Source organism: Sturnira hondurensis, unplaced genomic scaffold (genome assembly GCF_014824575.4).
Source record: "Sturnira hondurensis isolate 20B ecotype Veracruz unplaced genomic scaffold, ASM1482457v3 Scaffold0005279, whole genome shotgun sequence".
NCBI classification, from domain to species: Eukaryota; Metazoa; Chordata; class Mammalia; order Chiroptera; family Phyllostomidae; genus Sturnira; species Sturnira hondurensis.
Window position 1 is genome coordinate 10,973,562 of NW_028077910.1, and position 144,179 is coordinate 11,117,740.

The 144,179-nt window shown below is 32.9% G+C and overlaps 1 protein-coding gene across 1 annotated transcript; it reads left to right on the plus strand.

The window, feature by feature from the left end:
- The first annotated feature begins 15,506 nt into the window (after window positions 1-15,506).
- SI (sucrase-isomaltase) lies at window positions 15,507-99,433 on the plus strand. Its single transcript, XM_037046709.1, has 48 exons — window positions 15,507-15,621; window positions 16,763-16,896; window positions 21,610-21,727; window positions 22,862-22,971; window positions 23,847-23,998; window positions 25,238-25,409; window positions 27,193-27,292; window positions 28,238-28,350; window positions 30,977-31,102; window positions 31,696-31,827; window positions 32,361-32,480; window positions 34,507-34,620; window positions 37,904-37,988; window positions 41,203-41,320; window positions 43,102-43,273; window positions 45,361-45,477; window positions 48,246-48,400; window positions 49,253-49,337; window positions 50,131-50,187; window positions 51,048-51,172; window positions 52,803-52,891; window positions 54,570-54,619; window positions 55,547-55,717; window positions 56,736-56,891; window positions 61,855-62,058; window positions 64,514-64,668; window positions 65,980-66,148; window positions 68,557-68,653; window positions 68,750-68,862; window positions 68,954-69,079; window positions 70,236-70,364; window positions 71,192-71,302; window positions 73,534-73,596; window positions 74,817-74,933; window positions 77,060-77,147; window positions 78,272-78,410; window positions 83,564-83,697; window positions 84,673-84,707; window positions 84,793-84,858; window positions 84,935-84,985; window positions 87,490-87,638; window positions 89,486-89,570; window positions 89,951-90,007; window positions 90,606-90,730; window positions 93,329-93,417; window positions 97,081-97,130; window positions 97,604-97,771; window positions 99,314-99,433. The coding sequence occupies exons 1-48, from the start codon at window positions 15,507-15,509 to the stop codon at window positions 99,380-99,382; spliced, it is 5,475 nt and encodes a 1,824-aa protein (XP_036902604.1). The 3' UTR covers window positions 99,383-99,433.
- The last annotated feature ends 44,746 nt before the right edge of the window (window positions 99,434-144,179 follow it).

Genomic DNA, 144,179 nt, shown 5'->3' on the forward strand with positions numbered 1-144,179 from the left:
ACACATAACAAACATTGATTATCATGTAATATTTCTATAGTGTTTCCAAAGACACAGAGAAATTGGAGCGAATCTTGGTTATCATGTTCTCTTTTACCCTGAGCAATGGTTCTTTTTTCCCATGTTTTGGAGTCTTCGCTTCGAATAGGAAGGGGCTTGCGATATTATTACTGTCATTTTCTTCTAGCCAATCTCTATTTAAGGCAAAAGAGACTATACTGAATGATCTTCAGCATTCCCTGAGCTTGATAATTTACTAAAATGGTAACATTAATAATAGTATTATAAAATAAGGATTATTCACAAATTAAAATTAATCAACCCTCTTCAATACCTGGTTTTATGTACTTTTTACATGTTGACATTCAGCAACCTGTCTTTTGATTTCAGTTTATTGTTCCGTGCATGCAAACTTAGATTCATTGGGTTTTCATTGTGACATTAAATGACCTGGAGTAAATTTATATATGCACAATAATTTTATTATTCCTCCAAACTGATGTTTATTTATCATCAAATAGAATAGTTTCATTTTTGCTAGTCTAAACTTATGTTTATTAACTTACCAATCAATCAACAGCTATTTATTACGTATCTACTCTGTTTTTAGAGTGGATTTTAAAGTGAAACAAAATGTTTTATGGTATATGGGGAGAAAACCTATGGTGGAAAAAGTTTTACAAATTATAAATTGTAGTATAATTGAACCCACATTTTGCTGGGTGCTTTTGGGGAGATAGTCCTCAGTCTCAATGGAACCATCTGTAAAATGAGAATTATAAATTCTACTTTGCAGGATTTGTTAAGATTTGAAGATTATAGGTACACTATTCAGCATGAAACATTCATGGCTAAATCCTACACACCTGAAACTGTAGGAGGGTACACCCAGGGGGACCCCAAAAGAAGGATTTGTAATGGGGTCTAGAACTCAGGGTGTCCAGGAAATATTAAAAATATGGGATGTCCTCATCCCCACAAGTCTGAGCTGGGGAGGAAGGGATACATGGAGCAGGGCCATTGAGTTGTTTTGCATAGCAACAGTTTCACAGATAACCTCTAGACTGGTCATTTAACATATCTATAACCCTTAACTGGTTTCACAGATACTTTAAATAGCTGTGGCTATGCTTTGAGCTAGGGAGAAGGGAGTGACTTCCACTCAAGATGTAACTGGGAGGTAACTCCCCAGCCCATGTTACAGTGCCTGCATGAGAGCTTGGAGACGATTGGCTCCATGCCATGGGGTAACTCCTGCCCAAACTCAGTATGGCAGCTCAGTAAAGCTGGGAGGATGCAGGAGTCCTGGCAGGTGTAACCGATTGTGGGAGGAGTTGGAAATGGGGCTGCAGAGGAAGACTGGCCAGGGGATTTAAATGCAGATGTGGCAGCAACTGAGGGGAGAACCTTGCGCTTTTGACCAGCATGGGGACTCTCTCGCAGCCATGTGAGAGAGAATTGCCATGTAGCTTTAGCAAAGAGAACCACGCAGCTTTGGCCGGAGTGGGGAGACCCCCTTCCCCGATCTGCAGCCGTGAGAAGAATCATCATGCAGCTTTAGCAGAGAAACACCAAGCTGCTTTGGCAGAGAGTCACCATGCGGCTTTCTATTTCTTTTCCTGAGATACGGTACCTTGGACTGGGCAAAGGGGGAAAAGAAGGACTGTATGTGTTCGTGGGTGTTTTAAGGGACTTTGGGATTTTGATGAAGACATTAAATTATTACTCTTAAGTCTGTATAACTCGAATAAATAATTCCTTTTCTTTTCATCAGTCTCTAACATGGAGAGCTATAATTCTCTGGTGAAGGGAAAGCTGAACCTAGTACATGGGGACCCCAGGAGCAGGGGGGTCAAGTAGGTAACATGTGGAACCCCCTTCCCTGGCAGCCAATCCAGGAAAACCATGGGAGACCACATGTGCAGTAGTTTTACAACCACTTGTCCCAGTAAAAGCCTGCCAAAACAAGTCAGGAAGGATCCGCCCTATAAGAATAGAGTCCCTCCAGCCCATGAGGTCAATTTCTGCTTGGAGGTGGCCTGCTCCCATGTTCTCAGCTATAAACTCTGGGCATTTGTTTCAATTCTTTGTTCTGATCACCAAGAATCAAGTTACCTGTGCCCACCTGTGACAAAACCACTAGAGAACACAATAAGGTTAACATAATTTTAAATAGTTATAGAAATTCTGGTAAGAGGAAGACTCTTAAGAGCTTAGATAATCAATAGAAGATAATCAAAAGAAGATAATCAAATAATCCATGGAAGAGCTAAAACATGAACAATAGCAGGTCGATTTTGAGGATGGTAGCTGCAGAAATAATGCCACTAAAAGATCTTGAATTATTTTAGGAGAAAGTGGACTCTTTTTACTTTTCATGATTGCCAAGGCAGTATTGAAGTGAATCTTAAAAGATAAAAAATTAAAAAAAATTTGACTTTCAAAATAACTTTGTGAATTTCTTCTTTCTCAAAATCCTGTTCTTCAGAGAACTCATCCTTCAGTTGTTGTCTCTATAATAAAATTATTAAATTTGTTTTTCTGGTTTCTCTTCTTAAAATCCTATGTAAAAATAGATGTGCAATTCTATTTTAAATACTATACTGGTTAAATATTTCTTTTATAAATCAGTGAGGTAAAAATTGTTTTTATAACAGAGGGTTTTTCCTTCCAAATACTGTAACCCTTTGGTATAGGATATCTTTAAAGAACAGAACAGTATCTTTATGCTTTAATAATACACACTTTCTTAAAAAGTCCAAGATAAATTTTGGAGAGAATGCATTACTTTTCATGACTCTGAATTATAATGAAAAATAAATTTATTGCTTTTATTGCCACTTTTTATTAAAAAGGTTACATCAAATGCAGATGGTTCCAGCTTCTTGAAAATTTTTATTTAACAGTCAAATGTGATTAGATAAAGCCCTGGTTATGTTCACTGCTTGTTCATTAGGACAAGTTGTGTCTTCAGATGTGGATATTATGAGGATCAATACAATCAAATGCTTCATTTATGCTTTAATTATTGCATTAACTTAAACAAATAATTTCAAAATGAGGGTCTAACATTTTTCCACATTTTCCTGGCTACTAATATCTTTGAATATTTCCTAATTTCACCCAAATTGTCAACATTAGTTTTTCTCATACTAAGGCACTTGACTCAAATCTTTCTCATCTCATGAACTGAATATATACAGTCTAATGAATTTGTTTTCCAGCACCCTTTTCTCACATTCTCTCAATATGTCTGTTTTTTAAAAAGGATGAAAAATTCTATATAGAAAGAAAAGGATACTGGACTCAATTTTGAGAGGTTGCATTCATTTTTAAACACACGTGAAACTTCTTGGGTTATATGGTTGAATTATTGTTACTCAATCTTATCTATTCTTCACTTTGAGAACTTGAAGCAAGAAATGCATGGCTGGGTGAAATTCAGGTATGCTCTTTTCAGGCTTCTTTATTCTTTCAGGAAGTGGTTAAGTATATAATCTATTTAGGTGACTTTCAGTGCATGCAACAGAGAATGATACCTGAGGTATCACTAGGAGAATGTAACCAAAGTCATTGACAATTAATTTCTCCTCATTTACTCATTTTAAATATTATAATTTACCATGTATAGACTTATATAAGCTCTCAATTTTGTTTTTAATCACTGTGGGAGTTATATGTATAGAAACAAATACTTGCTAATGCACTCAGTGATATTGATTAGGTATTTACTATTTATTAGGCCACTAACTAGTATAAAATCATATGATAACATAGTTTCAAACACTGACAGGTTTTCAGTAAGTCAATTGAGAAACATACACACACTTATAAAATACATAGAAAATGAAGACATAACAAAGGATTTAATGTGGAATTATATATATTATAGAAATTTTTAACAGCCATTGTAAGACACGGGTCACAGAGAAGATGAAAATATTCATATAGTCAAGCAGTGGAAACATCAGATTTGAGTCTGAGTATTAGGACTTAAATATCAGTACTGTATTGTGTAAAATATTTTTTTGTAAATATGGTGAGTTAAGTTTACTTCCCAAAACAATTTTTGGTACAGTACTATATTGTGCAAAACATTTTTTGTTAAATTTATTGGGGTGACATTGGTGAATGAAATATGTGTAGGCTTCAAGTGTACAGTTCTATGATACATCATCAGTAGATCATATTGTATGTTTACAACCTAAAGTCAGATCTAAATTTGTCACCCTGTATTTGACCCCACTTAACCTTTTACTATCTTCCCACACTCTTCCTACTGTTAACTACCATACTGTTGTCTATGTCCAAGAGTTTTTGTTCGTTAACTTGTTGCTTTTAGTTTTATATCCCACATGTGAGTGATAGCATATGTTTCTTTACTTTTTTCGGTCTGACTTATTTTATTTAACATGATAGACCCAGATCCATCCATGTTACCACAAATGGCACTATTGCATGTTTTCTTGATGGCTAAGTAATATTCCTTTGTGTGCATGTGTGTGTGTGTTTGTGTGTATCACATCTTCTTTATTAAATCATTTAAGGGTATTTTCGTTAATTTCATAGCTTGGTCACCACAAAAAAATGCTGCAATAAACAAAAAATTGTGAATATCTTTGTGAAAAAATGTTTTCAAGATATTTACCTACATTTCTTGTAGGTACCAGTTTGTTTAAATTTTAAAAGATCACTATGACAAGTAAATGTCTTCCCACAGATTTTTAAGGTATAACTTCCTAACATCAGCAGAGAGAATACATGCTTTTTCTCTGGGATTTTTTATTAGGTTTAGTTTATTAGTTAACTTTGTTTAACATTTATTGACTTTTTTTGTATGCTAAACATAGTGCTTTAAACTATGGATAATATAAATAAAAATAACACAACCAAAAATTACCAAACAGTAAATTGCATAATATTTTATGTTTATGTGTTATAAAAGCATTTAAATTAAAATGATTTAAATAAATTAGACAAAATATCCAATTGGCAAAATCTCCAAATACAGAAATAATGTTATTCCATCATAATTAATATTACAAAACAAACTTACAAAATAAGTGGAAAATAAAAGCAGTCATTTTTTTGATTTTTGATACAGAACATTAGATAACAAAAATTTAAAGGATAGGGTATTAAAAAACAACAACAAGAGCCCTGGCTGGTGTAGCTCAGTGGATTGAGCACGGGCCTGTGAACCAGAGGATCACGGTTCGATTCCCAGTCAGGGCACATGCCTGGGTTGCAGGCCAGTTCCCGGCAGGGGACACACGATACATTGTGTGTCCTTGGCAGAGGCAACCATACATTGATATTTCTCTCCCTCTCTCCTTCCCTTCCCCTCTAAAGATGAATAAAAAATATTTAAAAAAAAACAACAACAAGAAAGCCAACAAAAACCATGTGTAAAATGAAGATTCATCCTTAAAAACTGTAGTACTATGATGGTCAATTATATCGGATCTTATCCTATTCAATTTTCAAGAACTTCACTTTTTAAATTACACTGTCAGTAGCTTTTGCTCTGATTTTTCAAAATCATGATTTATTTTCACTTGGAGTTTTTTATAAATACATTTCTTCCCTTTAATTAACTAGTTAATTAATTAATTTACCAACAGCCTACTCAAATCTGTTACAATAGCCTGGATCATATAATTTTAGCTACTAGAGATTAACTTTGATTAATTTTTGTTTTGTTAGACTGTACAATAAATTTTATTTGGCAATAATTTTTATGGGTGGTCAACATATTTTTACCTTGATAATGTTAAATATATTTTGTTCCTCAAAACAATATTAACCTCATACAAACTGAATCCGGATAATACTTCAGATCATGTCCTGGCTGGTGTGGTTCAGTGGACTGAGCACAGGACTGTGAACCAAAAGGTCACCTGTTAGATTCCCAGTCAGGGCACAGGGTTGCAGGCCAGGTCCCCATTAGGGAGCGCTTGGAAGGCAACCACATCTTAACATTTCTTTTCCTCTCTCTCCCTCACTTCCCCTCTCTAAAAATAAATACAATCTGAAAAAAATAGTTCAGATTACATTTTTATGTTTATGAATGAAAGTGTTTATCCTCATCCTTATATTTTTAAAAATGTTTTAGTCAAAAATTAGTAGAGATCATTCATAAGGTGTTCCTAAAGGCAAATCTTTATACGTGCTTCATATTCTTCAAAGTTCTTATTTTATCAGTGGCCTCCTTATGAATAAATTTGTTTCATTTTTTTAATTTTTGATAGATGTTTGCTTTTTTTCTCATTGTCTTGGTTAAAAATAATTTATGTAAATTTTTAACTCCAATTCATATATGCACAGGCTCACATTTTTCTTATAGAATAACTGCTAGTATTCAAACTTCATAGAATGAACATATTTCTAATTAAATCACTAGAATTTTGATTTCAATATAACACTTGTATCAGTAAATACATAATTAACAGTATATTGATTAAATAGATAAATAGAGAATGCTCATACATTATGTATGCTATAATGCATCTATATTATAAGTATTATTTAAAAAACTAAATAATACCTATATATGGTGTTACATGGGTACTAGAAATGGGGATGATTACTTTGTAAGGTACATAAATATAAAATCACTATGGTGTGCACCTGAAACTAATGTTATATTGTATGTCAACAGTAATTGAAAAGTAAACTTAAAAAATGTATATCTAACACTAAAAGTCAACTGGGATATCTCTTTGTTGGAGAGTAGAGACTAAGATAAATAGTATTTAAGCCTGGAAATGAGTATGTCTTGGCCCCTGCTAGTCCTTGATTGTGGAGGGTTATGTCAGTTAAGTCAGGAGCTAAACTAATTTTGGATTTTGTTGTTGCTATGACTACCCTAATTGCACTACAAGCTTCAAATTTCTCTGGAGATACTTACCTTTGAAGAGTCCTCACTTCCTAACAAGACAGGGAAAGCATAGGATTACAGAGTGTATTTTTCTCAGTGCTTTAGGTCTTTTCTTTGTCTTTGTGGCTTAGAGTCTCCATTCTCCGCAACTCAACAGTAGATCTGTTTCCTGTTTCTCAATGTGCTTTAGTTAGTTTGGTGAGAGCAAATGTCATTTGTTCTAGTTCGGACTCGATTTTAGACAGCTGCTATAACCCTGGGTTGAAACCTGGCCATTTCAGTGATTCTATCAATATCCAACTGGAGGGAGCTCCTTCCCATTGTCTGGATGCAAGACATACTTTTGCCACATGTCCAGGCATCATTAGGTGTTCATCTATGCCCCAAAGGCACCAGGGCTTACTGCCTTTTCCCAGGCTCTGGAGGCCTTTCTCTGTGGGAGATTTGAGGGAAAAGGTGGAATATTACGCTTTTCTTGCACTGGCCATTATCTACTTCTCTGCCTGAATCACCAGGAAGGATTCCTCAAGACTCCATCCAGTCCCCAGTCCTATGCCTAAGAAGTGTTTGTGAGAAGGTGAAAATTTCCATGGTGTGTGGTTCCCAGGGTTACTGTCATGATAGCCCACACTCAGCTTTAGTAATTTATTATAAAATGTAGGAACATTCTTATTGGCTTGTAGCCATTGGTGATGATTGAATCCATGTAAGGACAGGGTGTTGCTGTCCTTTGTCCTCTTGCATTCTTCCAATTTAACTCAGATAACAAGGTAACTGGTTTACCTTGAGAAGGACTAATACCAAGAGAGTTATGAGTGGCTGACCTTGAACTCCTAACGAGTTCAAGAAAACATGTGGGTTTCTTTCCCTAAAAATTTGTGTTTAGCCTTGTTGTTGTTGTTGTAAAAGTGGTAGCATTGTGGTGTTTTCAGATTTCTATCTTGCAGGCAGCAGACAGAATCTCCACACTTTCAAGTGTGAGTAAAACAAAGTACTTTGTAATGTTGCCAAAATTGACAAAATGTAGACATTCTTAACAATACAGTGTTTGTGGAAAGCTGGTATGTCACTCCCTCCAAAACATGCTTTACTACAAATTTTCAGTTTTGTGCTGTCAATGAGGAGGTTATCCACAGCCTTGGATTAGAATTTTTCAGGGCTGTTTTCCTAGGTTCACAGGAACAAGCAGAGCAGTTAATGAGATAAGTGCCTTATAAATGACATGCAACTCCTGGATTTTTCCTGGATTAGAATATTTAAAAAATATAATTCAAATAGCGTAGTCCAACATAAAAGTAACTATTAGTCTGACTTTATATTGTAGCTATGGATTCTCCAACTTTTTTTACTCTTTTTTTGTATACTCTGCAAAATTCATGAAAGTTTGTTGATAACATGGTATCACTGTAGCCTGTGTTCTCATTGTATTGTACAATTTTTCTACTGTGTTGTAAGAAGATAATGACTTAAGACTTTTGCACCCAGTACAAGGTCTCACATACTTTAAGGGAAAGTGATTGCACAAATGAGAATACCATTCATCTCTTTATCCTCCTTGATTCAGAGTCAGCATTGATAATAGGCAAGAGTGGTCATAAAAATCTCAGATGTAGTGAATATGATAACCGGAAATAGTTTTTTAGTTCACTGGTTCTGCATTGCCTTGTAAAACTTATGATTTAAATGTGCTTTTAGCCTATATGTTATTCCTAAAAATAAAATGTTTTATGAAATGAATTCTGATATGGGTGAATACTAAAATAAATATTGGAAAATTCTGATGTAATATTTTTTTCTTTAAAAAAATTAAATCTATTGGGGTGACATTGTTAAAAGATTCTGTAAGTTTCAAATGTACATCTCTATGATACATGATGTGCACATTGCATTGTGTGACTGTCCCCCAAAGTTAAATCCTCTCTGTCACCATATATTTGACCTATTTTACTCTTGACTAACCGCCCCCACCCCTCCTGTTTGTGTCTAAGAGTTTTTGTTTGTTTTTCTTATTTATTTGTTCATGTGTTGTTTTCAGCCTTATATCCTATGTATGAGTCAAATCATATGGTTCTTTAATTTTTTTCTCTGACTTATTTCTCTTTGCCTGATATTCTCAAGGTCCATCCCTGCTGTTGCTCTCTACTTCTTGAGGTTAATGAATGGGAGCAGAATAGTGTGGGAGAAAGTAAAGACCAAAGAAGCAAAAGAAACTACTCAAGGCAAAGCCTAACTCATGGCACCAGACAGGGAACAATGGATTTATAGAGAAGATATGAAAGTTTCAGATCATGTAAGGATTTTTCAGTAGAGAGGACAAAAACTACTACTTAAATATATCTCTATATGAAAGGAAATCTTAAAAATGACTGAAACTTGACAGAGGTTTATAGTTTCAGTTCAATAAGGTGAGGGGCTACAAAGAGTTCACTCTTACCCTTAAAAGAAGGAAAAACTGGGTAAACTAGTAATAAATTGCTTTATTTTGAACCAATCAGAAAATGAAATTGTAGGGATAACAAACAACCTACCTGAATTTCAAGGTTGATATATGTTGTTGCCTGAATATTCTTACTTTTAATGAGTATTCATATTTTTATGAATATTTCTAACTTTTTGCTGCTGAGTAATATGTCATTGTATGCATATGCCTGGTGTTAAGGGGCACCTGAGTTGTTTCCAGTTTGAAGAAGTTATAAATAAAGTTGCTATAAACACTGATTCATAAAATTTATAGTCAGATTGCCTATAACTACTTGCTGGAATTTTTATTGGAATTATATTTAATATATCAGTCTAGTTAGAAACAATAGCAGTGAAATATTACATTATATAAACTATGAATACAGTTTATCTCCCCATTTACTTATTTTTTTAAATTGATTTTAGAGAGAGATGAATGGAAGGATGGTTGGAGGGAATGAGAGAGAGACTGATCTGTTATTCTAATTATTGATGCACTCATTGGTTAATTCTTGTGTGGGCCCCGGTGGGGGCTGGAACCCGTGGCCTTGTCATGTTGGCGTGATGCTCTTACACACTCAGCTCCCTGGCCAAGGCGTCCATTAGTTTAGATCTTGATTTCTTTTTCACTAGCATTTTATTGTTTTTGAAATAGAAGTTCTGCATTTTTTTTAGATTATACTCAGGTACTCATTTTTAGGCTATCATAAATTATCTATCCATTTATATCTACAGGTATATATGCTAGATACATAGGTACATATATTTAGCTTCAGTTTCCAATTATTATATAGGAAAATGATTGACTTTGTATCCTGACATTCTATTCTGTAACTTTGCTACATTCTCACCCTGGTTCTAAGGGATTTGGGTAGATTTGATAACATTTTCCATATGTGTATGTATATATATATATAAATTTTATGCTCTGTGAATAGAGAGTAAATCACTCATAATTTTTATTACGTAGTACTTAGTTCTACCCATTGAGACCATTCTATAATGATTCAAATCAAATTTCCGTATCACTGTTCTTAATATACTAGAAGTTCTCTTTTATATCCCCCCCCAAAGCTTACAGTAATCCAAGCATACACTTCTATTATTTCTTTTTAAACTCAAAAAACTAGTTACTCTGCTCTGTGTAAGCATATTTTGAAAAGTCATATTCCTTTAAAAATATAGTAGCCAGATTGTGTGCAGAACTCATATACTAATCTTTTAAGAGTCAGATTGTACTTTCTTCATGATAGTAGAGCTGTAATAATGATAATAGATTGTTTTACCTCATATAATCCTCACAGTGACCTTTTGAGTAGGTATCTTTATGTTTACTTTAGATAAAGAGACTTAAGCTTACAGAAATGAACAAAGTTGCCCACGGTTCCTCAGGCAAATGTAGCCTAGCTGGGGTTTTATTTCAGGTCTCTAATATTGAATACTTGGCTCTTAAATATTTTAATACTTTAAACCAGTAGCATATTTGATACCATAATTTTTACTGTATGAAATGCTATTTCCAATAAAATTTTGATAATCAACAGTGTTTTAATTAAAATAGATAAATAAATTGTTAGTTTTGATTTTGGATCACTTGTTTATCTCTACTTTTACATTTTATTTGTATGTATTTGGTTGGTTCTTTAGACTTAATACAAGGAGTCACAGGAGATAATTTTTAGTTAATCATTGCTTTATATGATTTATTATATTTTAATTGTTAGTTTCTGCAAATATTTTTTAAATCCCAGCTTACCAATATGTTCCTACTTTCCAGTATAAGTTTAAATATCACACAATGGGATAAAAGATTTATTTAGAAAACACCGAAATAATGAACAAAATAAAAATTTGAAAGGAGAAAAAACAATGTAAATAAATACTTTTATCATCTTAGACTAACTCATAACTTACAGAAAACAAAGACTATTTGAGAGCACAGTTATTAATTCCCAGAGAGAAATATTGACTCAAACAGTTTTCAGGTTTAAGGTTTCTTACAATTGCTTGTCACACATGTTTTTAAGTGCTGATAGGCTGGTTGAGGATGCAATAAAACTTTATGAGTAGCTCCATATATACCTGAGCAGAGTTCCTTGATCATTACTCTGGCAGCCTTACCCAGCTCCTGTATCAAACAGCAAAAAGAACAGGCTATGAAACAAGGTAAGTTTATGAATAATATTTCTTTGTTATTTTCATGTTTTCTGGTAATTACATGCTCCCTTAATTCATGTTAGCAATCTTCCTGTCCATCTGCACTTGTTTAATATAGCAAAAATGACATATTTCCAGTTGTCATTTTAAATATATAGCCTCTTGAACTAAATAGGAGAAAATATTTATTTTTTAGGATCTAAGAATTTTATTTTCTTTGCCTAGCTCTTTCTTAAGCTTTTTTAAAAGACATTATTTATTTATTTTCAGACAGAATGGGAGGGAGGGAGGAAGAGAGGGAGAGAAACATCAATGTGTGATTGCCCCTGGCGTGGCTCCTATTGGGGACCTGGCCCACAACCCAGGCAATGTGCTCTGATTGGGAATCCTATCAGCAACCCTTTGGTTCACAAGGCCGGCACTCAATCCACTGATCCACACCAGCCAGAGCTTTATTAAGCTTTTTGTCAGACTTAAGTGTAATCCTACCAGGTTTAGTTCAATTGCTTTATGTAGAGGAAAATAAGGATAAAAATATTTTATAATTTAGAAAAATGCTCTAAGAATGATTAAATATATTTTACCTTAGAAAAATATGTAGGCAGAGTAGAATGCTACATTTTAAAAACATTTAATCTGCCCTGGCTGGTGTAGCTCAGTGGATTGAGCATGGGACTGTGAAGCAAAGGGTCACTGGTTGGATTCCCAGTCAGGGCACATGCCTGAGTTGCAGGCCAGGTCCCCAGTAGGGGACACATGAGAGGTAAACACTCATTGATGTTATTCTCCCACTCCTTCTCCTTCCCTTCCTTCCTCTCTAAAAATAAGTAAATAAAATATTAAAAAATAAAAACATTTAATCTTTTCAAGAAAATCTTCTAAAGATCAGTCATCAAGCTATCATCTAAAAATGTATTATTCATTTTGAAACTAGTATACAGAGAAAGGAGATCAATATATAATTTCCCCTCAAATATATTGCTTAAAATTACTGTGATTCAAAATATTATCACTTTCATTATCATCTTAAGTGTAATATCATACACTTTCATGTATGCTCATACAGCATACAATTTTAATACTTATTGTTTATGAGTACTGACATGAGTAATTTAATTTTAGATCATTAATTTTGTTCTCATTTTCTCAGAGGACAAGAGGGTTTGCTTCATGACAATATGTATTTTTTAGACTTCCCTTCACAAAAGAAAAGACAGTCATTTTTACTGACTTCTTGACACAAAAGTAGGATATTACTTTGAATGAGACTTAAACTTCTTTAAAGTTAAACATTAAATGTAACTATGTCATTTCTCACATAACACTGAGCAACTGGGTTTCATTTTCTAAACAGCTGCACGTATCACCTGTCGAGTTCAGTTAATATTTCGGTTGTCTGAAGGTTACCAATGCAATGAATACTGTACATATGTGTTAATTATGAAATCTCATTCTTTAAACATTTATTCATGAGGTATGTTTTAAAAATTGAGATGGTGCTTACTCAATGTCAGGCTCTGAACTACTTTCATGATTTTTGCTACAAATCTACAACAATTCAATAGAGGAAATTCACATATGCACAGAAGATTTGCTACCTGCTGTGGTAAAATGGAAAAAGTGTACATTCACTCTGCCTCTGAGAGTAGGACAAGGCTCACAGAGAAAAGGTCATTTAAACTGGGCGTAAACTGGAACTAACCTGGAAGGACAGATATGGAAACATCAGAGAAAGATTGAATTACATGAACTAAGAAGACATATCACCCAAAAAAGATGTTGCAGTTGTGGGGATAGGACATGGGTTTAATTCTGAAAATACATTGGAGGTGGAATCAACAGGATTTGTGGGATGATAGAATGTGGTAGAAAGATCTAGAAGAGGGAAAAGAAGGTTTTTGGTTGGGATGCCTTGGTACATGCACTGACATAGAGAGGTTCAGAAAGGTTGAGAAGACTCTTTTAAAAACTTTGATTTTTGAAACCAAAAATGTATTGAAGCATTTACTGTGGATATTCTAAATTCTCATCTCCTCTGGGTATATGCTATTGAATTAAGATTTATATAAAAATCATAGACTACTCAAAAGCCATAGAAACTTGAAGACTAAACAAGATAAAAGACACATGGTCAAAATTAAATTAGACGAATAGCTCCAAGGTGATTACCAGAGAAGAGCCCTCGCCATGCTGTTTTGATGCCCTCTGAACTTTACTTCAAATAAATAATGTTGTCTTCAATATATGTTTTTGATTTGATACACTTTATTTGCTCTTTGAGGAAAGAACTTGAAGATCATATAGTTTGAATCTTTTTTAAAGGTTTTATTTATTTCTAGAGAGGGGAAGGGAGGGAGAAAGAGGGAAACAAACACCAATGTGTAGTTGCCCCCGAGCGCCCCCCACTGAGAATGTCGCCCACAACCCAGGCATGTGGCCTAACCAGGAATCAAACTGGCGACCCTTTGATTTGCAGTCTGGGGCTCAATTCACTGAATCTCTTTTTTTTTAAGAACTCCCAAATATATTCGTTCTCTCTCTCTATCATATATATTTTGTTTTACATTTTATATTTATACTTATACCTCTTATATATTTTATATTAACATTTATTTATATTGTATAATTATTCTTTCATATTTTCTTTTATATTTATGATTATAAATATGTTTATATTTATATAAATTCCAATTGTTTTCTTATAACCACATTGTGGAATGATTACAAATATGTTTATATTTATACTACAATCTTGGGTAAATATGTTTATATTTATAATCATTCCACAATGTGGTTATAAGAAAACAATTGGAATTTGAGAGACAGTAGTTCGAGTGGGAAGAGAGAGACCTCAGTCAAGAAGCTCTCCTCCCCCACCTAGGTTCTTCTTTCTCCACAGAGATGAATTCGATTGAGAGACAACATGTAAAGTGGAAATGAGACAGGAAGTTTATTACGACACACAGGACTATAAAGCTGCAGGCAGGCACCCAGCTAGTCTAAATGTCCCGTGTATAGAGAAAATAAAGTTGTCAGTAAGTTTGTTCTATACACTTGAGCCAAGGCTATAAATGGGTATTTAGCTAATCTAAGTACACTGACTGTTGGGATTCAGGGGTTATATACCTCAAAACCCCAACTTCTTGGGGTTCTCCCTCCCTCCCCTGCCTTGGGGATGATGTAAAGCTACAAAGGCTTTCCTTCTCAGTTAGTAAAGACTCTTTCTTAGTGAAATTGTTAAAGAAGGTCCCTTTCCTGCCATAGAATCTCAAGGACTACCTCCTTCCTTGTACTATTCCTGCTTGTGATATATTAGGGCACCTGGTAATCTTAGTGAGATTATTAGAAAAGCTTGCACAAACCCCTCTTTCTCAGCACAGTCTCAAGTACTCCCCTCCTATGCCATTTTTTTTTGTGTAATGCTTGGACACCTGGAAAACCAGGCTCAGGACTTGTAAGTGCATTGGTCAGCCATGTCTTGTTTTCGCTTCCAGCCTCCCGTATTAAGTTCTTTGTTAGATTGTCATGGCAAGGGTCCTCCTGCCTGTACTTCCCCTCTGGCTGCTCATTCCTAGCTGCTACCTGAATGGTTAGAGTAGGAAGAACGAGATTTTTGTCTTTTACATTAAAGTTCATAAGTAAAATGTGAAAAACAGTGTCTCCTTGATAAAGTGTACCTTTGTGAGCATCAATGAACATAGTACAAATGTGAGGTTTGTTCAATTTGAAAAATGCTCTAAAATGAGAAAGCTAGGGCATACCTCCTTGGTTATCTTTTCATCTTAGTGTACTACTGTAACTCCATCATAAAGTCATTCTTTTTACTTAAAATTAAATATGTTGCTTACATTTTTCCAATGTATATTCTTTCATGTTATAAATGTATGTAGCTATGTCTAGCTTTGTTTCTGTCATGCTTAGTTTTTAAAGTATATATCATTTTACTGATAATAACAGTGGCTTTTGTGCTTACATATTTTACATTTTAAACATACATTTATTCTTTCAGATGGCAAAGAAGTTTAGTCGTTTAGAAATCATTCTGATTGCCCTCTTTGCAATAGTTACAATAATAGCTGTTGCCCTAATTGCTGTCTTAGCAACCAACACTCCTGCTGCTGAAGGTAAGTAGTGTTAAAAATAATTACACAGTATAGTGAAGTTAAGATAAAGTTTACTCCGTAATAGTTATGGATTTTGAAAAGTAATTTATATGAGATGGAAATTGTAAAGTACGATCTTGGGTACGTTACATAACTACCCCAACTTTTTCTATTGATTATATTTCAGTTATTTCAATGATGAGCCATTGTAATTTAGAATGTATGTGCCTTTACATTAATGGCCTTCCCTTATGGGGTAGCTTGAGAAATAACAAAGAGGCAAAGGAATCAAGGTGTTAATAGAAGGTGGAATAATTGTCTACAGTTACCAGTGAGACCCTTCTAATTAGTGGAAAGGCTGGGTTTATACTTCAGCTTTTACAGAGAGAGGTTGTATAAGTAGGAGGAAAAAGGGAAGGGGAAATGAGGTTTGGATTGTTTATCTTCTTTGTAAATTATTCTATTCTAACTTAGAGTTGATGCATACCTCTCTGGTAGACCTAATCTATTTTCTCTTTTCATCATTCCACCTTAACCAAATCAAAGCTATAAAGGATCTTAAAAAATGATCTCCAAGGTAACTATGGTTAGCATTTTGTACTGTTGTCAGTCTTTTGTCTTACCTTCTTCCAGTAAACCGAAATTTCTTTTTCTCTTACCAATATCTAATGTCTAGAAAGTTCCTCTTTATTAGGTAGAGTTGGAATTTATTTTTTTCCTTGCTATTCCCTGCTTTCTCTTCTATTTACTTCAAAGTTTCCTCTTTCTCCAACTTTTTATTTTCTTCTTTAATTCTTCTCATTCTCTACATTCTTTTCCTATCCACACATCATCTTCTTTCTTGATCTACACAACACAAATTGTAAATGTGGCATTGTACACTTTGTTTCCTTTTGAACCTACTTCAAATTCTTCTGTGAATATATTTTGTTTTTCTGAAGAAAGAGTCCAGAGGGCTCCACATAGTCAATTTTTAAATATCACTTGAATCTTTTCTTTTTAAGGACTAGGATTTGAATTGGTGTATTCTGTTTTAACATCAAGTTTATTTTTACTATATACAAATTCACGTGTTCTTTCGATGTAAACATTCATTACTTAAGAATAGGAAAACAAGTAACTTAATACCACATTTTATTTTATTGACCCTTTTCTGGTCCAGACAATAGACCCACCTCAACTCCAGGGACCGCGCGCACAACCACTGTGAACCCTGGCTTAGGGAAGTGCCCCAGTGAGCCAAATGATCCTGTCAATGAGAGAATAAACTGCATTCCAGAACAATTTCCAACACAGGTCTGCAACAAGTCTTTAATATTTTTATGAATAGATACATTATAATGCTTATTATCAGATAATTATTTAATATCAGGTTGATGCTATATTTTTAAAGGTGTAGCTGTGAATTAAGTTGCATTTATGGTTTTATTATAGTTCTGTGTAAACCAAAGAGAGATTATAGAAATAATTGAGCTTATTTTTCTGTATCTCTGTTCAATTCAAATTACAAAGTTAATATTTTCCATGCTTAACAAGCTTTTGCTATTTTATAAATCTTCCTAAAATTTTATTCTCTCAAATTGACTTCTTATTTAACCTTTGACGATATATAACACCTGAGAGAGAATATTTACTCTCCATCAGAGTATTTGTAATGATGGCATTAAAAAGTATCAGTGGAAAACAAATAATACTGATGTTTAAAGTATTATTAATATTTTTATTATTTGGTAATTCAGAAGATGAATCTGAAACAGAGATAATTCAGATTAACCAAATGGATTCATATAAACTTAAGTTGACTCTTCTCTGGTCTCCATAACCTGCATGGGAATAAAGTTCAATGTGTGTGTGTCTTTCTGTATTTACAGTTTGCAGTATTATAATGCATTGTAGTATCTATATAATGTAAATATCACATTTAATCATTATAACACATTATATACCATATACATTATATATTAAAATTATATCATACTTTTCATGATATCATATGCATATTATATATGTCCAATATATTATGTATCTCTATTATATGCATATCTATTCTGTTATATCCACAACATATATCTATTATATGCATATCTGAGTCTCACATAATTTTATGTTTAATTTTTCCATGAAAACTTGAAAATAGATAAGATTTTTTCCTTAGGACAACATTAGGAATAGTGGGTTTTACTGCTCACCAGCTAATAAAACAGCTAAATAACAGTGTTTACTGTGACGTGCTGAGAAAATTGGACAGATAATCTCTTAAATTAATATTCTCCTTAGCAAATGATTAATGCTAAACATAAAATTCTCTTCAGAAAAAATATGTGTTGTAAGAATTTTAAAGAGAAACCACATTCAAAAGCAATGGTTTAAGGTTTTGATGCTTATGATTATTCTTTAATGTCAGCCTTCTAGGCTGCTGAAGAGCGTTTTCAATGTGAAACAAATTAAACTTATGAATTTAACAAATTCTAGCTAATGTATCATATCTATAAGGAAAAGGGTGAATTTAAAAGAACTTAAAAGGTATTTTAAGAAGCAGCTGTAACTTTACCTAGAGTGTATTTAGTAATTAGCTCAAGTATCTCTAATAAAATACCACTGACTGGGTGGCTTAAAACAACAGACATTTATTTTCTCATGACTGTGGGAGCTAGAAGTCAAGGTGCCGTCTGGGTTGCTTTCTGGTAAGGCTTCTCTCCCTGGTGGTTAAGACAACTGTATCATCTTGTTTTCACATGGACCTTTGTTCCTTTGCTCTGCGAATGCAGAGGGCCAGGGAGAGGGGGAGGCAGAAAGAGAGAGAGGGGAGAGAGAGACAGAGAGAACGTCAGTGTCTCTTGTTTTTCCTGTGAGGGCAACCATCCTGTCCGATGAGAGCCTCACTTAATGACTTCGTTTAACGTTAATTATCTCCTTAAAGGCCTGTCTCCAAACACGGTCACAGGAAAGGTTAAGGCTTCCTGCAACAGAAGTGTGAGGGACACATTTCAATTCGAAACACAGAGGCAACCTGCTGTATGTAATTACCTGCAATTCAATATATACACTGATGTACACATAAAATAAAAATAAGAACATAAATTTATTTTATATTTATCTACTGAAATGTGTGCCTATTGGTAAATATTTAATGTTTCATTTTTTTGTTTTTTCAAATGAAGCAGAAATAAAAGTGACGTTAGATTAGGAATTAAAAGTAATAGGAGAAACTGCCTGAAGTCCTGAAAAATAGCAGACCCATAAATATAAATAACAAGTACCAAGATCTATACAAAAATACTCAAAATTTAATATATTAAGAGCCATGAGGGGTACATACACTTCTAAATTAATATTTTGCTGTATGTATGTAGTATGCTGAGTGATGTCCTACAAAAATTTATATCTAGTTGGAGCCTCACATGTGACCTTATTTGGAAATAAGGTATTTGCATATGTACTTAGTTAAATGAGGTCACACTGGATTAAGGTGGTCCCTAAATCCAATGACTGGAGTCTGTAAAAGAGAAGAGGTGACACACAGAAAACCACAGGGAAGAAAGCCATGTGAAGACAGAAGTAGAGCTTGGAATAATGTATCTTCAAACCAAGGGATGCTGAGGGTGGCCAGGAGAAATCAGAAGCTAGGAACAGACAAGGAAGAATTACTGCCTATGGCCTTGGCAGGAGCCTGGTTCTGCTAACACTTTGTATTAGGACTTCTCAACTCCAAAACTCTGAGAGAGGACATTTCTGACTCCTAACACCCTGCTCCTGGGTGTCACAACAGCTGGAGGAAACTCATACAATATGTTTTGAGGAACTCCATGTAATTTCATTTTACTAAGTACTTTTTAAAAAATTTTAGCAAAGCACAATTATAATTTGTTTATTTATTATTTTTGATTTTTAAAACTTTACATTTTTCCAAATTAGTATATCTGTGTCTAGTTCTACCTCTCATTTTGTACCAACATTTAAAAAAACATGTTATACAAACTACTGCAAATGACAATTTCTTTAAAATATTTAATTTATTTTTTGAGAAAGAGGATGGTAGGGAGAAAGGGAAAGAAATATCAATGTGCAGTTGCCTCTTGTGTGCCCTATACTGGGGACCTGGGCCACAACCAAAGCTTGTGCCCTGACTGAGAATCCAACCAGTGGTCCATTGGTTCACAGGTTTGCACCCAATCCACTGAGCCATACCAGCCAGGGCTACAAATGACCATTATTATACAATTATCTTTTTTCATTGTCTGGAGTATTTCTGTAAGTTAGATAATTATAGATAAAATTACCAGATCAAAAGTTACATGTAGAGTCCTGGTTGTGTGGCTCAGTGGATTGAGGACTGGCCTGCGAACCAAAGGGTCACTGGTGCGATTCCCAGTCAGGGAACATGCCTGGGTTGTAGTTCAGGTCCCCAGTAGGGGGTGCTCAAGAGGCAATGGTATGTTGATGTTTCTTTTGCTCTCTTTCTCCCTCCCTCCCATCTCTAAAAAATAGCCCATTTCTAAAAAAACAAAAGTTACATGTACATTAGAGTCTGATAAGTAATTACCCTAAATATGGTCACATTTAGCCCTGGTTGGTTTGGCTCAGTCAGTGGATTGAGCTTGGGCCTGTGAACCAATGGGTTGTTGGTTTGATTTCCAGTCAAGGCACATGCCTGAGTTGCAGGCCGGGTCCATAGTTGAGGATGTGCTAGAGGCAACCGCACATTGATGTTTCCCCCCCTCTCTTTCTCCCTCCCTTTTCCTCTGTCTAAAATAAATAAATAAAATATTTTTAAAGACAGTCACATTTAATTGTATTCTCATCTGCAATGTACATGCATGTATGTTTGTGTTTGTTGGTGGGTGCACATGTATATGTTTCTGATGCCATTTTAATTTGATGCTAGAAAAAGGAGAGAAGTTAGCATGTGTTACTTCAGCTACTAAAAGTAGAGGTTTTAACTTTTTTCAAGAGAAACAGCCAAGAAGGCAAAAATCACAGGTGTTCAAATTATGAAAGTGTACAACACTATTATATTTAAATGTTAAGTAGATTTTAATTACACTAATGTTCACATGTATACAACATCACTATGTGGCTCAACTTTTTATATAGCTGTATGTCATTTTTTCCTCTAGCCCACACATTTCTTTTCATATAGGTAATAAAATCACTGATAATACAGTATTTTGCTTTAATTGTTGAATGTAATAGTGGTAGCAACATTTGCAACACCTGGCACATAAACTAGTTTAAAAGGTTTAAGTAAATTTCAAACTAACAATTGACTGAAAATAAATACCTTACACGTATGCAGTCTTGCATTCAGGGCCATATCTTCATTTTATAGCCTTGCTTGCATCTTGATACATAATTAGTACACACAATAAATATCTTAGTTCTTCTGTATTGACTGTACAACAGCAGAATAGATTGTAATTACCCAGAGGTCAGCAACTTTCAAAATATATAAGCTTACAATAATGTGCACTGGTATGTAAATTAAGCACAACTCAGAGCATTAATCTCTGATACTGTGTAATTAATTGAATTGATAGAATATTTATATTTCTTCCAAGTGGAAGAAACAAAAAAAGTGATATTTTAACATATATACAAATAAATACAATTATTTTTAAACTGCATTTCTACTGTTGGAATGATGCCCCCATTCTAGATGTCCCCATTTTCCCTGTTTTTGCCCACCTCCACCCAGCCCCCACCCTGCTTCCTTCTGGCCTTCACAACCCTGTTGTGTCTATGGGTTATGTATGTTATGTTTTCTGGCTAATCCCTTCACCTTCTTTCATCCAGTCCCCGCCCCCACCCTCTGACATCTGTCCGTCTGTTCCTTTTGTCCATGCCTCTCTTTCTATTTTGTATGTCAGTTTATTTGGTTCATTAGACTCCACAAGTTTTTCAAACATTTATTCAAACATTTAGCTGAGTGAATGAGTGAGTAAAAAATAGAGGCTGACAAAAATGCTAACAATACTGGTCATATAATTCCTTTCATAAATGTTTTATCAGGCCACTTGTGCACTGCGAGGTTGCTGCTGGAGACCATGGAATAACTCAATTGTACCTTGGTGCTTCTTTGTGAATAACCATGGCTATAATGCAGAGGGGATTAAAACAACAAATGCTGGTGAGAATTGTTCTGTCGTGGTGATCCAATGTAATATATTTGCGGAGGAATAAACATATACTTTGAAATTTTCTTTGGAAAATATCTTCAATATAATCAAATGGAAAGGATGTATACAAAAATGTTTACATGGTTATATTTAATTGGGGCAACTGTAATATAATAAGAAAATATTAAAAGTATTAGCTAATCAAAAATGAGACATATTACATTTTACTATGCTTTCCAGAATAAGTTTTTCTATTTTTCAAAAATGTGAGTATTTTTGGTTCTAAATTTTAAGGACTCATAAAGTGTATTGCGGTCTGGAAGTAATGAGCAAAATTTTGTTTTTAAAATGTTATTTTTTTTATCCTTAACCTGAAGACATGCCTGGTAATTTTAGAGAGAGAAGAAAGGAAGGAGAGAGGGAGAGGGACAGACATGTCATGTGAGAGAGACATATCCATTGGTTGCCTCTAGGGATGCACCTCAACTGGGACTGAACCCTCAGCCCAGGCCTGTGCCTGACCAGAAATCAAACCCGCCACCCTTCTGTCCATGGGGCGATGCTCCAACCAACTGAGCCACCCTGGCCAGGGCAAATTTCGGTGTTCTCAAAGAGTCAGTCCATGTTATCACTATTAGGTAGGGATGGTGAGGTTGATACTGATTTATTGTGTTTTGAAGTAGTTAAAAATAGTTGGATATGGTTATGCCTGAGCTGTATTCATACTATCTCAAGCAAAATAATTAATATATTAAAAATAAATTGAAATAAATTAATTATTTAAAGAATTTATTTTTATTTTTTATATTTTATTTATTTATCTTCAGAGGGGAAGGGAAGGAGAGAAGGAGAGAAATATCAATGTATGGTTGCCTCTCGTGCATCCCCTGCTGGGAACTGGCCTGCAACCCAGGCATGTGCCCTGACTGGGAATCGAACCGCGATCGTGTGGTTCGAAGGCCCGTGCTCAATCCACTGGGCTACACCAGCCAGGGCTAAAGAATTTATTTTTATGTACCTTCTATATTGAAAAGGGGGTATGTGTGATCAAGTCAATAACTTTATAAAAATAAGAAAACATTTAATAATTATTAATCTTTACAAATAAAGGCATGACTCATAACATGTTTTTATGTTTCTTTAAGGACTTGAAGCCAGACTAAACAGGATATCTTCCCCTACACTGTTTGGAAATGACATTAACAGTGTTCTCCTCACAACTCAAAGTCAGACACCCAATCGTTTCCGGTTCAAGGTTTGTTTTTTGAGATTTCTAAAACAAAGTTAATAATGAAAGGCATGTTATAAGCATACCCCTTAACCTACCAAGACATTTGCTCTCTCAAGAAATATGTGTTCTATAGTGAAGGGCTAATTGGCATACTGGACTTCTCTGAGCTTGTTTATTCAAACATGACATAAATAATTTCTCAGGAAGTTATTTTTTGAAAATGTAATAATGTAGTCAATGAAAAATATTTGATAAAGTTATTTTAACTACAGACTGTGACTAGGGATTCATTTGAAATTTAACTTGAGAGAAGGTTTAAATGTACCATAAATGTGATTCACACATTCTTAACTTTTTTATTTGTATCATTTTATTTGTGATTTTAAAGAAACTAAATTTTGTGGTATTTTTTAAGCAAGTAGTTTACCAGTATGTTTTTTTAATTTAGAAGTGAAAATAGCACCCTATTCTTTACCTTTCTAGCAAAAATTTCACAGGAATTAAGAAATTTTTTAAACAGAATTTAAAATACCCATAGGATTTCTAAGGGATAAACATTGAAAAGCAGCAAGGATAACTGAGTTCACAAAAATCCAGTATTCAAAAATAAATATTTTATAATGTTATCATTACTTTTTATTCATCAATAAAAATATTTGTTTTGTATATACTACTTTTGTAACCAACAAATTCAGTTTATTTCTTACCAATCTATACAATTAGTTTTCTATGTAGCTATTCAACAATGTTGAAATTAAGTTTGTGACTAGATTAATAGCTCATCTATAAATTATTAAATTAAGCGCTTTCTATTTGGAACTTGCTTTTAATATTTAATTACGGATTACAAAATTAAGTGTTTTGAGTCAAATAATACTAATTTGTTTAAATCTTTGTAGATCACCGATCCAAATAATAAAAGATACGAAGTTCCTCATCAGTTCACAAAAGAATTTACTGGAAATGCAGCTTCTAATACATTGTATGATGTGCAGGTTACAGAAAATCCTTTTAGCATCAAAGTTATTAGAAAAAGCAATAGGAGAACTTTGTAAGTAATTACTTTATATTTATATAACTTTAAACAGCTTTTCAATTTTATCCTGTTTTAGAATTAGAAAAATATTAAATCATTTTCAGGAAAAACAGTTTTTTCTTCCAAAAAGAATGGGTGTATATCTTTGTAAAGATATAATGATACAGGGGGTTTATTTCCTGTGGATGGAAGGTGCAAGAATGGGCCAACAAAGCCAAAGGTGGAGAGCATCAGTCACTCAGTGTTAGCCTTGCTATATTTGCCCATACCTCGGGACCCTATTGTGACCTTTCCCTATTATTTGCCATACCCTGTTGTCACTTTGTGGGATCAAATAGTTTTTACTCAGAGAAGGGCTAATTTTCATAGTACTGTTAAAAGATTTTAATATACATTACATTAAATATAGTATTTATTGTCTAAATGATGAATGTAGTGTGAGGGATATAAGTGACAAAGAAGTTAGTAGTTTTCAAGATGAATTATCTTGCATTTCCAAGAGAGCTTCATTAAGCAATCAAGATCAAATCTTTGCATTTATTTTTCTTAAATATATTTTAATAGTTTGCAATTATTTTATGTAAATTCACAAAAACACTAAATGTTCTTTCACATGTCTCATAGTATATATTTGATGTGCAAAAAAACCCAATCTTTATTCTTTTCTAAAAATGATTTTGAGGTTAATTTTAGTATATAGGTCAGACGTGGGACGTCAGAACAAGACTTCATTTTAAAACTATGTCCCTGCAGAAAGGCAGAAGTAGGCTTGAAATCTGACTCTGCTGCCTACCAGTTCGTCACCTGGGAAAACATGAATTAATTTCCCAAATTTCTGACATTTGTGAAATGGTATTGATAAAGGTGCTGTGTTTTAGTGTTATGATGAAGATTAAAGGAGAGAATGCATGTGAAGGAGTTACATTGGTGATGATGAAGCACACTGTATTGATGGAATTGACAAGTTCTGGTCATGGTGTAATGCACGCGTTCTTGAGAAATGGTCACAGCTAAAGAGTGACATATTTATAATGAAATAATATGGACTCATATTTCATAGAATTATTTTATTTTATTTTTAGTTTATACTCATAGATGTCCCCATTTCTCCCCCCTTTGCCTACCCCCTCCCAGGCCCCATCCTTCTTCCCTCTGACCATCACCACGCTGTTGACTGTGTCTATGGGTTATGTATATGTATTATTTGGATAATCCCTTCACTTTAACATTTTTTATACTTCTTTTATGGTACAGGTTTGACACCAGCATTGGTCCCTTGGTATACTCTGATCAGTATTTACAGATCTCAACCAAACTTCCTAGTGAATACATTTATGGTTTTGGAGAACACATTCATAAGACATTTCGTCATGATTTATATTGGAAAACATGGCCAATTTTTAGCCGAGATCAAATTCCTGCTGATGTAAGGAACGATCTTTCTTGTTATAAATAAAATCATTATACTGGAGCAGATGGTATTTTTAGCGTATTAGAAATTCTTCAGTGTTACTTAATTCAGAAGCTTTTTTACTGTAAGGATAAGGATTGATAACAAAGACACAAATTACATCAATAAGTGAGCAGTAGATTTTATGCATGCTTAGTTGTTTCTAGTTATGAGTGTTTTATTTTGATTTTCATATTTTATCATTTCCTTTTCAGTCACTCTTGTATTTATTTATTTTGTTCATTACAGCAATTTATTATAATAATTATCTCAAGTTTTATGTGTTTTGCAGTTATTTTAGCTAATTGAGTATTTAAATTTTAGGTATGTTATTTTAATTAATTTTCTAATTTTGTTTCTTTTTTTTAACATTTTTAAAAATTTATTTAATTATTTTTCATGTACAGTTTTCTATCTATTACTCCCATCCCATCCCACCCCCCATGCTTGTATTTAAAACTACCCGTGGCTAGTCATTTCATTAGAATAATTCCAAACTCTTATGTTATACTGGGTTTGTGTAATATAGGCTCTGCTTTTCTACTGGGTATCTTCATATGCCTACTTCTTCCCCTCCTATAATCTACGATAATCTTCTATCAATTCACATATTTGCACAGAAAAGTTTTTCTGTTTATAAGTACTGAAATTTGAAGTTTTTTATAATATATACAATGCCAGTGAGAACTCATTTGAAGTTTCACTGCAGAAGAATTTCTCACAAATTCTTTTATGCAGAATTAATATTTACTTTCTAACCTTTTATTTATATTTTAGTATAGAAATAATCACAGTGTATTATTTGTGTATATATTTTCTCTTTTTAAAATATTTTATTTATTTACTTTTAGACAGAGGGAAAGAAAGGGAGAAAGAGGGAGAGAGAAACATCAATATGCGGTTTCCTCTCACTCATCCCTTACCCGGGATCTGACCCGCAACCCAGGCATGTGCCCTGACTGGAAATCCAACCAGTGATCCTTGGGTTTGCAGGCTGGCGCTTGATACCCTGAACCATACCAGCCAGGACCATTTAAACATTTATTAATTTATGATTGCTATGAGTCAAATTGTAGGAACTTTTAAAATGCTGATGCTGATATTTTATTCCCCAAAATGAATAAGTACATTTGTTTTAAAAAATCTCTTTTGGTATAGAACCACGAATGAATTCTACCAATAAATTCTAGAGTGTCACTATCAGTAATAAACACCTAATAAACTCCTGGCTGATGACCTTGTAGCTATGCTAAATACACTCAAGCAGTCTTATTTCTTTCAGCTTACGTTACCAATTTTCCTCCTTCATTTCATCCACTCATTACCTCTCATCAAATGTACTGCAAAGTTCTGTGAGGGTGGACATAATCTGGTCATTCATTGCGGTTCCTTAGGAATACATGGACATAATGAATAGATGTGTCAACACCCTGTCATGAATAGCTTCTTAAAGCTCATTGATCATAATAAAACATAAAAGAAAGTTAATTAATCTATTACTAATGTAATATATATGTTATGCACTTTATCTTAATATATTAATAATTAAAATCAGTTTGATGTTTTTTGTGCTGTAAAGTTTTAGTCATATGAGAGATACACTGTCTGCCATATGAACAAAACTAGGTTAATAAAATTAACCTAGAGATGTGAGGGGTAAGTTATAGAAACAACTTGGAATTTGTAAAAGCCATTTTGAATAAATAATCTTTGTATAGTACGTATACTCAAAATGTAATTTCCAACTTTTGTCTTATAGAATAACAACAATTTATATGGCCACCACACATTCTTCATGTGCATTGAAGATACTTCTGGAAAGTCATTTGGCGTTTTCTTAATGAACAGCAATGCAATGGGTAAGAGCACTCTATCTGTTAATATATTTAAATGAAATTTAACTTGAAATATTTTAGCTATGTTCTTTATTCCAATCATAGATGTTATATATCAGAGCAAACTCTATTGTTAGTGGTTTAGTGTGTGAAATTATAAGTAGGTTTTATAGTTAGTGAGACACTGAAGTTTTGCATGTCAGTGCTCTATTTTGCTATATTGTGAGTTTCAGGTACTTTCCTTCCCGTTCAGAGTCGCATCGAAATACTGGCATCTCAGTATTTCGATAGGAACACTCCCATTTCCGCAGCCTCATTTGTTAAGATGTTAGCATCTTAACAAAGTAAAAAAGAGAAAGGTCTATGGGAAGAGAAAGAAAAAAGACTATTTTTTAGTTTATCATAATTCATGTAAATGTAGGATCTTTTGATTTTTAATGTTATAAGTACAATATCTGTATATAAGAGGTGAATTGGTAAAATAAGAAGCCAAAAAATGAATAATTGTTCAGTAAGAACAGTGATGTTATATGGTTTTCCAGGCATTTGTTCTGTTTTACATATAGAAATGTGTAATCTTACATGTTTTTTTCTTAGAAATTAGCCTGTAATAACATGACCTTTCAGAGAATCTTCATTTTAAAATAACTAATTGATACACAACTTCAGAAATAAATATTTTCTTTTGTAAAATGACTGGTCCTCTATCCCTTGCTATGCAATTCCCAAGAAAGCTTTTTCCAGCATTTTCCGGGGAAACACCTGGCATATCCTATCGTAAACCTCACACTTGTTGGCATTCTACTTTTCCTCTGTATTCTTTCTATCTTCAATATCTTATTTCCTCATAATTATTTAACAACAGTGTAAAATTATGTGATTATTATAAAGTAAGTAAATACTATAATTATTTATCACCATATACCTTTTTCACTATTTACACATGCTTTTTCAATGTTTGTTTTGCAGAGATTTTCATCCAGCCTACTCCTATCGTAACTTACAGAGTTATTGGTGGCATTCTGGACTTTTACATCTTTCTAGGTGACACACCAGAACAAGTAGTTCAACAGTATCAGGAGGTATGTTCATGTCCATATTACAGAATTGTTTTCTTCCACGTATTGTCTCTAACATGTTTACATATTTAGGTGATGCTATTCAAGGTATCTGGGGCCTGGCAGATAAATATGTTTTTAAAGTTTATACATTTTCATGTCTGAGTTGGTGGTTTATGTTTTTGTTTTTGTTTTCAATACAGTGAAGCTTATGCATATTTAAATGTTTGAATTTCTGATATAAAATTATTAGATCATTGAGTATAGGAGTTGAATTTCTCCATAAGGAAGTGTCTTCAAGCTTCAGGATAGGCAATGGATGTATGGGTTGAGCATCCTTGTAATAAAAATCCTAGAGGCAGCCTAGTTATGAGGAAGGCAAATGGAACTTGCTGTTGATGGACAGTAGGTAAACTCCACGAAAATTGACTCTGATATTTAGAGTTACTTACAAGGGCAGATTTTAAATCACAGTCTGAAGTTTTACATCTGAAGATTATTATCTAAGTAACTCTCACTTACCTATTAAATAATATCCTAGTTTACCTGAGCCTAAAACGGACCTTAGGGAGATTAAAAATCAGGGCTTATCTTGAGCCTGATTTTTAAAGTGTCTTCCATATCATTGTTCTCCTAAATTTCTGGCGTAATCATGAAAAAAGAAATCATTTTATTGGTATTAGCTGTAAGGATCATGCCTGTTTTAAAGATCTTTTTTACTGATTATATTTTGACATATAATTCCCATTTCCTAAAATAATCTTAGAGGAAATAATTACTGTCAAAAACTGCCTTCAGTTATGGTCCAAAAGCCTAAAATGAGAGTACCTATGATTATACACAATTGGGTAGTTTACAATGTCTACCAATTTCCAAATTGCTGTTGAGAAATGTGGATTTCAGAAAGAACACGAAAGTTGCAGTCTCTGTTATATGAAGTCATAATGACAGTGCCAGGCCCACCTACATACAGATTTGTGTATAGATAGCACATCATCAAAGCAGGAGGCAGCATGTTTTTAAAGGAATTTCACATTTCATTTTTGAAATATTGATGGGGAGAGTTGACTATTACATGTGGATCCGAGCAGTGGTTGAGGTTGAGTCACGCTTCACGTGTGAGTGCAGCGTACAGGTGACAGGGCAGCGGCTCGCACGGTTTTGTGGATCGAGTTGCAGAGCCTTGAACTTAGGCAGTAACATAAAAGAATGGTGTATCATGGAGTGCTGTTAAACATGGCTGCATTTAAACGAGGCCCAAATTATGTGGAGAGGAAACAATAGAAATTTTGCTTCTTGTTTGAAAGAGAACTAAGATTCCTCTCTGTGCAACCTAACCTATTGTTCTATAATATATACTAATAAATATTCTATGTACTCTTATGAAATATGTTATATCACATAAATAATACATACAATTCACAAAGAAAATGTAATCATGTGTCCAAATCTTTACATACATTTTGCAGAACATGGAGATATTTATAATAGAGTTTTAAAATACTGAGTTCTTAAAAGCTTTATTTGATAAGTTATTTCAAAAAATAAATTTAATGCTTACATTGGGTAGAATATAATATCCCAATATTAATGTTTACTTTTAATTTTTACACAGTGATATTTAGACATACATAATAGAGAAATCGTGGATAAACATACAAGCAAATCTAAACCATGCCAAATAAGATTTTATCTGTCTTAAAGTAAACTAATAGTTACTTTTCCGTGAAAAAGTAATATTGGCTCACCCATATGTCCACTTGCAAAACCATGCTCTCTGTTACTGTGATGAGACACTGATACTCTGTTTTAGCCGTACACTGGGCCTACTTGGGCCACAGAGACAATGGAAGGAGAGAATCTATTTGGTCCTCAGGGGAAAAGAAGCCATGGCCTACATGTTAATGAGATGAGACAAGTATCTTATAAAATAACTGAGTGGGAGCCTTGTATGACATGTATTTTATTAATATTTTTGAAAATGTAAGGGAATAGAAATTGTATACATTTTTAAAGATTTTATTTAATTTATTTTTAGAGAGAGGGGAAGGAAGGGAGAAAATGAGGCAGATAAAATCAATGTGTGAGGGAAACATTGACTGGTTGCTTCTTACGTCCCCCAACTGGGCACCTGACCCACCACCCAGGGCATGTGCCCTGATTGGGAACTAGTGATCTTTGTGTTTACGTGACAACACCCAACCCTCTGAGCCACACCAAGCCAAAGCAAAATTGTATACTTTTAAACACCTTCTCATTTTACAAGATCACTCATTCATTCATTCATTTTGTTGTTAGGGAAGTGGAAGTAAGGTCGATTTCCTTTTTCTCTGATCTTTGATACTATTTATTTATTCTCTTCTTTCATTTTACATGTTGTTCATCGTATGCCTTTGCAAAGTTACTTAAGTGCTAACTTTCTAATTTTTCAACCAGATACAAACCAAAAAATGACAAAACATAAATGTTTTAAGTTTTTAAGAACAGAATTCTAACAAACTATCTTGGACTCATTGAAAATGCAGTGACACTAAATATTATTTGAAATATGTAGTTAGATGAATGCTAGAAATATAATAGAATCGGAAGCATATTAATACTAAGCTGTGATGCTGCTTATTGAAACTAATTATAATCCATTTACTTTAAGCTCATTGGACTACCAACAATGCCAGCTTATTGGAACCTTGGATTCCAACTGAGTCGCTGGAATTATAAATCAATTGATACACTGAGAGAAGTGGTGAAAAGAAACCGCGAAGCTGGCATACCATTTGTAAGTGGGATGAAGGGTTTGTGAGAAGGGGTACCATGTTAAATATTGTCACGTAACAATAAATGTAGGGAACTGTTCGAATTAATGTATAGATTATTTCTAATGATATTTAAGCTGCCTTTAAATGATAAAGTACATTTATTATCGTACATAATGTCCAGATCTATGTGAGATTTTGAGAACTTATTATGAGTTACACTTTGACATAATACATGTTTAACTGTGTGCAGTATCATAGTTTTTAGTAAACTCTATCATTAAAGCCTATATACTCTGTAATAAACATTTAACATTTTATTTTCTGTGTAGGTTTTATTTTGTATACAATTAATCAGATTATATCATAATACATATCCAGTTATCCTCACTGAAACAAATGTGAAGAACCATAATGCTTTTGTACTTTAGAATTAGAAAAACTAGTTTTATAAAACATAAAAATCAGCACTCTTTAGTGAAATAAAAGTGATCTAAGTTCATTTACTTTTTAATAATTATATGTAGAACAAAAAATCTTGGGACTGAAAGTTGAAGTGATTAGAGAGTTATTTCAGTAGTATTTGTTAATATACACACACTCTGCTTGCTTTTAGGACACACAGGTCACTGATATTGACTATATGGAAGAGAGGAAAGACTTTACTTATGATAAAGTTAATTTCAGTGGCCTCCCTGAATTTGTTCAGGATTTGCATGATCATGGACAGAAATATGTCATCATCTTGGTAATAACAGATTTTATATTAATATAATTTTAATAATTACACTTCTGTCAGTTCGTAGATTTTCTATAGTTTTTATTTTTTCTATTGTGTCTCTAATGTGCTGTTGAGTCAGCTCTGATTACTAGCTACCATGCCTGTGGCTTCTTCTGTGGAGTCAAGCCATTTCACATTTGGTCTTCCTTTTTCCCTTCTGTCTTCTAATTTTCCCAACACTATTGTCTTTCACAGAGAACTCTGCCTTCTCATGATGTTCTGGCAGTGAGCCAGCTTTGGTCTTGCCATTTTTGTCATCAATGACATTTCAGTCTTAATTTGTTCTACGACCGACTTGTTTGTATTTCTGGTGACCTGGGGCATCCACAGAGCTCTCCTCCAACATCATATTTCAGATAATTTTTTCCCCTATTAGTCTTCTTCATTGTCCAATTTTTATATACATATGTAGTAATTGGGAAAATGAGGGTATAAATGATCTTAGCCTTGGTTTCTAATGACACATTTTCACTTTTGGTGATTTTTTTAATTCTTATTAGGACCCTGGCATTTCCATAAGTAATCGTGCAAATGGAGCCCGATATGAAACCTACGAGAGGGGAAAAGCACAGAATGTGTGGGTAAATGAGTCAGATGGGACTACAGCAATTGTTGGAGAGGTACGTTATAATAATTGCTAAAGTTTTGTTGCTCAGCTATTCTATTGTGCAGTGACAAAATTTTGTGTGAGTGTATTCACATTCAAAACTAGGTTTGGTATTTGTGTAGAGAATTTTAGGCAGAGGAAATTGTTCAGTTATCTCTAAAACAGTTTTTATAACAAGACAGATCATTTTTAGTGTGATGCACCACTAAAAGTAAAGATAACAAAATGTAATTAATTTAGATTACTATACAATTCTGATAATTTCATATAAAATAATGTATTATAGTTTGAGTATTTGTTTGCTGTGTCATAAGTTTTACAGTTTATATTTAATCCTCACAATAAATAACATGATGGTTATGATTAAAGTTCTTAATTTATAGGTGAAAAGGTGAATTTGAGAGGGCTGAAGTAGCTCTCCTAATATCAAGCGCTAATAACAGCAGAGTCAGGAAAGTGCTTAGCTCTAAAATGCAAAATCTTAACCAGGATAAACACTCCTTTGGAGACAACTGTATAAGACCTATCACAACCCATAATGTCTAGATACATTGACTTTGTGATTCCACTTCTGTATTTTAGTTAAAAGAATAAAACAGGAGAAAATAGAAATTTATAAAAACATGTTTATTATAGCATTATTTAAAATACTGATGAATATCCTATCACTTTTTATCTCATTTATCAAAGTTAAAATTTCTGTTGAAAGTCTTCTTCAATTATGAGTGCCACTGGAAAATAAAGCAGAATTTCCTCCCTATAAAATAGAGCCTGTGAAAATTGAGTACTGATATGCTGTGCATTGTTTTATGCTTTATATTTAATCTTCACAATAAAATAATGTGATAGCCATGATTCAAATTCTTAATTTACAGGCAAAAAAGTGATTTTGAGAGAGGTGAATTCCTACTTATAAAACCTAATGAGCCCTGGCTGGTGTAGCTCAGTGGATTGAGCATGGGCCTGTGAACCACACAATCGTGGTTCGATTCCCAGTCAGGGCACATGCCTGGGTTGCAGGCCAGTTCCCAGCAGGGGACTCACAAGAAGCAACCATACATTGATATTTCTGTCCTTCTCTCCTTCCCTTCTTCTCTAAAAATAAATAAATAAAATCTTTAAAAAAAAACCTAGTGAGAACTCACAGAATACATTTTTTTAGGATCTGCTCTGTTGGATATGGACAGGTCAGATAACCAATGTGAATGATTTGGATATAAAACAATATTATCTCTCCTAATTTATCTGAAATTGAATTTACCTTGTCTGATGTTATTTTAAGTGTTGAGTAAAATAATTTAAAGAAACACCAATTGTAAAGAGGCAGCATAATTTGTGTAGAGTTGAATAGCGTGGCCTATGATTAGAGAGTACCTGGTGTTCAATTTCTTCTTTGCCATTTATTAGCATTTGACCTTGAACAACTTACTTAACTCCTCTGTTCATCCTTTTCTTTACCTGTAAAAAGGGTTTAATTTTAGTGCCAACATCATCTGTAAAATGATGATAAAAATAGTACCTTATTTCTTAAATTTCTAGTAAAGAATAAATAGGTTATTGGTAATTAAAATGCTTGAAACATTGCCCAGCATGTAAGTATCATACCTTCATTTGTTATACAATATATACATTTTTTTTTCATTTGAATTATTAGGAAGCAGTTGTCTTTGAAAATGAACTAATAATGTATTTTCTATTACCAGACAATTAATTTATTATATATATTTTTATTAACCGAACCTTCTAGGATGCTAATAATTAAATTAATTTATAGTCAAAGTAACAATCTCACCCCCTGTATTTCTATTTTTTCCCTTCATAAATGCTTAATGTTCTCCTTCTACTTCTTCACTTTAACTGCCCTCTTTTAAATGCATTTTAAAGGGGATTATTATAAGCAAGAATGGTGCATGGATCCCATAGAGCTTAAAAAAGTACAACATTATAACTCTAACAATTCTCCTCCACTCAATTATTTTGAATTATACTATATTTGTTTTTAAAACCTATGTAAATATGTGAATGGTCTATTCTTCTAGGTGTGGCCGGGATTATCAGTATTCCCTGATTTCACCAACCCAAACACTATAGAGTGGTGGACAAATGAATGCAGCATTTTCCATCAAGAAATAAATTATGATGGACTTTGGATTGTAAGTAGCTATTCTAAACCAGTGATTTGGGACAGTAAAACTGAAATGTTTTCCATTAAATAATTATTCAGTTGACAAGATATATTTTGTATTTTACCAACATAAAATTAAAGTATTTTATATTATTTTTCTAGAGTGTACAAATACCATACCTGTCACTTTCATGGGTTAGGCAAGAGTAAAAACTAAAAGCTGCAAATTGATATTTTTCTTTTTTAATAATACCCTTTATAGAATAATTTTATTTCTGTTACTAAAGTGTTATATCTTTATGATTAATAATTTATAGTTGAAAGTCAGTTAACAAGGTTTATGGATAATCTTATAATAGTAAAATTCTAAAAACATTTATTAAGTCTACAGTAGTCAAGCAATTGCATTACTGTTAACCTGAATAACACCTCACCATTTAGAAACACTTGTGGTAAGTTATGAAAAGAACAAATCAAAACTGGCAATAGTTTAAGTGTTATATCTCAAAGTCAACAACAACAAATAAAATCCTGGATAAATGTTCTATTTATTAAATGGATATACTAATGTTTAAAAGTTTCCTTGGATGAAGTTTTATGTCTGTAGTTATTGATAACCTGCTGCTAGGTTTATTGTATAGAATAATACTTGATTATAGTTAATGGTTTAGTGTCTGTTGTCATGGAAATTATAACTGCATTTGGGAATGAAACTACTTGATGAGCCTGGAATTCCATTTTTCAGAAAAATGTAGTCTAATAAACCTGGAAACAGAGGAAACATCAGGGATTTTGTTCATAGTTATTACAATGGTTCAGAATTTTGAAAGGAGAGATAATGAGTATCCTAGGGCTAGCCAGATTCTCTTTGTCTGTTTAGGCCCATGGTATCCCTGTTTTCTTTCAGGGCTCAGTATTAACTTGGTCATTATTTTAGTTACTAACATATTTATTAATTCAAACCATTGTTTAGTTAACAAGTCTTTATCTTGACTTGTTAAGATAGACCATCAATATATGAGGTATGTTCTGGGGAATTACATTTTCTGTGGACAACATGAGATTGAGTGAAAGATTAAGTATAACCATCGGGATTCTCCTAATAGTAGTAGAATGAGGTAAAGAAACTTTACTTATTTAACAAAAAAAATCAGTGAAATGATGATGATAATACCTAGAAGCAGGTAGAATTAAAAAAAAAAACATACTTAATCTTGAGTTTTGTTTTTTATTCTAGTTCTAATTTCAGTTGTATTATTTAATTTAAATGAAAAGTTTCTTCATTTCTTTTTATTCTCTTATTTAGGAAACCATTTGAGTCCATTAGAATGGAGTTAGGAATATAAATGACACTTAAATAGCAGCAAAAGAGAGGCTGGCTGGTCTGTAGAGAGAATCCTCCAGTCCCCAAATCCTTTCAAGACTGGAACACCTGATTCTTCCCCAGGGAAGGAGGGGAAGGGAGGAGGAAGAGCATCTGAGAAAGCAAGAGTGGTTTGGATGCTGATGTAGGAATACTTTGGTCAGCGCTTAATAAAACAAAACACATCATGATAATTAGTATGACTTCAAACCTTGCTAAGTGTCCCTGGATTCATTATATTATGTATACACAGTGGAAAGCACTTCCTGGAATGATTGCCAAATCCTACTACAAAGTTATTTCCTTAATTCTTAGTTTCCTCCGATTATTTTTTTTCTGATAAAATGAATACACAGTAAAATAATTGTCATTTAACAGATGAAATTTTGTTTTTAAGTGAAATTAATAAGTAGTTTTATAATTTACTAGGTACCTAATTTAGATCTCATGCTAAACTTTTTTTTTTAATTTTCAGTTTTAATATTAAAATCACTTTGAAAAATTATGTGAACTAAATTATCAGAGAAAAATATTGAACATAATAATAGTCTAGGTTATTTTAATGGAACAACTTCAATATATACTTTAAAAGAACTACATAATTTTCCTTATGTGGCTGTTAAAATAATATTTGGAAAATGGAAACATTTACTTTGTAAAATCTATACCAAAATGAGAAATGTGTTCTGTGAAACACACTTTTTCTCATTTTAATTCACCTGGGAATGATGTGGACCAGAAAAGGGAAGAGTAATGAAGAGAACATACTCTCTGAAGAAAAAAACATTCATAAGACTCACTAGACTGAGCCTGATGCCTTTGTGAGAACAGACACGACAGAGATATGAGAAGTAAGGCTGAAAAAGGCATAGGGTGGGGCAAAAGTAGGTTTGGGGCAACAGTTACAAATAATATAATAATTAATAAATACTATTAATAATGCAAGGAAAAACTCTGTTTTGTGCACTCACAGCTATGAACTCACTTTCGCCCTACTCTGTGCAGAAGTCAATGCAATTGAATTCTACCCTTCAATGCAATGATCAGAAAAGGAAAAATCAATACGTAGTTCTTGAGCTTGTGTAGTGTGGTATATGATTTTAGATCTTTTATCTTTTTAGTACAAAAAATTAACTGGTTATGGACACAGAACTAATAAGTGGCAAGACAAGTCTGGGGCCTAGGTTTATATGGCAAGAGAATCAGCAAGCGTACTACCTCACCACTGTCTCGGACAGATGTTTAGGTCACTGGTTCTCTCATTGTGGTTGTCCTGCCCTGTGGTCCCCAGAGACTCCTCAGGGGGTGGAGTCAAGTCCTACTGTTTTTATTAGGATACTAAAATGCTATTTGGTTTTTTCACTTTTATTCTCTCATGGGAGTGTAGAAGTTGTGGGCTAGACAAAGAATGCTGTGCCTCGTTGTTGACAATGCATATACATCTTAGAAATCAGATAAATGCCAGCTGCAATGAACACACTATAACAATGCACATCTTATAGACTAAATATATGTCAGCTGAAATGAACAAACTGTTGAATAAATAAATGTACTGAAATATGTGCAGTGATAGACTCACATTAGAAAGAGTGATACAGTTTTTAGAAAGACAGTTGTATAGTACTTGTATCTAATGTTTTACATGTATAATTAAAACCAGATAAATGAAATGCATTTGCTTGTATATAATTCCTGAATCTGAAATACCTGTTACCTATTTTCTATATCCATGTAAAAGCAAATAATATTATTTTTCCTAGTATAATGGCTTGTTCATAAGGTAGAATCAAGTAGTACGTATAGATAAGCAAGTTTGTTTTTAGATTGGTGCTTATAGCTGTCTTCCAGGAGTAAAACAATTTCATGTTTGTCTTAGACAAAAAAAAATTGCAAACAAGTAGAATATAATTACTTCAAATCTGTTATTGTTTATTTTATATCCATTCAGGACATGAATGAAGTTTCGAGTTTCATTGAAGGTTCACGGAAAGGTTGCCAGGAGAACAAACTAAATTATCCACCTTTTACTCCTGGTAAATTTCACTTGGTTATTTACTTACCTCTAACTGCTGATGGGTAAATTCTAGCATATATTTCTAAATTGCAAAGTGTGATACATTTTGCGCCCCTGAAATCAATATTTCTGCTTTTACTTTTGGCCAAAATATTTATGATGAAGGAAAGGAGATATTAAATTTTGATATTGCATACCATATTGATTTAGTTTTAATTTTTGGTGATAGTATAATTAATGAAAAAAGACAAATTTATTTGAAATAATAATTTAAGTGACTGATTTTTTTCATGAGCACTTTAATCTGTGTAGTTGTTAGAATGTACCTGGTAAAAATAGTTCATTACACATATTCTAAAAACATCTTTTGTATCATTAAATGTGAGTAAAATGAAAACAAACACACAAAGAAAATGATATGCTTTTAGGGGAATACATAGCTATAAGGCCATCTGAAGAAAAATGACAATAATTATTGCAGCATCATATATGCCTATAAATTAAAACACAATAAGAAAACTGAAAAGCAAAGATTTGAATGACTCGTAATTGTATGACAGGTCTACATGTATAGCGTTAGGTCATAGTTTTTATATTGTTTAAAAATGTTGTATTGGTTATGCTATTACAATTGTTCTTATTCGTCCCCTTTTGCCCCCCTTCAGCTTACTATGCCCCTCCCTCCAGCAATGCCCCCATTAGTTCATGTCCATGAGTTACAGATAGGTTCTTTGGCTATTCCATTTCCTACACTATTCTTAACCCCCCCTGTCTAATTTGTACCTACCAATTATGCCTCTTAACCCCTGCACCTTTCCCTCCATTTTCCCCCTTCCCCATCCCTTCTAATACCTCTCCAAATTATTTCCATTTCTATGATTCTGTTCCTGTTCTGCTTGTTTGCCTAGGTTTTTTATTTGTTTATTTGTTTTTTAAATTCACTTGTTGATAGTTGCTGAGTTAGTAGTCATTTTAATGTTTGCAGTTTGATCTTCTTTTTCTTAAATAAGTCCCTTTAACATTTCACATAATGAGGGCTCGGTGAGGATGAACTCCTTTAGCTTTGCCTTGTCTGGGAAGCACTTTATCTGCCCTTCCATTCTAAATGATAGCTTTGCTGGATAGAGTAATCTAGGTTGTAGGTTCTTGTTTTCACCACTTTGAATGCTTCTTGACAGTCCCTTCTTGCCAGCAAAGTTTCTTTTGGCAAATCACCTAATAGTCTATGGGAATCCTTTGTAGATAATTTTTTGCTTTCCTCATGCTGCTTGTAGGATTCTCTCTTTATCTTTAACCTTTAGCATTTTAATTATCATGTGTCTTGGTGTGGTTCTCTTTGGATCCAACTTGTTTGGGATTCTTTCTTCTTCCAGGACATGTATGTCCATTTCCTTCACCAAATTAGGAAAGTTTACTTTCATTATTTTTTCAAATAAGTTTTCAGTTCTTGTTGTTCCTCTTCTCCTATGGCATCACTATGATTCAGGTGTTGGCACTTTTGGAGATGTCCCAGAGTCTTCTTATACTTTTCTTGGTTTTGTTGTTGTTTGTTTGTTTTTGTGGGTTTTTTTTTAATTCTTGTTCTTTTTGTTCTGATTGAATGTTTATTTTTTCCTTGTGTTCCAAATTATTGATTTAAATTAAAGCCTGGCTTCCTTCCCTTCACTATTGGTTCCTTGTGGGTTTTTCTTTATTTCACTTAGTGTAATGTAACCTTCATTTCTTCCTCTATGTTGTTGCCCTACTTAGTGGATTCTCTGAGCATCCTGTTCACCAGTGTTTTGAACTCTGCAACTGATAGGTTGGCTCTCTATGCTTCATTTAGTTTAGTTTTGTTTTGTTGTTTTTTTCCTGGGGTTTTGCTCTTTTGTTTTATTTGGGCCATATTTCTTTGTCTCCTCAATTTGGCAGCTTTCTTGTGTCTGTTTCTGTGTATCAGGTACAGCTCCTCTGCGTCCTTGCTTTAGCACACCTGTTAAGTTGTATAGAGTGAAGACTTAGTTATTTGCCAGAGCTGGGTAACCCCCTTAAATGCTCTGTGTCTCAGTGTTGGGGAAGGGCTTGGAGAAAGGACCATATCACTGCCTGGTTTCTGAAGGTGTGTCCGGCGCTCACTCTATTTCCAACCATTTCACCCACTCTCCTATGGGACTGACACCCTTTCAGATGTTGCCCTGATGCTGAATGCCAGACTGGGTGGGTTTTCATGCATTCTGAGTCCATGTGGGCCCTTTAAATGAACTCTCCCGAGAAACCAGCAGTTTCTTCTACCACTAAAAACCCCTCTGGTTTTTATAGCCAGAGGTTATGGAGCTTTTTCTTTTCTGTGCTGAAACCCTGGGCTATGCAATCTGTCCTCGGGCTGGGATCACTGGCTCCCAAGGTGTCCCTTCCACTTTTTATCTACCACACTTTTATGTAGGAGGACCCACCCCACCGCCACTGCTGCCTCTCCATGCCAAACTGTGTGTTCTCATCTCTTACTCTCCCAACCTCCTAGATGACTGTGGCCTCTTTAAATCTTTGGTTGTTGGATTTCCATGCGGTTTCTTTTTCTTTTTTTTTTTTTTTTGAAGTTTAGGGTATTATTTATTTTGAGGTTAGTTAGAATTCTTCTTGTGGTTGTGTGAGAAGGCAAAGTGTATCTACCTACTCCTCCATCTGGAGTGGGAGTCAGAATTAGGTCGTATTTAAGGAAACTATTCTACTATAAAGCTTTAAAATGGATCTATAATTACTTGATGTATAATACAAATCTGTGTATGTATGTATGTGTATATGCAAGTGTCTGTGTTATTTTTTCCTTTGGACTTAGGGAGCAGAGTATTTATTAATGAAAATGCAAATCTGATAATTAATCAATAGGAGTGGAGTGTGAATACCTACTTGGAACTTAGCTTAAGTCATTATTTTTTATTGTTTTTTTAACTGAGTATGATATTATATAACATGCCATTTAAGGATTATACAGTTCCACACAGCAAAAATCTCTTATTATAAACTCTAATATTTTAATTTATTGATTTGAAAGAGAGAGAGAGAGAGACACTGACTTGTTGTTCTACCTATTTATACATCATTGGTTGCTTTTTGTATCTATCCTGACAGAGGATAGATCCTGTAGTTTTGGTAGACCAGGACAAAAAGCTTTAACCAACTGAGCAACTTAGGGCTGTAGAGTTTAAAATAGCAAAGAATTTCTTTAAAAACATCTCTTACGTATTTTCTCCAAGATATCCTTGACAAACTCCTGTACTCCAAGACAATTTGCATGGATGCCGTGCAGCACTGGGGAAAGCAGTATGATGTTCACAGCCTCTATGGGTACAGCATGTCTATAGCCACAGAGAAGTAAGTGCAGTTTTATACTGAACATTCTTTTATATTTATTTCCTAAAATATCTTTGATAATTTACTAACAGAGTTGAAAGATGGCCAGCAGAAGAAAGGTAAAATGTTCATGGTAAAATTTAAGATATTAAAAACATCAGCTGTTTTAGTATTACTTATGAATTAGGAACTTAGTTATCAAAAAGAACATAGTCTGTGTATTTAACTGTGCTCTTTTTGAAATTATAGATTTAAATTCCTCTTAAAATTTTTGACTGGGTTTTCCATCTCTGAACATAATCATGTTCCTTTTTATTTTTTATTTTTAATTAAATTTTTGTTCAAGTACAGTTTTCTGTCTTATATTCCCACGTCCTAAGCATAAACTTTACAATTGGAAGAATGGTGCTTCTAAGATAAGTCATTAATTATTTTTCAGAAAGAGGGGATTCAGTTAAAATGTAATTTTGATATTGTATCTCCCATATAATTTTCTAATGCAAGGCGTTACCTGCATATAAAAAAAGAACACAATGCATTTGGCTTACTTGTTTGTTTTGTTGATTAAGTTCCACATACAGCTGAGATCATATGGTATTTGTTATTCATAAGTAAGCAAAATATAACCAGAGACACTGAAATTAAGAACAAACTGACAGTAACCAGAGAGGAGGTGGAAGAGGATAATGGGGGGAAAAGGGTTGTCAAGGAACGTGTATGTAGAAAGGACACATGGACAAAGCCAAAGGGGGTAAGATTGAGGGTGGGAGGTGGGGATGGCTGGGGTGGGGGGCACTCATGGGGGGGAGATGAAGACAATTGTACTTGAACAATAAAAAAAGAACAAAATACAAAACAAAGAAGGTGACAATATCGTGTTTATTGCCTACTATTTTCCAAGCTTTGTGTAAAGATTTACAAAGTAATCATCTATAAAACCAGACCCTAGTTTCAATATTGTTTTTATGTTTATACAATTAAGCAACTACAATTTAGTTTTAATTCAGACCCATGTTTTATTTGCACCCATGTTTGTTTCTTTCAGTTTTTAAACTCGGTGAAACATTACATATTACATTATACAAATGAGTGAATTATTAAAAAAACACTATAAATCAGTGTTACAAGGTACTAATAGAAAAAACCAGCTGAAAATACTATTATATACTAAGTTAGTCTGGATAATTGTATATACTGAATTAAAGTTTTGTATCTTTTCCTGATTATTTCTCATTTACGGAAAAAAGGTGAATAATTCTCAGGTACCAGTACAAGTGAGATGAATAATCTTAGTAGTTGTGAGGAATGAATTTCTAGAAACAAAATAAAATATTTCTTAAATATGTACATTTTATCCCAACATTACTTATGGATACTTGAGAATGCAGACATTAATAAATAATTAGAATAATCGTTCCACAAAAAAAATGTGTACTGCATTAATGTTCAGATTCCTACATTTCACATTAAAAATTCTCAATGAATAAAATCATGTATTTTAAAAACAAATATGGAATGGATAAAAAGACTACATATTTATTTAATTTTATAAAGGAAGTCGTTTATATTCTGAATCATTTTTAAAAGATTTCCTTTGTCAGTATTTGATCTGAACATATTTAAATAAGTATATTGATAGCTAAATATAAATTTTGCATAAAACATTGATAAAATAGCTGCCAATACTATGGCTTGGCTCTAGGAAATGTAATATAAGCATTTGAAATTAAGATTTTTGGAGTTTCTAAATATCAATATTATTTTAAAATAAATCTTACATATTAATTTGATTTTACCTTTAGAGCTTTAGAAAAAGTTTTTCCCAACAAGAGAAGCTTTATGCTCACTCGGTCAACTTTTGCTGGGTCCGGAAGGCATACTGCACATTGGTTGGGAGACAACACTGCTTCATGGGATCAAATGAAATGGTCCATCCCAGGCATGCTGGAGTTCGGTTTGTTTGGGATACCTTTGGTAAGCAGTTTCCGGCAATGTTTTTCCTAAAAGCTGTTAATTACACTTAATGTTGTGATATCTTAACGATTAGTAGTAAAATGATTAAAAGTATGTTACATAAAATTCACCATTTACTCTTAGGGAGTTTATGAGAAAAATAAGACTAAGTAATGTCTAGAACATCAAGAAAATTGAATAAACAAAGTTTAATCAAATCAAAATAATTCACGAAACAAATATCAATATAAATAAAATGTAGAAAAGGCATAAAAATAAAAGGCACCAAATAAAACAGTCGGAAGAAAACCCAAATATATTAGTAATTAAAGACTAAATATATTAAAGTACTTTATTAGTCTATGTTAAAAAATAAAGCCTTTTTTCTCTATTTGAAAAAAATAAGGACAGAGATCATTTAAAATTTTTAAAAGCAGAGAAAATTTATACTTGGTAATTCTAAACATAAAACATTTTGTAAGTCCCTTTATATCAAGTAAAAAAAGTATGCAATGTTCATATTAGGCACTATGAAATGAACAGTAATATAAAACAATGATGCTTGACTATAGATTTTTAAGTAGATTAATATGGATAAAAGACATAGGCCTATGCATTAATGAAATTTTGTTAAATGATAACACTATCAGTGTAGATCAGAAAGTAAAGTATCAATTATTCCTATGGGTTATTGATTATCCACTGGCAAAATAAAATAAAATGGGTTTGTGTTTCAGACCATATACAAAAATCAATCCCAGAGTGATTTAAGACCTGTGTGTAAAACTTCAAATATTTTAGAAGAAAATATAGGTGGGTAATTGTGATTTGAGGGTAGGGAAATTATTTCTTAATAATTATTTCTTAAACAGAGCACACAGAGTACAAAAAATAAAGAAACATAAATTTGACTACAATGAAATGAAAATTTTTGTTCATCAAAAGACTATTTTAAAGTTAAAAAGTCTTCCACCTACTGGGAAATTATATTTTCAACATACATAGACAATAAAATTATTACTATTTAGTTTAAAATACCTATTATGAATCTCCAGAAGGGACAAATAATTTTTAAAAATTAGCAAAAGATATTTGTGGTCAATCCTATAAAAACAGAAATCCACATTAAATCAGAGAAGTGCCAATATAAACTAAAATGAAATATACATTCATATACATATATATGATAGCAAAAATTAAAAGTCAGAAATTAGCAAGCAAATGAAGCTGTTGGAAATGTCATGCACTGACACCGTCCATACAAATGGTTACAACTGATTTTAATTAAACAACATACATTTCCAAGAAACCAGGGAATATTATACATTTGCATATAAAATTATTAAAAAGCAAGTTTCTTAAATATTCACAAAGCAATATGTATATAAATTTCATAGAATCAGTGTTTATAGGCATGGGATATTATACAACAGAGAAGTAGTAGAATCACTTAACAAAGTTTAATATCACAGAAACAAAGCTTTGGGAAAAAAATGAAAAGCAGTGTGATGCCCAGAATGTACCATCTTTATAAAATTGATTGCTGTGAAAATGACACTAGTATATTGTTTATAGATACATAAATACTATTTAGGAAAAAGAAAGAAATGTTTGCACACAGTAAATGCTACATTGAGGATAATGGTTTTCACTAGGGTCCTTGAAAAAAGAGATATGCAATTTTACTTAAGTACATATCAGGTAACATTTTTTACTGTTTTACTCCTACAGTATTATATTAGCAATAAAAAAACTGGAGATGTTTTGGACTTAAGAATAACACATTTTAATAATGTAATTATACATTGGATTCACAATTATTAGATCAAAGGAGAAAATAGAAAAGCCTAAGACAATATATATTAAAGACAATGAAATAAATAAAATTTAAATTGAAAAATTAAAATAGAAAAAGAGATGGTGAAGAAAAGAGAGTAAAATATGGAATTAGAGACATTTATGTAACAAATATATAAAATAAATAACCTACATTGAAGAGTATATGAAGACAGTAAAACAAAACAATTGTAAGCACTGTAAATTAATCTATTGAGGCAAAAAGTGTGATGCATGGGACAATGTGAGAATCTTTAATGCTTGCCATTTAGATTGGAGCGGACATCTGTGGATTCATTGCTGACACCACTGAAGAGCTCTGCAGAAGATGGATGCAACTTGGGGCCTTCTACCCATTTTCCAGAAACCATAATTCGGATATATATGTGGTAAGTGACTCTTGTTTTGAAATGAAACATAATCCTACTTTGAGCAAAGTACTTAAATTTGTATCTATAGAAGATAGGGTCTGAAACTTTGTAGCCCAATTTGTGAACAAGAGTTAGAGCTCCTCTTCTCAAGGCCCATAAATATTTTGTACGTACCAAAAAGCTCAAATAAGGGAATCATGAAAGATAATGTAATTGGAACATAGATATTTTTTTTTAAAACTAAAGCATATGGAACTGTGTTATATCACAATAGTTTAAATTAAAGCCAAAGATTTTTTAGTCTGATTTTCGGATTCTAACAAGCATCAGGTAATTTTTTTCATAAAATATGTAATATACTGTTGAAGATTTTTCACTTTTTGTTTAATTTAAGAAACACTAAAAGCCAAAACCACTTTCAAAGCAGTTTGAGTCCAAAGTCTTTCTATAATAAACAAACTGGAATGACATGTTTGAAAAAAATACAATAACACTTTTAAGCACATGCGTCTGAACTGGTGGGAGCATAAGTACAGGGGGACATACTGAGCTATTCTACCAGCCCTGAGAATTCCTGCCATGAGCTCCCATGGACCTGTTTTTCAGAGGAAATGGGGGAATTAGGGTAAACCATCAATTCAATTATGTATATAGTGGTTGAGAAATTGTTCACTGTTCACATACTGGCTACATGTAGGGCTTTAATTCTGTTTGAGAAAAAGGACAGCGTTTCAGAATTTAACCTTGAAAGAGGCATAATTGGACAGAAGTAAAAGGTATTAATTGGAGATAAGTAACTTCCTAATCTATCTAAATTGTGCTTTCAATACATTTGTGTTCATGGGAGCTCCTGATATGAATTATATTACACTCTATGTTTACTTATATCCTCCAAAGAAGCAAATGCCAAAGCAGAATTAAACATGTTAGACATTTATTGGTGAAACGCTTGTGTAGGGTAGAGCAGAGGGGGAAGAAAAAACGTGAAGAGAGGCTTTAGATCATGATTAGGTGTGAACCTGGTGGGATGAAGGCAAGGAAGAAGATTTGATGGAAAGAGTCACACATCGGAGTCATAGAGTTGCTAATTCTAAGAAAGTTTCCGTCTGCCTAGTGTTTGAGTCCTCAAGGCAAAGTTAAGCATTGGCAGAGTATTCTCATGCTTCTGATTGATTAGCTGGGAGCAGCCAAAGGAAAACATGGCTTTATGGTTAAAAAAAAAAAAAAAAACATGATAGTGAGTCCAGGGAGGCAATAGCCAGTGCCCTTATTTAATTCTGATACCCATAGCAGGAGATATAAGCAGATTTGCTCACATAATTGCCTTTTGGCTAAGAGTCAGCTGATCTAGTCTAGGCTTGGCAGAAAGGCGAACCTTCAAGGTGCAAGTATGTAAGTTGGCCAGACAACTCTGTTTCTTGAATCTCTGGGCAGCAGACCACCTGGGCTTATTCTTCTATGTGCAATGGTAAGGCACAAGGCAGTAAGTCCTGAGGCAAGTGCATTTGACGCCCTAACTTGAATGTGTCACGTGGGCCAGAGTGTCACATAGCTGAACATAAAGTCAGAAAACAGATAAGTGTATATACTCCATCATTAGTTGCAGGGGTTGCAAAGCTACATAGAAAGGTGTGGTTACTGGGAAGAAGGAAAATTCGAGCCATTAATTTAATCTACCAGAAAAAAATTGGGTGAAAAATTCTTTGTTAACACAGCAGGAAGAAAAAAGGAATTTCTATCTTTTGCAACAGCAGGGATAGACCTGGAGAGCATTATGCTGAGTGAAATAAGCAGGTAGTGAAAGACAAATACCATATGATCTCACCTATAAGTGGGACCTAATCAACAAAACAAACAAACTAGCAAAATAGAACCAGAGATATGGAAATAAAGAACAACTTGATAGTAACCAGAAGGGAGGAAGGAGGGAGACCGTGGGGAGAAGAAGGGTTATGTGTAAAGGATCCATGAACAAAGCCAAGGGGTGCGAGGAGGATTGAATGTGGTAGGTAGAAGGTGGGTAGGGCAGGGGTGAGTAATGGGGAAAATGGGAAAAACTGTAATTGAACAATACAAAATTTAAAAAATTTTCTCGTTAAAATATTTTTATTTTCTCTGTATTTAAATGAGAAAAATCTACTTTTAAAACAAATTTTAAGTTAACAACATCCTCATAACAAAACATATCATTGTGAATGTCAGGCTCTACATACCATGAACACATCATTGAAACATCACATGGAGAAGTTTACATGGTGATTGTTCACCTGCCGTACCATGGACCTTTAACATTGTGGCCCCTTTCCAGTGAGCCAGAGTGAAAATATTCATCTACCCTTACTGTTATTTGCTGATTTTTTGATATGTCATAATGTCATAAGAATAAGTATCCTATTCTTATGACATTATTACCACCAAATTGGCTTTACCATCTTGGCTCTATCAGGTATAGGAGACAACGGGTATGATGTGTTGCGCATTATATGTTAGTAGAATCTAGTGTAACTGTTTCAGGTGGGAAATATTCTTTCAGTTTCCATTTTGAATGTGTTTGGACTAAATAAATAATATCGACTGATGTCTGCAAAAATAAATGAAAATATCCCAATAAAATATAAAAACTAGAAAGTTCATATACTTTGAGGATGAAATTGAAGTAATTTCAACTTTCATAAACCAGCTAAAATGTATACAATTGGCATCTCAAAAAATAGATTAAATGTTTCTATTTTAGTTTTCATTCATATTTTAGCTTTCTCATTTCAGTTTCTTTTTTTATCCCATAGCATCAAGATCCAGCATTTTTTGGACAAAATTCTCTTTTGGTTAATTCATCAAGGCACTATTTGCAAATTCGCTACACTTTATTACCTTACCTCTATACTCTGTTTTATAAAGCCCATAAGTTTGGAGAAACAGTAGCAAGGCCACTTCTTCATGAGTGAGTACTATGCTCAAGAACTTGAATATCTTTCTAATTATAATTGCATATATATTAAATATATGAACAGATTAATGGAGATAAATCAAGATTATTTTTACATTCACATTGATGGTTTGATGAACTGTAGAATGACTTTATTAAATATAATTAATTTGGTGATTGGACAAGATTAATTGAGAAATATGAGTTCTGAATAGAATTTAGAAAGTGAAAGGTATAGAGAGTGTATTAGGGAAATTATATCAGTAAACAAGAATAAATATACAATTATTGAAAATATGCATACAAGTACATTGTGAAACTCATCTAAATATAGATCAAAAATAATATAGTGAAAATTACAAATCGTGCTTGTCTTTGTATGCCTTGACAAAAACAGGACCTTTTCTCAAGAAATTACTAAAAATCTTTTCAAATCCAAGTTAAAATGGGAATTAATAATGAAAAAAATTAAAGGGAAGGAAATGGGGTTCAAAAAAATTTAGTACTTTGTAAATCCATCTTACAGAAGAGGATGAATTAACCAGAATAGCTATTTATTGCAGATAAAAAGGAACCTTATCATATATGGTAAATGGATTGTTTTGGAATCTCAAATGAACTGTTTTCTAGTGCCACCTTTCTTCCCTCTCTCCTGTCTTTCCTTCCTTCTTTCCTTTCTTTTTTCTTTCCTTCCCAGCATCAGATGAGCTATAAAGATGTAAGGAATGCAGATTCAAAGTATCATATGAAAAAAGTAAAATTAAAGCTAATAATCAATCACAAGAAAAAAAATTGAAAAGATAAACCAAAGAAGGAATTTGGATAAACTTTTTATCATCACATTGTAAACATTGTCATTGTTCTTAGGTTTTATGATGATACAAATAGCTGGACTGAGGACACTCAGTTCTTATGGGGCCCCTCGTTACTCATTACCCCTGTCCTAACACAGGTACGTCATAAAATTTAATAAATTTATTGTTCAAGGGAAGCTTATGTAACAAAATCTACCAAATCTACACAAAATTACAAAATGTCTTCATAATAGATGTTACTCAATAACTTGTTTCAACCTGATAAATATGAATTCTAAATTGTAGAAGTTTTTGAAAAATTACAAAAATATTAAGTAGATTTATGCTTTTCAAGTACATAGTGTATAACTAGGAAAAACAAAATTTCCTAAAACATTTTTCAGAAAAAAATCATTGATTTATGGAATGGAAATCAAATCTTATAGTAATAATAATTAAACCATTTAAGTATACATAGACAATGAAATTTTTCTAAGTTGTAAATAAAGGGGAACGTGAGAATTAGCTGATTAGATGAAAATGTTGAAACAATGGTAAAATAATTTGTTTTTTACCTATTATTTAAGTGTTTTAATACCCATGGAAATATACAGAAGTGAATATGTTTCCATTCACAATTACCATGTAGAATATAATAGTGCAAGTTCATGCATGCATTATTTTGATTGCCACTTCAATTAATTTCATCTTTGCTTTTGGTATATTTTATATTATAATGTTGTCTAAAACTAGTAAAATAGCTTTCTGATTATTACTTATAGAACATATTAGAGTTTAACAATGTAACAGAAGCTTTCTACACTTTTTATGAATACCCAAATTAATATTTGATATAATTTTTCTGTGAAGTATTAAAGTAATATATATATATTGCTTTAATATATATAAATTATGTGTCATATAAATATAAATTATCTTGCTTTATTATAGGGAGCAGATACAGTGAGTGCATACATCCCTAATGCTGTTTGGTATGATTATGAAACTGTAAGTAACCTTAATATAATAGTAGGTTAACAAGTATTACTGTGAAACATCTTTACATGGAAACTTAACTCCAAACAACATAACTATTTCCAGTATTTCTGGCATTATTATGAAAAAATGAATAATTACACATTTGAATAATGTATACAATGTCTTCATTCTTTGCAAATCAGCAAGTATATCATCTTGCTCATGATTGATATGAAGTTATACTTATTAAATAAAGTGTTATATTATTCATTTTCAAATTATGAAAATAAAAGGTCTGGAGTAATTTTAGAGAGGTGTAGTGATGTTTAGTACTTTTCTTATTTTATATATTTAACTTATGGCCAGAATAATGAATATTGAGCTAATATTAAACATTTGTTTTCACACAGTACATTTAAATATTTGAGAAAGCTTTTTATATCAACTTCAAAAAGGTAACATAGCAGCACAAGACATTTTAAGATGTGTTTATTTTAAAAGACATTATTTTTCATATCACTTATATTTGCTAAGCATAACCTTTATTTTTATAGGAATCTAGATTCTTAAAAAAACATCTTTTTAGAAACATACTTAACTATAAAACAAAACAAAGAAAAATATGGTTAATTAATAATATTGTTAACTACCATAGAAAAAATAGATTTTTCTATGTTAATTTTTGAGAAAATAAACTAATATTTCCCCTATTTGATTAGCAAACTGAAAAATTTTTCCCTTAAATTACAGAAGAATATTTACTTATAGATGATGTGAATTACTTTCTCATAATAAAAATTATATCTGTGTATAAATTGTAATGGTTGGAACTTGGGGTTTAAAGTCTTTACTATTAATAAAAAAAAATCTTCTTAACTTCCAAAATTTAGGGTGCAAAAAGAACATGGAGAAAACAGCGTGTTACTATGTATCTTCCAGCAGACAAAATAGGATTACACCTTAGAGGAGGTTATATCATACCCACTCAACAACCTGATGTAACTACCACTGCAAGGTAAAATGAAGGCTAATAAACTAAAATCTCAAATATAATTTTAATATTTCGTATTTTTCAGCATCAAAGATTAATATTCCATTATTTACTAGAAGATGTTTGAAATATGGAAGCAATTCTTAAATATAGCCATCATGGTTATAAAAAGAAGATTCAAATTATGTAAATTAATATAAATTTATTGATATACAATAAGCATTATTATCTTATAATTATATTTTCTGAGTTAAAAATGTACTGACATTCTTAATTGAGTATGTGTAATTAAAGTTACACACATTAAATTCATACTAAAATATAATAAAATTATTATTCATAATAATTGAAATGATAAATTCTCTACTTGATATTACTGTCAGTTATTAAACATTTGGATTGTCAATACATGAATGTCACAACGTGGGTTTTTTTCTGCTTAAATGTTTTACTTTTAAGTTGGTAAATGAGGTAGATAGTTCTACTTAGGTAAATTAAAAGATAGTAACTAAATATTTAATAAGATTGAATTATAGAAATATATAGAAAAAAGAGGAGAAACTTGAAAATTCTGCAGCCTCATCTGGCAGCATTTGTTCTAGGCACAGGGGTGCAGAGGTGTCATATTTAACTCACAAATTTCCACATATTCTGCAACACTCCAACATATAGTACTCACCATTCCTTACTCGGCTTTATTTCTTCATAACATTAAGAAAATCCAGAGCCATATTGTTTAATTTTTCTTGAATGTAGTGTGTTCACTTATCTAGACTATAAACTCCACTAAGGCAGGGGCTGGACTTGAATTCTTGAGTACCCAGATCAATAACAGTGACTGGCCCATAACAGCCTGGCACTGTGTTTTCTCTGAATAGTTGTTAAAGGATCAACTGAATGAATGAATGACTGAGTGCATGGATGTTCGTAAATTAATTATTTTTGCATTTTAAATTGCTAACTTCAATACTGTCACTGTTTCATGTTTACGTGCTTGGAAAAAAAGTGGGATATACCCTAGAGCTGTATTAAACAAGAGAAACAAACACTTCAGTGAGTGTGATCTGCAAGGAGCATGTTCTGTAGAGAGCAATTGCTTAGACTAAAGTTTCAGGGGTACTATTTTAGGTTAAAAAACCTAAAGTAATATGTAGCTAAGAAAAATATTTAGTAATCACATTTTTCATTTCTCATAGTAGAATTAGCTTCATTTCTAAGAGTATTAGAGATCTCATGAAACATTAAAAAATGCTACACTTGACTTTTCATTATTTTGTATATAAGATGTAGCCTTACCTAATACACTGCAATTTAGGATTAATTGATATGTGGCAAATACAAGATGTTATGAGCATTCATAGATATTTATTTTTTCTCATTTTAATTGAAATGTTATTATACTGTTTAAAAAGTGTTGGTGTCCTAGCCTCCAAGAAATTTTGTATGTATATGTATTTCTTTCATTTATATTCTAAGCATATAAATTATTTGTCATTGAAAAATTATTAGTATATATGAATATGAATTTTAAAATATTTTCATATGAATGCAGAATGTTACAAATCCATTAGTTTGATCCAAAGTTCCTCTTTATAGGAACTTTTACTATTATAAATTTATTTTAATCATATATGCACATAAACTTACTTGACAGCCGGAAGAACCCTTTAGGACTTATAGTTGCATTAGATGAGGATAACAAAGCGAAAGGAGACTTCTTCTGGGATGATGGAGAAACTAAAGGTGAGTCTGAAAGGAGATATGCTTTTAAATATTCATTCTGGGAATATAAGACAGAAAACTGTACTTGAACAGGAATTAAATAAAAATAAACAAACAAACAAATAAATAAATAAATATTCATTCTGAATATGGGAAGTTTTGGCTTTATTCATATGAAGTTGTATCCATTTAACAAATGTTACAAGTTTTAATTTTTAATTTCTGTTGTTAAATCTATTTTAGGGTTCTAGGTTACTTTATAAAATTTAACTTTTTATTTAAATTATATTTTAATTACAATATTTATTTATGTAGTGGTTTCTTATAAAAGTCTTTTGACAAGTGTAATTTGTCACATTATCATTTTTATTAAAATAGTTAAATTTACTGATGTACAAAATGCATCATATTTTCAATGGTATTACATGATGTAGTGGTTCAAATAAAATTTTGTTACTGTAAAAAATGAAAGAAAACCAACATTTAAAGTTTTACTTAATGCAAAATATTTACTAATAATATTATGACATAAATTTGTTTAATTATTCTCTTTAATTTTATTTCTTGAGCCCAAACTAGAGAATTCAATAAACCAAGAGAATAAAGAAGAGCCAATTTTTGCAATAATCATTCCATACATAAAATATCCTGCTCAGTTTTAATTAGTATATGATAATTACTCTCATATTTTAATATGTATATGTATATTTAATATGTATATTTACTCTCATATTTTAATTAGTATATGATAATTACTCTCATATGGAACTTGATTTTAAGGTTATTCTTCTATCTTTAATGATATAAATATTCCAAATATATTTCATTTTCAACTCATAAAACTTGAGATTGATAATTTACTTTTCTGTAAGAAGATGATTAAAAATACAAAAATGTGATTTAATCAGTCAACTAATATGGTATCTATATAATTACCTGCTTTGAAAAGATAAAATCAGAATTTTATAAATAATCTATTTGTAAGTAAATATGTGAACAATAAAATGATATACAATTCAGGCTATGATTCTAATCATGTTTTCTAGGAATAAAATTTTAAGTAAATTAAAGTTGTTGAGAAAATTGTATATTAATCTTAGAATCCTCTTGTTATGTTCCCTTGGCTTCTTTAAAATTATTGTGGTCATAATTTTAAGTTTTTCTGCTAAAAAACATGTTGACAAGAAGTTTAATTATATCTCTGGTGCACAAAATCATTACCTTCTTTTTTCCTTATTGGAGTTTATTTCAATTTTTAACATGTCTTCAGATTCACTTTTTCTTCAAATAATAAAAAAAGTTAAAAGATGTGAACTAAAATTGCAGTGTACTGTATCTTCTGATGATAAACTGAATGGCACATGCTTTACTAGGAAGATGAAATATTGTTCAAAACAATTAATGTAGGATAATGTATATTTTACTATAATTTTTGTGTTCTTTGAATTTCCATAAATATTTTAGCTGTCTTTATACATTAAACTAGATGAATATGTATTTATTACCTTTACTTACTGAGAAAATATACTACCAATGTTATTTTATTTAGAGGTAATTAAAAAGTTAATTTAAAAGACAGTCTGTATAATTTGCTTTATTATTAACTACTATTTTTTCAAAATTCTTATGTTATATAACTAAAAATAGAGCAGAGAATTAACATTGCATTCTGATTTAATAACTACTTTTTCTATTTCAGATACCATAGAAACTGGCACCTACATTTTGTACACATTTGCTGCTTCTAATGTAAGCATTCACATTGAACACAGTTAAATATATACCTCATTAATGTCTGGATTTTACCTTTATTATGGATGTTTTGAAATATGTTGATATTTCCCTCCAGATTCAATGAAAACAAATGAAAAAATCATTAAATTATTAAATCATAAAAAATTTTGGTTAAATTTTAATATTTAAATATCACAGATGGGCCCTCGTTGGCATGGTTCAGTGGTTGAGTGCTGGCCTGAGAATCAAGGGGTCACTGGTTTAATTCCCAGTCAGGGCACATGCCTGGGTTGCAGGCCAAGTTCCCAGTGGGGGGCACACAAGGTGCAACCACACACTGGTATTTCTGTCCCTCTCTTTCTCTCTCCCTTCCTCTCTCTAAAAAATAAATACACAATTTTTTTTAAATGTAGTAGATGAGTTAATGATGATGAAATAGATTCACTAAAATTTTAGTAACTTCTTAAGTGTTATGTTGAAGAAACATGCCCTAGGAAACTAATCTCAACTTATCTGAATATGTTTTAATATGTCAGTCACTGCAATAATTGTCATCAGTTGGAAATGAGGATGAAAAATCTTTGAACAAGGTTAAACTTTGAATAATCAATAGCAATTTTTTTGTATATGTAGGGTTTCTTTATATATTCTTTTTTGCTAAAGCTAAGTCATTCTTCATCAGTTAAGGCGAGAATGAGGAAATATATATATGAGTTGCATCATTAATAATTTAGGTGATCTTTGTAGTAAATCCTATGGCATTTGTACAAAAAAATCAAAAATAGTTACTAATGAGTATATTTACACATGCTACTTGGATATGGAGAGCTGGTGGGAATTCAAAGACAGATGATTGTTTCTTTTCCTATTTCACAATTGCATTGTTATTTCAATTTTGTATCCAAAGACCTACGTAATATATAACTTTATATTCTTTTTCAGAACCAATTAGATATCACATGCACACAGTCATCCTATCCAGCAGGAACTGCTTTAGCATTTGAGACTATTAAAATCCTTGGGCTCCCAGATTCTGTTACAGAAGTTAAAGTAGCGGAAAATAATCAAGCGACGCAAACTCACTCCAGTTTCACTTACCATGCTTCCAACCAGGTAAATACAATCTTTTAAAGTATTATAGCTGTTGTGTGCTCTCACATTTAACATTAAATATTACATAACTGTTCAGGCTCTTGATTCTGTGATTATTTTTTATGACATGTCTTTCTTTTTGTTCTTGTCCATGTGCTGCCAATAGTCCATTTTTAGTCATTTCAATTTATACTTAGATATTAATAATAAGACTTCTTGCTACTTCTTCCTGTTTAATTTTTGTCATTGATAGCAATCATGTATACTATGTATTTTTGTTTGGTGGTTTAGAAGATGTAACTATCGCATTTAAAGGGGGACGGGAGTTGAGGACAGGCAATTTTTCACAAGACTCAGGAGCATTAAATGGCAAAACTGAGAATTTAATTGAACTCATACCTGGATATAAAGATAATACCTGGCTGGTGTAGCTCACTGGACTGAGCTCAGGCTTGTGAACCAAAGGGTTGCCAGTTTGATTTTCAGTTAAAGCACATGCCTGGGTTACAGGCTGGGTCTCCAGTATGGGACACATGAAAGGCAATCTAGCATTGATGTTTCTCCCCCTCTCTTTCCTCCTTCCCTTCCCTTCTCTCTAAAAAATAAATAAATAGCCCTGGCTGGTGTTGCTCAGTGGATTGAGCATGGGACTGTGATCACGGTTTGATTCCCAGTCAGGGCACATGCCTGGGTTGCAGGCCAGTTCCCAGCAGAGAACACATGAGAAGCAACCATGCATTGATATTTCTCTCCCTCTCTCCTCTCTTCCCGTCTAAAGATAAATAAATAAAATATGTTTAAAAAGATAATGCATTACATCAATGTTCTACAATTCCCATAGTTTACTGTTTTGAGGTTCTAGCCATTTCAGTGGCATAACATATTTTCTCCTTTCTATTCCATTATTTAAGCATTATATTATAAATATTTGTGACTTGATTTGAAGAATTGCTATAGTTGCCACATTTTATAACTGTTATGTATTTTTCTATTGTACAATGGTCAGAAATATCCTTTAACATTTTCTTTGTCTTTAAAGAGCCTCGTAATTTACAATCTAAAGTTTTACCTTGGAAGAAGCTTTACCGTTCAATGGAATCAAGTTTTCTCAGAAAATGAAAGGTTTGATTGTTATCCAGATTTAAATCCTCCAACCCAGAGAACCTGTGAAGAACGTGGCTGTTTATGGCAAACGGTAATAAGAATTATGATTCATTTTACGGCTTTCACAGAAGCATTACAATTTAATCTTTACATTTTATAATTTTAATTCTATAATGTATAAACTAAATTTATCTAGTTAAGCATTTGGAATTTTAAATTACAACTTCTGATAGAAAATTTATCTTTATCTTAATTCCCGTACTTAACTTAGTAAATGAGAGACTAAATGGAAGTGTAAGTTGCTTTTCGGGCACTTTGTATTATGTTACTTTATTTAGTAAAATAGTGGTGCATTTGTTAGTTAAACAAGATATCATGCCAGTAGGGGGCAGTCTTTCAAAAACATTTTCTCAAGTTGAAACTTCTGAAATTGGTGGGCTATGTCCGTTCCACTAAGAAGTGATCAGTTCTGAGCAGTTGTTTTGGTTATTCTTTCGACAAGAGGGAGACACTTATTGAAGGCAGACATTTTGACAGGAAGGAATAAAGGAAGAGTCAGTCCCCTGACTGACTCAATAAATTTTGTTATTCTTATGTTTCAATTTCTGTGTTTAGGCAATATCACTAGATTTTCTCAGTAAAAACCTTTATTTTGTATAATCAAGAAATTAAAATCATGTGTTATATGACTGGTGATAGTTAAAACACTCATGCCAGTAACTTCCCAGGTATGTCTGCATTTATATGAGGAAATATGACAATCTCTCCCACCACAGAAAAAGTCCCCATTCATCTCTAATGTTTGATAAAACAGCCTAATCCTCACCATTAAGAAAGTTTATGGAAGAATTAAAGAACAGAGTGAGTAGGAGAAGGATTTCTGAAATCATTAAAAACTGCATAATGATGTATTTTTTCATCTTCAATATCTTCTCTTTCAATTGTAGCTCTTCATTCATGTTCAAACCCATTCCCATTTCATTCAGTGCACACTCACTTCTATTATCAAAACAAATCTAAAGATTGGATTCCAAGGCAGAATTACTTCTAATAAAATTACTTCTAATAAAAATATGTAAAAAATGTACTTTTCCCAGAACTATTAGTATTATAATACCTTACACATTCTTAGATCAAGTAAGTAATGGTTAAGCCCTAATATCAGGTACCAGAAATCCATTAAATATGATAATGTAAGGTACAGATAAACTCCCTTATGTTTCTATAGATCATGATGTCTACCCATTGATTCATTTAACAAATACTTCTTGAGAACTACTATATTCTAAGCACTGTTGTAGGTGAATAAAATAAAGAAAACCTGCTTCCCTAATAGAGCTTATATTCTAATGAAAGGAAACAAATACATAGTATGTATATGTTAGACAAGTATTATCCCCCCCCCAAAAAAAGAAAAGGAGGGGAAAATGCCAGTGGTATAATTTGAATGATTTCACAGGGCAGATTTCTTTGAAAAGGGTGAAATTTGTTCAAAGAGATGAAGGAAAGGAAGGGGGGATGACATTGCAGAAAGAAGAAACATCCACCTGAAATGCATCTGAAGTAAGAAGCTACTTGATCTAGTGTACAAACAGCAAGGGGGGCAATGCTTCTGAAACAGAAGGAGTAAGAGAATGATACAGATATGTTCAAACAGATCATGGAGATCAACAACTTAGGCTGTTTTTAGAATTCTGATTTTTACTCCAAGACAAAATAATACTAGTTTTGAACAGACAAGTAAGAAGATTCAGCTCCTATCTTAATGGAAGCATAATGACTTCTGTGTTGAGAATAAACTGTTATAGGACCAAGGCAGGGAGACCAGGAAAGAGGCTATCACAAAAATCAAGGGAAGATAGTTTTGGTAGATTGAGCTAGGTTGGTAATGGTAGAATTTGTAATAACTGATTGACTTTTGTGCATATTTTAAGATAAAACCAAAAAAGTTCATTCTTGGTTAAATGTGAATATGAGAGAAGACAAGAGAAGAGTAAAAACAATGAAGTTTTAGTTTGAACAACTAGAAAAATTAAGTTGATATTAATAGAGATTGGGAAAACTATGGTAGGGGAAGGCTTGGAGAGGAAGAGTTATGTTTTGGACAAATTAAGGTGAGAATCCTGATAGAAATCCAACTGCAACTTTCCAGTTGTGAGAGATAATTGAACTAAAGAAATTAGAAATGTCATATTACAGTTAGGGTATAATTTGGAGTCAGCGTACACACATTGTTTAAAGTCACACGACGGGTGACATCATTGAAGGGATGAGCTTAGATAAAAAGGGAAGAGTTCAAACCTAAACCCCAAGTCAGTCCAACATTTATAGTCCAGGAAATGATTAGAAACCAGAAAAGAGATTGAGAAAAAAATAGCAAAATAATTAAGTTGAAACAAAGAAAATGTTGGTTCCCGGAAGCCAAGTGAACAAGACATTTCCTGATAGAGAAAGTAATCAATTGTGCAAATTACGCTAATAAGTCAATAAGATAAAAACTGGAAACTGAAATTTGGATTTGGCAGCATGAAAGTGTTTGGTAAATTTTAAAAAGGAAATATTGATAAAGTGCTGAGAGTAAAAAAGCCTGGTTTGAGTGAGACTGAAGGGACAACTTGTAGACAGATGAGTATGTGAACTTTTTATGTTTTGCTCTAAAGAAAGCATACAAAAAATGGGTAAGTCGTTTGAGAAATTAGTGAGGTGGCAGTTTTTTCTTAAAGATGGGCAGAATAAAATTGGTGTATGCCATGGAGCATAATCTATAATGGGTGCAGTATTAATGATGCAGAAGAGAGCTAAGAATTGCAGAAGAAATGTCTTTGTAGGAAAGGAGGCATGGAGCCTGGCATTGGATGCACAAATAAAATAGTGCATTTTAGCATCATGTATCTTATAACAGGAGGTGAAGAGGTGGGTGGGTAGATGAGTTTCATTCCAATTTTTTTTTCTGATTGCTTTCTTTTGCATATTGAAATAACATGAAAAACCATTAGGTGATCATGAGAACAGAGATTTGTTGGTGGTTGAGGAAGAAAGGAAAAGATCATCCAAGGCAGTGTGGCAGTGAATGAACTAGGGAAATATACTAGTTCACTACATCATTAAGACCCACTCTAACTTTCACGTTTATATAAATCCGCATGGATGTGTCTTTCTCAAGCCATATTTAACCAGAGAATTGTAGGTATTGAGAAGGTAGAGGACAGTTTTCCAGGATTGTTTTTGCAGTTAAGTACAAGAAAGCAAGAGAGACCTTGGTATCATGTTACATGAAAGTGGATGATTTAGAAAAGAAATAAGCTTGTAAAGGAAGGAAGTGTAGACACCAAAGGTCTAACGATAAATACTGTTTGGATGGTGTGGTTACTCTGGTGGTAGTTATTCTATGCAAGAAGTCTTGGTTTGCCTAATCTGGTGGGAAACAAAACATTAAAAAAAAAAAACTTTTCCTGAAGCTTCGTGTTATAAAGTTCTTGATACTTCCTAAATTACTGTTAATTTAGAAAAAAAATCTTACCCAAAACTTCTTAGTGCCTCTCCGATTCCTCAAAATACCCGTCTTCACCAAATTTCACATGCTTACTTAGAGTTGGCATCATATCACAAGTGCTCTGAGGTTTCCCTTTGTTTTACTGTCATCTGAAAATCTCAGATAATACACACCCATGTTTGTTTCCCACACTTTTAGGGAAAAAAATCTTCATTTTAATTTTTAATTTAATTCAATCGATGAATTAACTAGTTAATTAATTAATTAATATCTAGATATGTGTTTTTGTAGTATGAAGGAATTTTAGCATTTATTTTTTAACATATTATGGTACAAGAAATTTTATGTAATGCATAATTACAAAACACAAGAACAGATACAAGGTACAAGAAATTGTATGTACCAGTAACAAATTTGTGATATTTACACATCATAGTAGGTGAAGAACTCTTCGTCACTGTCAATATCAGAATTCTTGTCTTCTTCAATTTCTACATTTCCTGTATCTTCTGACGAGTCACTTTCCTCATCCCAGTAAATTTTGTTGTCCTCAGTTCCATCTATAGCATTGCTGATGCTGCAATTTTTAAATGATTTCACAGCCACTTCCTTCTTGACACTGTTCCATGATCTTAGGATTCAATTGCAAACCTGGGTGAAGGATGCTTTTCTGTTCTGCTTGTAGGTGTTAAATCATTACCAACTGACTGCATCCACAACATCCACTCTTTCTTCATTAGGGACTTAGAGGACTTGTTTACTGACACAAAGAGGTTGAAGTTGGCCGGTTAGGCCACCAGCTGTCACAGCAAGTCCCCTGCGTTTGCTTTTGCGCTTTGTGTACCATAGGCTTTGAAGTGATCAAAAACAAGCAAAGATGGTTTTTAAGTACCTAGTACTATACCCATGTATAATGGGTATCCTTATTTTTCCCTCAAAAATTTGTGCAAAAAAGTGCACATTATATAGCACTTAGGTAATGTTCTAAGTGGTAACTGCTCTACTTCTAAAACATACAGATGTGTGGAGAAGAACAGGCCTGAGTATTAAAAAAAATAAAATAAAACCTATTCAAAGGTACATTTTAACTTACATTACTTAGATATTACTTGGATAAACCAAGTTTTTGAAAACTTATCTGTTGAATATTATGCCTATAGGTTTTTCTTTCCATAAATTGCACAGCAAGATTATTTTTATCCCCACTATAGAAATAACAATGTTGATTTTACCAATATTGATAATAATGTTATTATGAGTAATATACTTAATTTTTGCAAAACACATACAATCATTCTATTTTCTGAATTAAAAATAGAGATTTAATCTTTCTGCTTTACTGGTCTATCTTTAGAATCAAAATGTAAATATTATATATAACATTTTAGTACATGGTATCTTAGGTAGCATAATAGATATTTTACATTGTGACTGCAATTTCATTTTACATTAAACAATAATGTCTGAAATTATACAACATGTGATTAAACATGTCTATCTTTTTTTGTCAAATATTACAATGCTTACAGCTTCTGACAGTAAACATGTTTTGCATTTTTAGACTTCTGGATCCCAAGCACCTGAATGTTACTTTCGTAGAAATGACAACTCTTACTCAGTCACTTCAGTTAACTATTCCTCAATGGGCATAACAGCAGACCTTAAGAAAAATACTGCAAATGTTCAAAGACAGAGTCTTTCTCATCCTATCTCAAATCTTCGTGTAGAAGTGAAATATCACAAAAATGACATGCTGCAGTTTAAGGTATGTTTCATATAAATAACACCACTGCATGGCTTATTTGTCAAGATGAGAGATTTTGAATACATTCAATGCTTAGATCTTTAGTGTAATATTAAAGATTATTAATTGGATTGATAGCATTTTGATTTTACACAAATGAAGCTTTTTTTCCTTTACAAAGCTCATGGCTAGGTGCACAATAAATAAAGCTCTTCATTTTTGCTGAATTTGTGAATAATTCAACATATAGTGGTAATTTCTTAAAAGATATTTAAATTATACTACATAGATAAATTACTTCGAATCTATTGTATTGGTAATAACACTAAAGTAAACAAAAAAATGAAACAGTATGCTTACTATTTTCATTACTTTTGCATAGTGACCTAAATTTTTTTTCACCAATTAAGTAGTCATGTAAAAGAAATAATCATTTTAATAGTTACACATAGGATTTTTTTTAAAAATTAAGAGTTCCAAGGATATCTACTTAAAAAAATGGTTACAGATGATAAGATCAGCAAAATGACTGGATATAAAATAACATTTACAAGAACTGTTTTCTGTATACTATCCTTCACCATTTAGAAATTGAAATGATGTTAAATCTCATTAGCAAAATCATATGGGAAGAATAATCAAATAAACAAAAATATTAAACAATCACAAGAGTGACTCTCTATTCAAAATAACTATTAAAATGTGTTGACAAATACCATATGATCTCACCTTTAACAGGAACCTAAACAACAAAACAAACAAACAAGCAAACTATAACCAAAGACACTGAAATACAGAATAGGCTGACAGGGACCAGAGGGGAGAGGGGAGGGAATTTCAGGGGAAAATGGGAAGGATTCACAGGAACAAGTATAAAGGACACATGGACAAAAACGAGGGGCGGGGTGGAAACAGGAGGGAGGTGGGGAGCACTGGGGGGGTTGGTTGGGATGGGAGTAAAAAACAGAAAACTGTACTTGAACAATAATTAAATAAATTAAAAAAATAAAACATGTCAATAAATATTAAATAAGTACTAAGAAATTCTAAAGAAGATTAAATCGTATAAAGTTAACTTACTGTAGTTCAGTTGATGCTTTTAAATAATTTCCATAGAAATCTCAGTGGAATACATTTTGAGACTTAATAAAATAACCTTTACATTTATATGAAAAAATAAACATATGACAATGGTGGTAGTTAAAATGTACATAAAAATAAATAAAGTTTACAAAATTGAAACAGGGGAAGTGGAGTTAGAATTACCTGAAAGTCTGTTTTATGTATGTAAATATAACATATCAATATACACAGGTATATATTTAAGATTTAACTAATATAAGCCCAGAAAAATAATTTAGTTGCATATTTATCTTGTATCTGGCTAATAAGTTCTTTCAAGCCACAGATACAAAGTCATGTACCAATAGATAAAAATGTAATTTCCTATGTAATAATTATACATTTCAACCTTAATAATAACTTCAATCAGAAGACAAACAATAAATGGATAAATATCTGACAGCTTTATCATAAAAGGCAAGGGATTTCAGCTCATACAAACAAGAAAATATTAATATTATAACCAGACATGTAACAGAAGAAATAATACTGAGAAATAAAAATATTACATATACACTAAAAATCAAGAGAACAAAAGACAAATTCAAAGAGTGGAAAATCTGAATGTTAAATAATCATGTAGAAACAGTTTCATCCACATCATCAAGAACATAAAGGACAATTTAGAAAAGAAACGTACTGGTGTAAAATAAAACAGCATTACAGTGCACATTTTGGTGAGAATATTAATTAGTACACTAATTCTGGAAAACTTTATAAATAGTTATCAAGGACTGTATAAATGTTAATAATATTCAGACCTAATACTTCACTTCTAAGAAATATACTAAGAAAATAAGGATATTAATGAATATAAATTGACATTAACATTAGTAAATACTGAAAATTATTGAACAAAATTATTGAAACAACTTCTGTGTCTAAACAGAAGTGGTAAATGCTTTTGTATACCCATGTGGAACTATTTAGCCTTAAAAGTGTTTTTGAAGATTTCTCGTTGTATAGAAAAATAAATTACAAACTATTTTTAAAAGGTAAAATGCAATAGGCAATTTGGTCTCATTACCAATTATGTATATATATATATATGGGAAATATATATATATGTGTGTGCTATGGGTACAGAATTAAAAATTATATAAATACAGTTTTCTGTCTACCACTCCCATCCTATCTCACCCCCCCGGGCTCCCCCTCCCTCCCATTTCCACCCTTCTTAGTTGTCCATGTACCTGAAAAATAATTAAATAAATTTTAAAAAGAAAGAAAAAAATATATGTAAATAAAAATTCTAAATATACTTGTTTAACCATCATTTTAATTACTTAATATTTATATGATATATCACCAAACTAGAGCAAAACATTTCTGTTTTTATTATTTCCTGCAATAGATTTATGATCCCCAAAATAAGAGGTATGAAGTTCCAGCACCATTAAACATTCCAACTACACCGACAAGTACTTATGAAAATAGACTTTATGATGTTGAAATCAAGGAAAATCCTTTTGGCATCCAGATTAGACGGCGAAGCACAGGCAGAGTTATGTAAGTGACTCAATTATTTGATATGAATGATACTTTTATTTTAGCCTAAGATGGGAAAAGTAGATGATTATTCTCAAGATTTCACTGTGTTAGAGTAACATCACACTAAATATGGTTTTGACCTCTTTTAACATTTGAACTTAAACAATTAGCATATCATAAAATTATCATTAAGAATTGTTAAAATTTCTCAATCACTTTCGATATGATTTATTTAATTATTAACTCCCAGACTTATTCTTGTAATCCAGTTCAGAACCAAATCAAAAAAATTCCTCTTAAAAAAAAACGTTGGCAAAATAAGTAACTGAAAATGTGTTATGTAAATATTTTTTAGGAACTGTTGAAATCAATGTTTATTTTTTCTGGAATGTGACTGAGTTAATACAGTTTCTGCCAGGCATTGATGTATGCATGTAGATATTTTTGTTATAGTGAATAAATTAAAAATCTATAGTATATTAAAGCAAAGCGTGCCTTGCTATATATAGTTTTGAAGGTGTTGTTTGGAAGTTTTCAAGTATTGTCACACTGGATATATACAATGAAGAAAAGTACGTGTGTATTATTTTGAAAATTTTGCTATGATTATGTTTTTGTTTCAAAGAATCAGAATCAAAGTTATTTTGTAAAAAATTTCAGTGTAAAAATGTAACTATTATTATTTAAGAATAATTATTCTTCAGTAAAAACCTTTTCAAAATAATTAATATAGAAATTTAAATGTCCCCAAATCTTTGTAATACTATATTTTCTTACACTGCTAACTCTAATTTTTTCTCTCTTCCTTTGTTCTTGCAAATGACTAGAAATACAACACATTCTCTATAAAACATTTCTTCCAGAATTTTTTGGTAAATACTGAATTAATAAACACAAACGGCAGAATAAAAATAAAATAGTTTATTTTAATATTGATTTCTATTTATTATATTGTAGAAAAACTGTGATTATCTCAAGTAAGAGGTAAAATGGATGACTTTTGATTTCTAGAACATATGTGACATAGATTATATATTATTAATAACTTCATATTAATTTTAGTTTAAAAGTAATATATGTCTAAACGTAAACACATATAACCATGTAATATAATAATGCTGAATATTTGAAATATATTTTTGGTATTTTTAACTTAGCAAAAAAGAAAATATATTGTAATAATCTATTTTTAATTGATACCTTGTTAAAATAGGTATATAGAGAAAATATTTTTGATATTCAGCTCAACCAAGAAAGAATTACCATTGTTATTTGTGATACTACTTTGTGAATGTTTATAGAAATATAATTGTTTTCTTTTGTTTTCAGTTGGGATTCTCAATTACCTGGATTTACTTTTGATGACCAGTTCATTCAAATATCTACTCGCCTGCCATCAGAATATATATATGGTTTTGGGGAAGTGGAGCACAAAACATTTAAGCGAGATCTAGACTGGAATACTTGGGGAATGTTCACAAGAGACCAACCCCCTGGTGTAGGTACCAATGTTTTACTACCTCATGAAGCACCTGAGACCATGATTAAGATCCAAACCATTTTTATGTAGGCATGGAATTTAGTATTGAAGTTATCTGGAGAGTCACAGAGCTGCCATAATAATTTTCTGAAAACCAAACTAAAAAAATTACCATTAATTATTAACAAAAGCAAGGGTTGGATGGATAACACCGAGTGCAGTGAGAGCTGAGGTAGTGACCCTATTCCTTATCCTCTCAACTGCATAAAAAGAACATTCAAATTCAATATTCCCTGCCAAATATGTATTTATACTCAGTTTTTAGAAAATAACTAAGGCACTCTTTAACCTTTTCGTTTTCTTCAACAACGATCTGATGCCACCTGTTTTCCTTTATGACACCCAGCTGCAGTTGTGTGTTTTTATGAGTCTTTCCTGCTAGTTACATCTTTAGGGAATGTTTTTACAAGATCATGTCACTTTCCCCCGATGTTTCAACTTATTAATTAAATGCGCATTATAGATATTTAATGATCTGCACAAAGGATATTAACTGTAATTATTCTAGACATATGAAATAACATTTTATACAATACTACCTTATTTCTATTTGTAATATGTGATGCTAATTTAAAGGTTGTGTTTAGTGTGAAATTATAAAGTATGTATCCTTTGCAACCACCTTTTATATTTAGGTGCTCAAACAAAAGTTTTTGTATCACAATACAAATTCATCTATACCAACTGAAAAAATATATTTTACCAAAATTTACTTCATGAAAGCTTTCAACATTAACATTGTTATTATTAGGTTAATATAACCTCATTCTCAGTGTATAAATTATCTTTCACATGTTAATCAATTCCTGAAATTCTCTGAGGGTCAAAGATGTCTATTTCTTTGGTGCTCATTATCTTCAAAGTTTTGTGATCGTTAGCAAGTCATTTCAGGGCCATGAGTATGTTTTGTTGTTCTTGCTGTTATTCATTTTTTTTCCCATTACTATTTAGTCCCCTTACACCCACTTCCCCCATTTATCACCACACTGTTGCTCATGTTCATGAGTTTTTTGCTTTTTGCTCAATCCCTCCACCCCCTCACCTCATCACCCCCCTTAGCTGTCATCCTGCTCTATATCTATGAGTCTGCCTCTATCTTTCTTGTCAGTTCAGTTTGTTCATTAGATTCCACATATGAGTGAAATTGTATGGTATTTAATCTTTCTCTGACTAGCTTATTACACATAGCATAACGTTCTCTAGATCCATCCATACTATTGCAAAGGGCAAAATTTTATTTTTTTATGGCCCACCAGTAAGTATTCCATTGTGTAACTGTTCCATAGAGTTTTATTCATTCATTTACTGGTGGACATTTGGGCTGCCTCCATATCTTGGCTAATGTAAATAACACAGCACTAAACATAGGGGTGCTTATGTTCTTTCAAATTAGTGTTTTAGAGCCATGGCTGATGTGGCTCAGAGGACTGAGTACAGGCAGTGAACCACAGGGTCTCCGGTTCAATTCCCAGTCAGGGCACATGCCTGGGTTGTGGGCCAGATCCCCAGACCTCCAGGGTCTTACGAGAGGCAGCCACACATTAATGTTTCTCTCCTTCTCTCTCTCCATCCCTTCTCCTCTCTCTAAAAATAAATAGATAACATAAAAAAAAACAAACTAGTGTTTGGGTTCCTTCATATATATTCCCAAAAGAAGGATCACTGGATCAAAAGTCAGATCCAATTTTAATTTTTTGAGTTACCTAAGAGTTTTTATTCTAAAAAGTAAAAAGATCTAGTTAAAAACAAAGTGAAATGTTTTATAAATATAAACTATTATGTTATCATTTAAATATGAAATATATAAACTTAGATAATTATCATTTTAATTACTTTAGATTAAGGAGTTTAACCACTTCACTCATTTTTTTTAATCTTCTTCTGCAACCCAATAATGTACCCTGACTGCTAGTGAAACCTGCAGTCTTTTGCTGTATGGGATGAAGCTCCAACTAACTGGAGCCATCTGGCCACGGCAATCACTTTAACCATTTTTAGGAAATTATGTTATTGAAAAGGGGGTACAAATTCTTTAAGTAAATTAACACAACTAATCAGTAGAAAGAAACTCAATTACTCTAAGGCCAATGTTTCATTTTACATCAGTTATGAGGCAGCATTTGCGGTTGTTACACAGCTGTGTATTTGTACATTTATTTGCATACTCTAAAGCAATAACTGTTTTAATAAAAAAATGATTTCTAAGGAAAATGCATTTGGTTTGGTTTGTGTGTGCAAGGAAGGAGCATTTAATTCCTAGGCTCAATCATATAATAAATTTAAATATTACATTGACAAAATTTACATGGTATTGCATTATTGTCTAAATATATCTTATGTTTATTTATGTATTTATTTTATTTTAGTACAAATTTAATTCCTACGGGTTTCATCCCTATTACATGTCTCTGGAAGATGAGGACAATGCTCATGGAGTTCTCTTACTTAACAGCAATGCAATGGGTAGGGCAATCATTTAAAAATTTTTTCATCTTTTATGTGACTCTTTAACAAATATTTTATGCACAGATAAAATGATATCATACTTTACATTTCCAGATGTTACATTTCAGCCAACACCTGCTCTAACTTACCGCACGGTTGGAGGAATCTTGGACTTTTACATGTTTTTGGGCCCAAATCCAGAAGTTGTAACAAAGGGATACCAGGAAGTATGATTGAATTTGTTTTTAGAAAATTCATAAAGTCCTCTTTATAATATAGATAATTCTTTTAGTTCACAAACTATCTTTGTTTTCAAAGGTAATTGGCCGACCACTTATGATACCTTATTGGTCTTTGGGATTCCAATTATGTCGATATGGGTACAAAAATACTTCAGAAGTTCGGCAAGTATATGAGGGTATGGTGGCAGCTAAGATCCCATATGTAAGTATAGAAACTTTTAAGACAATGTTAAGTATGTGATCTATAACATTGGAATGAATAGTTAAACAGTTATATGCTTTAAAATTAGTCTAAGCATTTGGAAATACTTAGTGCTTAGTTTCAAGTAGCACCTAATGAACTGGATATGAACTTTTTATAAATTGTCTTTATTAGATTGATAAATGAAAGGGAATATTACCGGTTTTTTCTACTTTCTCTTCAATTCCATATATTAAACAAGTTACCATGCACTTGCATTTCTCTTATAAACTTTGTTCAGATGCATTCTCTGTATTTCCTTTGGGTGAGAGTAAGAGCCTACAAAATTATTCCATCCACTGATGTGGCAAAGTACAGGGAAGGACTTGGAGGTGAAACAGAGTGATTTTTTTTTTTGCCCTGAAATAGATGATACTGGTAGTATTAAAATATAGAATTAGAGGGCTGGCAGAATATCCTCTTCTCTCAATGTTTGTGAAAATAAATATTTCTAAGTATCCAGATATAATTAGTCCCTGTAACTTTTTAGTGATATTAAGAAATCTAAGAAATTCACCTTGTAACACATAAGCGTAAAAATCTAGCCCTGGCTGGTGTAGCTCAGTGGATTGAGCACAGGCCTGTGAACCACATGATCGTGGTTCGATTCCCAGTCAGGGCACATGCCTGGGTTGCGGGCCAGATCCCAGCAGGGGACTCCTGAGAGGGAACCATACATTGATATTTCTCTCCTTCTTCCCTTCCCCTCTAAATATAAAATAAAATAAAATGAAATCTAGAGTGGGAAGCATATATAACAACTCATTCTAAGAAGAATAAGAAAGACCTCATTATCAGATACCAGTAAATAGAATTTAATACATGGTTCCCGAATATGTTTTTTATGAGGACATTAACTGTGTAGTAGATGATGTAGAAATATGAAGGTGATTTTTTTTTATAAAAAGTTAGGTCCACTGTATTAGCCATATATTTTATAATGCCTAGAGGAAAATTAAGCTAATGTCTACTCGCAGAAAATATAAGCATGTTATTTAGGCCTAAATTATAGTTTTATTATAACACTGAAACATTTACTAGTTAAAACACACCTTGTAATAATGAATGGATTATTAACATGATTCTTGCCCACTACCGCAATTCTCTCATTTTTCAGGATGTTCAGTACACAGACATAGATTACATGGAGAGGCAGCTAGACTTCACAATTGGTGAAAACTTCCAAGACCTTCCTGAGTTTATTGACCAAATAAGAAGTGAAGGAATGAGATACATTCTTATCCTGGTCAGTATTTATATTTTACTTTATCTAAGCCTTATTATCTTGGTTTTATTAAGATTTCTCTCCTTGATTGAGGGATATGTGGAGGTGTTTCAAAACAGGAAGTATGTAAGTTTGGAATCTACTCTGTAATCTAACACTTTCTTCCTTTAACACTTTTATTTACGTCGGCAGCCACAGGTTACTCATATGGTTGGCACATCTTTTAGAGATCTAAGACTAAAGCTGGGAGTCAAAGGCAAGCTGGTTTTTAATAATCACCCATGTTGTAAATTGGCCTTGATTTACAGAAGATATCACCAAGTGATGATGGATTCTCTATTTCCATACAATTTCCAAATTATTCTGTAGGACTGCTTCTTATATTTCTTATGTTTAAAAATTTGCCTTCAACTTAGTGATTCAGTGGGGAGAATATTGTATCACCATCTCATAAGAAGCAAGCTACACAGCTAGAAATCCCACTGGAAAAATAAAAACAGAAGAAAACATCTAGTAATCTTGCTTGAAATCATAGTTAATATATTTTCAAAGTTCTTAATTTTTATAAGAAATTTAGAAGGCAGTATAGATAGAACTGTAAAGGTTGTATCAGCAATCCATTTCTCAGTTCATGTCTCTGAAAGCATAATATAATGATATATATATGTATATGTGAGACATATCACCTATATGTATATAGTGATACATATGCATATATACATATGTTTGTGTATGTACATATACTATATTACATATACATGTAATAGAATATTAGAATGTTTCATAACTACCCAAGAGACTAGAGTTTTATTTCATAGTAACTTGCTTTGTATTCTATTTCAATTTAGGATCCAGCAATTTCAGGAAATGAAACAAAGCCTTACCCTCCATTTCAAAGAGGACTGGAGGAAAATGTCTTTGTCAAATGGCCAAATACCAATGATATTTGTTGGGCAAAGGTACATTTTTAAATTAAAATTTGTTATAAACATAGAGAAATACATATATGTTATGACTTAATAGTTAATAAAGAAAATTACATGTTCTTTTGAGTTTAATCCAAATTATTAGAAACAGAGAAAAATTAATAAAAGTTGTAAGTTCAATACTATTTGCTTCACCTTTAAATTATCTTACTGTATTTCTTGCAACCTTTTGTGTTTTATTATAAAACTACTATTAATAACAAAGTGAATCATTATTCTATACCTCGAGTCATTTAAATGTATTCACTTCTCTTAAAAACCTATCATTAAAAAATAAACAATGTTTTTAAGAGCTAAATTATATTCCCGACTTGAGCAATGAATATAATGTGCTATATTGCATTTAAACAGTAATATTCAGACCTGGTATGTTAATATATTTTAGAAAAATGTCCTGATTTGGCTGACATATAAAAGAGGGGGAAGGAAAACATAAGTCATTGCTAGAAAAAAATAACGAAATCCCATAATGGAAGATATAATTAAGTGTATTATGAGATTCTTTTTGGATCTTAGACCAAAAATAGATCATCAGTGGTGAAAGTGATAAAATTCAAAATGACCTGTAGATAAGTTAATAGTATAATGTTAATATTAACTTTTTGGTTTTGGTAATCGTACAGTAGTTATAACTATGTTGACATTAGGGGAGCACAGTGAAGGGTACAAAAAACTCTAGGTATATTTGCAAGCTATTCTGTAAGTCTGAATATAATTAATTTCAAAATAAAAAGTTTAAATTAAAATAGAAAAAAACTTACAGATGGGGAGACAGAGGCCCAAGTCATGAGGCCCTCTCCCCTGCCTCTGTTCTTGTCTTGCTTACAAGAGAATAATTCAAGTTAGAGACAAACACCATAGTGGAAATGAAATAACAACTTTATTTATGAAACACAGACAAGCATGGAGCAACAAACAGGCAACAGGCAAGTGTAAATGCCCCACATATAGAGGAAAGGATCTTGTTAGTAAGTTAGTGAGTTTTTGTTCTATACACTTGAGTTGAGGCTACAAGTAGATATTTAGCTAATCTAAGTATGCTGACTATTGGGGTTCAGGAGTTACATGCCTCAGCTTGCTAATAGGTTCCCTCTTCTTCCCCTGCCTTGGGAATCATTTACAGCTACAAAGCTTTTCTTTCTCAGTTAGTAAAGTTTCTTTGTCTTAATGAAGTTGTTACAGAAGCTGCCTTTTCCAGCATAGAATCTCAAGGATGACTCTTCCCTCCCCTCTTCCTGTATGACTCCTGCTTGTGATGTTTAGGACATCTTGCAAACTTAGTAAGATTGTTACAGAAGCTTACAGAATCCCATTTCCTTGGCACAGACTCAGACACTCTCTCCTCCTCCTGTGCTATTTTGCTTTGTAATGTTGGGACACCTGGAAATCTTATCAAGCCAAGCTTAGGACTGCTGAGTTCTTTCTTTTGCTTCTAGCCTCTTGTATTAAGTTCTTTGCTAGATTGTAATGGCAAGGGCCCTGCCTTTATTTCCTTTCTGGCCACTTATTCCTAGCTAACAAGACGATGACAGACAGCGAAAAACCTTATTTTAGAAACATGCAAGTACAGAGCATGACATGTACACATAAAAAGGGATTTTTTCTTCCTACTTTCTTGTCATTTTATATTTCTATACATTTCATCAGATTTGTACCTTCTAGGCCATTCCTCCACAATCAGCAACAAAGATTTAGTACTTCCTCTGAAAACCATGAAGATATCTGCCTCAGCATGGCATCATTGAACTCAGATAGTGAATTCCTTTTAAATAGAAATGTATTTATTATTTTTATATTTTAATTTTAGAATAATTATACAAACAGTTTTAATATACTACATTCAATAAAATTTAGCATATGGCTCTCATATTATTTCTTGACCAGAACTCTGGTTACATGAATTGTTTTCCACATCACTAACTACTACAAAAGTTAGCTTTTTGTTTCCTTATTTGCTATATCAAATAGAATATCAATATGGAAAATGGGAATAGTTTGCAAATAGCACTTATACCAAAACAAAAACTGAAAAAAATAACTGAAGGAATTACTAATCTGGAATAACTAAAATCTGGAATTTAGGAATAACTAAAATTACTAATCTGTTCAAACTATAATATGCCTCTAAAGTTCTAATTTATTTCCAACACAATCATATAATACTGAAGTTATTTGAAATTGGTTTTCAACTTCTTTCTATGCAGGTTTGGCCCGATTTACCTAATATAACAATAGATCCCACTCTGACTGAAGATGAAGCTGTTAATGTAAGTTTTACATTCATTGACTATATAACTGAAGGAAATGCAGCATGTGGATTTAATTATCACTTTTACCAATCACTCAATTTCAATAATTTTCTTTAAAAAAGTAGATGAGTTATTTTTTCATTCTCTATATCAGGTTATATATTTAAATCAACTTTATTTATTTTTTTCTTAATTGCCAAAAACAGTCACTCTGTTAAGCAATATTACATATCTTATTTGATGCAAGCAATAATTCTTTCTTTAATTTTTTGTTTAATTGTGGTAAGAATATTTATGACACCTATGCTTTTACATTTCTAACGTCACAATAGAGCATCCTTGAGCCTAGGGACAATGTTGTACAGCAGATCACTAAAACTTATCTTGCATGATTGAGACTTTATGCCTATGGAAGAGCAGTTCCCCATTTTCCCCACTGCCCAGCCTCTGACAATTGACACTGCATTCTCTCATTTTGTGAGTTTGACTGTTTTCGATACCTCATATAAATGGAGGCATGCAGTATTTATCCTTTTGTACCTGATTTATTTTACTCGGCATAATATTTTCAAGGTGCACCTATATGGCTTCATGTTGCAGGATTTCCTTCTTTCATAAGGCTGAATAGTATTCCATTGTATGTATACACCACATTGTCTTGGTCAAGTCATCCATTGAAAGGCATTTAGGTTATTTCAACACCTTCACTCATGCGAATAGTGCAGCAATAAAGATGAGAGTTCAGAGTTCAGTTCAGATATCTCTTTGAGATACTGATTTCAAGGTTTTTTTTTGAGGGGTAACTACCCACAAATGGTAGTTCTATTGCTAATATTTTGAGAAAGATCCATACATTTTTATTTTGATCAGCATTATCCTGGCAAAAATGAAGTTCAACATCTTTTCATCTACTTGTTAGACATTGGTATGTGTTTTTTAGAGAAATGTCTATTCACAGTCTTCGTCCGTTTTTAAATGAGATTTTTTTCTTAATATATAGGCATAGGACTATCGGTTCTTTTCCCCTCCCTATATGTCTCTGTCACTCTTTTTATTTCCCATTGCTGCTGGAGTACTTTGAGGAAAATCATATGCACTTGTGCAATTCAAGTTGATGTCAGGTTGCCATTATTATCACTTGTCCATAACCTCTGGATCTGACAGATAAATACCTGACTTAGACACATGTGCTCTCTTCTGTGATTTTATACCTGCGGTTCTGGATTTTATTTTTACAGGCTTCCAGAGCTCATGTAGCTTTTCCAGATTTCTTCAGGAATTCCACGGCAGAGTGGTGGGCAAGGGAAATCATCGATTTACACAATGACCGAATAAAGTTTGATGGTTTGTGGATTGTAAGTGAACATCAAGTAACATATATTCTGTTATTAATTAAGTATTGATGATGCAAAGTTCTTAATAGATACTAATAATGTCAGCAAACCATTCTTTGTGAAAATGAGCTCATTTGCTTTTTTCATAAAAGTTTCCTATGCAAGGGACTGTTAAATGCAGTCTTACCAATTTAATTTATGTATATGAATGCTATTTTCTGAGTATTCAAGTTGAATACTTTCAACATAATAAATGAACTCAAGTAGCCTCTTTTCTAATATTTATGTGCTTATAAACATTTATTTCATTTTCATTCAATGTAGATACACATTTCATATTCAACTCTCCATGGTGTAAGAAATCATAATCTCATATAAACTATGCAAAATTATCTCTCAATCTCTTAATTTTAGGTTTAACTTTCAAGTGTTGTTAACAAGATTCTTTTATAAAAATTTTTATTTATTTATTTTTAGAGAGAGAGAAAGGGAGGGAGAAAGGAAGGGAGAGAAACATCAATGTGTGGTTGCCTCTCATTTAGCCCTCACTGGGGACCTAACCTGTAACCCAGGCATGTGCCCTGACCAGGAATGGAACTGGTGACCCTTTAATTCATAGCTCATGCGCAATCCACTGAGTTACACGAGTCAGGGCCAGATCCTTAACAATATGGTGTAAGACAGCATTAAAAAAGCTTACCAGAAGTAAATATTTAATACAGGAGATTTTATATAAGACTTCTTTAAATTTTGGGAGGTGGCATTTCCTTGTTGATTTTTAACAGCTATGCATTAATTTACTTATTTTCTTATTAAAGAAACCTTTAAAAAGGTGTTGTTATGTGTAAACTTTTTAAAATATGTTATTTATTTATTTATATTTTTTAAAAATATTTTTTATTTAATTCTTGTTCAAGTACAGCTTTCTGTCTTATATTCCCAACCCTGCCCGCCCCCCGCCCCATGCCGCCTGCCTCGCTCCCCTTTCCGCCCCCCACCCTTAAGCTTTAAAACATCATTTTTTAAAATTAATGGGTAATACAAGTTTAATTTTATTTTAAAACATTTTATTTATTTTTAGACAGAGAGAAAGGGTGGGAGAAAGAGGGGGAAAAAAACCTTTATGCGCGGTGGCCTCTCCACACCCCCTACCAGGGACCTGGCCCACAACCCAGGCGTGTTTCTTAACTGGGAATCGAATCAGCAACCCTTCGGTTCCCAGGCCGGTGCTCAATCCACTGGGTCGTAACAGCCAGGGTTACAACTTTTAGTTCATACACAAAGTTGTGTGCTATAATGGATTCTATTAAAAATATCTGCAAGAATGATAACTTGATCCAGAAAATATAGCTATTTCTTTGAGGCAGATAGAATAATCACCTTTCAATGGTAGCTAATTTATATATTTATATAGTGGTCCCTTCCTTTGCAGTTACTAGGACCCTAAAGTGTGTGCTCACATACTATTAGAAGTTTATTATTTTTATTTTTGTGTTTGTAAACTATATTTTAGGGTTTTAAAAACCACAAACTATTGTCTTTCAAAACAAGCAGTTAGCACATGTCTGGTTCTAAGGCATGAGTGTTCAAGAGAGGGCATGGGAGAATAAGCACTATTATAATTCAATTTTATGTCCAATAAATAATCAATTTTATATGTATATGAGGGAGACCCTCCCCCAAATGAAATTTATTTAGAAAATACTGTGTTTTCTTCCTACATGTTTAAACTTCAGTCACCTTGAAAGCACTTTCCGTTTGATGCAACACACTTGTCGAACATTTTTTCCACTGCTCAAGACAGTTTTGAACTGATACAGATGGGTTCTTAGAACACTCACCTAGTGGGGAAAGCCTGTAATACAAGGGGCCCACCCTCCGGAAGATAACTCTGTTTTTTTTTTATTCCCCCTTCATATTATATCTTCAGAGAAAAATTGGAAATTTTTGTTTGTTAAAAGTAGGCAAGGATTATAAAAAATTAAGTCATACTGAGCTAAACTAAAGTCTTTAGTATCATCGAGATACAGATTTTTGCTTTTTAGAATGCTGAGTAATGATTATTATTTAAATATGTTTATTCGCCCTCTGAATTAGTTATTTTGAGAATGTGTGTTCTAAATTTGTTTTCTATTTATTTTTTTAAGGATATGAATGAACCATCAAGCTTTGTACATGGTACAGTTAGCAATCAATGCAGAAATGATACGCTAAATTATCCACCTTATATGCCAGGTACAATATTGTTGCTTTCCCTTTGATGTTATCATGTTACAATGAATTAGTTAATTAGGCTATTTATCTTATGATGTATGGCAACAGGATTCCATTCCCAATTCTTACTACCCATCTACACATGGTACCACACTTCATCCTCATACACTTCCATAGGGAATAAACTTCATAACTGTTAACATAAAGTTAGGACAAATCTCTAAAAAAAAAAGCATCTTAAACTCAGAAAAATGAATTAAAAATAATGTTGTTATACCATTTGCCTGGCTCTTAACCCCAGGGCTTTATGTACAGAATTCATTTTTTAAAAATCCATTTAATCGAGCCCTGGCTGGTGTAGCTCAGTGGATTGAGCATGGGCCTGCGAACCAGACACTTGCGGTTCGATTCCCAGTCAGGGCACATGCGTGGGTTGCAGGCCAGTTCCCAGCAGGGGACACACCAGAGGCAACCATACATTGATGTTTCTCTTCCTCTCTCCTTCCCTTCTTCTCTAAAGATAAATAAATAAAATATTTTTTAAAAATCCATTTAATCAGTATTTCTTATCTAAATAAACAAAGTATAAGAGATATTTAGAAGTACATTTATTTTTTTCACCCTTAATTTACATTAATTACTATTTTTAATATTTTAGTCTTTTTTCTTAAAAATATTTATTTATTTTTAAGAGAGGAAAAGGGAGGGAGAAAGACAAGAAGAGAAACATCAGTGTGTGGTTTCCACTCACATGGCTCCAACTCAGGACATGGCCTGTAACCCAGGCATGTGCCCTGACTGGGAATTGAACCAGTGACCCATTGGTTCCCAGGCTGGCACTCAATCCACTGAGCTACAGTAGCCAGCCAGCAAATGATACTATATTGATTAATAGTATCATTTTTGTTACTGATTATAGTATTTTTTTACATATTTTTCAGTCACAATAGTAGCTACAATCAATTACAGTTATACACTGTTTTTTCCATTTTTAACTCCATTGACAAAGTATGCAAATTTAAAAAATCAATAAAATGTAAAGCAAAAATTAATGTTTTTACTGAAAGAATATAGAGTTGCATTTTACGCATTTTTAATATCAGGTACTTTATAATACAGTAATGTTTTTCATTGGTTTTTCCTAGCGCTCACAAAAAGAGATCGAGGATTACACTTCAGAACTATGTGCATGGAGACAGAACATATCCTTAAAGATGGATCATCAGTTTTGCATTACAATGTTCACAATATGTATGGATGGTCTCAAATGAAACCTACTCATGAGTAAGCAGTGTTCATAATTATCCTTTCTGACTCTTTAATATCTTTTAGATATAGATTTAATGTTATCTGGTTTGAGAGTTCTTCATTATCGGCATTATTGTGTAGCACTTTTCTTCCCAATGTTATCTGTGACTTAATTGATCTTTCATGACAGTTAGAATAATTGCTTTCCCTTTTCATCTCTCTCTCTCTCTTTCATCTGAATCATTGCTTTGAACTTGTATCTTATTTCCAAAAGAATCCTAGACTATTTTATTTTGTTCCCTACCATATACTCAGCTCATAGTAGGGAATACCTAACAAATAATAAGTGCTTACTAAATAGTTTTGAATGAGAAAATGAGTAAATAATATATAACTTGATGTCATTAATTAAGCTTGGCTAAGTTTGTTATTTACATGCATTATCAACAAATTAGAGTATGTGTGAATGATCTTGAGCTTCTCAGACTTTAATGTCCACTGTAAACAAACTGTCATGTGAGGCTAAAGATAATGGAACCCAGGCCATTTTTTTGAGTATCAAATATTTATTAGCATTATCTATTAAAATCTCCTGCAACTAAAAAAATGTCCTATAACATTGCACTGTCTAATGTAGCAACTATTAACTATATGTTGCTGTTGAACAATGTATGTAGGAGTGGATTTTCCAATTTTATTATTGTAAGTATTTTTAATTGATTATTCTATTACAGTTTTCTCCTTTTTTTCCTCTTTATCCCCCTCTGCCCTGTCCACTAACTAGCTGTCCAGCATCCCGGCCCCCAGTTTAGTCCATGTCCGTATGTTGTACATATAAGTTCTTTGAGTCCTATGTTTCCTATACCATTTTTTTATTTCCCCATCTATTTTATGCTTCTTCTTCCCTGTACCTTTTTCCCCATATTCCTTCCCCCCCCGCCGCTGCCCACTGAAATCCCTCCATGTGATTACCATTTCTCTAATTCTGTTCCTTTTTCTGGTTGTTTGCTTAGTTTTTGTTTTGATTGTTTTTCATTTCTTTTAGGTTCATTAGTTGATGGTTGTGAATTTGTTGTCATTTTGCTGTTAATATTTTTTATCTTATTTTTCTTAGATAATTCCCTTTAACATTTCATATAGTAAGGGCTTGGTGATGATGAATTCATTTAACTTGACCTCATCTGGGAAGCACTTTATCTGCCCTTCCGTTTTAAATGAAAGTTTTTCTGGGTAGAGTAATCTTGCATGTGGGTCCTTGCTTCTCATGACTTTAAATGCTTTCCAGCCCCTTCTTGCCTGCAATAAATCTAGTTTTATTATGCAGCCCACATAGCAGTGGGGACCATATTATACAATGCAGCTCTAACTCACTGGCTCTTAATTATACGTTGTAATCTCCTGGAGATTTTTAATAAATTCCAGCTTAGTTTGTGGTACAGCCTAAGGATCTGAATTTTAAAAAAAATTACGCAGGTAATTCTAATGACCAACAAAGGTTGAAAACTATTGCCCTGGTAAGTGACTGAAGTAGGTAAATGAATGAGAAAACATTTTGGAATAAAGAGTGTGGGTAATATTTTCTCACTTACTGAAACATCTTATTTCTAGCACCAATCTCTTTTTCAACCTTGAATAGATGAATTATTTAAGATGTTATTACATGAATGAATGACCACAGATTTGTTAACCAAATCCAAAAGTAGGGACACTAAGATCATATACAGGACTAAGGAATGTCATTCTTAATAGTAAACAAACTGGTCTTCAACTGGTCTCAATACCTTTTATTGAGAAAAGTATTTCTTTCAATTGCATAATGTGTTTATTAAACACAAAGGGTGTCTTTGACAGAGAGATTCACCAGATTTGCAGAATCATAAAATGATCTTCATTATATTGATATAGAAATTCTGTGTTCTATTACTTTTCATTTGTACCTAGTTTCCATATGTACGAGTATGTCTGACTGTGTTCATAAAATGTTAACAATTGAGTTATTTTGTCTTTTTACTCTCTTAAGATGTTTTCATTCTTATCAGTTACAGACAGAGGAGTGAAAATCCATAAGGTGTCTATGTGAATTTGGCTGTGTGTTTTTTTTTAATTGTGGCTCAAGTTTTGAGTAAAACTCAAGGATTACCTTTTACTGTATGTTTCAGAAAATATTCTCATATCAAGAATAATTTTGTTCTCAAAGTAACTATACTAAATTTTCAAGTAAAATTATAGCTGCTATGTTTCTCACTTCTTGAGAAATGTAAATTTTATAAAATTCATTCAACTCAAAAAAATAGACATTTAAATTGATTTGAGATTATCTTTGGTAAACATGATTAAAATAAATACATACTTAGGTAATTTAAAATGTTTTAAAATTTTCAAATTAATAGTCTTCTTTCATATAGTCCACTTTCATAATATACAATGTATGTTTTTTAAATGATTATTTTCCTCTTAAAATGACTTTAATGATTCAAGACAGTTTTATAACTTTTCTAATATTTTAAAAATGCTTGTGTAAACTATTATAAGACACAGTAAGATACTTCTGTACAAAACATGAAAATTATTTCTATAAGCTATAGAAATAGCTATATCTATATTAGCTATTTCTATATTCTCCAAAATCAATTGACAACAGAAGAGAAACTGTCTTATGGTTTAATGTGCTTCTTNTATAAAATTCATTCAACTCAAAAAAATAGACATTTAAATTGATTTGAGATTATCTTTGGTAAACATGATTAAAATAAATACATACTTAGGTAATTTAAAATGTTTTAAAATTTTCAAATTAATAGTCTTCTTTCATATAGTCCACTTTCATAATATACAATGTATGTTTTTTAAATGATTATTTTCTTCTTAAAATGACTTTTCTCTAATAATTCAAGACAGTTTTATAACTTTTCTAATATTTTAAAAATGCTTGTGTAAACTATTATAAGACACAGTAAGATACTTCTGTACAGAACATGAAAATTATTTCTATAAGCTATATTCTCCAAAATCAATTGACAACAGAAGAGAAACTAACTGTCTTATGGTTTAATGTGCTTCTTAAAATAGAACTAAACTTATTGTGACTAAATTATTTGTAAAGTTAGATGCATTAGAAATATTTATAAAATATATGTAGTGGTGGTGTTTTAAATTATTTTTTAAGTGGCAAGTGATTTAAATAGATAAAAAGTCTTCTGTGAAAGTTTACAGAAGATATTCTTCTAATGCAATGTTAAGTTTTTCCTTAAAAGAAAACTATTAAAAAAAATTTTTAAATGATAGATCGAGAATCAAAGCAGTAACCCTATAGTTGGTAGGCCAGCACTCAATCCACTGAGCCACACCAACCAAGGCTATTTTGAAAATAATTTGCGCAGAGTTTTTCTTGATCAGAAATCTAGTACAACACACATTCAATTATTACTTTCAGCCCCTGGTAAAGATATTTACAAAAGACATATAGAAGAAATAAAGCCTTTAAGATTATGTGAACACAATGAGAGTTTGTGACAACTTTATTCTTATGTAATTTTTATAATAGTTAAGTAAATTTAGTTTTATTTGCAAATTAGTTAAATGTAGATTATGTATTTTCATTTACCTTTTAAAATTATTTATTAATTATTTTAATATTTCAAAATATACATTCATTTCTTGATAAATATCAGGAAATATATATGATATATAGCCAATGCATTAATTTTACTAGTTTGATTGACTTTTTATATTTATCATCAGAAATTAACAATGAAGATGTTTTCTTATATGACCTTTCTAAAGAAAGACCCATGTAAAGTAGGAAGTTTAAGTTAATGAATACAATATTGTTTGTTATCAACAGATGGTTCAATATATCATCTTTTGTCTATTTAAAATATTCTAGTGTCCTATAATATTAATTTGAGCTATTCAGTAGTTAAATTTTTTTCTAGGTTTCTATTATATGCCTTGTACTGTAATAGGTATAAAAAGTGCGAAAAAGATTAACATAAAGTCCTTAACCTCAAAAATCTCAAGAACTCATTGAAGAAGCTTTATATATAAACAAATCAGTATAAACACTGTGGCCATGCTATAACAAAAAAATGATTCTATGCTGTTGATAACATGTTAGTGAGTTGTTAAGTGTACCTAATTAAGTACTCAAAATATTTTACCTGACACTTTTCTACAGTACTTATTCACATACCGTTTATTTTGATTAATATAAAATAAATATTTTATTTCCAATTAATAGAATAGTAAAATAATTTTCTATTTTAGATAACTCTTGTATGTCAAAGAGAAAGAGAAGTGCAGATAATATAATGCAATGTATTATTCTTGCCACTAAAACACAAAACAAGTTATTGAAGTCACTTTCCAAAGAGTGAGGATAAAAATGACATAATTTGTAAAATCCATTATTTTTTAAAAGATTTTATTTACTTATCTTTAGAGGGGAAAGGAAGGAGGGAAGGAGAGAAATATCGATGTACGGTTGCCTCTCGTGTGTCCCCTGCTGGGAACTGGACTGCAACCTAAAAATGTGCCCTGACTGGGAATGGAGCTGTGATCCTTTGGTTCGCAGGCCTGCACTCAATCCACTGAGCTTCATCAGCCAGGCTAAAATCCATTATTTTAATCTGACTTTGAATACATTCTATTCTTCTATAGAACAGTTACTTTCATTTCTGGGCCCAGGAAAGTCTTGTTCTATTTAAACTAATCTGTAAAACAAGGAATATTATAACAGATATTATCTTCACAATAATACAAAGATTAAGTGTTGACAAGTTACAACTCAGCAGGGTTGGAGCAGTCAGTAGTTAGTTAGAGCTTAGACCTTTTGTCAAGAGAAAACATTTAAGTAGAATAAAATGCGTTCAGTCAAAAAACTCACAAATGATTAATTAGTCGTTTTGATAATACCAACAGTTGACTTGATTTGTGTTAATTGAACAAATAATTTCAGGCCACTTAGGTATTTCAAGGTTGTAAATGTTGGAAGAGAAAAAAGATACCTTCATACTGGTGAGGAATTTATAGTATAATGAAAGAAGGCTCACATATGAAGAGCTAGTTGTAATATGACACAACATAGATATCATAAATCAATTCTATTTTTAATGAAGTGATCATAAGTAAAAATAGCTGAAGAAAATACCTAATGTAAAGACTTACAGATCCTTCTTCACTTATATTAGTGCATTGCAGAGGGCAACAGGCAAAAGAGGAGTCATTATTTCTCGTTCTACATATCCAACTGCTGGACAATGGGGGGGTCACTGGCTTGGAGACAACTATGCAGACTGGAACAATTTGGAAAAATCAGTCATTGGTATGTGAGAATCACCACCTTTACCATTTTTTTTTAGTCCTCTGTTAGGTATTTACTTTTTCTGGTGTCTGTTCCTATACTTTATAAGTTTGTCTCAGAAATATTTCCAGCATCACATTTTAATGTCAAATACCACCACGATATAAGGCAATAGGCTAAAAAATAAGATCTGGCATGCTTTATAGAAACTAATGATTTCCAAACAGCTTATTTTGAGAAAATAATTTTATCATGTTTTGTTTCCTGGTTAGAAAGGGAGATAGATGGGAAGGATAACACCCTAAGAATAGGAATGGGCAGAAATTCTAGATTCTAAGAATCACTCATAAATGCTAAAGAATGGGGTGGGATGGGATGGGAGTCATAGACAGAAAACTGTACTTGAAAAATAATTAAATAAATTTAAAAAAGAATGAAATCTTTAAAACCAAACTTAGAAACAGTTTTCTGGCAATGATTGAATAAATAGTAAATAAGACATTATCATTTTAAAGGGCAACTGAATATCTCTCCATTTACAATCTAGTCTTAAAAATGATTTACAATTGAAAATCTGGGAAATCACATTCATTCTATTTTCCTCTGAGGATTTTATTTCATAAAATAACTTATTTTGTTTCAAATGAAGAGACCTATCATTAATTACTACAGAGATAGCCTTTTATTATAAAACATGAAACCAAGAAAACCACTACACTTTCTTCTCATAGTATAATGTCTTTATAAATAAATTCTGTGCTCTAAATGTTATCTTGGAAGTGTTAAGAAAACATCCTGTCTTTTTCATAAATGACATTAACACTATAAACTTAACATGTATGAAAATTATTAAAATAAATGATCAAAAGGTGTTCTAATTACCTTAAAATTTTGCATTGAGCTAGAGGTTGACGTTAGAAATAGAACCTTTTCATGAATAAAAATATCAAAACATGAAACTAGATTATTAAAACTATTCCTAATTTTTTATTTTAGGTATGATGGAATTTAGTTTCTTTGGAATATCTTATGTAAGTTACTCTATTCCTTTCATATTTATAACTTACAAGTATTATGAAAAACTGAAAATTAATTAGATATAACAATGCTTTTTAGACTGGAGCAGATATCTGTGGTTTCTTCAATAATTCGGAATATCAGCTCTGCGCTCGCTGGATGGAGGTTGGGGCATTCTATAGCAGATATCTGTGGTTTCTTCAATAATTCGGAATATCAGCTCTGCGCTCGCTGGATGGAGGTTGGGGCATTCTATCCATTCTCAAGAAATCACAATATTAAGGATACTAGGGTATGTAATTATTGTATTTACTCTTCCCTGCCCCCCACTAAACAATAAGTTTTCTACTGACTTTCCCTCAGTGATATCCAGATGAGTGTTTTTTAATCTCTGTACATTTACTGAGGATCTCTAAGCTCATAATTTTGATAATTTTCTGGCCTGGGTTACTCTTTATAATATTGGGTTTAAAACTTTGATAGATTGCTTATTTACTGCTGTTTTGTATAATTTTGGAGTGGCTGGGGGGAAAATTGCCTCTGGAACTTCTTCCAAACCAGAATGGAACAGTAAAAAAGACAGCTTCATACTAAATAATTAGAATAAAAGCCATTTGAAATACTTGTATCAATACATGAGATAGGAAGATTTAAAAAGGCATATGTTAAAAATGAGTTGAGAAGTTGAAAGAAAAGAGAAAGAAAAAAAAAGGGGATCATGAGAACTTACTTCTGTGTAGTGATACAGGTATACACTTTACCAAGTCGTCCAGAGGTACTCCTGAATGAGAGGGGAGACAATACTGGAAGTTATGGAAAAGTATGAACACTCAGAAGCAATGTTTAACTAAGCAGGGAATGTGATATTGACTTTCAGTGAAGGAGTACAGAGCAAAGATACATTACCAAGAGCCCCTTATGGAAGAGTTGTAGACAGAGATTGTCTCTAAAAATGCAATCTAGACATAGTAACTGAATGGCAGAGCTCACCATGTGCTTCAAATCTTTGTTACTCTCAGGAAATTTTAGTCAGAAAATGAAAGGAAAATTTATTTAGGGTAGAAAGGCAGTACCACATTTTGGAAGAATTTGAAAGTTGGACAATAGAGACATAACTTGATGGAATAGAAATATTTAGCAGGAAAACTTGTTATCAAAAACACAAGTTAGAAAGCTGTGATATTAGGATAGTGGAGTTTCTATGAATCAGTAGAAGCTTCAGCATGGATCCTTTCCACAAGTACTCACTGAGAATCTACTGGCTGATCTTTACAAAACCCCTGCCCCACCAATTCACATAATGTAGGAAAGACAGTGATTATAGATAATTATGTGTGCATATATTTATACATATTTCACATATTTGTATGTATATATTTATTTGTTTGTTTTTTATTTAATTATTGTTCAAGTACAGTTTTCTGTATGTATATATTGAGATAAAATATGAGATACAAATAAATGCATATGAAGCAAAAGTGGAGTGTGCTAAAGTGATAGAGATTTACAGGGGTTCTGTTTTAGAAGGAGGGGATCAAGGAGGTCGGCTTCTCTAAGATGAAGTCACGTTACAATTAGCACAGAGACTTGAGTAGGGGAAAGCAGCTGATAAAAATATTGTATTGGGGAAGAGAATTTCTGGGAGGGAATAAGGGAAAGAACCCATGATGGAATGTGGCTGGAGTTTTGGGGAAGATGAAATGGAGGAGAGAAAAAAGGCTAAGGAAATATTTATAATGAAAAAATCAAAAGAACAGAATGCTAAACCTAAGTTTAATGATGAGGTAATAGAATTGAATGTAGGAATGTATGGTTCAGAATTATATGCATCAACATTTTAAAAGTGAAATAATATTCAAGTCAATGAGCAACAGATTAATCTTTGTCTCTTCCTTTTTATCTGACTTTGAAACCTGTAACAATATGATCAGTTCTAGTTTAATAGTCCTTGAAACATTTTTAAGTATGTGCTTATCCTAAAACTACATATACCAGTATTAACACTCAGTCCTCATCAAGTATTCCTAAAATCTGGAAAAGTTGAAATCTTCATAGATATGAGGAAGCTCTTAAGGACCCTATTCTTGTTGATATCACCAAAAACATTGGAAGTGTTGTGTCTAGAATTATGTGGCAACCTTCTTTGTTCCCTGGAAAAGATAAAATATAAAATACGAATCACTCTAACTGTGAATTATTTTTAACCAGTTAGTGTAAAAATGTTTTAAACAGGTGTTTAGTCTTTCACATATTAATTTTAGTCTTTTTACCTGGAATGTATATTCTAGAATAAACTGGGGCATACTCTTTTCCCTTGTTCAACATTAATTAGATTTTCTCATCCTCGTATATAATTAGTTGTTCAGCATAATAATTTACTTATTTCTCATGAAAACACACACTGTGCAGGGTTACCATGACAGGCTCTGCATGTCTCTGTTTATAGCAATTCATTTTTGTATAACATTTCATATCTGTCCTACACTTTTCACCTCTACACTGTATATCATCATAGTTGACGATGTATTTGCCCCCATTCATATGTGAACTGCTCTTCACACATGATAAACTAAACCAAGCCAGAAATGTAATCTGCATTTGTCTTATTAAAGGTCAATATTGTGCTCTCAGTATGAGATAGAGACATTATTGCATAACATTTTGTGACAATAGTATAAAGCACAGGATAGTGAATTGATATTATTCTTTACTTTTTATTCTCCAAATAATCATTTGAAAAGTATGATTTAAACAAAGACAAACAGTTCATGACTATTTCAATTTGGTTTATTTCAGAGACAAGATCCTGTTTCCTGGAATGAAACTTTTGCTGAAATGTCAAGGGATCTTATAAGTATGAGATACACTTTATTGCCCTTCTTCTATACACAAATGCATGAAGTTCATGTTCATGGTGGCACTGTTATCCGACCTCTTTTGAATGAGTAAGTGCAAACCTTTTTCTACCATAGAGAGATAGCTTTCATTTATTTTACTTAGTACCTTTCAGTACAATGTAGAAATACTTTGACTTGGAAAGTTTTCGTTGTTATTTCAGGGTACATTTTGGCTTACAAAGCATGTTCATAAATAAATCTTCTGAAAGATTAATATATGCTATTAAATATAAAACAAACTAATTAATTACTAAAAAAGTAATTATTCCCATTAGAAACAAATACAATGCCCCAGGTGTTATTCTTGATAATTTCCATATCTTATTACATTGAATATATTCAAAAAGTTTTCTACATAAATAATATTGTCCCTACATTATGATTAAATTAGTTACAGTTTATAGCATTTAAGGAAACTGACCACATATAAGTTCCTAATTAAAAAAATATCTCACCCCTTTCTGTCAGTGTGCTAATGGGCTACCTTAGAACACTTTTAACATTCTCCTTCGAAAAAATTTTGGATTCATTTTTTAAGGCTCAAACTGATATATGGACAAATCTTGAAATGTTGTTCCATGGAGCATAGTTACAAAAAGTTTAGCCTCTTCTATCCTTAAGACAAATACAAACTGATTCATATCATAGATATTACAGAAAAAAATGAACACACACATATTCAACAAAGAAACCCTTGAAATAATCATACAGAGGGGGGATCAAAAAATGGAATTTATTTGTAAAAAATTGTACATTTATTCTTACATATTTAAACTAGTCACCTTCAAAGTGCTCTCCATTTGATGGAATATACCTGTCTGGATGCTTTTTCCACTGCTCAAAGACAGTTTTTGACTCATTGGTTTTGATGCCTTTTAGTGCTTTTGCTGGGTTTTTGTTTGTTTGTTTGTTTGTTTGACCTCTTCTATGCAGGCAAAATGTTTTCTTTTGAGGATATTTTTCACGCAGGGCAACAAAAAAAGAAGTAGCTTGGGGAGAGGATGACTGAATAGGGAGGGTGGGGCATGGGGGTCATGATGTTTTTGGTGAAAAACTTCTGAAAATTCAGCAAGATATGGGCAGGTGTGCTCATAAATCACCCTCACAAAATGAGCAAATGCATTGAGAGAATGTTAAAAAAATTCACTGAAGCCAAACGCAGCCTCTCGCAAAAACAGCAGCTGGTGCACAGATACAGGTGGGTTCCTGGAACACTCACCTACCAGGGGAACCTGTTCTCCTAGTGGCCTTCCCTCTAGAAAACAATTTCATGTGGGGGCTTCCCCTCATACAGTACATTTAGCTTCCTGTGTCCCCTATATTACCCGTGTCATAAAAATATAGTAAATCAATAAAAATATACAATATATATTTACTCAAATTGATCATTAATAACCAAAGTAAATTTATCAAAATAATCAGTTGATCAATATGCCTTAAGTATTAATAATAAGATGAGAGATTCAGCATTCTTAAAAAAATAGTTTTTCTACATTCAAATTATTCTCTCCAGTTGCTTTATTAAACCAGTTTTCTCACACTTCTTTTCCAGGGCATTTATAACTTTTATTTTCTAGTTTGTTGATACTCTATTCCTGGTTAATATCTGTACCTCTGTGAGTTCTCTTCAAAGGAAATTTCTTACTCAATGTTATATGACCAATCACAATTCTCGACATGTTGTCAGGAAGTTTAGTCATAGTCTAGATTTACTCATAAAGCATTATAGTATTGCATATTGAATTTCAAGTCATAGAATTTTTTTGAAAAATTTATAGTTTATTTTTCATTGCAATCAATCCACAAATGTCCACACTGCAAAATGAACACTTATTTCATGGTATTCATTAGAGATGAAGTTCTTTTATTAAACTGTTTGTAAATATTTTATCAAGGTTCTTTAAGGAGAAGGCAACCTGGGATATAGCTCATCAGTTCTTGTGGGGCTCGGCATTTATGGTCACTCCTGTACTGACACCTGTAAGTTCTACTGCAAATTTTTGTTCATAAAATAGTTTATTAATTTATATGTTTTAATAATTATACATTTATTTTTCTTTTCTCTTTATTATATTTTCCCATGACCATTTAGTCTCCTTATGACCCCCAGCCCCTGCAGTTACCACACTGTTGTCCATGGCCATCAGTCCTTACCTGGAGAACTTTATACTAAGTGAAATAAGCTAGTCAGAGAAAGACAAGACCTGTGTGATTCCACACACGTGTGGAATCTAATGAACAAACTGAACAAACAAAGAAAATGGAGACAAACTCATGGAGAGCAGGATGACAGCTGCGGGGTGTGGGGAGGTTAGGTGGAAGAGGGATTGAACAAAAATAACTATATTTTTTAATTCTAGGATACTTATGTTGTACGAGGCTATGTCCCTAATGCTCGGTGGTTTGATTACCATACGGTAAGTAATTAAGGAATTCTGAGGAACCAGCTAGTCACAAATGGGCTTAAGTTTGATCCTCGCCTTTTAATTAATGACCTATTTGGTTTACTTTCCAATTAAAATGAGTAAGGAATTTTTGTTAATTATATCTCAATCAGATTAATGCACAGTAAAAGATAATTTATTCTGCCATAGTTGTTTATGTAGTCATCCACTTATTTTACCCAATAAACATAAGGAGTGCACATTGTACACCAAAAGGTCATTGTCCTCTATTGGCTATGCAAAATGATCATTAAAGGTAATACAGTCGTCCCCAAAATACAAAAATAATGTATGTTGGGAATAACTTCTGTGAGCTTTCAAAACCTGCCCATTTTCTGCATGTGAGCACCACAAAAACAAGTAATGGCAAATCCATTTCAAAGCTACCAATAAACCAAGTACTGACTATATGCTTTAAGCAACATGATCTTCTGAATAGATGTTTGTGTCTTGATTTTAAAATGGGAAGTGTGTCATTTGACTCTATAAATGAGTCTCCTCAAATTACAATATTACTAGTAATTCTACTTCTTGCTGCTTTTGTTCTTCCTTCCAACCCTGTCATTTCCAGGGTCAAGACATTGGTTTCAGAGGAGGCTTCAGAGAATTTGATGCTCCGTTATATAAAATAAACCTTCATGTCCGTGGCGGCTACATTCTACCTTGCCAAGAGCCTGATAGAAACACATTTTACAGGTAAATGAAGTGCTCACAGAGCTCAGATTAAATTTTAAGATACATCATGTAGAATGGTCAAGAATTGGGAAAGGTCTGAGTCTCTACCCTACTTCCAGGCTTGCAAGTTAGCCTGTCAATGTTATGGAGCTGGGTCAGAAGCAATGACCTTTTTTATATATGGCATACCTAGAAATATGACCTTCACATTTACTTCAGTTTTCCCTGTCCTCCAAGTCCCATGAGGGTGACATGGAGTGTTGCATTAGATGCTGCCCAAGTGGGAACTTGGAACAACAGCTAATAATTCCAAGCTCAAAGGAACTCTTTTTCTCCTCCACCTCCTCCTCCTCTTCCTCCTCCTCCTCCTCCTCCTTCTTTATGGACTGTAAGCCAACTTGATCACTCTTTGCTTTGAATTATTATACTGGACACGATTTTTTAAATTAATTAAACAAACACACACTACTCTGTATTCCAATACTGTTTGCTTTAAAACATCTTTAAAAGGATAGTTCAGAAAAAGAAAAACCGTCAGTGCTTCAGCATTCAGGATATACAGAAACATGAGAGACTCATGGAAAATTGCCTACAGATATGATATTTCCTTGTATAGTAAGAAAGTTTTTAAGACAAATAAACCAATTAAAACTTAATGTCTTCTATATAAATATGCAGTGGTAATGATGAATGAAGGTCTTGTTTTTTGAATGGCTGCCTTACCTAGGTCCTCATCTTCTTCTCACTCTGATATGTGGAAATAAATATTGTTTACTTCATGAAAACATGATTTTTAAATAAACCTTTCTAGAACTTTAAGCATATATTGCTCAGAGGATTTCCCTTTTTTTCCATCCTTTCTGTTCTCTTCTCTGGCTCTCTCTTTCAGTCCTGTAAATGTTCTTTGACTCACTTTAGTCATTGAAAATGTGGCTATCTATTGATGATTTCACTACTCCTTGAGACCCATGGGAGAACCAGACAGGTTTCTTAGTAGACCCGTTTGGATAAAGATAAAAGATAACTCAGATTTTCTGTGCATTACCAATTACACTGATTATCTGGTTAGGACCCTCCTTTCTTCTTTGCTCCAGAACCCCCTGTCTCGTATTTTCTTTCTCTCATTCAACAATATGTCCAATCCGTCAGGGATCATGGGTCCATTGTTTCTCTTATGACTGATGTGGTAGTGACTCTTTTATACTAGCCATAGAGTCTGTTTCTGCTGCTTAAATTCCTGGCTTCAGCAATCAGATTCCAGGGGACTTAGTCCTTCTGTCTCTTCTCTTCTACTGTATCCACTCTGTTCATCATCTACATGCTCACAGACCCAGTTAACATGAAAAGTTTCTTTCCATTTTCTGGAAACATTTAGATTAATTTCTAACAATATCTTACCCTGATATCAATTGAAGATGAGAAAAATGATTTTATGTGAACAATGAGTGCTTCATTGAGGGGACCATTCAAGTTGTTCCTTAAAGGATCATTTTGTTATGAGAAAGGAGGAAAGAGGAAATTGTACATGCGTGCATGTTTGGGTGTATCAGAGATAAAGTAAATAAGATATTAGGTTTAGGTATATATAGGGTAGGGAAAAATAGGTTTATTGTTGTGAATATTCAAAACATTTTATTCTTATATTATTATAGGCTAACTACTATATTATTTTCCATAAAAACTACTATAATCCTATTTTTGTCTCACCATGTATATAGGATAAAATGCAAGTTCTAAAATCCTTTTAAATCTGTTTTAAAATATGTTGCAAAACAGTGGGTTAAACCAGAGTTTTAATGTTGCCAATAAGGTACATCTAAAGCAGTGAACTGAACTGAAATGCATACATGTATGCATGCTAAGACATGCTAACATTTTTACATGGAAAATATCAAGATGCTATGAAAATTTAAATTTTAGATATTCTGGTATTTTAAGAGAGTTCCATGGCAATACAATCTTAAACATTTGTGATTTGAAAAGGCCAGTAGCTAAGCATGATTTGACTGAGAAATCCTTCCTTAGTAATAGGAGGCTGTCAAACCAACACTCTTATCCAGTGTGGATGGTGGCAAATATTTAGTTCTCAACTAGGCCAGTGAAGCCAAAAATTTAAGAGGTAGTGTCCATTCCTAAAATGGGACTTACAACTTGCTGGTTATTCTCCACATTCTTACTAATAATTGCTATGATAATTCAGTGATTTATATATGAAAATGTAAGGAAGACATAAGCCATAAGAGATAAAATGCCATTAAAATAGTTTTATGTTTAATGATCAATGACAGTATTACCATTGAAAAGAACAAATATGTCAATAGACTTAATATGGTTTTAATTATTATCAGTGAGGCTACCTCTGATTTATTGCAGTAGGTAAACTTTTGAGATCAAAGACATGTATAATATATTTATTAAATATCAATAGTTTTATGGTTCATGCTCATGAACTCATAATCAATATTGAAGTGCTTCATTTCTTTGTCTAAAACACTTCGCATTCTCCTTAATGGATATTCTTTGTTGTATTTGTTTGGCTGCTTATATGAATGTCATATCATAACAAGGCACGTGCTCCTCCTCTATAGATACTGATACAATGGTATTTCTTTCTTGTAGTCGAAAAAATTACATGAAGCTCATTGTTGCTGCAGATGATAATCAGATAGCACAAGGATCTCTCTTCTGGGATGATGGAGAAACCATAGGTACGTGTTTCATTTAGTAGATAAATATAATTGATGATGTACATAAATTATCATGCTACTTTTATGTTAAGTCTCATCATGCTTTGAAAGCTAAAAATTAATATTACTTAAAATAGTTTAATATATAGTGCAATCATTTTTTAAAGTGTTGAAATTATTTAAAGAATTTCTTCTTACCCTAAATATAGTTCATCTGTATGCTAAATATCTGGATAAGTAGGAGATTTGTATGGAGAGGGATTGTATATCCATTTTTGTTCTCCGAGAGGCTATCCAAGTGATGTTCATATAATAACAGGCATTCACAGCCCTGGCTGGTGTAGCTCATTGGATTGAGCGCGGGCCTGTGAATCAGACAATCGCAGTTCGATTCCCAGTCAGGGCACATTCCTGGGTTGCAGGCCAGTTCCCGGCAGGGGCCAGTTCCCAGCAGGGGATGCACAAGAAGCAACCATACACTGATGTTTCTCTTCCTCTCTCCTTCCCTTCCCCTCTAAAGATACATAAATAAATAAATAAAATAACAGGCATTCACCATGTGTGAGGTCAACTTGGCTGCAAAGCTATGTTCCATTGACACATAGGGTACCTCTAAAATGTGTGATAGTTCAGAAACAAAATTCAAGTTTGGTTTCTATACTTTATAATTATTTTGCTTTGTTTTTGATTTTAATATCAAGCAATTTTGACATGAAAAATTTAAGGACTTAAACTTAAATATATGTTCACTCTATGACTGTTCCTCAAGACCAGCCTGAACTGCTAACCTTTTAATAGGATGTGCTTTGCTGATCATTGCTATCAGAATCAGCTGCAGCAGTTTGTAAAGAATGCAGATTCTGGGGCCCATTCAAATTTTATTCATTTCAGGAGAGATCTAAGAATCTATGTTTCAGTGAAATGTTGTGGGTAATCATCATTCTGGTAGAGGGGTAGGTTTACAATACTAACTCTACTAGATGGATGTTTTGAATATTCTCTTGATACAAACCTTACTCACAAAACTAACATCTATGGGGAGCTGAAGTTCTCATGGCCAGTTCACTGCAATTTCCATTAAGTATGCATAGGTCAGAGATTTTTTTCCTTAATAGTAAAGGCATGCATCTTTCGTCATTTCAGGTAAATCATAGTCAATATTCTGCAACCATAACAAATAGGAATCTGTGGGTAAATGAAGTAAAAGACAGAAAACTGTACTTGAACAACAATTAAAAATTTTTTTAAAAAATATGTTAGAAAGTTGATATAAGAATTATATGAAAGTAAGCAAGATTCTTAAAATTAAAAAGAAAAAAACTATTCCTAGTATTTCATGATTTAGAAGTTAAAGAATCAATTAGTTAAAACCCTATGTTTATAGAGCCCTGTCCTTCATTAATACGTTAACTGAGGTACTATTGACCTTTATCCTATTGAAGTTTCATCACAAATTATTTTTTTTAAATCACTGGAAAGTAACTGAGCATAATTCAGATATTTTTTATGATTTCCTCATGCAGGCAAACCAAATGATTCTGCAAATAATAACCACATTTTTTGGATATATTTTGTAGTCTCACTACATTTAATGGAATACAAAAATTTAAGAAACCTTATATAATTTCTTTTTTTAAAAGATGTTTTATTTATTTTTATACAGCGTGGAAAGAAGGGAGAAAGATAGGGAGAGAAACATCAGTGTGTGGTTGTCTCACACGTGCCCCTTACTGGGGACCAAACATTCAACCCAGGCATAGGCCCCAACTGGGAATAGAATAGGCAGACCTTTGGTTTGCAGACCAGTGCTCAATTTACTAAGCCATACCAACCAGGGCAATTTTTGAGTAATTAGCAACATTACACAACAAATACCGTGAGCCTCTGGACTTATTAGATCAGAATCTTTAAAAAAATTCTTCTGTTCCAGCAAGATTTCCAATCTAATTGCTAGGCACCTATCTAAATTATTTTCTCATTTCAGTCTAATCAGATTTTATGAAATATTATCTGACATTCTCTCAAAGAAAATCAAAGATAACTCAAAATAAACATATTTTGAAATGTGTACATTAAATACATTTTCACCATAGCTCAGTAAGATTTTAATTTGCCCTACTTATGTGAATGAAATAGATGTATGTGTACCCTTAACTACGATTTCATGTGGTATCTTTCTCTTATTCACTGCAAACAACAACAAAAACTGCTCATAGCCCCATAATAACTGTTTCTTCTGTTTTCTATCTTATATTTTTGTATTTTCAGTCACCCTTAAAAACTGAATCTATGGTACCATATTAAAATTTAAAACTAAAAATATTGCCTCGATATGCATATTGAATAAGTCATGGATAAGCCAGCCTTGGTTTATAGAAAGCTTCCCCCAGACACCTCTAAGTGGGTGGGGCGCAGGGAGTGACCTGAGACAGTTGTGCACAAAGAGAAAAAATATTTTAGACAGAATATCATGTAATTTTAGTGCAGGCAAAATTAATTACAAATTAAGCAATTTTTTCACATGATTAAGTACCATGCTGGAATGTGTAAGTGGAAAAGGGAATTAAAAGGTGGTGGGGAGAAAATACAGACAACTGTAATTGAACAACAATAAACCAATTTTAAAATTTTTTTTTTAAATTTAAAAGGTGTTGCTTTTTCAATGGTCACCTAACACTTGTCTCAGTCGCACATGACTCTAATATTACTTTTGTGTCTTATGCTTGTATGGTTTTATAGAACTCAATCTTAGTAGTTAGGAAAACCAGACTTTGATAATGAAGATGGTCCCTGAATTAATGGTGGATCAATTTAGGATATTTCAACTTTATAATGGTGCGAAAGGGATACACTTTTAGTGGAAAATTGCACTTTGAATTTTGAGTTTGATCTTTTCCTAGGCTGGTGATGGGCTGTCTGATGCTGTCTCGCAGTCCTGGGGCAGCAGCAGGAAGCCCAGCACAAGGGAAGGTGAGGGTAAACCAGCTTTGCGGTGCAGTGTACGGTTGTTTGGTGCTGTGTTTTAGGTTTCACGTATTCAGTAAATTTCAGTACTCAACACTTTATTATAAAACAGGTTCTGTGTTACATGATTCTTCCCAAGTATAGGCTAATGCAAGAATTCTGAGCATGTTTAAGGTAGGCTAGGCTAAGCACAGATGTTCATGGATTAGGTGTATTAAGTGCATTTTTAACTTAACTATATTTCCAGCTTCTGAAGGGTTTATTGGGATGTAACCACATCATAAATAAAGAAGTATCTGTAATTAGTTGTTTCACTTTTGGCCCTTTATTTAACTTCTCTAGGACTTGCTTTCATCTTCTATACAATGGGGTAATAATAATAATACCTATCTATTTTACAGTAGTGAGGTGAAGTACTTAGAAGTTTATGAATAGTAAGCATTTAATGCATTTTAGCTTTAGATTACTGTTCAAATTAATTTTAAATATGGCAAGATTATATTTTATAGAGAGGTAGATATAAACCTTATGTTTTAGAAGCATTTCTGGTGATTCATTCTTCATAGTTTAGTGTTCTTTGGACTGTGTTTAAACAAGTTAAATAAAATGCAATGATGGTTTTTGTATGCTTTATACTGCAAAAATGAGGCAAATTATGTTAGTATTTATTATTGTTCTTCTTTGGAAATATAAATGTATCACTTTTATATTTCCTTATAGACACCTATGAAAGAGGCCTGTATTCCTTGATACAATTTAACTTAAACAAGGTATGTATTAATTTCAGAGCATTTATATGCAATTGTGTTTAATAAAATATCAAGTTTTATGCCATACTTTATAATTATTTTATATTTACATATTTATATGAAGTAATTAACATACCTTATTTTAAATATTTGAATAAGCAATTTACTGTACTATGGGATGCATTTTACTTAACATAGATATATATATATATATATATATATATATATTTAAAGATTTTATTTATTAATCCTTAGAGGGGAAGGGAAGGAGAGAAGGAGAGAAATATCAGTGCATGGTTGCCTCTTGTGAGTCCCCTGCTGGGAAATGGCCTGCAACCCAGGCATGTGCCCTGACTGGGAATCGAACCATGATCGTGTGGTTCGCAGGCCCGCGCTCAATCCACTGAGCAACACCAGCCAGGGCAACATACATATTTTAAAAGTTTAAATTATTTTTCAAATGAAGGATTTAAATTATTTATTTGTCTGTGTAGAACACCTTGACAAGCAATCCCTTGGCAAAAGGCTACGTAAACACAGATGAAATGAGGCTTGGATCCATCAGCATATGGGGGCTAGAAACGACTTCTGTTAATGCAGTTAATCTCATATACAATGGAAATCAAGAGTCAGTTACATTTACTCATCTACCAAGTCAAAAGGTAAGTGATATAAGACAATATTTTTTAAATAGAGTGATTCAAAATATCTACATAGATACTTTTATTTCTCAGTCCTAAAGAAACATTATTATGGATGAACTCTAACCTTTCTCATTTATTTTCATTGAACTTCCATATCTATTTCCCTATTATCATACTTGGTAACCTGTCATACAAATCAATTTAATGGCTTTTATTTTTAAAAGTATCTTTATGTAATTAAAGCAAGATTAAATATACCTTAAACATCTAGATTATTGTCATCCATATGTGGCAAAGTGCCTCAAAAGTTTTTTAAAATTTATTTCTATTTAGAGAAGGGAGAAGGGAGGAAGAAAGAGAGGGAAAGAAACATCAATGTGTGGTTGCCTCTCATGTGGGCCCCACTGGGACCTGGCCCACAACCCAGGCCCATGCCCTGACTGGGAATCTAACCATTGACCCTTTGGTTCATAACTCACCCTCGATCCACTGAGCTACACCAGTCAGGGCATATAATTTTTATTCAAAAATAAAATACCTGTATTTCAACTTTCGATATGTCTTACATAAGTATCTTTGAAAAGTCTTGTAAAACTAATACTATTGTCTATTAGCACTCGTGAATATTTTGATATAGAGGTGCATGAAGCTATAACTTGTGGATTGAGCAAGGAGTCAGATATTTTTGTTAAAGTTCCAGTAATTAGCTTTATACTTTGAACAAATAATTTTACGCCCTTTTTCTTTTGAGATTAAATAAGAATATGGAAGTAAACAATCCCTTAAGCTCCTTCCAACCCTAAATTCTGTGAATCTATGCCCTATAAGGGTAGATTTCAAAAACATATTCTAGAAACCAACTATGGCAGTTGTTAAAATTTGTTTGATCTAAGCTTAAGGCTGCATCTGTAAAAATTGTGTGAGTGCTTGTGCACTTACTGATTTGCATTTAAAGCGGAATGAAAAGAACTAGCTATTAATCAAACAATCACTTCACATGAATATAACTTACACAATATTCAGTCACTTGACTGACTTCAACTAAAAAACATTTATGTCTTAGACACAGTCTTAGGTCCTCATGGATTTCATAGGATGGGAGAGAGTTGGACATCACCTAAGGAGCCATTTTATCCACCTAAAACGGTCCTGTTGCTACTGTTTTATAGTCTGTTCAGATTCCACCTTTATCATGGAACTGTCTTAATTATTACTTTAGTATTAAAATACTTCTATTACATTTAATTATATAAAGTTTGGGAAATTAGAGTTTTGCATACTGAAGGTATTTTCCTGGAAAAATAACAATTTATAACCCAGACCTTAACCCTCATTTTTCCTCTTTTAAATATTTTCCTGGTTTTTAAAATTCAAGTTTAATGAAATCACTGATTTAGTCAGTGGCCTTTATGGCAGACTAAAAAATAGTCCCTGAAAAGAAAACTTAATCCCCCAGGCATAAATACTTTGTTTACTTAGAAAACACTTATTAGTTGTAGATATTGCCTTTGTTAAAACATGGTTCTGACTAAACAATTAATTGTCATTTTACTTTTTTAGATATTAAATATTAATGTGACAACAAACAATGTTATTCTAAGCGAGCCAATAAAAATCAACTGGTCATGAAGATCATCATCGATTCCAGTTGCCAAAAGGACATTAACATCTGGATTCACATTTCACTTATAAGCTTTACTCTTCATTAGTTTCTTATGTTGTATAAAATAAAGGAATCATGGAAAAAGATAATGGGGCAGGGAGGATTGAATGTGGGAGGGGGGTGGTGGGTGAAGCAGGGTAGAATAATGGAGAAAATGGGGGACAATTGTAACTGAACAACAATAAAAATAAATTAATGAATCTAAAGTTATTGTATAGCATATGACAACATGAATGCTAATTGTTATATTAATGTGGCTTAGAATGATATTTTAAAATATTTGGTAGAATTTAAATAGTTCTATTACACTTGCTAAGTACCAAAACTGTAAACTAGTTACTAAGTATATGTGTATAATAAAGACATAATTAAAACAAATGATTTTTTTTAATTTAGGGAAGTTATTATATAATTGTAGACAATATTTTCTTCAGTGCTTTGTCCATTTGTTATGTACCAATAGTTGTCATGAGACTTAGTTGTTTTTAGTAAGTACTGTTCAATCATAAGATAAAAACTAGGCTGTATGTAACTATATAAAATATATGATTTTGCTTTGTTTCCTATAAGGACATTGTCTTGTTTTTGGATTGCTTTAACAAATTACCATAGACTGAGTGACTTGCCCAATCGGCATTCATTTCTCACAGATCTGGAAGCAGGGAAAGGTGCTTTCCCTTCTTCCTTCCAACCCTGTCATTCCCAGGGTCAAGACGTTGGTTAGGGCGCTGTCACATTTAGGGTCTGGTGAGGATCCTCTTTCTGGATCGCGATAACCATCTTTCATTGTACGCTCACATAGCAGACAACATAAAGGACATAGACTTTCTGGTGTCTCTCATAAGACACTAATCTCATTCATGAGGGTTCCACCGTCGTAACCTAATTACCTCCCAAAGGTGCCATTCTCTACTCAAATACTATCGCATTAGGGATCACCATTTCAATGTATGGTTTCAGAGGGAGGACAAACATTCAGTTTATAGCAGAAATCATTTTTTCTAGCCTTGCTCTTTATATATGGGAAAAATATTATTGTTTATTTAGTTTAGTCAGTTGAGTGAACTATCTTAGTTTTTTTATTAAGATTGGAGAAGTCTCTACGTTATGTCCTGAAATTGTATTCATTGGCCTATTTTTAATACATGAGTTGCTTAACTTGTGTCTGCTAGACATCCTAGAATAGCCATGTGCCAAACTTGAGTTGATGTTTGAAGAAAGTCTTCCTTTTGGTACTAGTATCTCTATTTTTTTCTTCCTTGTATCTTGGGTAGATGATAGGCCAGCTGTAAGTCATACTTATTTTTACTCTCATCTGTGGCATCTATGTGTAATGTCTACCATATTTGGAAAGAATTTGAAAAAGAAAAAAATAAGATTCTACATATCACAACATGGATAGAACTTTCAATCAGTATGTCAAATAAAATAAGAAACAGAATATGTATTGTTCAAAACTTTTGTGTAAATATTGTTAAAACAATTTGATGAAAAACAAAATATATATAATGTTTTATATATATTATATAAAATATATAATATCTATTTTAATATAATTTTCACAGAACCACATATAGGTGAAAGTATTAGGAAACTGAATTGGAAGGATTTAGATCACTGGGGGTAGATTCCTAATTGCAGAAAAGAATCACACTAGAGATGCAGAATAAAACAGAGCATGAATAAATAAAATATGGAACAAGAATGTGCCTTTCACAAACAAAATTGTAAAAAAGTATACACTATAAATATGATATAGCCATTTCTATTTGTAAGGTTAAGGGGGAAAAGGATATTATATCACAGAGGAAGAATGATGACTCTGTTTTAAAAAACACTATTTAGAGAATGAACTAAATACTGAATTAGGGAATGTTTGACCCTCAGTAGTGGAAGCTAATATCTACTTTATCGCCTTAGTAAAAATCAGTTCATATTATTCCCCACGCATAAAAAATGGACCATGGCCTTTCATTGCAAAGAAAATAAAATAACTATCTTTACCTATATAACTTTTATGGTCACTTCCCTATTATTTGTTTTGTTAAGAATATATGACTTACTTAGTGTAGCATAATATTCTCAAGGTACATACATGTCATAAAATGCAGCATTTAATCTTTTCTTATGCCGGGGGGGTGGTATTCCATTACGGATAGGTACCACATCTTCTTTATCTAATACTCTGTGGAAGGACACATCAGTCCTTTCAATGTCTTGGCCACTGTGTTGGGAACTGCCCTGCCTGGTTTCAGGAGCTGTAACTGCCCTGCCATGGCCGAGGCTGAGTTAGGGACCCTGGAACCATAAGCCACTGAGGAGACAAAGCTTATCTCCCTGGCAGGGGCACCACCTCTGCTCCTTTTACTTCACCCTGCCTGACCCCCAATGCTTGATCAGTTAGCCATTGATGGGTAAGATTCCTCAAGAAAGGGATGACCTAAGACAAGCACAATCACGGGGTGGGGCAGGGAAGGACTTGGGGGCTATAGAAAAAGGGGGTGATGGACCCTCACCCCTCAGCTTTGATATAGCCTGAGTCTTCATTCTGTCTGCAAAAATTCCCCTAATCTCTTGGCTGCCTTACTACCCCTAACTGACTTAAGCCTGAAACAATTCTTTAAGCTTGAAACAATGCTGGAGGTGGGTGCCACCCTGTGCTAGGAAGGACAGGTTCCCTAGGGTGATCAGGCCTAAGAAAGAATGCATGAACTCCTATGAAACCTATTTTGCTAATACCCTCAATTTAAATAAGGGACCAAGCAGGAAGTGAGTTTGTTCCCCAAAGTTTTATGGCCCTTTAACTTCTGACCCTGACTCAGAATGAGGCCCTAGAGTTCTTTGAATATTATCTATTGCTTAATAATTTCTGTCTGACAATGATTGATGAGCTTTATTCCTGTGTAAATTGAACCCAATAAAAGCTTGTCAAGGCAAGTGTCAGGGGCCGTCGCCCCTTGAGAGATTAGCCGTGCTGTCCCTCTTCCTCCACAGGACTTGGTAGCCTGTGTCAATGTCTCGTCTCACCCATAACGCCACGGACACTGTGGGCCAATGTCTGCATCACCACTGTGAATAATGCTGCAATGAACAAAGAGATGCAAATATCTTTGCAAATAAATGTTTTCAATTTTTTTTGGTAGATACCCAGAAGAAGAGCTACTGGGTCATTTGGTAACTGTATTCTTAATTTTTTGAGGAACCTCAACACCATTTTCCATGTGCCTGTATTAGTTCACATTCCCACCAGCAGTGAATGAGGGTTCCCTTTCTCTCCACAATCTCTCCAACACTTGTGAACACTTGTCGATGATAGTCATTCCAACTGATATGAGGAGATATCTCATTATGCTTTTGATTTGCATTTCCCTAATAGCTAGTGAAATTGAACATCTTTTGATATCTCTGTTAGCCATTTGTGTTTCTTATTAGGAGAAGTATCTGTTGAGGTCCTCTGCATATTTTTAAATCAGATTGTGTGATTTTTTTTGGTGGTGAGTTGTATGAGTTTTTTAATATATATTTTGAATATTAACACTTTGTCAGAACTATTGTTTTTAAATACCTTTTCATGGTTGATCAGTTGCTTTTTGAGTGTGTGTATTTTTGGCCATTTGTTTTTGCTGCACACAAGCTTCTTAGTCTCGTTCATTTATTTTTGCCTTTACTTCCCTTACCTTTGGGATCTAATGCATAAAATGGTCTCTATGACCAAGGTCCGTAAGCTTAGTACCTGTTTTTCTTCCATGTAATTTATTACTTCATATCTTATATTTAGGTCTTTGATCCATTGTGAGTTAATTTTTGTATATGGAAACAAACAGCTGTCTAGTTTTATTCATTTATATGTCTATTTCCAATTCTCATAGCATCATTTTGGGGATATAAAATTGAACACAAAGAAATGAACACATGAGAAAAACAACAAAATATCAGGAATAAACAACAGTATAGTGGGTACCAGTGGTGGTTACCGGGTAGTAAAGGTTAAAGGGAATTATATGAATTTGGATGGTGGACATATAATGCAATATACAGATCACATATCATAGAAATATATATATTCAACCTATATCATAGATTATATAGGTTGAAACCTATATAATCTTATTAACCAATACCCTCCAGTATTTTTTCTTTGAAAGACATCGTTTCCAGCTCCACAGAATAAAACACTTGGCTATAAAACTAGCTCAAACAATTATCTCATATAAGGAGCCCAAGAAGTAGGGATGGATAATCCCATGACTATATGAGTATCATGGACCCATATCCATTCCATCTTCAAGTTTCCATCTTTAGGTTCCTACAAAATGATTGCAGCTGTTTTAGGTTTCATGTCCAAAAATAGTAATATCTAGAGCAGCATTGACAAAAGAAATACAATCTAATTCACAAATGTAAGGAATGTGTTATATAATTTTTAACTGTTTAAGTAGTCACATAAAAAGTATAATATGACAGGTGGATTAGCATAGTAACATATATTATTTAATTTAGTGGATTAGCAGATATTTTGGTCCTGCTAATATCCCTATAGACATCTGATCTACACCAAAAAGATTCCTGAAATTTCATTCTGCCCAAAATGCCCATGAAAGTGCCTGGTCTGCTCCTCAGCAAGATTTCAACCTAAACTCATCTACTTAACTCCATGTGATATTACCAGCTAAGCTACCAAGGTAGAGGGTTATTATTGACAATACAGCCACAACATACTTATTGGACTAAACAATATAATATTACATTTTACATATTCACTCTGTAAACCAATAGTATAAATTAATGTTATGGGCTGTTTAAACCCAGGGACATTTTCTAAGTGTATTTTTGACAGGCCAAATTTCAAGGACATTTGGTGTGCACTAAGTGACTAGTGGATGTTTGGGCAGGACTAAATGCCCCGCAAGAGACTTGACATATCCAAAATTTTATTTTCACATGTAGTTAATATAAGAGTTATTAATCAACTATTTATATTTTCTAGTCTTTGTGATCTAATATATATTTTCCCTTTTGTAGCATATCTAAAATGAAAGCACAGTTTTAGTGCTTGAAATATCTATACATGTTTAGTGAATACCATACTGGACAATGTAGGTAGAGGAAAAAGATGATTTGTATTAGTATTTTATTGTATTTTTTTGTGGCTTTCTCTTAGAAGCAAACAGCGTTTTTCTCAGATGTCTCCTCATTAGCTTTTCCTTATGCAGTACCTTACGGACACAACTGGGGGCACATTTACGTCTATACGGGGTGATTAACCTAGACGGGGTGTAAACCATGGCCTCCCTCACCATGCAGGTGGGTCATCATCTAGCTGCATGAAAAATTGGAGAGTGCGGTAAAAACTGAAGTTTGTATTAAGAAGGGTCAAAAGAAATTAGTTTCTGGATAGGAAATGACACTTCTCCTTATAATACTTGTTTAATCTCAACTTCTACCTTTCTCTCTATACTGCACGAAGCTTCGTTCTCTGAATATTTTGATATTTATTTGTGTAAAGTTCTATTTTCTTTTTAGTTTCACAGGAATATCCTCACACACTGTTCTTTTTTTAATTTCCACAGACTGTGAAATTCTTAAATAATCCATTTTCAATAGCCACTATCCCCCTTTCCTTTCTGCCCATTACCATTTTATTTTTATAACTATTAATCTTTGAAAGCTACTTGTATGTTTATTCATTTTTTTACTTTTCCCACCAGAGTATGGACTCCAAGAGAGATGTGTGTGTATGTAATTTTTCTTCTTTCTATTACTAAAGGCTAGAACTGATCTTGACACAGAGTAGATACTTGTCAATATATCTTTGTCAACTAAATGAGTGTATGAATAAATGATTTGTATCATATAAAGTAAAGTGGCATTAAATGAAAGTTGTGCTTAGATTCATGAAATAGCATTTTATGGATCTTAAAGTTGCAATTTTGAAATTGTAGCTAAAATAGATAGCTTTTGAGGATACTTTGACAGACCACTATCATACTGATAAAATAACTCCCTGCAAGAAATAAAGATCCACTAAAGATTCTAAAATCCAAAAACCAAAGAATGTCACCCCTCAAACCATTCAAATCTCTATAATAACTACTGACTGAGTTCAAAAAACACATAAACATGTATACAATATCATTGTTGGCCCTTGTAGCCAAGCATGTTCAGAGAGAAGATTAAAATATGTACATTGGAAGTCATGATAAATTTCAACATTGGTAAAAATTTCAAATTGAGGATACTGCAACTAAAAACTGTTTCACTGAATAAGTAATATATTCAAATATAGTGCTTTATCAACCTAAAATAAATTTATTTTACCTTCCAGTGAGAGCATGCTATAGATTTTACAATATGTAGAATAATACAGACTACAGTTTATAACCATTGTCCCCCAAGGAGACCTAAATTTTTTCAGAGCCTTCTCTGGCTATAGAGGAGGGACATGTAGCAGGGTAAACCCAGCAGATCAGAATACCAATGCACACATATTTGAATGGCTGAAATAAAATTAAAATCAGACAATTTCAAATGCTGATAAGGATGAAGAGGTGCTGAAACTCTCAAACATTGCTGATGAGAAGGTAAAATGCTACATCAACTTTAGAAATCCATTTGAAGTTCTTAAAAGTTAAGTATTCACCTATCACATGACCCAGAAATCTCACTCCTATTTGCAAATGTTACAATTTTTTTCATAATAGCCAGAACCTGAAAACTACCCAAATGTTCCTCAGTGAAGGGATAATAAATCAACAATTGTATACCTATCAGAGCAAATGAACAAGTGAGACTTCTGAAACCATGGATGAAATTCTAATGGATCATACTAACTGCAGAAAGTGAAACTCAAAGCACCATACTTTATCATTTCATTTATTGGAATTGAGTAAAAACAACCATGAGAGAGAAGACACACCAAGGTTGTCATAGACATCAGGTGAGCGGAGGGGTTTACTACAAGGGGGGACAGAGAACTATTTTGGGACAACTACACAGATATATGTATATATATTTTTTTCTCAGTACTTGCAGACTGTACACTTAAAAGGGTAAATTTTACCACAAGAGTTAAAAAGCACATACAAAAGTAAAGATACAATGTGATTCCAAGTATATAAAGATCAAAAAGCAAGAAAAAGCAATAGATGGTGATAAAAGTCATGACAGTGTTGACCTTCGTGGAGGTAGCCATGCTAGGAAGACAGCAACATGGTTTCTGGGTGCTAATAATGTTATTTTCCTTGATTAAGTTATTAGCTCCAAAGGTGGATTCACTGTAGGGAAATATAATTAGGTCTTAACTTGTGTATATTTCTATGTGTACATTTCAATAATTTATTGGAATTTGAGGAATTTATGAGATAAGATAAAGAGAAACATGTTTGATAGCTTTGATTTAGTTTCTATATTTCATTTCTTGAAGTCTTTGTCTAATCAGATTCATAACTTTCTATAATCACAATCATTATGTCTTGGACAAAGATTATTTTATAGCATTAGCTGTAGAACACAGATACAGATATATTGATACTTACACTTGCTCCTGAAACTATAAGACAACATACAATAAAATCCGATGTTTTCTCTTCGTAAATCATTTGCTCCAAGTCTGCTCGTGTCTTTCTTTCTTCAGTCTATTTTATGTCTTTATTCATTCTGTTTGTTTCAAACATTCTCTTAGTGAGCTCAACTATTATGTTTGTATCTTTAACACATTTTTTTCATGTTTCAGTCCACTTTTGAGGTACAATTTTTAAATGAAGATTTATATATTAATATAATAAATGGCTCAAAAGTTTTAAAAAAGCATGTAACTTGTGAAATTCTCCAACACTTAGCACTAAGTGCTTATTTGTCCTCTAAGCAATGCACTAACTTCTTGTAAGTCACTGAAAAATGTGTGTGCTTATATTTGTTTATAATTACAAATATTTATGTACCTTTTTCACCACCACCACCACTCTTTAAATTAATAAGTGCTCAGACTCATATGTTCTATAGTTTTCTCAAACTCACTTATGTAGAAATTGAACACATGAAATCCATAACTCACAAACTGAGGGTAAAAAAATGTTCACAGGTCACAGAGCATGTATTGTACACCTCGACATTTCTCTGCTAATTTTTTTTCACTGAATAGTTTATAGTTCCAACTCAGATTCTTGAAAACCTTGATGTCATTTTTCATTTGTTTACAGTCCTGTTCAACTCATCCTTCTAGCCCTCATCCTTTTCTTTACAATAACAATCACCTAATTAAGAGACACAAAACCTCAAGTCTACATCACTAAAGCATGAACCTCAGTCTGTGTCATGTTGTGAGTCAAATGTAGGTTGGGACTAGAGTCATTTGAAAGTTTCATTGGCTGGAAATTCAAGCTGACATTTTCACTTATATCTGGTGTATCACTGTTCATCCTCGTAGACTCTCTTGGCTGTTGATTTGCTTGGACTTACATAAAAACTCAGAGCTCCAAGAGGGAAGAATTGATAAAATTAGTAAAAGCCATCACAGACCAACCCAGATTCAAGAAGGTGAAGAAATAGACTTTCTCCATTGAGGTCATGTAAAATTGATGTCAGCATCTTTAAAGGCAAACTCCCAGATATTAGAGTTTTATATTATTTTCCTCCAACTTCTTTTTTCTGCCTTTGGCCTCATTGTTAGTACAGAAAATTATCATTGCCTTCCTAGAATTATAATATCACAGGGTTTTATGTTCATGGAATATCTGTATCACTCTTACCATTGAATAATTTGAGGTTAAAAAAATTAGAACAGCACAAAAATATAAAATCAAAAGAGACAATTATGTGGAAGCTAAATCTGAGCTATATGAATATTTTACATATTTCTGAGTTCTAAATTTTCCTTCCATATACAACATGAAATTAAATCAGGGCCAATAATTTTCATCTGCTTATTAGGTTATTCAAAATGGCAATTTTTGGACATAAATAGAAATAGTGGTTGGTTGGTTGGTTGGTTGTTGATAGATTAGAAAAATAGAAAGTGGGGGGGTCAATAAGTAAAAAATAAAATATTATTTTATCAGACTATGAAGTTTTATTTCTAAATAAACAACTGTTACATTCTAGAAGTTGAATGAAGATAATCAATAAACAAATGTACCAATTTCTTTTAAAACCATGTGTATTATTTTACAGTGACAGAATACTGTGGTTTACAACTATTCATTCATATGTCTTCTTTCTGATTTTTATGATCATAAAAAATACCTTTTGTCTTTGCTCAAAATTTAAATATTTTATTGTTGTGTTTTAATTACATTGTACTTTCAATTCCAAGTTCTGGGATTAATTATCTGACTGAAAGTCTGATAATTTCATGTCCTACATAATATGTCAAGTTTAAAGTGGTACAAACTTATATATAGCTATTGAATATCTAGATAATTCATAATTAATAAAAGACAATAAGTTCTGACAATAACTTAGTGACAACATGACAATAAGTTATATAAACAAAAAGAGAAGACTAGGAATTTTATAAAAAAATACACTTCAATTTCTGAAATTATATTTCAATTTCTTGAAATTATTGAACTTTTCCTCCTATTGCCTGTTATTTGTTATTTAATGTCACATTTATAAATATTTAAAGCCACTTTGTTGTAACTTTGTTTACTATGGATATGCAAATTGCTTTATTTTTTATATGAACATTATATAAGGAGCAGCTATATAATTTTATTTATTTATTTATTATTTTTTAAGATTTTATTTATTTATTTTTTAGAGAGAGGGAAAGGAACCGGGCCCACAACCTGGGCATGTGCCCTGATCAGGAATTGAACCGGCAACCTTTTGGTTTGTAGGCTGGTGCTCAATCCACTGAGCCACATCAGCCAGGGCTATATAACTTTATTTTTAAAATAGGACTGCAGTTTTGGTTGGTGTGGCTCAGTGGATTTAGTGCTGGCCTGGGAACCAAAGGGCCACCAGTTTGATTCCCAGTGAGGGCACATGCCTTGGTTCCAGGCCAGGTCCCCAGTAGGGGGTGGGTAAGAAGCAACCACACATTGCTATTTCTCTCCCTTACTTTCTCCCCTTCCTCTCTCTTTAAAAATAAATAATAAAATTAAAAAAAAATAAAAATAAGACTGCAATAAAATAGGTTAAATGAAAAAGAAAATACACATCACTATACTTTATACTTATTAACAAGTATATCTCTTTTCTTAAAACTTAAAATTATAAGTCAGGTGAGATTCGTACTTGAAATATATGAATATGCTTTATTATGCAAAAATTGTAATCACAGCATATGATAACTATTTAGGAAATATAATTATCTAGTAATACAATAAGATTAGCATTTACCATATATTTACTTTAAATTTCATCTGATGTATTTAGGTCAAATGTGAGGGATTATCAATCAATACATAGAAACTGTATAATAAGGCAAATCTGGAGATTTGAATGTAAGATTGTCTCTAAAATTAACATTCAATAACTCAGAGCAGGACTATGTAAATTAACCTTAAAGACATTCCAAGTCTCCCCAAGTCTCAGTGCATCCTCTGCCTTGGTACAGACCGTTCCTTCTCCACCTCTTTGTCTGCTCAGGGCCAGAACACATTTAGCCTCACAGTCAGCAAATGCCCTGATCTTCAATTTCTCCTCTAATCTCCCCAAACAGCATGTTTTGTTATCCTTAGTTGAAGCCAGGCTGATGGCTGATGTCACTGCTTCTCTGGTGGTTTATTATTCCAAACTTGAACAACAGTAACGTCCAGGTCAGATCTCTACCACGAGCTTCTTTTTTCCCCCTCTATCCCTTTTACACACCTCTGTACTCAACTCTAAGAACAGTTATTATTATTCTATAATAACATTCCTGGGGTATTTCGTTTCCCTATTTCTGTCTATTTTAAATGATGTATCTTATTAGTAAAGAAAAATTGGCATCATTTACCCTGGCACTGATAGACAGCTACATTTAACTAAGTGTGTATGTGGTAAAATATAACTGACCAAAGGAGCATTTTCATGCCTGAAACATCAAAATACAGGAAATATTGGCTTTAGGAACACTACAGATATGGATTCTTCCTCTTTCAGTTCAACATATACTAATAGGTGTCAATAGGCTTAAAATGGGATTCAGAAATGTGGTTTATCTCTTCAGAAATTGTTATTTTTCAAGTGGATTTTTCATTAAAAGAAAGATAATTTTCCTTGCTTGGAGCAATGTTGTAAAATGAAAACTGAATGCTGCATTCTATATTTATAATAGTAAAATCTCTACAAATACTCAGAAACTACCATGACTACCTTCAGAAAAACTATCATGGCAAATACATTATATCTTTTGAAAAACTTGGTATATTTACTCAAACACAAGACCATAGCAGACAATCATCCAATTATACATTTTCTTTCTTTTTTTTTTTACAAAATCATCAATTTTATTTATATTTCAGAGATTTAAATGTGGAGTATTTGATAGACACTCTATTAGAGAACAATGATCTTTATATTGTAGAAGTCAAAAGGCCATACTACATGTAGCTAGAATATACTTAACGTAACAATATGAGGACACTGTTGCAAAATACAACCGCCAGAAACTATGTAGATGACAAGCTTATCAATTTCTACATAGAAAGAATTTTCAACTTCATGTGCTTTTGATCTGAAAACTTAACTATCTACAAGTAGTATTATGGTAGAAAGAAAAATGGTACCCCCTCAAAGATGCCCACGTTATACTCTTTAGAACCTGTGAATATGTCTGGATGCATGACAAAGATGGGTACAAGTCTGAGTTTTCATATAGCTTGAGAAAAATACACCATTCTTTGTGACTTGATAAAAATCATTCTCTTGAGTTAGCAAGAGTGCTTGACAGTTTCTAGTATTTGGCTGGTCGAACAAGGCAGTACTAACTTTTGGCTATACCAACTAATTTTTGGGATCACTGTGGATGCAGTGGCCAACTTTCTTCTTCCTAGAGACCACAAAAATGTGCATTTAAATTTCAGCACTGTAAAATTTCAGATACATTTATCATTGTGCTTGAGATAGAGGCTGCTAGCCTGCAGATAAATAATATCTGGGTGCTTTGAAATTTATAAACCATTTTGACATAGTTGCACTACATTTAACTTTGTGGGTATGAGAATCTCAAGGCTGTAAAAAATTGCAACACAAAGGTAATCAATTGCCAACAGTCGAGCATCGAAAGGGAAAGCGGCAGTGGAGAATAGCGGGTTCATTGCGTGCCGAGCGATTTTTTTTCTGCGGCGCCATAACTGGGAAGAAAATAGTACCACCAACTAAAATATTGGAATAATGAGTTAGGAAATGGAGAACAGTTCCAGACTGTAGAGGAGGGGGTTTCTGGATAGGAGAGTCCGCAGGCCTTTGCTAAAATTAGTGAACAATTTTTCACATGCAAGGAAAGAAAGGATGAGCTAGAAAACGGTCAAGCATCTTGTCCTGCAGCTAGAAGTAGTAAAGTTAAATAGTCAAACCGAGCTCTTTCTGGCTCCAGTTAGTTAGTCTCTTATCCAGCAGACTGGGGAAATCATGTGAGACATATAACAAAAGGAAAATAATGAGGCAAGGATAGGATTCTGGGAACAATCAACATATAGTACTTGAGCAAGTAAAAGAAATTTGGAAGATCATTTAGGATTGGCACGGATGATATTTAAAAGCAAACAGAATGATCTCCACAAGTCAAAGGGAATAAACAGCACCAAGTTTAAATGAGAAAAAAAAGTCAGAGAAGTGAAGAAAATAAGGAAATAAAGCATTTTATCTAACTTCAATAATGAAATGGGGTAATGTGAAAAAATAGAAGGTTAACTGAGTATCAGAAGATGCAGTCCACTCCAAGCTGCATCACTAATTTACCCAAGCTTTCGCATTTTCTAAACCCACTGAGCCGTATATAGTCGAAATTGTTCTGGTCATCCTTACCAAATTAATAATACGCCAGGAAGAATTTTGAACATGTCTTTAGGAAAGAAAGACGGATACTTAAAAAAATAGAAAAATTGCTAAAATGCATGGGTTTCAAATAAGGGCTATCATATAGATAATCACAGATCATTAACATCTTTCATATCTCATAGTTAATGTATTTCAATGTGCACGCTTGTACTTCAGTGTTCATTTATACCAATAAAAAGGGAATGAAATGAAAGGAATTCTAACGAAGAAATAATAACAAATTTCCAGAGACAGTCCATTTTCTTTTTTGCTGTTGTTTAGTCTCTTTCCTCTAGCTATTAAAACAGCTATGTTTGATGCTGTGAGATTCGATTTTATACTTAATACATAGCAAATGCTTACTAGAAATAGATATGTAAAAGTAGCTTAAAGGTTTCGATAATATTGACTAAATTGCCATGTTAACAAACATTGAGGGATAATTAAATTGCTCATTAATATTGAAAAATGATTGAAAATCGAAATGGTTACTCCTTGGGGGGGCATTTCAATATCTTCTCTTGTGTGAGATTAGCTCTTACAATAAACATAAGTTGTAATTATTGATTATACTATTTTATGGTTATTGACAATAAATATTATATAAGGCTGGGTTAGATATATCGGGACTACATCTTAAAAGAGTTAAACAAAAAATACTCTTTTTCTGTTTCTTTATTCTATAATAAAGTGTGATTCTTTTATTTTTGATATAAAATATAGGAATCATTATATATCCTAATATAGCTATAAAATTACCAGTGTTTAATCAGAATACATATATTAGAAGATGACCCAGGAAAAACACTAAAAAATTCTATGTATAAACCTCTTTATGAAGATTAAAATTTTCATTATCATATTAAATGTACTTCCAGCCAAGATGGAGGTGTAGGTAGATACGCTTGCTTCCTCACACAGCCAAAAATAGGATAACAACCAATTTAAAAACAAAAAAAATGACCAAAACTGCCAGAAAATCAAACTGCGTGGAAGTCCAACAACCAAGGAGTTAAAGAAAAAACACTCATCCTGACCAGTAGGAGGGGCAGCTGGAGTGGAGAGGACTCGTGGTAAGGCAGCAGCTGGCAGACAGGGCAGTCCCACATTTGCCTGTGGATAAACCAGCAGGAACAATTGGGGAGTGTGGCAGACTGCACAGCCCAGAGTTCCAGCACAGGAAAATTAACTCTCGAAACCTCTGGCAGTAAAAATATACAGGGGGTGTGGGGCTGGAGAAACTCCAAGTCTCACAGAAGAGTCCATTAGAGGAACCCACAGGGTCCTAGAACATACACAAAACCACCCACTTGGGAATCAGCACCAGAAGAGCCCAATTTACTTGTGGGGGAAGTGACTGTAAGTGCAGTGAGAGCTGAGCAAGCAAAATTATTCCCTCTCTGACCCCTCCTCCATATACAGAACCACAATGTCAGGGAAATTGGTTACCCAGCCCTGATGAGAACCTAAGACTCTATTCCTTACAATGTAACAGATGCACTGAGACAAAGAAATATGGCCCAAATGAAAGAACAGATTAAAACTCCAGAAAAAGAACTAAGTGACAAGGAGATAGACAAGCTATCAGGTTCAGAATTCAAAACACGGTAATCAGGATGCTCACAGAAATAGAGTATGGTCACAAAATAAAGGAAGAGTTAAGCCTATACAAAATGAAACAAAGAAAAATATATCGGAAACCAAAAGTAAAGGGAAGGAAACTTGGACTCAAATCAATGATTTGGAGCAGAAGGAAGAAATAAACATTCAACCAGAACAGAATGAAGAAACAAGAATTAAAAAAATGAGGAGAGACTCAGGAACCTCTGAGACAACTTTAAATGTTCCAACATCAGAATCATAGGGGTGCCAGAAGGAGAAGAAGAGTACAAATTGAAAACTTCTTTGAAAAAAGAATGAAGAAAAACTTCCCCAATCTGACAAAGGAAATAGACGTGCAAGTCCAAGAAGCTTAGAGAGACCCAAAAAAGTTGGACCCAAGGAGGATCATACCAAGACACATCATAATTAAATTATCCAATATTAAATTAAGAAAAGAATTTTAAAAGCAACAAGAGAAAAGGAGATAGTTACCTACAAAGGAGTTCCCATATGATTATTAGCTGATTTCTCAAAAGAAACCTTGCAGGAAAGAAGGGGTTGAAAAGAAATATTCAAAGTCATGAAAGGAAAGGACCTACATCCAAGATTACTCTACTCAGCCAAGCTATCGTTTAGAATGGAGGGGCAGATAAACTGCTTCCCAGATAAGGTAAAGTTAAAGAAGTTCATCACTTATTATATGAAGTGTTAAGGGACTTACCTAAGAAAAAGAAAAAAAAAACAAAACTATGAACAGTAAAATGACAAATTTTCAACTATCAACAACTGAACCCAAAACAAAAAACAAAACAAACAACAACAAAAACTAAGCAAACAATAGAATAGGAGCCGAATCACAGAAATGAAGATCACATGGTTATCAGCAGGGAGAGGTAGAGGGGAGAATGAGGGAAAGGTACAGGGGATAACTAATAGGTACAAAATAGGCAGGGGGAAGTTAAGAATAATGTAGGAAATGGAAAAGGCAAAGAACCTATATATATGAACCATGGACATGAACTAAGGTGGGGTAATGCTGTGGGGAGAGGGGTTCAGGGCTCAGGGAGAAAAAGATGAGAAAAAATGGCATAACTGCAATGGCGTAATCCATAAAGTATACTTTAAAAATAAAAAGAAAAATAATAAAATTCTAAAATATTAAAACCTATATAAATTAAGTTATTCAGAATTGTTCACATTTACATATTCATCAAATCTATTTTTGTAAAAACTTTTTGACTTACTGTGAAATTATTGTCCCAAAGGATATAATTAGTAGAGTACTGATGTTGACTATACCATAAAATGTACTTGTTTTACCTAGATTTGGGTTTTAACAATTCTGGGATGGTAACTCATATTTTGAAATTCCTATTTTCATTTCCTCAAATACACAGATTACTTTTATAGTCAAATTAATTCAGCCTTACAATTATGATGTCCCGTGAGCTACACTTACATTATGATTCACAATATCAGTTTCCAAATTCTCCAAAGAATAGTTTAGTAAAAATACTATTTTCCATTTTATACATAGAAAGCTAAATATTGTCAACTTTGTACAACCTAGTAAACCATTAGAATATTTTGAATTAAAACCCATTTTTCTTTATTACCACTGAATAGTAGACAGTCCTTCTGATCTGCTACTTAAATGATCCTTTGTGACATAAAAACACTTTTCTTCTGATTGTTTGGATATCTTTTAGAAGATATTCCAAAATATATCTTTCAGATTCTTTTGGACTCTGTTACAACAGGGGCTCCCAACATCATGCTGCAGAGCAGGAGGTGAGTAGACCCAGCTTCATCTCCATTTACTGTTGCTCCCCATCACTGCTATTACCACCTGAGCTCCTCCTCCTGTCGGATCAGCAGGGGCATTACATGCTCACAGGAGCCCTGCTATGAACTGCGCATGTGAGGGGTATGATTTGCATGCTCTTTGAGGGAATTTAATGCCTGATGATCTGAGGTGGAGCTGGGGCGGTGATGGTAGCACCGGGGAGAAGCTGCAAATTCAGATTATCATTAGCAGAGAGGTTTGACTGCATAGGAGCCGTAACAAATCAGTTGCCTGCAGACTTATATGGAAACTCTAATCGTGAGTGGCAAGTGACAACTGAGATGCATCTGATGGCAGACTATAAAGCCACCCCTCACCCTGGCCCATAGAAAAATTGTCTCCCATGAAACTGGTCCCTGGAGCCAAAATGGCTGGGGACCTCTCTCTGTCACAATATGATCCTTGTGTAGGCATAAGCAGTGGGCAGATGTGTATATTCCTCAGTATTGCTTCTTTTTTGACTTAGAAAATTTATCTCATGTAATTAGACATTTTTAAACTAGAATTTCTGAGAGGCATGAATATGTTATCTTATACCTATAATCTATGTTTACTTCAAGGATAATTTATCTATAGATTGTTTTTATTTTTCTGTTTCTCCTTCCTCTCTCCTTCTAAGAAATATGTCTTCCACACCATTGTCTCTTAGAGGGTACACTAGGAAAGGCTAGCAGTATTTTCCATCAGATTATCCTTACTTTTTTGAGATGAAAAAAATATGAATGAGTAGCTAGAAACAAATATATTTTGTTAAAATTGTGTTAGCAGTATTTTATGGAATCATGTCTTAAATTTGTAACCTAGTAAAATATTCTAAACATGATTGAGTAACATTGCTCAGATACTCTTGAAAACTAAAACCTTCTTTTGCATTTTGGCAAAAAAGACAGGAGTTGACTAAGATGACTACATTGTGCTTGAAAACAGACGGTGCAAGAATATGTTTTTTACTCAATTTAATTTAATTTCCTAGAATATAATAGCATTGTTCAGGAAGATTCAATTCCATCTATTCTGTTTCATAGCCATGCAAAGTGATATATATTTTTATATTCAGAAAGTTAGTATGCCTGTATGTACACAGTGAGCATGTGTGTTACCTAAATTACTCAGTAAGTTATGCAGAAATATCTACCTTGCAGACTTCTGAATGGAATGTCTGTGCAAGTGCAAAAATTAGTTTTATTTTACATTGTGTTCACATTGAAACTTGGAGCAGAAAACTAGTGAGGAGGTTGTAAACTGGTTATAAATATATAGAATTAGGCTTTGTTTTCATTTGTATTTCTTATTATTAAAACTCTAAATTATAGGATGCTATCGCCCAAAGACACCTGAGAAATGTTTTGATTAGACATGGTACAGTCTAAATTATGACAATAAAGAACCATGTCATTGAGTATGCCAGCCAAGAAAATTGACTTTTTATCTACCTTGGAAATATTCATTCACAATCTCATCTAGGAATATTTACAAGTTCAATTCTTCCTTACATACAAATCTAAAACACATATTTCCAGAAAAGTATCCATTTTTAGTGATTACCCTAAAATCGAGTATGTATAAATATTTAGAAAGCCACCCCCTTTTATAATAGAATAAAAGACAAAGGATCATGATTCTCTCAGGTATACGGATTACGGATTATATATACTTACTATAGAAACACAACTAAAGAAAGATTAACATAATGTCAGATAATTACTCATTAAATAAGGGAGAGATAAAACTGAATATTCTGGAAGAAAGTAGAGAGACAAATTCAAAGATCTTGAGGTTCAGATAAATATGTACAAAAAAATGAAGTAAAGATAAGTAGTGAACATAGACTAAAGTGAAATCAGAACTAATGAACTAAATGTTAAATAAGGATTCAAGAAACATCAAATTAATTTTAAAAGATATGCACAAGGAAAGAAAGAACCAAGTACAGTACTCTCAAATCTAAAGTATTGCTTTATGTGAAAAAAATTATAAAGCAGAAAAACAAGGCAAGGAAATTTTAAAGAGTACTTAGAAAGCAATATAAAATAAATAATAAATTTTAATATCAAATTATAAAGATAAATTGAATATGGTGGTCAAATGGAGGATAAAATGGAGGACATTAAAATATCACCTCTAAAATATTTTATAAAGGAACACTGTATGTTAATTAAATGTAATTCATATCTGCAAAAAATAGGACACTAAGGACAATGCAGGAGTATCTCAAATGAAAAGTGACACTTTTAGAATTTTACAGGGTAGAAGAGTTCTCACTCAGAACGATGTTGTGGTATAGAGAAAATTGTGAAGATGTCAATCATCATGATGACCAGTCAACTCTGGGTAGAACCTGAAACTGGAAGGGAGCAAGAAGTCACATGGTTAAGAGAATTGTCCTTTTGAGCCTTATTGACAGGGGATTGTAATTTTTATGTAATCTTTGACCTGGCTACAGCAATCCTGAGACTGTTTTGTGAGAATATGCTGCAAAGAAGGTGAATGTTAAGTAGTTGTTATTCATGCTTTGAAAAAATTAGCATTTAAAGGGGAAATCTTAACTATTACATATATAAGAACTAAACCTAATGTAATTGAATAAATTCTGGAATGAAAAAATGAGGCACTTAACTTATATAGACATGCATATATGGGCAAATTTATTAGGTAGAGTTATATAAACTATTTTAAATTGAAATATATTTTTGGATCCCACATATTTTCGTATTAAACATAGCTCATACTCATTATAATAAAAATGAAGGTAAAACACTATAAAAAGGTAATTACACAATTCTTTGATCCAAAAACAATTATTGTTTACTTTTAATGTATTTTTCTTTTAATTATATTGTAGGTAGATGATGGATGGGTTTTTCTTTTTCATACCTTATATACAGGCTGACAGTCTGTCACTACACATTTTTAAATCATTGCTTTTTTAATCAAAGTTTTACTTGCTTCCGTTGCTTGTCCTTTATATATTGTAAATTGTCATATTTTAGCCTGAAATGATGAGTTGGTGGTCCCAGGACTCTTGCTGATGGTATGTTTTATCCATTAACAATTAGCTATAAAGAACAGATGGGCAATGAAGAGATAAAGACCATAAAAAATGCCATGACATCTATTCCCTATCCCTGCTTCAAAGCCTGAATTTGACCTATAGGAGAAACTATTAGAAATGAACAACAGCTTGAATAGATGAAAAAAAATGAAATTCTCAAATGGAGAAGGATGTAGAAAAGTCCAAAAGTACCAGATGTTTAAAATTATATGTTGGCAGGGTGTCTAGAAACTGGCCTTTTTAGAGTAGAGAGTACATGTTGTAACGGTTGAACAGTGAATGCTTAGATAAGATGGGAAAAGTTAATGATAGTCTTGAAATCCTAGCAGTTTTAGATTTAACAGGAAATACCAGCATGAAAAAAAAGAATAAGGAAAAAACTTTCTAAACTGATGTTCTACGCACTTTGAAAAATAAATTATATTCATCCTGTACCAAATGTTAGCAATACTACAGTATGAGTTACACTTTACTTGTCTTTTTTCTAAATGTTTTATTTATTTATTTTTAGAGAGAGGGGAAGGGAGATAAAAAGAGAGGGAGAGAAACATCAATGTGTAAATGCCTCTCACATCTCCCACAGGGGACCTGGCCTGAAACCCAGGCATATGCCCCGACTGGGAATTGAACAAGTGACCCTTTGGTTCACAGGCTTGAACTCAATCCACTAAGTTACACCAGCCAGGGTTTAAACTATACTTTTCATGAGTCAAGTTGTCCTAGATTTGTCTCTGAATTGAGGCAAAAGGTGCAGAATAAACTGAAGTTCTACTAATTTCCACAATCCTCTGTTTCATATTGATTGTGGAATATTTGCTTATGTCTATACTTTCTGGTATTTATAAGATTTGGCAGTTTATACATCAACAATAGAGGAGAGCAGTCATATACTTTATTCTATAAATATGTTAAAAATAAACAATATATTTCATATTATAAAATATAAGTGTATTTATAAAATTTATATAATTATAATATAAAATGCATATCATATTTCAATGAAAAACATTGAGATATAATATGAATAACTTAAAATTAGCTTTTGTACTTACTTCCTAATTTAAAATACATAAAAGGATTTATCTATATACACTCTTAAAAATTGTATGCTCTGCTGTTTACTATGGAGATTATTCAGAAATATTTTAACAACTGAAAAAATTACAAAGATAGTAAATATATTGGGTTGACCAACTAAATGATTTGTCTTACTTTGGAATTACCCCGAAAAGTTAAATGAACTGACAATAATAAGAGGGAGGGGCAGGGGGGAGGGCCATAACAGGGAAAAGAAGGGGAAGGGTCGTCAAGGCACAGATATGAATGACGCAGGGGCAAAGCCAAATGAGGGAAGAATTGAGGGTGGGAGTTGGGGGTGGGAGGGGAAGAGGAAACTGGTGGCAGGAAAATGAAGACAACTGTACTTGAACGAGAATAAGAAAAGCAAGAAAAGAAAGGAAAAATGTTAAACATTAGTTATTGTATACTCCAGCAATTTCTTTTCTTCATATTGGATTGGCCAAAAAGTTCATTTTTTTCCCCATTAAGATGGCTCTAGCAATGCTTAGCTGTCTTTAACTTCATTTGAAACAATTTTGTTAGATTGTATTGAGGCAGTTGTAATATCAGGGTGAATTTAAAAATAAAACATAAAAATTGATAAATTTTTGCATAGCCATTTTAATTGAAGATGAAAGAAAATAAGCAACATTTTAGGTATACTATGCTTTATTATTTCAAGAAAGGTAAAAACACAGCTGAAACACACAAAAAAGAATTGTGCAGTATATGGAGAAGTTGCTGTGACTGATCAAATGTGTCAAAAGTGATTTGTGAAGTTTCATGCTGGAGATGTCTTTCTAGACTATGCCCCATGGCTGAGTAGACTAGTTGAAGTTGATAACAATCAAGTCGAGGCATTAATTGAAAACAATCAAGTTTGTACCGTGTGGGAATTAGTTAACATACTCAAAATACGCAAATCAATATAGTCGTTGAGGAAATTTAAAATGTCTCTTCTATTGTACAGAAAAAAAAAACCATGAACTTTTTGACCAACCCAATATTTTGTGAGAAGGTAAATAGAGGCACCTATAATATCTATATACATACATTTGTAATAAAAAGTAAAAGGCTATAGCATTAAAATGAAATATAACTATAAATGTAATTATTTTTAAAAACAGTAAAAGATGGCGTTTGCAGAAAATAGTAATTATCTCCATCTTTAATAAAAGGAAAATGACAATACTTGGGGAAGATAAGTGGTAGAATGCCCTGATAAACAATGGGACATTAAAAAAATAATAAACACATTAGCTCATTGTGTTCCTTAAAAGGTAAGACAAAATGAATCAGAAATGTTATTTGCAGGTTTAGTCCTGCTTGATCAATTTACTGTGCAACTCGTGTCAAATAGTTACTAACCATTCAGAATACGTATTTTTTTGTAAAAGAAACTCAAGCTCTATTAAGGATTAGCATTTATGACTGAGCCATAAAAGTAATTTATGGAAAGGAAACTAAAAATTCAATGGTAATTCTTCCTCAGACCATTTAGAGTAATATTAACTTATTTTCTTAAATTGTTATTAATATTCATAGAGTAGACATAACTAACTTTGGATTTTATATATGTGAATCATTTATGGCTCACTTCTATCTATATTCAGCTAATTCTTCCTTAATAACTTCCTCACACCAAAATATAAATATATTTACCTTCTTTTTATAATGATACGATCATCTTAAAGGCACGGGCGAAACTAATTGTAATTTCTTGACTAAAACCGAGCTATATGTAATAGTCCTGATTTGCCTAACATTTTCACTTTGCGGAGCCATAACATTATTTCATTAAAAATAAATAACTAAGAGTGTGTGGAAGACCATTCTGTGTGGCATGGACCCAGTCCCTAGTGGCAAACATTTACTGCAAAGTAACTTCCTAAAATCCATGCTAAACCCTCCAAGGACAAGTGTAACCGGTTCAACCACTTTTGCCTTTTCATTTGCAAATGTACCTCTTCTGTGATGTGATTAGCAGCATTGGCTCCTTTGTTTTCTGTAAAAGGTAACCCCCTAAAGCAACCTGTGCATAGTAAATGAGGACCATCAGGTAATGTGCAGAGAAACCCAATAAAGGCTGGTCTAGGCAAGGGCTGAGGATTTTGCTCCCCTTGAAAGAAAAAGTCATGCTGTCCCTTTTCTTCCGGTGGACTCAGTAGCCCCTGTGAATGTCTCATTTCATCCACAATGACTCAGACCCTGTGCACTGGTGTCTACATAAAGAGTGGACTACCTGGTTTGAAAATTTACATGGTCATGGAAAACAGTGTGGTGATATGCTGGTGGGTGGGGGGTCTGAGGGGACTAAATGGTACTAGAAAAAATCACAATAAAGATTAAATAAAAAATAAAATAATACAATGTTAGGATTTTCCAAAAAAAAGTGTTCTCTTTTTATCAGAATAAATAACTGTAAAACTCTTTTTGGGGATGACATATTTGAATCATATTGAAATTCAGAAGTTCACCTTTAATGGTACAGTGGCTATTAGGAACTTCAAGTGGAATGTGTTCTATGCAGAGTGTTCCAGTGTCCTGTACCTGATCTTCTTAGGGTTCTTTTCTTGTGCATTCATTCACCTTGCCCTTACTAGAAAAGAAAGATATGTTCAAAATAAAAAAGAACACAGAGAAAAGAAAAAGTGTATGAGGGTATATATGTGGGCAATGACAGATGCATTAAAAAAAGAAAAACCCGCCCTGGCTGGCGTAGCTCAGTGGATTGAGCACAGGCCTGCGAACCAGAGGATTGCAGTTCAATTCCCAGTCAGGACACATGCCTGGGTTGCAGGCCAACTTCCAGCAGGGGACGCATGAAAGGCAACCATACATTGATGTTTCTCTCCCTCTCTCCTTCCCCTCTAAAGATAAATAAATAAATAAAATAATTTTTAAAAAAAGAAAGAAAAACCCAATCCAGATGTTAGGTGTTTCCAATAAACTTGAACCATTAAAATTTCCTCCTGCTCTCTTGAAAAGGAGCCTTCTGACTTTCTCCTGCTCATAAGAAATTTCTTTGGAAAGTGGGAAATAACATGAAATTATTAATAGCAAAAAATAAAACCTAAATAAACCAAAATAAAATATCTAAAAGCGATATCTTTTTAAGTATTTTTATTGATTATGCTATTACAGTTTTCCCAATTTTCCCTCTTGAACTCCCCCTTCTCCCCGACTGTCCAGCATCCCCACTTAGTTTATGACCATGGGTTGCACATGTAAGTTCTATGAGTCCTCTCCTATACCATTATCTTTCCCCATCTACTTTATGCCTACTAATTATGCTTCTTCTTCCCTGTACATTTCCCCCGCTATTCCTTCCTTCCACTCCCCACTGAACTCACTCTGTGTGATGTCTATTTCTCTGATTCTGTTCCTGTTCTGGCTGTTTGCTTAGTTTTTTTTTTTTTTCCTCTTTTAGGTTCATTTGTTGATAGTTATGAGTTTGTTGTCATTTTATTGTTCATATTTTGATCTTTTTCTTAGATAAATCCCTTAGATGTTTCACATAGTAAGGGTTTGGTGATGATGAACTCCTTTAACTTTCTCTTATCTGGGAAGCACTTTATCTTCCCTTCCATTCTAAATGAGAGCTTTGCTGGATAGAGTAATGTTGGATGTAGGTCCTTGCTTTTCATGACTTCAAATACTTCTTTCCAGCCTCTTCTTGCCTGTTTCTTTGGAGAAACCAGCTGATAGCCTTATGGGAACTCCTTTGTAGGTAACTGTCTCCTTTTTTCTTGCTGCTCTTAGGATTTTCTCTTTGTCTTTGATCTTGGATAATTCAATGATGATGTGCCTTGGTGTGTTCCTCTTTGGATCCAATTTCCTTGGGGTTCTCTGGGCTTCCTGGACTCCCTGGAAGTCTATTTCCTTCACCAGATTGGGGAAGTTTTTCTTCATTATTTGTTCAAATAAGTTTTCAATTTCTTGCTGTTGCTCTTCTCCTTCTGGCACCCCTGTAATTAGAATATTGGAACGTTTTACATTGTCCCAGAGAGTCCTCATCCTCACTTCATTTTTTGGATTCTTGTTTCTTCGTTATGATCCAATTGGATGTTTATTTCTTCCTCTTGTTCCAAATCGTTGCTCCAAATCCTGGTTTGGATCTTGTCACTGTTGGTTCCCTGAATATTTTGTTTTATTTCATTTTGAGTATATGTTACTTGTTCTTTCATTGTTCAACCAAGCTCAATCAGTTCTGTGAGCACTTTGATAGGGCTTTAAATTCTTCAAACAGTTAAGATGGCTATGTCCTCATCACTTAGTTCTGAGGTTTTGCTGTGTTCTTTCATTTGGGCTGTATTTCTTTGTTCTAGTGCACCAGTCTGGTTGTTCTGGTTGATTTTTTCTTTAATTCTTTGGTTGTCGGAGTTCCATGTGGTTTGATTTTCTGGTGCTTCTGTTTTGTTTATTGATTTTAGATTGGTTGTTATCCTCCTTTTGGTTGTGAGAGGAAGTGAAGGGTTTCTACCTATGCCTCCATCTTGGCTGGAACTCCTAAAAGCAATATCTTAAATAGTAGTTTAATATAGAAAATACATACTGTATAGTTTTTTTCTATTCTAATCGCAAACAGTGGTTCAAAATTTATAGACACATAAGAGCAGTCTGAATAGAGTGGACAATACCAGATGCAAGATATAAAAAAAAAATTGGAAGATTGAGCAGATCATTAGAGAAACAGTAGACTGGAGAACATATACATTTATTATTGCATATTAGAATATACTTTTATTTCTTGACAACAATGAATGCTGAAAGACAATGGCAAAATGTATTAAAATTCTGAAAGAAAATTAATTTATGAAATTTAAAAAATCAACCAGTCCAAAATTAAATGCTAGAGTAGAAAAATAAATTTTCAGACACATATGGACTCATAAAGTTACTCGCTGTATTAATTTTCTAGGCCTTGTGACAAATTACCATAAACTCAGCAGTTCACAACAAAACATTTTAATTATCTCACAGTTTCTATGAGTCAGAAGCCCAAACACAGCTGAGCTACATTGTCCTTGGAGCCTCACAAGTCTGCAATTAAAGTGTTGGCTGTGACTTAGTTCTTATCTGGAAGCTGAGCTAGGAAAGGATCCATACCCCCAGTCAAGTGGGTTTTGGCAATATTTAGTTCCCACAGTTGTAGAATTAAGAGTTACAGACTTGTTTGTTTTTTAGCTGTCTCTCAGATATTCTTGTCAGCTCATAGAAGTGGCCACAGTTCCTAGAGGTTTCCTGTAGTTTTTTGCCATGTGGACTACCACAACACGACTGCTTGCAGTATGACGTCAACAAGGAGAGAGAGACGGACATTCCAGCAAGAATGATGCTTCACTCATATATAATAATGTCTGTCCTATCCTACAGATTTTCTGTATTTACTGGTTAGAAGCTAGTCCAGGCTCACCCACAGTCAAGGAGCAGTTACTCAAAGGTAGAGATACCAGAATTGAGGATCATAGAGGGGAAATGCTAGAGTCCCTTTGCCACATATTTCACGGCCATCTTCCAGGAATAAAAAGGAACAAAAAGGGATGTGTATGGTATCATGGGAACAAGGGATACAGCATAAAGGGATACAAGGTAAGGAAATACCCAATAACACCAGAACAAAAGCCATGCATCTGGCCTACTGTGAAATCAGTTTAGAGCAAGTATGAGTGATAGAAGCATCCATTTGGACATGGTAAAAAAATAATAGGTTACATGACGGATTCAATCATGTACATATTTATTGAATTGGCTTTTACAGTTCTCTTGGAGAGTGTGGAAAGAACTCATGACAAATACCTAACAAATAGAAAAAAAACTAGGGAGAAAAAAGACGTTACTGATTTTAGAAAAAAATGGCAATGCGTTAGGTTCTAAGAACAAATGTTAAAATAAAAAGCAAATTTGAATCATATAGAGATTTATATGATTCATTCTCTAAAACTAGAGATCTAGTTTTACCAGTGAGTTGTATGTATTCCTTCAATAAAGCATTTGAATGTTATATTCTAGGTACAGTTTAATGCTAGAGATTAAGCCAAGAGGAAGACAAATCCCTGATTTCATGGAACTTACTCTAAAAGAAAATAGAAAAAATAAAAAAATATAGAAATTAATATGAAATACAATATGAGTTAATGACAAGTTTTAACAAAATACTTAAAGCAGGGTAACGAGCTAAAGAAAGGTTGGGCATGAATTGGAAAGGACTAAACTGAGATCTCTAATATCTGATAATTAAGCACATGACAAAAAGGAAAGTGAGGTAATGCAATAGTGTTCAAATTTCATCTTCCCTAATAGATTGTGAAATTGACAGAAATACTTTTAAGCATTAAAAATTAGTATTTATGACATATTTTGTTGCTGTTTTCTGCCCTATTTTTAAGAACAATCAGATAGAAGCAGTCTATTTTCAGGTACTTTCACCATACACATTTTTGCCATAGACATCTTTGCTGCAAGCATTTCTACCACATCACTAACTTGTCATAAGAAAATTTTGCTATAAAAAAAGATAAAATAACTTTGATTTTTGCTGTTGTTGTTTGGTTGGCTTCATTTCTTCATTGATGAAGTTTTTGCAGTTATTTTCATTTTTATATTACATATAAATCTTAACTGGCCCTCGTAATGGTTTATGCAGTGACAAATAGATGTGGTAGTGGTCTTAAAATAGTATTTCTCCGGGATGATGGTGACTTGCCCCAGTAGTCAGTTTCTTATTTTGAAATATACTACATTGGGAAGAGAGGCTAAGGGTGCTTTTTGAGGGCATATCGTTCGAGCCCCATTTCCCATAGAACAAAGATAAGTGCTAATGTGCAATTCACAAGACAAAATCAGTTATTTTCGCAGTATTTCCAGGAATCTACACATATTTAAAATAAAGTTTTGTGGACCGCTCTGCCTGATTTCAGGAATTGCAACTCTACCCGATGTGGCTAAGGATGAGCCAGTGACCTCTGGAATTGGAGCCACAGGAGACAAAACTTGTCTCTGGTAGCAAATGCTGCCTCAGTTTTCCCTCCCTGCCCTCACAGCTTGGTCTATGTTGTTGACGGGTAAGTCCTTCCTTCCTTCCTTCCTTCCTTCCTTCCTTCCTTCCTTCCTTCCTTCCTTCCTTCCTTCCTTCCTTCTTTCTTTCTTTCTTTCTTTCTTTCTTTCTTTCTTTCTTTCTTTCTTTCTTTCTTTCTTTCTTTCTTTCTTTCTTTCTTTCTTTCCAGATGAGTAGTATTTCACTGTGTATATGTCCCATAGTTGTTTTATCCACAGATGACACCTGGGTTGCTTCCACATCTTGGCAATTGTAAATAATGTTTCAATAACATAAATAAGGGTGTTTGTGTTTTTTTTTCAAATTGGTGTCTTAGGATTCTTTGGAAAAAGGCAGATTCATTTTCAGATTTTTGAGATATCTCCATAGTGCTTTCCACAGTGGCTGCACCAATCTGCATTGCCAGTAACAGTACAAAAAAAGTGCCCCCTTTTCTATAACCTTGCCAGCACTTGTTTTTGTTGATTTATTGACGATAGCCATTCCAACAGGTATGAGTGATATTTCACTATAGTTTTAATTTTCATTTCTCCGATGATTAGTGATGAGCATCTTTTCATATGTCCATTGGCTATTGGTATATCCATTTTGGAGAAGTGTCTATTCAGGTCCTTTGCCCATTTTTCAATTGGATTGTTTGCTTTTTGGTTGCTTAACATCTCTGTCAGTGATTTATTTACATCTCTTTTTATGGGCAAGGGAATAATTTGGTAGGCCTTNTGACCCCAGCTATGTGACATAGCCCAAGTCCCCATGTCCTCTGGGAGAAGTGCTTCCTGGCACCTAAATACCTGATGGGGAAGGGTGCAGCTCCTTGCTTTGCCAGAGCAGATCCCAGGGGAAAATCTGGCATCACAAAGAATTCCTGAAAAAACCTGTAAAATCTGCTCTGCTAAGGTGCTTTCATTCATATGTTAAGGGTCTGAGCAGGAGACCCTAAAAGTTTCTGCAAAACCCCCTTCCTGACAGACTCTGACTCAGACTAAGCCCTCAGATTTCTTTGAAATGTTATCTACTGTTTGATCCCTGCTGCCCTCTACTCCTGTGTATTAAAACCCAATAAAAGCCCCTGGAGAAGGGGCTCTAGGCCTTTTTCCCCTGAGACACTGGTCACCATTCACGGCCCTTCCCCTTTGAGGGATTGGCTACCTCTCCTCCCCAAGCAGATCATGTCTTGTCTTATTTACTTTCATCCGTGGAGGACGGGGGCACTTGCAGGAAAAGTCACCCCCCCCCCCCATCTGGTGCCTGGGACAGGGACCCTACTGATTCAGGATCTCCTTCATCAGCCAGAGGCTTTGAGCCACAACGCCATGGACACATGCCTAAGAAAGATGGAAATCAATGTTTCATCCCCAGAGGGTTCAGGGACAACTGTGGAATGATCTTTGGAACTGCTGGTGAAGAAGGTAAAGCCATGTCACAGACAAGGCTTCCCTGAGGACAATGTACCTCCACCCATTGGACTCTCCTAATCCAGACTTCAAGCTGTCTGTCACACCCTGGAGTGGTATTCAACATCACCTAAGAGGGACTTTTTCTACCAAGTTAAAGGGACAAATTTATAAATTGCAGCTACAACTATGTCATTAGCTGCAGGACATTCAACACTTAACCAACAAGAGGTTTTTCAGACCTTCCGTTATAATTTTGGCTAGCTGAACCCCAAACATTGGTTTGATGGACTAATCTGAGAATGTGGGTCTTTGGACCCACTGGTTGTTTATTGATTTTAATGCTTTGTAACTTACTCTTACTAAACTCTCTCACCCTGAGTTCAGATACAAGCCTTTGCTTGTATCTAAACTCAGATACAAGCTGCATATCTTTAAAGTAACTCCCTGAAGTCTGTGCTAATTCTGCCAAAAATTGAAATGTAACCAGACCTGTTACTTTGTCACAATTTTTTTACAGGTCTGGTAAAAAAAAACACAGTAAAGTACTTTTAATTTTGCTGTTAATTTTTCAGATTTTAATGTTATTTTTAATGTTCCTTTTTTATTTTGTTGTAATTTTATCTTTTTTTAAACAGGAAAACTGCCTTACTGCCAATTAGTTATGTGGAGAAAATAATTGTAGAAACAACGCTTAAGGCAAAGATTTGTATGGCAAAAATGCTAGAGCAAAAATACTAGACACAAGTCTGCTGTAGTCACACAGTCTGAGCTGAACCCTGAGAAGGCACATTGGCAGCTTGTGACAGTGAATAGTATCTTTTCCTTACCAAGATGACAGACTTGAAAAGTGATCATGTATGTGGGTTTCAGAATCAATCCTATGTTTATTGTTGTCAACACATAGCAGACACCCTTGTGAATTCACTGGGAACAATATGTAAAAGTAAAATTTGAAGTTTATTAAACATAACAGCAGAGTACAAAATATTTATGCATTATTGAAAACAGTATATAAAAAATGTTCTGAAGCTCATGGCTGTAACATATTGTCAATAATCCGTCTTGGGCTGATTTACAGAGTTTTCCTTAATGCCTCAGTGTTACTAGAAGCTAATATGAGAACTTTTATCTGAAATTAAATTATACTCAGCAGACTGGGAGGAGGAAGCATTATAAGCAAAGATAAAGATTTAATTGATCAAATGATTAAAATTATTCTACTATTTCTTTCTATAATAAAGGCCAGTAGCTTGCTGTTAAAAATGATAAGAGAGAACTTTAGCTTTTTTATTAAACGAAGTATAAGGATTGGTTGGACTTTGAATAATAGAGAGGATGTTCTGCATCTTGTTTTTCAAGAAGAGAGGGTTTTCCCTGGATTGTAAATTAGGAGTTTAAATTCAAGCTATACAAAGTAAGTTCCTATTATTAAAATGACCTAAACAGGTATTAATTAATAAGTACTTTTCTTTAACCCATTGTCTACAATAATTATAAAGTTGACTTATGAAGAACTTAAATATCAATCAGTTTATATCTCTTCAAGGCTTATTGAACATTTTCTCAACTGTGTGGAAATCACTGTGGTGTCAAGTATAATAAGATACAATGACTTCTTGAAAGGACCTTTAGCCTAATGGGATACCAAGCATGGCAATGTCTATATTATATGGCATTTGAGATTTGTGAAGACATACGATGAACAAGTTTTGTGGGAAACAGACAAGTAAGGGTAGGGCATTACTATGCATCTCAGAATTGTTCTTCTGAAATACGCCTTAATGAATATGATAAGACTTTGCAGAAGTCAATTATAAGGGAAAAAAGGCTTCAATAAAAGTAGTGTTATCTAAATAAAGGCTGCAAAGAAGACGTTTTTCCAACATTGCAGCTTCTATGTGGAGCATTGAAAGGGTTTCTTCTCCATTTCTGCACCTGTATTTATTCTGTTTATCTCAATGAAAAGTAGTGTTATTAAGTTTTTTCTTTTATCAAGTTGACTGGTAAAAGGAAAGGGTGCACAAAACATAGACCTAATGAAAAGTAGAGGTAGGTATATGACACTACATTTTAGACATATTTAACTTCTTTGTCTCTACCATTGTTTTTATTTTTATTACAATTTCTATTTGTTATTTTTCATATGTTATATTTATATATCTACATTGTATTATATATACATTGAAACCATATATGAAATAAAACTGTAAAATAATAAAGGTATTAATTAACAAAACAACAAATATAGAGCATAAATAGAATGAAGAAGACAAGTAGGTGAACAGATGAATGCATAAAGTTAGATCATTAAGGGTATTTCACATAAGGATATGAACTTTGTACTTTATCCTAAACATCATAGAAAGCTTCTAAATTTGTTTAAGAGTTAGTCAAATTTCTGATTTAGAAAGTAGGTCCTATATGAGGTTTTTCATTTGTTTTTGAAAGACAAAGTGAACTTCCTAATATTGAATGAGATATGTATCTAAAGACCAAAAATCTGTAACTATTCAGTGCTGGCCACATGGTGAGAAAATTTAATGTCAGTTGAGCTAGTTGATTAATTTGTGAATGCAGGAGACCATTTAGAATGTAACCATGATTTGTGTCAAATTGGTACAAAGAAGCTGAGATGATAGGTATATGTGTGTACATACACACAAACACACACACACATAGATAGATAGATAGATAGAGAGAGAGAGAGAGAGAGAGAGATTTAGGAATTAGGAACACATACTGAATATACATAGCTAAAAGACCTCAGATACCACCAGTTGTGAAACTGTGATTATAAAAGTATCTATGTTATTTGTAAAGATCTTAAAAGAAAGATTTTGAAAGGGAAATAGATCAATAAGACTGTAGTCTGTGAACATTAATTCACATTCTGTGAGAAAACATCGGGTCTATATCACTAGTTTGAGATGATATGGTGAAAGATATGTATGTAATTAGTGCAATACTTCAGTGGATGAAATTCCAAATAAATAAAGATTACTCCATTTTCTCCCAGTACACTATAAAGCAAATTTGAATTGACTACCTATTTTGTCATTCAACGTTTTCTCAGTAAAATACTTCTTGTATTTTTCACAGACATTTTTCTACATTGAATGTATTTATACATTTACAATCCAAAATGAGATCTGAACTAATGCTTTTTCATTTTTTGGAAAAAAAAAAGCATAACAAAGCATTTTGTATGTTTTCACAATAGTTGTTTTGGTGAATCAACAGCTAAAACATAAAGTACAAAATAATGAGCAAGGTAAAAACAACAAAGAAATTAATAACTAAACTGTCTAGACTGATTTGTCCATGGCAATCATTTTTGATGCCATGATTAAATTAAATTTTTGATATAAAAATGTTTACTGTTTCTACTGATAGATTTGATAGCAAGGCAATATAACCATACAAATCGTTATAGATATGCATACTTGTTCACTTGACCATCATTCTGAAAAATATTGAAAAAAACAAGTCTGAGGTAAGATTTTTCACTTTTATTTTGTTCTTTCAAAGTTCTAATAATATGTTATTTTTTTATTTCTTAATTCATTTTAACAGATTCATAAAAGTCTTGGCTTATTCAACTGACATGAGTCAAACTTCTTTATAAATAAATGCTGGTATGCTAACTTAAGAGAGTAATAAGAATAATCTTTCTTTTTCAAGATGTACAAATGGTGTTTAAAAATATTCAAACCAAATATATGTCCTGAAATAAGATATATATTACTGGTTAGATTTTATTATATCACTATGCATTTACTGACTCCAAATATTCATCATGTTATGCTATGAATAATGAGTATTCAAAATAAATACTAGAGAAATTAAATTATTTTATTTAAAATTATAATTAAATTATAATATTCTATTACAAAAAACAGTTTGGAACAGTACAGTGGTTTTCATTGTCTAACAATTTTGTTCCCAGGGGACAATTTAGTGCTGAGATTGAGAAACACTGGTAGATAGAAAATAATTTTTCTTTATATTTTAAATTTTAAATATTTTTCAAATTTTAAATTCTTTCATTTATATTTGACATTTTTAATCTTTATTTTAATTATTATATATAATATATTTTATTGATTATGCCATTACAGTTGTCCTATTGCCCCCTTCATTCCCCTCCAGTCTGCACACTCCTCCCCCACCATTCCCCCCCTTTAGTTTATGTCCACTTGTCTCAAGTTCTTTAGATTCTATATTTCCCCTACTATTCTTGCCCCCGCCATCTATTTTCTACCTACTGTCTATGCTACTTATTCTCTGTACCTTCTCCTCCCTTGTCCTCCTCCCAGTCCCCTGTTGCTAACCCTCCATGTGATCTTCATTTCTATGGTTCCGCTCCTGATCTAGCTGTCTTCTTAGTTTTTATATTTTCTTAAATTTTATACAGGCCTAATTAACAAACAAAATAATGCCATTTAATTACTTCTAGAAATATTATTTTCAATCCAACTATTTCAACTATATAAATAAAATTCTAAGAAGCTATAGCTCTACATTTAATAAATTCTAACTACAAATCTTAAGGCTCAGTGAAAATGAGGTAGTTTCATTTCTTTTTAAAATTTTTATTGTATTTTTTATCACCATTTACCTGTCTAATGCCCTCTTCCCCTCACAATCACCATACTGTTGTCTAGGTCCATGAGTCCTTCCTTTTTCCTTTTGTCTGGATTCTGTCTCTCCCTAACCAATCACTCCAGAGCTGTCCACCTGTTTCCTATCTATGATTCTCTTGCTATTTTGCTTGTTAGTTCAGTTTGTTCATTAGGTTCCACATATGAATAAAACCATATGATATTTGTTTTTATCTGACTGACTTATTTCACTTATCATAACTTTCTCCAAATCCATCCATACTGTCACAAAGGGTAAAATTTTCTTCCTTCCTTCCTTCCTTCCTTCCTTCCTTCCTTCCTTCCTTCCTTCCTTCCTTCCTTCCTTCTTTCTTTCTTTCTTTCTTTCTTTCTTTCTTTCTTTCTTTCTTTCTTTCTTTCTTTCTTTCTTTCTTTCTTTCTTTCTTTCTTTCTTTCTTTCTTTCTTTCCAGCTGAGTAGTATTTCACTGTGTATATGTCCCATAGTTGTTTTATCCACTGATGACACCTGGGTTGCTTCCACATCTTGGCAATTGTAAATAATGTTTCAATGAACATAAATAAGGGTGTTTGTGGTTTTTTTTTTCAAATTGGTATCTTAGGATTCTTTGGAAAAAGGCAGATTCATTTTCAGATTTTTGAGATATCTCCATAGTGCTTTCCACAGTGGCTGCACCAATCTGCATTGCCACTAACAGTACAAAAAAAGTGCCCCCTTTTCTATAACCTTGCCAGCACTTGTTTTTGTTGATTTATTGACGATAGCCATTCCAACAGGTATGAGTGATATTTCACTATAGTTTTAATTTTCATTTCTCTGATGATTAGTGATGAGCATCTTTTCATATGTCCATTGGCTATTGGTATATCCATTTTGGAGCAGTGTCTATTCAGGTCCTTTGCCCATTTTTCAATTGGATTGTTTGCTTTTTGGTTGCTTAACATCTCTGTCAGTGATTTATTTACATCTCTTTTTATGGGCAAGGGAATAATTTGGTAGGCCTTTACATTTTTTTCTGGTTGTTATTATTGTTACCATACTTTAAGGCATAACATTTTGAGATGTCACCCCTTTATTTTTCATACATGGAATAGAACCCATAATTGTTTGAAGGAAATTTTTGCCTATTCTGCATTATGAAAACTTTACTTCTGAGTAGATGTGATAGACTTTGATTGAGGTGCAGCTTATCATAGCTTTCTCAATTTTCATAAGAGGGTGTCAATCCAAGCTCTATGTCCTCTGAGCCTTGGAAACGTAACGTGTACTACAGGCACAACATTTCTGTCCCCATATGAGGAAACACACTTATGAAGGAATAGTCAAAGCATGTACAGTGCATCTAATCTTCTATATCCTAGAGTTGAATTACACCATTCCTGGGACAGCTGCAGACCTATAACTTTATTTTGGCTACTCAAATAATTATTTTTCTGAACCATCTTTTGGTATTAGGTCATCAACCTAAAGAGAAATAAAATAAGAAACAGCCCTATGAGTTTTTGCTTTCTTAATGCCTAGCTTTGAAAATCTTCACAGTGCTCTGTTTCTTAGTAACCACAGGCAGAAGACAAATCTTTGATCTTAGTTCTGGGAATAACTGTGACACTTCTGGATAGCAAAAGGTTTTTTTCCCCCTATTGTAGACACTGTTAGGTATGGAAATCTCTATTACGGTTGTCAGAAAGCACAGGATCGGACTTTTATAACAATCTCCAGCAAAGAAGACACTGGGTTTAAAAAACTCTTCAATCTTTTTTCCATGTTTTTTCTATGTTTATTTTTCTTCACTTCAGTGCCCTACTTTAAAATTAAGATTAATGATCAGCTTTAATGATGTTTAGCTTAAAATATCCATGATTATTTATTTTGCACTTTTCAGACCAAAAAACAATTCTTTTGTCACTTACTGTACAGAAAGTTAAATTCTAAGTAGCCACAACATTCTTCACTTTGGGGGGAAGGTCATCTAGTACACAGCTGGTGGGATGACCCTGGTCAATTGGGGCCTCCTCACCTTTACCCCTGTCCTTGGAATGTATGTTTCACTTGCTTTCCCCTCCCTAGGAGCTGTTCAAGATCAAAAACTTGAGATAGTAACTTGGTGACAAAACTTTCTTGACTTTGCCTGAACCCAGTTATGGCTTTCTGTGTGTGTAACTTAACTCTGTTAAGCTTCCAGAAATAGCCTCAGGTAAGTATGCATTATCTTACTTACTTACCTTTGACAGTTCTTATCAAAAAGGATTATTCTGGTTTTTTTGTCCTATCATTACACTCTTCGTTCTAGAAAATATTTGAAACAACATTAAAACCATTAATAAGCACTGCTGCTTCAGCTCTGAAATAAGGTTACCCATTATAGTCCTCACTGTCTAATGTGATAACCACCGTGATCGGGTACTACAGGCGGTCTTCAGATAGCCTGGATTATCACAATTGATTGCTCAAAAATGTTTGTCCCATACCATTTTAGAAAGGTGAATTAAGTATATTTTTTCATTATCATCGGAATTTACAAGAAATCACCTATTAGGTTTTAGTTATGTTCATAAAATGAGCAGACTTACATTTGCTTATATAACTTAAATAATTTTATCTGCTCAGGGAATTGTTAGTCCAGTGTCCATTTTTGTATTTAACTTCACAAACATGTTTAAGATATATTTTTTTGTGAAAACATTGAAGATAAAGATTTATCTCATTTGATTTACAGAAAATGTTCACAACACAATTCAATTGGCAAAACAGTATTTGTAGTCAAAAACATAAATACATATGGAACATATCTTTTCAGATAAGCTACTGTAGTAGAAAAAGCTATCAAGATATATATATATGTATATATATATATAAAATGAGCCCTGACTAGTGTGGTTTCTTTGGTTGGTCTTGGTCCCACAAACCAAAGGGTCCTTGGTTTGAATCCTGGTCAGGGTACACACCTGGGTTGTGGGTTTGGTCCTGGGTCAGGGAACATACAAAAGGCAGCCAATTGGTGTTTGTCTCTCGCATGGATGGTTCTCTTCCTCTTTTGCTCCCTCCCTCCCACCTCTCTGAAAATAAATAAATAAACTATTAAAAAATAGATGTGTGTGATGAAATTAAATAACAGCTTTTATTGCTATAAAACTAAGTAAGAGATCAAAATGCGTCCGGAATTTTTTAAACTACCTTGCAGACAGAGTGTGTTAAAAAACAAAACAGAATTTGATGCACTTATGTACACATTTTATCCCTTAACACACACACAATCCCCTAATGAAGTTTTAGATAGTGGGTGAACTTCATTTGTAACAAAGAAGATAAAAATAATATAAAAGAAACACTTGTCAGGTATTTAAATGATAATGTCCCATTTTTGATATATTCTTCCTCTTTTTCATCTTTAGAAGATTGTCAGTGTTAAAAATATCATTTTCAATCTTCATGACTTATCCTTATTTCAATTTTAGTTTAGTATCATTGCATATTTATATAAATCTCTTTCAAAAAAATTATTTTACTGGTTTTAATAAAAGCCATTACTTTGATGAAGGTCTTATTGCTCATTACATTATGTTCTCTGAGTATGTGAATGTATCACAGGTGTGCGTTCCTAAGAATTTGGCTCTGTATGTATTTCCTTTAAAAGCAAGTGATTTATAAAGATTAATCACTAGCAGTTGTGTTACTGGTAGATAGTCTCTCCAGAGTGCCAGGGAGTCTCCCCCTCAGCCAAGATGGCAGAAGTGGGGGGGTACTTGCCCTCAGCACATGAAAAGTTAGCAGCATAACTGGATAGAGAAAAAGCACCCCTGCTCCTGTGTGAGATTGGAGGTGAGCCCAGGCGAAGGCAGGCACATGCACTATAGAAGTCAAACTGATACAGGGGGAGATGCTGAACCATAGAGTCAAACCTAACCTGGGGAACCACAGAGTCACTCTAACCTGGAGAAGGAGGGGATTGGGTGGGAGGTGGACCCTTCTAAGGTGCACAAAACTTTGAGAAGCTGATCTGTTATTTTGAGAAAGCACCTGGTCCATCTCACACCCAAGTCAATATAATCCCAAGGGAACATGCTCATGGCTCACTGGCTCATAACCTGCCCTTGCACAGTGAGCTTCCCCATTCTCTCCATGGGCTATGCGGCCTTAGTAGCCATATGGCCCCTGGCCCCTGGAAGGAGCCTTTCACTCTCTCTTGCCCACTTAGTGATGTACTGGCTGGTGCATCTGTGCACTCTCTTACTGCCCTAGCAGCCACATGGCCCATGGGCATCCTGGGCTCCACACTCAGTCTCCAGGAGGGATCCTGAAATGAGCAGCCTCCTGGAAGAAGCAAGCTACCTGGTTGGGGACTGTCACTGCTTAGCAGCCTCCTGCAGGCTCCAGAGGACTGTACTTTAAATCGGAGCAGGAACTCTGAACATTCACTTTGTCTTGGTCTTGCTGAGGAGATGGGCTTTCAAACAGGAGTCTGCCATTCTCCCAGACTGTGCAGCACCTGGTAATATCTCGTTACTTTTGCACTAGTATCTGCCTTATGAGTTTGGCTTTTATGGCGACCGGCAGCTAAACTTCCCATTTTTTATTCAGCTACAGTTTAATTATTATTTACTTATGTATCTAAGGATAATAAATGCAAACCCCTTGGTTCGAGTTTTATAATTAATTGTGGAAAAAGTACCAACTCACAATTCTATATGTGGCGTATTATGATACCCAATCATTTGTTAATCATTTATTACATGATATGTACCATGTCAACACTTACATCTATCATCACAGTTAATACTAACCATTTAAGGTAGATAAAATAATAACCCATTTCCAGATGTGGTGATTGGAGGGTTGGGTATTTTAACTAAATTACCATTTTGATAGTGTGGAAGATTCGCACTTCCAACCCTTTGGAAGATTTGCTCTCTGACAAAATGGTATTTCTTATCCACTAGAGCCTTATGATTTTTACGATGAAGCACACTTTGTGCAAAAGAGCAATGAGAATTGTCACTGTCATGGCCAAAGGGAGTGCTATATAAAAATTTCAGATTGACATAATGGACAGTGGTGAATAATGCAACCCTTTGTGATGCTTTAACACACAGTGTATAGATGGTATGGTTGCTGTTGGCATCCACTGAATAAGCCTTTCCTTCCTGACAATTGTAGCTATAAACTTGATAACTAACTGACTAAATAAATAAATAAATAAATAAATAAATAAATGTTGGCGAGGTAGATTTTTCTTTGCAAACAGCATGCCCTTTAATTATATAGTTTTATAATGGTGCTCATAAGCTCTCTCTCTCCCTGGTCTCAACTTAAATGGCAGAGGCCAAATTTAGCAGGATAAATTCACCTACTCTGTTTGGAGATGATATTAAGAATGGGTTTCTCACCACAGAAAGATACCCACTGGTTTGCTGTTTAAGATTTTGTTTTCAAAATATTCAAATTATATTTTTCTTACATGTGCAAATTATTTATAACAGGCTAATTTATACTTTTTGATAGTAATGGTTATTTCAAAATAGAGGGAGTTTATGAACTCCATTTAGACCTGAATCATAAAAATTTACCTTTTCTGTAATCTCTAACAACTTAAGAATACAGTATATTCTTTGAATAATAGACTTTCACAATGCCACTTTAAGATAGAAGGTGGAATAGAAGTTCCAGGAAAATGTGATTTAAACCAATTTAATTTGGATGAATAAATACAAAAATATGTAATTTAAATTGAAAGTACTAAATCATTTTGTGTTTATTTTTATTTCCAATTGAATATAAATAACTTTTTTCTGACTCCAATATTGTTATGATTTAAATATCAGTAATATGCTTGTGAGGGGTGAAACTGAATTTGATTGCTCATCAACTTAAGAGAATTTACTTATTAAGTATGGAAACATAAAAAATAGTGCTTTTTTGCCAAAAATAATAAATTTGCGTATATAGTTTTTAGATATTTGGACTAATCACTGTTATTTCATTTGTTAGAGGAAATTAGATTGAGGGAATAAGACTGGCCCAAATAATCTGTCCTAAAGACAACAGAAGAAAAAATAGAAAAGATAAGCATGAGGTTTCTGGAAAAACTCTACTCACTTTCCCACTGATCCCTTGCTCTTGAAAGTTAGGCCCTTGCTTTCTGTATTATATTTTTCTCCTCAAACTTTCCCTTTCCTTCTTCTATGAGTGTCTACAGATATTTGTAGATTTTGAGGAAGTTATTCTTAGAGGCCAAGAGTATGCCAGACCGGTTGGTTCCTCTTCTTGAGACATACCACCCTTGTTTACTGCTCCCTTTTCCCTAAAAAGCAGAAATGCCTAAACAATATGCTTTCATTAAAAGTAATTGCCTTTTAACTTACATCACTTCTTCATCTTCTCTTCACAAACTCCAGCCACAAAACAAAACCCCCAAACCTATTTCTGAGTGTTAATTTCTTCTCTGGGATTGAACACAAAGAACAACCTGTGTTGTCCAGCCAACATGTGGACACAGCCCAGTTCCTGCTTCTCAACAGCAGCTTGGTGGATGCTGTCAGAACTCTCAGAGCACCTTGGTTGGCTGGTGGTTATGAGTCACTTAACTATAACAACATCCTGGCTACCAAAGGACAAGTTGATGTATCTACAGGTCTCAGATATATGTGGGGCACACTCTTCAGTTCCCAATAGGAATTAAGAATTGAATCTTAAATGGTTTATTTTGTTCAAAGGAACTATTTGAGGCTTTTCAACTTAACAGTGTCACTGAAGTTGTGAGGACCACTCTTGCCCACGATTGGATGTTCTTCCCATAGCAACCCTGGTAACAACAGCTACTGTAGAAATTGTTATTCTCATCGTACAAGTTGAAAAAGAGGTTCAGAGGAGCTGTATGTACAAATTTCTAGTTTTATAGTAGATGTTATACATGCCATGCAGGATTGTTAGGAGGATGTAAATGATTTAATGTATGTAATGCTGTGAGCTAAAACACGAGTTTGATGCAGAATGAGCTCAATAACTATTTGCCAAAAACAGTAAAATAAAAATTATTATTATGTTAACACTTTTAAGGACTAGAATGAACATTTTCTGATTTGTGACCGAAGGTATTTTCTAGTACTTATGCTCAACTGTTCCACATAATTTACTGCAATGTTGAGCACGTAATAGAAATTCAGTAAATGTTTTCCAAACGTATAAATGCTTATATATATGGTTTGTGTGTAAGAGGGCACTTCTAATATTCATCTAAATCCATGCACTCTGATGTTAGACACATAGATATCTAACAGTTTTTGCTTTGACACTATCTCATTCCTACCCTTCTCTCCACTCCTGCAGCTACTTGCAAATACCGAACATTTTGTTATCTTCGTTTATCAACCTTTTAATTATAATAGAATTTAAATTTTATTCAGCCTGTCCTTTTTTCTTTACCTAATCTTTTTCACAATTATGTTTTGACCTTTTAGAATACAGTTTGTAAGTTGCTTCAAATCTTTTTTTTTTTATTGTAGCAAGGAAAACTAATTACATAGAAAAAGACATTGATAGATTTATAGGAAGTTCCTTTGTTTATAGATGAGTAATTAGAAAGGTGGGGGACTTCACATTTTGGTTTTGGGGTATTAAAACTCTTGGTAAATTATTTGGTTTCTCAATGTGGCTTACGGGAACAGAGGCTTGTGGATGAGGTATAGAGATTCTGGTTCATATTGCAGTAAATGATTGCCACCAGGAAACTTGTGTTTAAATTCTCCTGATGACCTCCTCCATTTGGTTTATATACATATTAAATGTGACCACAGTAGCCACAATAATATTCCTTGGTTTTAAGAATATAAAATTTATAAGCTGGGACTCATTCTACATTTCTTGTTCTGAATATGGAATTTTGCATTTCTCCAAGTAGTCACAATTCCCTCTTGTGACAAGTGGTATTTACAGTCCGCCATCTGGATGATAGAGTGTTTGTTGCTCATGGAACTGGTGAGTGTTTCCAAACCTTTTGCAAAAACTGAGCCAGAAATGTATGTGTTCTAAAAACAAGTTTAGTGGGATTTACATTAATATTTCTAGTTTAAATTTAGGACTGTACGCTTTTACTATTCTTCTTTGTGTATATTTTATTTTTTTCATACACTAAAAATATTAGTTCCTAAATATTAATGTGATTATTTATTTTACATGTTTCTTTTAGAATAATTTTTTTAAAATCACCTCTAACAGTTTTATTGAAAGTTTTTTAAGGTCTTCCCCACACCAGTTATTTTTATCCACAATCAAATTACTGTATTTTAAAGTCATTGAAAATATTTCCTCTTTGCATGATGCAGCCACCAATTCAGGTTTATTTGTTCAACTTTGCTCATGGTTTTCAGGGAGGGCTTCTTTTTTTCTCTTTGATTTAAATTTGTTTTATAATTATGAAAGCATTTTACATGCTTCCAATGCCAAATCGACAAAACAAACTGTATTTAGAGAAATGTAGCTTCTGTTTCCCAATATCATTTGTCTCCTCTACATAACCACTTTATTCACTTAAAGGCTTATTTCACCTCTAAAAATTAAGCAAATTGAGACAATTTAACATTTCATATGTGAAAATTTTGTTGCACAATTATGTTTTACTAACTTGAATACTTATATTAATTTATTATAACATCAAAATCCCACAGGACTTTATAATTGCTCTAAATGACAAGAATTTAGTAAAAGAATACTTCTGAGATGATGGAGTATAAAGGTAGATATATAACATGTCCTATAGATGAAGAAAATAAAATATTAAGTGCCTAAAATGTCTAATAAAATTAGTAACTGAGCACAATCTTTTTATTTTGATCCCAAATTATTACTATAATATAAATAAAATTGATTTAATATGTGGTTTATAGAAGTCAAGATAAAGTGCCTTAATAGGCAAAGTTATTGAGCTAATTTACCATGTTTTTATAACTTACACATGCATATAAATAAAATTAAAAAGAATAAATAGAAGTAGAAACTAAGAATAGAATTTACAGTGTGCATACATACTCAGGAAGGAAGGAAAGAAGAAAGGAACAACTGAAGGACAAAACAAGAGAGAAGACAGAGAAAAGGAGAAAGGAGGAAAGGGAGGGAGGAAGAAAAGAAAGACAAGAAAAATAATTAAAAACCAAGATGGATTTTCTTTTTTTTATTATACTGCACTGTGTGCCCACCAACCAAAGTCAAATCTTCCATCACCATATATTTTTTTAAAGATTTTATTTATTTATCTTTAGAAGGGAAGGGAAGGAGAGAAGGCGAGAAATATCAATGTATGGTTGCCCCTCGTGAGTCCCCTGCTGGGAACTGGCCTGCAACCCAGGCATGTTCCCTGACTGGGAATTGAACCGTGATCGTATGGTTTGCAGGCCTGTGCTCAATCCACTGAGCTACACCAGCCAGGGCCCAAGAGGGATTTTCTACTACCTATTGCGTAATGTAAATGCCACTTTAAATCAAAATTAAGTTTTCTTCTAGAACACTTATTATTTTTGATAACAATTCTAAGCCTCATTTATTATATTGCATTTTCTAGAGTTTCTAGCTTTTGTATTATTACTTATAATTCAACAATGTTCTTCAAAGAGACTCCTACCCTGGAATTAAAGTTACTTAAAATGATTTTAGAAAACAACTCAGTAGTCACATGACTATTACCTTATTATTTTCAGTCTTGCTCTGCTCTTCTTTCAAATGAAATGAATTAACTAAATAATCTCAAAATTATCTTCCCTAAATAATATAATTTATTGTCCATTATTGGTAAGAGAATCATACAAGAAGCAGCCCAAATCATTTCTAATTGGTAATTCTTTTTTATTATTATAGATGGATAAGTGTAAAGATGGGTGAATGGATGGATCAACATAAATGATAAACATCTAGATGTAATCCAATGCTTTATGAATAAAAATAAATACAAAGATACATGACATACAAATATAGAAGATACGAGGGTTCTTTTTAGTAAGCCTTTAAAATATATGAAATTTAAATTAAAAACTAAAAATATTTAGAGAACAGGGTGAGTGATTAAAGGAGACTAGCTATAATGCAAAGGTTGGTTGAAGAATAAAGACTACAGTATCAAATGTTTATACTCTTATCTTTGAATGTTTAAATATAAATCAAACTTATGTATTTGAAGTTTAAATATAGCATGTAGCAGATAAAATATGCATTGAAGTTCATAAAAATATAAATATTATAACTAAAGTGTAGTTTCAAATCCCTCAATATTTAGCATATGTTTATCTTTTAAAAAATTTCCTTTTTTACCTCAAATAATAGAAAATTTCAAACATATAAGGAACTGGCATAATGAACTCTTTTTTTGCGTGTCACTCAGATTAAAACAATTACCAATTTATGATCAATTGACGTTCATCTATATAACTCCCTACCACTACATATCTACCTCCACTGCTACTGGGTTGTGTCACTAATAATTTTCAGTATCAGATTATTTTCTTTACATTTACTTTAGTACACATCTGTAAAATATATTACTTTAAAAAATATTCTCCACGCCATTGTTGCACTTAAACAAATAAACAAAAATTCCTTATTATCCTAAAATATTTATTTTGCATTAAATTTTCCCAATCAGCTTATAACTGATTGATTTCTTTAAATCACCATTTAAACAAACTCTACACATAATGATCAGCTTTGTTTTTTAGTATATCTTGTTATTTGCTACTAGTCTTAACTCAAATTATTTCAATTATTTTCAACATGATGTAACATTTTCTATTGGAAATCCTTTTCTCATTTTTAGTATTCTCATCCAGAATTTTTTTTCCTCTTATTTTTCACTGGGCTAGTTTTATATAATCCTTCAAGTTTCATTTTAAATTTCAACTGCTTAAGGAGGAATTTTCCTTACACTGTTACAAAGCTTGATTCCTTCTCGGGACTATCCTTTTCTATCTCAGCCCCTGTATATATTTTTTCAAAGTACATTATCATTGTTCATAGCTGTTTTATTGATCTATTTTCTTATATTTTAATTTGAATTCTCTGCCAGAACAGAAATCACACATTTCATTTTTCAACAAATCCTCAATTGTCAGCACTGAGCTTAATTTATACAAACTGCAGGTGTGGTTTGTTACTGGAGGAGCAAATGAAACCCCCACTTTTGCC

What these genes read in the sequence shown, in the direction of transcription:
- SI (XM_037046709.1), top strand. Translation starts at nt 15,507, where the DNA reads ATGGCAAAGAAGTTTAGTCGTTTAGAAATCATTCTGATTGCCCTCTTT. An exon ending in TAGTTCAACAGTATCAGGAG is followed by an intron (nt 28,351 to 30,976) that starts GTATGTTCATGT and finishes ATTTACTTTAAG; the next exon opens with CTCATTGGACTACCAACAAT. An exon ending in GGATGATGGAGAAACTAAAG is followed by an intron (nt 52,892 to 54,569) that starts GTGAGTCTGAAA and finishes TTTCTATTTCAG; the next exon opens with ATACCATAGAAACTGGCACC.